Source organism: Rhododendron vialii, chromosome 13a (genome assembly GCF_030253575.1).
Source record: "Rhododendron vialii isolate Sample 1 chromosome 13a, ASM3025357v1".
Lineage (NCBI taxonomy): Eukaryota > Viridiplantae > Streptophyta > Magnoliopsida > Ericales > Ericaceae > Rhododendron > Rhododendron vialii.
The window spans coordinates 16205947-16349059 of NC_080569.1; the positions used below are offsets into that span (position 1 = coordinate 16205947).

General features: G+C 38.9%; 8 protein-coding genes, 1 non-coding gene and 1 pseudogene across 12 annotated transcripts in view; 4 read left to right on the forward strand and 6 right to left on the reverse strand.

Moving 5' to 3' along the window:
• LOC131313009 (subtilisin-like protease SBT2.2) overlaps positions 1–10911 on the forward strand; it is a 12155-nt gene extending 1244 nt beyond the window's left edge. Inside the window, exons 2-11 of one of the 2 annotated variants that reach the window (XR_009196044.1) lie at positions 173–326; positions 801–1198; positions 1662–1757; positions 2820–2892; positions 4520–4802; positions 5673–6001; positions 7441–7711; positions 8304–8585; positions 10178–10677; positions 10709–10911. Coding sequence is in view for 1 of the 2 variants with exons in the window: in XM_058341054.1 (XP_058197037.1) it covers positions 173–326; positions 801–1198; positions 1662–1757; positions 2820–2892; positions 4520–4802; positions 5673–6001; positions 7441–7711; positions 8304–8585; positions 10178–10614 (2323 nt within the window). In the remaining variant the exon portion in view is untranslated. Of the gene's footprint in view, positions 1–172; positions 327–800; positions 1199–1661; positions 1758–2819; positions 2893–4519; positions 4803–5672; positions 6002–7440; positions 7712–8303; positions 8586–10177 lie in introns of both variants that reach the window. The other variant, XM_058341054.1, reaches the window with a different exon arrangement.
• A 2918-nt stretch (positions 10912–13829) lies between these two features.
• Positions 13830–20190, forward strand: LOC131313010 (gamma-soluble NSF attachment protein). The gene is made up of 9 exons (XM_058341055.1): positions 13830–14001; positions 15036–15103; positions 15491–15575; positions 15690–15848; positions 17027–17164; positions 17268–17346; positions 18184–18263; positions 19321–19450; positions 19943–20190. Exons 1-9 carry the CDS (start codon positions 13955–13957, stop codon positions 20033–20035), a joined length of 879 nt encoding a protein of 292 aa, XP_058197038.1. The 5' UTR covers positions 13830–13954; the 3' UTR covers positions 20036–20190.
• Positions 20191–22670: 2480 nt separating this feature from the next.
• LOC131313011 (fasciclin-like arabinogalactan protein 21) lies at positions 22671–23851 on the forward strand. The gene has a single exon (XM_058341056.1). It carries the CDS (start codon positions 22975–22977, stop codon positions 23773–23775), a length of 801 nt encoding a protein of 266 aa, XP_058197039.1. The 5' UTR covers positions 22671–22974; the 3' UTR covers positions 23776–23851.
• Positions 23852–27270: 3419 nt separating this feature from the next.
• Positions 27271–29648, reverse strand: LOC131313915 (uncharacterized). Its single transcript, XM_058342409.1, has 2 exons — positions 28732–29648; positions 27271–28621 (listed from the first exon to the last, which is right to left on the reverse strand). Exons 1-2 carry the CDS (start codon positions 28974–28976, stop codon positions 27271–27273), a joined length of 1596 nt encoding a protein of 531 aa, XP_058198392.1. The 5' UTR covers positions 28977–29648.
• A 2852-nt stretch (positions 29649–32500) lies between these two features.
• On the reverse strand, positions 32501–42128 carry LOC131313013 (lysine-specific demethylase JMJ14-like; annotated as a pseudogene).
• A 20267-nt stretch (positions 42129–62395) lies between these two features.
• Positions 62396–70290, forward strand: LOC131313014 (alpha-glucosidase). Its single transcript, XM_058341057.1, has 5 exons — positions 62396–62791; positions 63065–63774; positions 65005–65235; positions 65341–65988; positions 69204–70290. The coding sequence occupies exons 1-5, from the start codon at positions 62400–62402 to the stop codon at positions 70091–70093; spliced, it is 2871 nt and encodes a 956-aa protein (XP_058197040.1). The 5' UTR covers positions 62396–62399; the 3' UTR covers positions 70094–70290.
• Positions 70291–77533: 7243 nt separating this feature from the next.
• Positions 77534–113312, reverse strand: LOC131313015 (vacuolar protein sorting-associated protein 54, chloroplastic). 3 transcript variants are annotated; one of them, XR_009196045.1, is made up of 19 exons: positions 112093–113312; positions 108818–108880; positions 106879–106958; positions 104720–104831; positions 104411–104485; positions 102790–102946; positions 102138–102226; positions 99561–99817; positions 91228–91399; positions 90978–91061; positions 90491–90894; positions 90006–90159; positions 89169–89250; positions 88190–88269; positions 86149–86310; positions 82130–82197; positions 80107–80187; positions 79741–80002; positions 77534–78011 (listed from the first exon to the last, which is right to left on the reverse strand). XR_009196045.1 is itself a non-coding variant. In XM_058341059.1 (18 exons), exons 1-18 carry the CDS (start codon positions 112969–112971, stop codon positions 79867–79869), a joined length of 3135 nt encoding a protein of 1044 aa, XP_058197042.1. In that variant the 5' UTR covers positions 112972–113279; the 3' UTR covers positions 79539–79866. The 3 variants fall into 3 exon arrangements, 2 of the variants coding, with proteins under 2 accessions (XP_058197042.1, XP_058197043.1); XM_058341059.1 differs by lacking the exon at positions 77534–78011 and having other exon boundaries at positions 79539–80002; positions 112093–113279; XM_058341060.1 differs by lacking the exons at positions 77534–78011; positions 79741–80002; positions 80107–80187; positions 82130–82197 and having other exon boundaries at positions 86170–86310; positions 88190–88262; positions 112093–113282.
• On the reverse strand, positions 105654–105766 carry LOC131315404 (small nucleolar RNA snoR100). The gene has a single exon (XR_009196736.1). It is a non-coding gene; the product is annotated as a small nucleolar RNA snoR100 (small nucleolar RNA).
• A 4231-nt stretch (positions 113313–117543) lies between the features above and the next one.
• LOC131313916 (uncharacterized) lies at positions 117544–118417 on the reverse strand. The gene is made up of 3 exons (XM_058342410.1): positions 118350–118417; positions 118036–118250; positions 117544–117947 (listed from the first exon to the last, which is right to left on the reverse strand). Exons 1-3 carry the CDS (start codon positions 118415–118417, stop codon positions 117544–117546), a joined length of 687 nt encoding a protein of 228 aa, XP_058198393.1.
• Positions 118418–142855: 24438 nt separating this feature from the next.
• Positions 142856–143113, reverse strand: part of LOC131313016 (photosystem I reaction center subunit III, chloroplastic) — a 1913-nt gene continuing 1655 nt past the window's right edge. The window contains exon 2 of the mRNA XM_058341061.1: positions 142856–143113. This exon is cut by the window's right edge and continues 178 nt beyond it. Coding sequence (XP_058197044.1) covers positions 142982–143113 — 132 coding nt within the window. The 3' untranslated portion in view covers positions 142856–142981.

Below are 143113 nucleotides of genomic sequence, written 5' to 3' on the forward strand. Positions count from 1 at the left end.
GTGAGAATGTCTTCATGTTTAGTACTGCATACCAAAACCTTGCTGGTGGCAGGGCTTTTCCTTTGTCCTAATTTGCTTTATCTTTTTTGTTATCTTTATCCATTGTTTGACAATCTGCAAAATTTAGAAAACTTATCCATATAGTCATGCTCTTTTGATTTCATTAATGCAGGAGTATTTCAAGGAGAGATGGGCATAATAGCTCATATATTGCCCGAGTTCATGATTCATTATTGAGGAAAGTCTTGAGAGGGGAGAGTTATCTCAAGCTCTATAGTTACCACTACTTGATCAATGGATTTGCGGTGCTCGTTTCTTCCCAGCAGGTATGCTTCTTGTAAGGAGTTTATTTTGTAATATTTATAGCTATCACCCAACATTATGGAAATTGTACAGCGTCTACTTTCAGCTTCTATCTAGGATCAATATTTGGTTTCAGTATGTTGTTTCGGTTTGCTAAAAAAGAATTCATTTCTGAATGTTTCAGAAACACTTAAAATCCATAGCAGGAACATTGTGGTAATACCAAAAAAAACTTAGGAATATGTCCGAAGATGTCATTTTCAGAATTCCCATTATGTGTGTCAGTATTCCGGTATGTTTTGGAATTTCAAAATGTTTCGTGCGGTTCGTTTCGTGTTGGTGGACATTTGTGTTTTGAGATTCTACTATTGTTTTGTTTCAGTCTCCTAGGAAACAGAGATGTTTCGGTTTTCCTTGGCTTTTTTGAATTTTCTCCTCTTTTGTTTTAAATTATTTTCTCTCAATTATCAATCTTGCATTTTCTGCTAAATCTGCAGGCTGAGAAACTTTCAAGGAGGAGAGAAGTTGCTAATGTGGTGTTGGATTACTCAGTTAGAACTGCAACCACCCACACGCCACAGTTCTTGGGTCTACCTCAAGGGGCGTGGGCTCGAGAAGGCGGATATGAATCTGCAGGAGATGGAATCGTAATAGGGTTTATTGATACTGGAATCAATCCAACGCACCCAAGCTTCTCTGATGACTTAACCAAAAGTCTGTATCCAGTTCCGGAACATTTTTCAGGCATTTGTGAAGTCACTAAGGATTTCCCATCCGGCTCCTGCAACCGAAAGCTTATTGGGGCCCGCCATTTCGCAGCTTCTGCTATAACCAGAGGAATATTTAATGCGAGTCAGGACTATGCTTCGCCATTTGATGGAGATGGCCATGGGACGTGAGTATTGTGTTTTGTTGTTTATAGACTATTGTTTTTCTCAGAAAAGTTGCTTGTATATTGTTTTCCTTTAAAGTCTCTATGCTGAGCTTTTTAAGGTTATGCTTTTCATTCTTGTTGTTCTCGTTTACGAACACGTTATTTGTGTGCAACTTTGCATTATTGAGCTGTTTGGTCTAGATTGGGGTGAATAAGACAAGCTTTGATGATAACCACCCAGATTAATTAACCAATACAAGGTACTCTATTAAGTTATTCTTTTGTAAAAGAGCCAACAATCCTTTCAATGAGCTTATTTTTGTTGGGTGAGAAGCCTAAAGAGCTTCTTGTGAAATGTAGATTCTTTGAATTCTAGATCATCCTGACTAATTCCATTTGATTAATATTTTCTGTAATATATCCGTTCCATTCATATCGAAAGGAACTGATGGGTCGTTTTTCTTCTTTGTTTTTGGAAAAGCAGGCACACAGCTTCAATTGCCGGAGGGAACCATGGGATTCCAGTGGTAGTGGCTGGGCATCGCTTTGGGAATGCCAGTGGAATGGCGCCTCGTTCACAGTAACTGATTGAACCCAACTTTCAATTTAGTTTTTGTGTTTATGCTTTAGCTGCCAACATGTCCCTTCATTTCAACAAGGTCCTTAGCAATTCATCCATAATGTGTTGGCCCCACTGAGCTTAATCTGACATGCTTTTTTTAGAATAATAACTTTTCATAAGATAGAGTACACACTACACAGCTTATGTTGCTGCCAGCTAAAGCTGACTTTGCCATACAGGAGATAGAATTTGAGCGCCTTGTTATTGTTAAGACCATTCCGTCAATCCTCTCTATGGAAAACTAGTGTTGATCCTAGCTTGATTTCCTGCAAATATGTTGCACCCTTTTGAGTTCGCGTGGATTTTTTTAAAAGACACTAGTAAAATGCACGTTGATGAATTGTTTTCTGAAGCGTCTGTGAAGTGTATTACCGTTCATCAGCATTTATTTTGCTTCTCGGGTGATTATTTTCGTTGTTCTTGCGTGTGCAAGGATCACCATTTCCTTTGAATTTCCTAACATATGTATTGTACACTAGTCCTTCACCTGCAAATCATGTTCTCATTTCCTTTGGGGTTAAGTTTAACGCTGCGCTTTCCTCACAAGTTTCCTACTTTGAGTTTTCGGCATTGAGGCTATGGGGTTTTCCGTTGATAGCATTTCTCATAATGTGGGATGCTCAATTGCAAGTATATTTGTGACATAATGCAGTGGTTAAAAGTTAAGTAAGACAATTTCACAAGTATTTTACCCGAAAAGTTGTCCCCATCATTTACGTATCTGCAGTGTATGTTAATAACTTAATATATATGCAAATAGTGACAATATCAGTGTTCACGGCTGATATCTTAATTAAGACATTTAAAAACTCAAGATCAAATTTGGAATGCTCCATGTTGACATTTTTGTCTTCTTTGATTTTATGGGTGCAAATTATTCTGTAAGAATGGAAACTGTTCAAATCATTAGGTTGTTAGGGGTTCAATGGTAATTTGTGGTTAGTTATTTTCCTGGTTGGTCTTGGTGGCAAGTTATTATTCACTTATGGTAGCTACTAAATATTTGCCAATCTTTTCCAGCATTGCTGTGTACAAAGCATTATACAAGAGCTTTGGAGGCTTTGCTGCAGATGTCGTTGCTGCCATAGATCAGGTAGAGTGCGTGTAAATTTGTTTATCTTTCTAAAAACGTTTATTATCTGAAAAACCAGGTTACCTCAAGAGAAATTGAGAACACACATATCGTTATCTCGGAGCGAATATTATTAGGTCAAAATCTTCCTTTTTGTTCGATCTAAGAAGTACAATTATGGAAACAGTCACAGTATTGGAGACATTGACAAATAAATATGGGAGACAATGACAAATAAATACGCATTTTCGTCAAACTAGGGCAAAATTGTTGCTCACACTACATACTGGAAAATAAGTCTAAACTAAAAGTTATACTCCACTATTTCAGAAATCTAGTTGTAGTAAACAAATTAGTAGTATCAGCTCCATCATTGGATGCTATTAGATTGTTGACCACCAATTCATCTAAAAGCTTAACCTGTTAGAGAGAGAGAGAGAGAGGCAACTTTATTATTTATACCTTCAACACGCCCTCTCACGTGTAGCAAGGCTCTCCTCCATAAGCGAGCTAAAACACGTGTAAATATTTTAAGATTAGGTAGGCGGTGAGTTCGAACATAGGATCTATTGGCTGCTCTGATACCATATGAGATTATTAACCAACAACTCACCTAAAAGCTTAAGCTGTTAGAGAGAGGTAACTTTATTATTTATACCTTCAACAGATCCCAATGATTTTCTCCAAACTTGCAAGGCCTTTTGTGCTTGTCTTGGTTATGGAAACATTTGTCATGCGCGGTCGAGAAGTGTAGGAATTTAAGGAGCAGCAAAATAGTACGACCTGTTTGGACTTTTGGCTGACCTGTGAGTATCTGTTGACATCAGTGTCCAACGTTTGTCAGACGCAAGCCAGCATGGTAGAAGTGTTTGTGCATTCTAGTGTTTGAGCCTCCACAATTTGGAATCTTGTTAAATGAATGTAATTGACCGTGAGGGATTGGATATTACTCGATGTTGCATTAGAAGATCAGTGGTCCCTTTTTCTTTCTCATTTGAGTAGGTATGTCATCACATGTTCCCTCGGATAGTTTTGGCACCACTTCATGTTTTTGCTGTGAGGATGTGATCTCCCTTTCGGGTTTCGACGTCTATGCTACAGGCCTACCCCTCAAACATTGGCTCATACACATCAAGAAGTTACAATTTGAATAAATTTCTGACACAGTAAGAAACTACACATAATACACATTACTACCAAAATATTTTGGATGTAGGCTTTATTTTCTGATATTATAAAGCTAAAGGAGAGAGTATTGAAGTTGTAAGGTTTTGATTCTAATTATTGGTCTCCAAGATTTTGTCTTCAGTTTGAACCAAGCCCTGTGACTCTTTCATGTGCCTGAGCAATACATGTGTCTTGTGTGACCAAAGAAAGTATGTTTGGTTCTAACGAATTAGCAAAATTACATGTTGACTGAATTAATGACACATTCAAAATGGACACCAGACCTTGTACAAGTGTCTATGCTTCTTTGTTTGGAGTGGTTCGTTTGTTAATGTCCCCCACTCCCTACCCAGCGTAAAGTTTGAAAGCTCACGATTAGGATATTCTTGTATAATTTTAGCATTTCAGTCTAGTTGAAGCTGAGGAAAGAGAGAATCTCATAACTTCATTACATCTTAATTGCCCCTTTTTGCATTTACAGGCAGCTCAGGATGGAGTGGACATAATAAGTTTATCAATCACCCCCAATAGGCGTCCTCCTGGAATTGCAACTTTCTTTAACCCCATAGACATGGCCTTACTATCAGCTGTAAAAGCTAGTATTTTTGTTGTACAAGCAGCAGGCAATACTGGGCCGTCCGCGAAGAGTATGTCTTCCTTCAGTCCGTGGATCTTCACTGTTGGTGCTGCCTCTCATGACAGGATTTATAGTAACTCTATTGTCCTTGGCAACAATCTCACTATTTCCGGAGTTGGGCTCGCACGTAAGTCAGTGTTCCGTATCTAGAAATTTTGTCTTTTTCCTAAGACGGGTTTTGGTTGCGTGTCTTTGGATGGGTTATTAATGACTGGTTTAGGATGGCTTTCAAAAACTTGTTTCATTTTCAATTTTATTCCTGTTAAGTTTCGAAAAGAACTTGGCCAAAATCGGAGAAATGTTCTCCTTTTGAGGTATCAGTTATTTCAAATATTCTTTTTAGACTGCATTTCAGTAATTCAGAGAAATGTTCTTCAAGTTTCCATGAAAATGTTCCACTCCCATGATGTTTTAGCGAAAAGTCAGGAAACACTGTAAGAATTGTTTCCACTACAGAAGCTGAGTTTTAAGGCATAATACACCAATGTGCTCCAAACACCAACATTTAACTATTTAAGTTGATTTTGTCAATATCTGGTGTCGTAATGTATCATAGGGATCTTTCTGCACTTTTTAAATTCTTCAGTATGTTAACAACCACCATGCAAAATGAGATTCTATATTCCATTGGATGTCAACGTGTTGGGAGAAGAGGAGTGGGGAGGGGCTTGGTAGTATTGTGCTAAAAACCTAGACTTCATAAAAGATTTATATGCTCCCTTGGTACAAAGGATACATAGGGGCCATTGCTCACGGAAATGGTTAAATATTCAGTCGTCAGTTTAGAAGTGGTTCCACCTTGACAATATTACACTTAGCAAGCACTTTTTCTTTTTTTTTTGACAAACCTCTTTTATGTTGCTATTCTTTGCTAATGGAAAATTAGATAGTAAAGCTCTTGAAATGTCAATCATGCATTCCATGCTGTACTGTTTCTTTTGCCTATCACCATATTAATATGATTCTTAAAAGTATGAATGCAATTTCTCTTGTTCAGCGGGCACCCCTATGGATACGAAATACACGCTGGTTTCAGCGATTCATGCTTTGAATGACACGGCAGCTGTAAATGATATGTATGTGGGCGAATGCCAAGATGCCAGTAATTTGAATCAGGATCTTGTCCGAGGCAACCTTTTAATTTGTAGCTATTCGATCCGTTTTGTACTTGGGCTTTCTACCATCGAACGGGCCTTACTAACAGCCACAAACCTTAGTGCAGCTGGTGTTGTGTTCTACATGGATCCTTTTGTCATTGGATTTCAGCTAAACCCAGTTCCAATGACATTGCCTGGCATCATAATTCCATCTCCAGATGATTCCAAGGTGCGTTAATAATTAAATAGTTTCCTGCTTTAATACTCGTAGATATATTGAAGCAAGGTGGAGTTAAAAGACTTGAGATACTGAAGGGTACAAATCATATTTCAAAGATGTGATTCATCAACTGCTTGTACTATTTAGAATTGGAATTGTTGTGGTAATAGGCAAGGTTGTCAAATCGTGAATCGAATCGAATCGTGAATCGTAACGATTCGGTCCAAATTTTGAAAATACATTGAAAAATATATCTACGCACCTACATAATAAAGATACATTGTAACATCAAAAGATTTAAGCTTAAAATCTCTATTACAGTTTGTTTTCTATTATTAATTGGTAATCACAAGGTCTAATAGGAAAGACGCTCGTACATAATTTGAAAATAAAAACTATAGTAAAATGGATATGTGCATATAGGTGTTAACGATTCATTACAAAAATGAAAGCTTAGCCTTAACAAAGTAAAAGTTTGTAACCTGATTAGTACGAATCTAAACTAGCTTGTATGGCAACATATGTGGATTGCTTTGAGACTCTGAGCCCTTTTCCAGTCTATGATTTAGAGGATACACGAATTGAAAAGATCAATTTGTGAGACAACACATCCATATAGATATTATCCTCAACAATATTCAATGTTACTTGTACGATTACCAGCTAGTAAAGGCGAATTGCAAATGTGGTTTCATATTAATCGAACGCAACAATTGTGATAAACCTTGATTCACCTCTAGATTCGTATCGTTTTTACATGAATTGTGAATCGAATCGCGAATTGTATCGTGAATCGTACGATTCACCACCGATTCTAATTAAGCCTGATTCACCTATAGATTCGTATCATTTTTGTGTGTATCGTGAATCAAATCGCGAATCTTACGTTTTTGACAACCATGGTAATAGGTACTCCCTCCATCCTAATTTGTTTGTCCATTTTCACTTTCCAAACATCTCCAAAAACCATCTTTATTTTGTATTTAATTCTGTTTTAGATGATTCTGAAAATAGTTCTGTAACAACTAATTGAGATATTCTGATAGGTGAAAAAGTTAAAAAAATTACTCACATTGTTGATTGTGTTGTTTGAAGGGCACAGTTGCCAAAAATTGAAAAACTAAATGCATTTGCTGTGTATTTCCTCATTTGAAGTACGCCTGTGGATATTTTGTAATGGGATTTTGAACTGCATATGCTGTATATATCTGATAAATTTCTTCCATAAATTGTGGAACTGAACTGGAACCAAATCACGTTTTCGCATTTTGGTTCTCTTTCAGGTCTTAAGATTCTATATTTTGGTGTTCCCTGAATTCCTGGAACTGTAAGAACCGTTTTGCTTCTTTGCTTACAAAACCAGTCCTTGAAGGCTTGAACTCCTCTATTTGACTGTGTGCGCGCATGGGTCTGTGGGCAACTTTTTTATGTTTTAAATCTTCATGCAGATCTTTCTTCAATACTACAATTCTTCATTGGAGAGAGACGGAAGTACAAAGAAAGTTGTCAAATTTGGTGCAGTTGCATCCATCTCAGGCGGACTAAAAGCAAACTATAGCCATTCCGCTCCAAAGATCATGTATTATTCTGCAAGGGGACCAGATCCTGAGGACAGCTTTCTTGATGATGCTGACATATTAAAACCAAACCTTGTTGCTCCTGGAAACTTTATATGGGCTGCTTGGAGTTCCCTTGGCACTGACTCAGTTGAATTCATGGGTATTATTTCTACACATGCAGAAAATATTAAGCATGCAGTAGTGGCCCCAGAGATTTTCTTTAGTGGGGTCAATATGAACTTTAATAGTCTACTGACTCAAATAATTTAGGAAGAAAAGATAAGAAATGAAAGCAAAAACTTTATGATATAAAATGTATACGTTCCGATAAAAAATATCCCCCCCCACTGTCTGGGGTCAAAATTCTGGCTCCGCCACTGTCCAAGACTTGTATACAATTGGTTTTGAGTTGGATGCTTTAACGTGGTATCAGAGCAAGGCTTTGGAGGCCTTTTGGGCAAGACTCTCTTGATTGATTGCCTCGTTGCTTGTGCCTTTAGGGCACCTTGTTTCGTTGTTTGTTGTGATCCCTATGTTATGGATCCGTTGTTTACCTCTCCACGTGCGGGTCAAGGGTCGCACGTGCAGGGGAGTGTTAGAGCTTGTTCCCATTGGTTAATTATAACCTCCAAAAGTCTATGAGCCTGAACAACATCTCCACTCATAGCCAATTGGTTTTGAGTTGGATGCCTTAACATCACATTTTCTTGTAAAATATAGTTCTAATATTCCTTAAACATGCTGAACTTCAGGCGAGGACTTTGCAATGATGTCTGGGACAAGTATGGCTGCTCCTCATGTTGCTGGGCTTGCGGCATTGATTAAGCAGAAATTTCCCAGTTTTAGTCCCTCAGCCATTGGGTCTGCACTTTCTACAACAGCTTCTCTCTATGACAAGAATGGGGGGCCCATAATGGCCCAGCGTGCATATACCAATCCAGATGTCAACCAATCACCTGCAACGCCGTTTGATATGGGAAATGGATTTGTGAATTCAACTGCCTCACTCGATCCGGGTCTTATTTTCGATTTGAGTAAGTCAATCTGCCTTTTGGTGTTCTTATCTTTATTACTGAACTCAGCGCTACGTGCCAACCTTAAGAGATCTCGTAAGTAGGATATGTTAAAGATGAACATTGTACCCAACCAATCTTTCATATATATGGGTAGCTAGTTGTACAGTTGTAGGTGCCATGTCATTAGAACTGGTGCTGCAGCTGCCTCACCAATAAGAAATTAGACAGGGTGTTTATGTCGAACCTTCTCTTGGAAATAGAGAGAGTATATGAAATCCTACTATATGACTAGCAAAGACATTTGTTAGCCCAAAAAGTCTTCTTTGCATGCATTGGACCCTTGGGCTTCACATGGGACTCAAAACTGGATATTCATGCCCCAACCAGTCAATTGATGCGACGTCATAGAGCCTTCATTCAAGAGAGCCCTACCTCCATGTCTAGCTTAGATTCTCAACTTCCATACAGCCATTCCATCTTGCGCTCTCTCTGCCTCTGACGCGTTGGCAATCATTCATCACTTCGACAGTGATTTAGCACCATCTTAATGAATAGTGTGTATATTACATTGTCCTGGGTATGAGTATAGAGTTCGAGCCCAAGCATAAGACCTTCCTGACTTAAATGTTAGGATATTCGGATGTCCCAAACATACATATTCTACGGGAACAGATCCTGACCCGTGTCAAGTGTTGTGTGTTGTGTAAATTTTGCTGGCTTACATGCAGTAAATTATTCATGAAAGTACTTAAAATAAATGGAACTAGAGGGTTGGAGTTTCGGTGTCGTATCCATATGAAAGGTAACAAAGGTTAGAGTCTAGATATGTTTCAATTCTAGTTAATGTGTGGTTCCTGTTATTCAAATATGATAAAAATTGGAGGCTCCAACTGTCCAAATTGGGTATGGTAGCCGAGCATGTTTGTTTTGGTTAACAAGAAACCCCCCAAGGCTAGGGTCACTTTGGACCCATCCCTGCATGGTAGATACCACATACCTGCAATCACCACTTTACAATTTGGTTATATTTTAGCAAACGTAATTTTGGAAAGTTTTTACCGCATTGTAATTTGTAGCTGAGGAATATGAAGATGATGATGATGATGTGTTTGTGTGTATACACTTGTGCCATTTTAGAACAGCAAACATATCATAAGCCAATCATTATAGGTAAGGTTTCTTTCAATTATTTGTTGTCCTCTTTTCTTTTCTAGAAGCTCATATCTCATACAGAAGTCCTCAGTGCACAGCAATTTGGACAACAGGAGAAAATTGTAGAATGATTGTCTTTGGTTCATAGGCTTATGGAGGGATCGCCTGACAAATGAGAGGAAAATTCAAGAAACAAATTTAGTATCTTACGTCATTGTCTTCTTATTTTCCTCTTTGCCTTTTCCTTTCGCTTGCCGGTTTCTGTTGTTTGTTTTTTAGGTTATTGCCATCGATTTCACTCTGCATAAGCATATCTACATAAAGTTACGGGACTCAAGAATCTAGTGAATGATATCTTGCCATGTATGGGGTGAAGTAAAATTGGTGACCGAGAAAAGGTGATATAGCACCTCTCTCTTTACATTATTATAACTTGTACATGTACCTTGCCTTTGTAGGTTACGATGATTACATGTCATTCCTTTGCGGAATAAATGGTTCAGCCCCTGTGGTCTTGAATTACACGGGTCAGAGCTGTGGGGTTTCTACCATTAGTGGCATAGACTTGAACTTGCCTTCAATCACTATTGCGAAACTGAACCAGTCTAGAGTTGTCCAAAGAACAGTAACTAACATTGCGGAAAATGAAACATACAGCATTGGTTGGAGTGCTCCTTATGGAGTATCCCTGAAAGTGAGTCCAACCCGCTTTTCAATTGCTAAGGGAGATAGAATGGTATTGACTGTGTCCGTGAATGCAACAATGAACAGCACCGTCGCGAGCTACGGGAGGATTGGGCTGTTTGGTCATCTAGGTCACGTTGTCAACTTTCCTTTATCAGTTATTGTCAAAATCTCATACAACACCACGAATAGCCAAGGAGCTGCTGATTAACTAGTCCCCCCTTTTGTTTGTTGTAATCTATCTGTCTTCTTGTAATTTTGTTTTTTTTTTTTTGTTTTTTTGTTTTTTTGTTTTTGCCTTTAAGCCTTCTCTTAGTATTTTTTTTGTTCTTCATTTTGTAATTCTGTAGGGAATATGTCTGATTTTTGTTTTGATTCTTTGCCATGTACATGATGGAGGATCTTTTTGAGATGTAGATATAGATAGTGCTTGATTGATGATAGAATGAATGATGTAATCAAACATGAAATGCATGTATTGAAGCTCTTCACATTTTCCCTTCTGTTATCTTTCAGGTTTTGAGCTTCTTTCTTTTTCTTTTTTCCAAATTATGCGACTTCAAGAATTTTTATAACCCATTCAAGTGAAGTTTTGGTGGATTTGGATTTTTTTTGAGTGCTATATATACTTTCTCCTTTGAAGTTACACGTTAATACATAAATTTCAAAATGCAGGCATTTAATTCGTTACAAATGCCTATCAAGTCCCGTGGGTCTATGATTGCATATATTGGGTATGCCCGAACACCGAATTTTTTTTAAGGGTCAACTCGATAGCAGATCATCCCACATACATAAATAAAACACGGACGAGTATAAAGAAAAAAACAAAATACAAGAAAAGCTGCTAAGCATTCCACTTGTGGAGGTGGATGGGAGGATTACTAAATGTTCCCACTGCAATATCACCATTGAATTAATCTGCCTCTTGATGCCTGAACCGACCCGATTCAAGTGCTAGAACTCCTGAAAAATACATCTTTCAATAACAATGTCAAATCCCCAAACAAAGCAGCCCTGGTTTAATTGTGGAGGCATTTTGACTTTTTAATTTTGAGGTGGGACGCAGGTTTTCAGTGGATTTATGCTCCCAAGTCCCAATGAGATAAGCTAACAACATGAAGAGATCGATAAGAATGGTTTGACATCCATGGTTGTAGCAGCAGTACGTACTGCTTGACCACATATAGGCATATAGCATCAGATCATTGAGAAGAACGTTCTGTATAAGATTATGTGCCCGCTTTCTTTTTAGTGATCGAGGTCAACCATCATATCTCATACTATCATATATCTAAAGGAGATTGCTAGTGATCACACACAATTTATGTAGAGTGTCTTACATACACTTAAAAAGTGGCGACTCCATGAATTGATATGACTTTCTTAGCACAAGGACTGTCTTCTTTTAAAACATGTGTCCATGGTTTTTGAACTAAAACGAAAACAACGCTAGAAAAATTCTTTAAAAGCCTCCCCTGTTCTCTTGCCATTTATATACTCAAACTCAAAAACTTGTGTCTTCGGAGTTGAGAGTATTGTACAGAAACTTGTGTCTTTGGAGTTTTTCCATATGGAGTAATAAATTCTTGCAAACAGTGAGTCAAGAATTTACTCATGTCAAACGCTTATAAGGTGATATAAACAAATTGCACCAAAATATTTTGTTAAACACCAAGGCAAAAGCCAAAAGTACTATATCTATATATTCTAAAGTAAAAATGGGCTCTACCAATATTGGTGTGAACATTTTTGAGAAGCTGTGTCACAAAAGTGATTTCCATCATTGTCCTTATAAAATACTACTCCTACTAATAAATTTACAGTAATAGTACCATAATTTAAATTAATTTTTAGCTAGGGGCCGGAAAAGTGGTGAAATTAATCAGTGTACGTGGCTCAACTATCCTACCTCACTATTGAAAAGCATACTTGCACACAAAAGAGTATTTATGTGCCTAACTGCAGAGTAGTTTTTAGAAACTCAGAAGAAAAGCTAGCCTCCCTCTTTGTTTATTATCTATGCCACTGCTGGTCTATATGTATGCTATGCCTCTTGGAAGTCTTTTTTTTTTTTTTTTTCTTTTTCTTTTTCGAAGCTTTTCTAGTTAGATCACGAATTTGGATGGATAACAGAAAAGAAAAGAAAGGAAAGGAAATTAAAAGAATGAAAGCATCTAAAGAGACTCATTTGGATGAAGCAAGCATCTAAAGAAAGATAGATATTCATTTGCAAAACCCGATGAGAAAACCTTTTTCAAAGCATGTTTATATACTACTACTACATTTATGTAAACTACGTACTCCAACACCTCTTCCAAAACTAACCTACCTACCAGATCATTGCCTAAAATTAAAAGTTCAGAACTATAGAAATTAAGGGAGAGCTCGGTAGTGGGAGAGATCGAACACCCAAATTGACTAATTACTTATTAATTGGTTTTGAACGAAACTCCATTTTCCCATTAGTTTGTAAATTAAAATCAGATTTCTAGCTAGTACTATATTCAATAACTTTACATTAAAAACAAAAAAAAAAAACCGAAGAAGAATATAGCAAAGTCATACCTCCTCTATTGTTGGGAAAATCGAGTTTGAAGGAGAAAGGAGAGGTGAGGAGACGGACTAAATTTCTAGGGTTCCGGGAATTCCAATGAGGATTTCAGTGGAGAGAGAGGTGCGAAGAAAACGGCTGTGAGGGTTTCAAGGGCGAGTTAAAAAAAAAAAAGAAAAAGAAAAAAGAGCTATGTTATAAGATTGTATTTGGCAATTTTGAACCGTTGGATTTATCTATATATAAGATTCAAAAAATAAGTTAGGTTTTTATATATATCCATTAAAATTTGGGTTCGGTCTTTGGTGTGAATACCGTATACTGTAAAACGAAAATTTAATGATTTTTTTATGTTAAAACTCAAACAAATAAGTCTATAATCACACATTCATTTACACATTCACACACTACGGTAAATATTTTGGGGGAGAGAATACTGTCCACAATACATATTCCCTCCGTCCTATTTTGTTTGGGGTCCGGCTAAATACAACTGCGAATTTACTACATGTAGCCAATTCATAAAGGGAATTTTTGAATTCCCTTTATGAATTGGCTACATGTAGTAAATTCGCAGTTGTATTTAGCAGCACTCTTTGTTTGTCAACTTTCATTTTTTCTATCAATTTTCAACTGCATATATCTTTTTGTTATGAATTTTAAAAAATATGTAATATGGATCTTGTTTGATAGATCTAAATAAATTCTATTACACAAACTTTTTTAAATTCATATATATAATTTGAAAGATATAATCAATCAAATAATAACATATAAGTATATAAAATGAACATACAAAATTAGAATGGGAAAATCAGAATTGAGGGAATATTGTGAGTATAACGTGGCACTTGATTATTCGACGTTAACGGTCCACAGATTCAACGGGGTTTATTAGACAGAAAGAAATCTACGCACAAGATCTAGAGCCCCAATTCGAAGTAAAGACCAAGTGCGCTGTACGCCCCCACCCCGAGAAGCTGATCTCCCTCGAGCCATGGCCGCTTCCGATCCTGAAAAGCTTATGATCAAAGCCGATAAACTGTCAGTCTCTCTCTCTCTCTCTCTCTCTCTCTCTCTCTCTCTCTCTCTATATATATATATATATATATATATATATATATTCAGATACTTATATGTACATACATCATCTATGTGCATATTTGTCACCTTGTTTGGACGGTCACAATTGCGTTCGCTTTTTTGTTTCTTATCTGATTTGTTTTGATTACATGGTTCGATTGAGTATTAGCATCTACGCCGCAAGCTATTTTTTTTCCGAATCTCTGGTTTATATGGTTAGAAATCTTTTAATACGATTGAAGGTACAAAATCAATTCAAATTGCCAATCCACGGATGGAACGAGAAATGGAAGCAGAAGATAGAAAATGCGAGAAAGTTGAATAAATTCTTTGTTTTTGGTGGACCTAATTGACTTGCTGATGGATACATTGAGATCATAGGGATAGTACCATGGGCTTGTGTATTTGAGGTGCTTTATTGAGGTCTTTATGATAGTAGGCATGTGTATATATACAAGGAATGAAATCATTTCGTTTCATTGAAACTGCCAAATGTTTTTTATCTTTTCTCGAAAGCCAAACGAATCAAGCTATTCGAGTTCTAGTTTGTGTTCAGCTGGTTAAAGCTCGTTTGAGATCAATTTGTTACACAAACAAACCAAATTTTAAATTTTTTGAAGCTCGTTAAGTTTTCAAACCAAATTTGAACAAGCTACTATTCCGCTCATTCATATGTTTTTTATGTACAAAAATATCAAGCTACTCGAGACGAGATCGGTTTGTGACCGGCTCAATTATAGCTCGTTTCATAACGGCTCGCAGATAAACAAGTCAAGCTTGATCATACCATTTTGAAGGTTGTTAAGCTGTCGAACTGAGCTTGAACAATTCTTTGCTTGGGTTTTGGGTTCATTTATCAATCAAAAACATCAGTGGTATGCCGAATTGTGAAAAAATTCTAGCGAAAAGAATGTTTTGGTTTGACTGTTTTTCTGTAAACATGATGCCTTTGTCTTAATATCCGGATTGATTGATTCTATCTTTTGGCATCCCAGAACGAAACTTAGCCTAACAAGGTGGAGTGCTGACTGGAAGAGTGCTATTGGTTTATATGAGCAGGCTGGTAGGTAGCCTATGCATGTTCTTGTAAACTTTTTATTTATTTTTATCATATTTAGTTTTTGCTACACCATTGCTTTGCAATTTACTCCCTCCACCCCAACTGTCCCCAAAGGAGTATTACGATTTAGGAAAACGCTAAACCCAAAAAAAAACAACCACATTCACTTCATCTTCTGGTTTTACTGTCTAAAATTTCCCTTGGAAAGGTTGCGAAAAGGAATTTCTTTGGCTTCTCCATTTTGAACCACTGAAAGTTCATTTTAGGGACGTCCAAAAATTGGAAGAAGACACTCACATTTTGGTATGCATTTGCGGAGGAATTTATGCTTATAATAACATTTCGAGGAACCTTTCACATCTCCATTAAGATTGTTTTCTTCTGCTGTAGCAAATGGGTTCAGACTTGCCAAAAATTATGAGAAAGCAAAAGCGGCATTCGAGAAAGCTTCCAGAGGACAAGAGATGCTCTCTTCGTAACCCCCTTTCCTTTAACTGTTGTTGCTCACCCATTGGGCATAACTTGATCTTATTTTTAACCTTCTGGGTATCTTTATTTCCTCTATTGGCTATCTTTAACGGGGAAACAGGCCCTGGGATGCTGCTAAACATATGGAGTCTGCTGCTGCTTTGGCCAAGGAATTAAGCAATTGGAGTGAGGTTGCTGATTTCTACAGAAGGGCATCTGAGTTATACATTGAATGTGGGAGGTCACAACCTGCGTCGGATGCTCTTGCCAAAGGTGCTCGGTAGGCCTCTCAGCTTTGACATCTTGGTATCTTAGCTTTCATATTTGTGTGCTCGGTAGGCCTCTCAGCTTTGACATCTTGGTATCTTAGCTTTCGTATTTGTGCTTATCTAATTTTGTCTTTCTGCAAGTGGAGATTCTTTCTTCTTCTTCTTTTTTTCCTGTAGTTGTTAGCATCTCTTGGTATACAAAGAGAAACTTCACTGCATGCTTGCATTTTGCATTGGAATGGAGTTTTATTCTTGCGAATTTTGCATTTCTCTGTCAACTTAAAAATGTCAGGGCCATCTAGGTACAACCCTTACAAAACCAAGTGTGGTTTTGTGGAAACCAAATAAAAGAAAAATCAATCTGAATTTTGTTTCTGCATCTTTTTGTTCATGGGCTCAACCGGTTCACTTATCAAATTGAGAATTACTTTTGGTGCCGTTCATGAATATTGCTGTACGTGGGCCATGTGGCCTTCAATCTGTGTTTGCTCCTTGTTCCCTTTGTCAACCTTTTGTTAATTTCTTGGTGGTTTAATATTTTTGTCATTGTTCAAACCACCGAGTTAGCGCTATACAGAAGATAGGCTGACTCACTTAAATAGGATCTTTTCTATGGATTGATCCGTATCCTTTCATACATTAGCAACAACTTAATAGTACGATTTAGAGTTCTTGTAGAGTGGGATCATGCAGAACAGCCTCTCATTATGTCGCTGCAGGGAAATTGGGCATATCAAATGGTGTGGATTGTAGTTTCTTTTCCTGTCCTCCTGCCCCAGTATCTGGGCCAAGTTAACGACCATAGTTGATTCTATGATTCATTCTAGACTCAAATACCCGCTTTAGTTTTTTCCTTTGCTTTACAGTGTATTGTTTTGCTAGTAATAAGAGTTTCCTTTTGAGTATGATTTGTTCAAGAATCTTCTAATTGAAAGTGATTAGGTTTTCTTGAATCCCACTTGTTATTATACATAAGAATAGTTAGCTTTGTGTGGTTAATCTGCGTTGGCTATGCCAATGGTTGCTTTTCTATCCGTCTTTGTGCCTGATTAAGATAAACAACTACTAGAATCTACAGTTGGTGGACTTCTCTTCTTTGCTGATATGTGGTCCTTCTATGGGTTCCTGTTTCTTATTCAGCACATTCATATGAAATCAAATATGGAATATTAATATTACCATATTTCAGTGTTTTGGAAGATACTGTGCCTGATGAAGCTATTCGGCTATACATTGATGCTTGTGAGATTCTGGAAGAAGATGGAAAGGAACAGATGGCATTTGATCTCTATCGTGCTGCCACAAGTGTTTACATAAAGCTTGAGAAGTAAGAGCATCTTTTTACTCTAAAGGGAAGCATAAATTGCTTTTCTTATGTGCTCGAGAGAACTTCTATTATGATGTTTAAGTTTTTTGGTTTAACCCTCAAGGTATGATGATGCTGCAACTTTCCTGTTGAGATTGGGTTTGGCAGCTGATAAGTGCAATGCTACCCATAGCCAGTGCAAGGTGCCTAACCTTTTTTATCATTCGTTTTTCTCCCTTTCATCATCTATTTTCTCTTTGATTGTCCCTCTACTATTTGGAAACATTCTTTAGTCCCCACTTCCTCTGTGTCATTGTTTGAAATATCCACTTGCTTCAACTACGATATGTTTCGTGATAGTTTTTGCTAGTTGTAAGATTTGCTAGTTTCTCCTTGCTTTGGTTATGTTGCAATCTATATATGATCCATGCAAATTCTCGAGCGCGCGCGAACAGTTATAATTTAACATAATGCTCACATTAAGTGTATATGTCGTTAATCTTTTTCATTGTGCTTTTAAATACTCCTCCTTTCACCATGCTCAGTCTGAGGGTTTGTATGGTCCCGTATGCAATGGATTCAAGTCAATGAGAGTAGTTGACAAAATGATGAGAAAGAAGCTTAATAGTACTGTTCTACAGAAAATGAGTGGAGAATAAACGCAAGATCACACTTTGGTGATTGGATTTGTTTTTGAACCAGATATATAGGAGTTGATGTAATAATGACAACTTTATCATTGGTAATTTGGGATATATTCTCAATTTGTTTCTTGTTTTTCCTTCTTGAATGGTGCATTATGATATATTTAGTTTTAATACCCATGTTCCAAGTATGATTCAATCATCTTCGCTTCGATTATGTTGCTTACGTTTTTCAAATGTTTTGTAATGGCGTGGTTTTTCTTAGCCTCCTCTCACTTATGCCTAATGGGGGAGCGTATATGCTGAAAGCTGAATCGCGTCATTGGATTTCTCTCTTTCTTTACTTAGTGTAATTGGTTTCAAAGAAACACTCTTAACATACTTTTTTGGATGCAGGCATATCTTAGTGCAATCATCGTGTACCTTTATGCTAATGATTTCAAGCAAGCAGAGAAATGCTACAATGACTGTTGTCAGTAAGATCATTATTCACGATTCTATATGACCATGTATATTCACCAACTTTCATTTTGGGTATATTTGGTGACACATTGTATTATGAGACCAACACAAGCAGGAGTTCTTCTCATACTCATGTTAATGTTAGAATATATAAGAGTTATCGAATTACTTCAAGTGGGACAATTTGCAGGATAATGGCATGCAAGTTTTACTCTAGTTGAGATTCATTTTGGCAAATTTCTTCGACTTCTAGCCCGTACACTTCCATCAGTGTTCCCTACCACCAGAAGAAAATGAAACGAATTCCTATTGATTTTATGGCTTCTACCTGGCTCTGATTTATTGTCTGTTGATTGTGTTGCCTCTGATTGTGCCTTTATTCCTTAGAAAATGTGGTCTGTTTAATCATCGAGACTAGTTTCTCGTGTGGGGAAAATTGCAAAGAAAACCAAGGTATCTACTTATTGATTGAATAGGAGGCAGCCAAGTTATTTTGGAAGTCGATTCTTTGGGCTTAGTATTTTTCCTTATGCTTAAGGTAATCCTAAATGCTTGTCTTTTGTAGCCTTGCATTTTAAAACTGTTTTTGCTCTCTTTTTGTTATTGTAATTTTTTATCAACCCATTGTTAAACCACCTTCGGCTTAAATGGTACCTTTTCATATGGATTGCAGGGTTTAGGCATTCCTTGGATGCTTTTTATGAGTGTATCCTTCTACTGTCAAGGATTTTGTTTGGTTTTTTCTTTTCTTACTTTCATTTTATATGCATTGGTGAACCATGTACAAAGGATTGTCCTAACTAATTTGTTTGTATTGGTATAAATTACTCATTTCCCTCAGGCTTTAGCTAATATAGCATGCACCATCTTTTTAGACAGCCCTCGCGTCATTTGGCGGAAGCTAACTTAGTTGTTTGCAGAAATTAATTAAATTCCAAAAGTATGCGCCAGATTAGGGGCTCATTAAACAATTGCAGACATGTGCATGAGGTGGTGTTATATTATATTCCATGATGATGTTATTTAGAATGAAGTCACGCTATAATTTGACCTCTTTTGACTTCTCTACAGGATTGATGCATTTTTTAGCAGTGATCAGAATCGTTGTGCTAGTAAACTTTTTTCTGCATACACGGATGGTGATGTTGAGGAGATCAAACGTGTGGCTCAGTCAAGCACTGTAAAAAATCTTGACCATATGGTAAGTCTTGTGAACCATTAGAACCCTATTGTTTCCTGGGATTCTCTTGTCTGGTTGTAAACACTGGTCTGGGCTTGCTTTCTTAGTCTGGGCAAAGAATGTAGTGTTATTGGATAGAAATATATCTAGGTTGTAATCCTCAGAGACTGTTTTGCAGAATTTGAGTTCTAATTGTCTAGAAGTTGACCTAAATAAACCCAGGGCAAAGCCAAATGGAAAGAGAGTGAATTTAGTAAAACCATAAAGGTCTGGTGTGTCTAGCATTGATGGGGTGAAATCCACAAGCTATGGGCTCAAGTTCGAGGGAAAACCGAAGAAAGATGAACAGAAAAAAGAAGGATAAACTAACTTCATTCCCCTGGCAAGAAAAAATGCGCTAGTTCCTCACCATATAAGATCTTTGTTGGCCTCTGACACCAGTATGGAAATAACTTGGGACAGATTAATTTGGTTAATTATCTTGATGGATTTTACTGGAATGAACGGCTGCAGATCATCAGGCTTGCAAAGAAGTTACCAACCGGTGAAGTGAGTGCACTGAAGGCGGAACAAGAGGAGGCACTGGATGAAGACGATCTGACTTAGCTTATTCTTCCAAATCATCTTGATTGATCATGCGTTATCTTTTTCTTTTATCTTTTTATCGTGCATTTTCATGTATATATGGAGCATATGAACATGACTTGGTTCCATCTGTACTATTGGTTTTATTAACTTGATATAGACAAACGAGTTATGAATGGGGAGTGTTGTAGAAAGTTTCTATCTCAGGAGGGTTTATCGGTTTTGCTTTATCTTTGGGCCTGTTCAATTGGTCGGATTAGATATGAGAGATTCAATTGAGAATCATATGAGACCTCATTTCAGCGTTGCACCCTCCCTTTAATGCACTGGACTGCACTACTGTATTTGTATTTGCGAAAAAATTCAGTATTTTGTTCTACTTTCTCATGCGCGCGATTCTTTTCTCCTGGCATGTAAACTTGCACAAGAGCACCGAAGTCTTGTGTTTTGGATCTTGGATTTGTGGATACATTTCATTTATTTGTGTTTGGATATTGGATATGTGGAGACATTTATGGAGAGAAGAAAGATATAAACATAAATAATGTGGAGGGTCAATTTTTTATTTTTTATTTTTTGTGTGCGCGCGCTCTCTCGGTTATTTGCCATGCTATTCGTTAATCTCATCTTAAATTTAAAATTCAGTCGTACCAATCCTGTAATAGGAGTATCCATTTCATTGTCATTCAATAATTCGAACATATTATCATGGAACCAACACAAAATCTAGTTTTCTATACTAGTCATATAAGAGTACGCATTTCATTCTCATTTAATAATTTTATTAAATCGTAAGAAAACGTTACAATACATGCCTTTATATAGGTATGCATAGCATGCACTCCTTAACTTCATAACATTTGGGATTCATATTTATGATTAATTTTGTACAAAAGTATATTAATTTGGGATTGATGTTAGGAATTTTTATCCAAAATATTGTGAATTCTTTTTTTTAAATATTATGAATGAAGTGGTGCATACCGTACATAACCAACCAATAAGAATGTGTATCATGTGTTGTAGAATTTCGCTCAAACGTATTACTACTATCACGGAAGAAACGCAAACTCCATCCCCCACTCTCCTTTCCCTTGAGAGAGTGTAGAATAAAAAAAATTTGGATAAAAAAGAAGAGAAAAGAAAAGAAGAAGAAGTCGTTCTTAGTTAACCAGGTGGCAGGTTGGTAGTAAAGTTTCACAAGGGTTAGGGATTTCACTTTAGGTATCACATTGATCTGTTTCCATTTCCTTGTAAATCGGAGGGATTACCAGTTTCATTCTTAATTGTTTTCCATATTTTTAATTACTACTACCACAACAACTTTTCTAAGTTTTCTCAATTCTTTTGGACTACTTGTCTTATTGCCCGCATCTCTGTCTCTCTATCACCATCCGTATATTGTTGTACCAACAATTTAGGAAATGTAATTATTCATTTTCAAGAAATTACACGAATCCTTTGACAAGTTTGAATTCATCTCTTTCTCTCTAATTGAATCAAATACTCCTAAAACAGCATTACTTATTTATTTATGAAGGAGGAGGAGTATTTCTCTAATTCTTTGGTCCCTAGTACCAATAGCAAATATTGGGGACTAATATATTTTGCTCTCTCAATGAAGACATAGCCACAAATGAACGGCTGAGATTCATTTTCCATAATCTTGATACCCCACAAACCTTATTCGGAAAATACCATAGTCTAATTGAAAATCAGTCTCTCTTCAATTCATCACAGCCCGAATCTCTCTCCATGACCATGCCAAAATTCTTACCTACCTATTTTTCTTTGATTTTTTTTTTTTTGTAGCAAAAACTGTCCAACGAAACCATTGTTCAGCAAAATAATTGGTAGAAGGTGAATTAATTAAAAAAAGTGGGTTCATAACAATTGATTTTTGAATCCACCATTGAAGGTTAATTAGGAGCAATGACCATTATCATCTGATACTTAAAATTTTCATAATAATAACGTAATTTGCAATCTGATTGCATGGTTTGCCATTCAAATTCAAGTGGGTTAAACTTAATTTGAAAAAACTGTTGCCGAAAGTCCAATTTTAACTAAGTACAAACACGATCTTCGCCAGTATTCGAAATGGGTATGTACAATTTTGTGGAGAATGTTTTTTGGGAGGGGAGAGAGAATATTGGAAAAGAAAGAGAGGACCTCCGGAAAAGAGGTGAGTTGGGTGGTCGTGGGTTGTGAGGGTGGAGAGAGAGAGAGAGAGAGATTATTGGATGTTAGCAGGATAAGGCGGATGTTGTAATAAATTGATTTTCAGCCGTTGGATTGAATTGGAGGATCCTTCAATTCAAATTTAACGGTTGTAAATCAGTTCTTCATGTATGGTATTCTCTCCAATAATTGAAGAGAGATTCGGGCTGTGATGAATTGAAGAAAGATTGATTTTCAATTGAAGCTTTGGGTTGTGAAGACCGTGAACAGGAGAGAGAGAGAGAGAGAGAGAGAGAGAGAGAGAGAGAGAGAGAGAGAGAGAGAGAGAGATTATTGGGTGTTAGTGGGATAAAGAAGATACTATAAACAGCTGATTGTCAACCGTTAGATTTGAATAGAAAGATTCTCCGATTATTAGAGGATTTGAGAGGAGCCAAACTCGTTTTTGTTGCACTCTCCAGTCTCACCCCAAAAGATGAGATTTGGCGGGAAAATACTGTTATTCTGTTACTGCTCTCTGAGACAACTGTAACCATAACAACCAACAAAAAAACCAAGAAATGGATCTCTCTCTCTCTCTCTCTCTCTCTCTCTCTGTGCACATACGTGTAACAGTTATATTCACCTTCTGATTAGTTCTTATTAATTGATCTCCAAGTCCAAGGCACACTTTGAACAAAGCCCCAAATTGGTCTCTGATTAACTCTCTCAACCAAGATTCGCATAGATCAAGAACTTAACTCTCTCTCTCTCTCTCTCTCTCTCTCTCTCTCTCTCATATGGCAAACAGAGACTCTCTCCACCTCCTCCTGGTGGCCCTCACCATATCCACCCTCCTCCGCCCCATCTCTACATCCCATTCCTCTCCACATTCATCTTCTCCCCCCACCACCGCCACCACAGGCACCACCTACTCCACCATCCGACCACCAAAACCCTCATCACCACCACCACCACCGTCTCTCCCCCCACAAGAACAACTCCTCGAAAACATAGTCTCCGCCCTACTCACCGCCGGGGACTTCCGCCACTGGGCCAACCTCCTCTCCGCCACCGACCCATCAACCCTAACTACCCCACTCTCCACCGCCACCCTCTTCGTCCCGTCCGACCAAGCCCTCTCCCACTTCCCCACCCCCACCGCCTCTCCCCTCATCTCCTTCGACCCTTTCCTCATCCCTTACCACATCATCCCCCAACGCCTTCCTTTCTCCGACCTCCAGCTCTTCAAACCCCTCACGCGCCTCCCCACCCTCTTGCCCTCCAACTCCATCCTCATCACCGTTAACTCCCACTCCAATTTCTCCGTCGACGGGTCCCCCATTACCCACCCCGACCTCTATGTTAACTCCGCCGTCGCCGTCCACGGCGTAAATAACGTCCTCGATTACTCCGTTTACGGCGGCGGCGACCGACGGTCTCCCTCGTCGCCGGTAATTACCAAAGGCCCTGAAACCGAAACGGTGGCACCGCCATACGTTCCGTGCTGTGGGACGAAATCGGGTGCCGCAGGGTTGGGCAGTGACGAGTTTACACTCGTTTTGGTGGTTGTTGGCGCCGCTTTTGCATTCAAGATTTGACAGATGAAAAAGGCGGTTAATTACAGTGTTTGTTGTGCCGTGTTTGGCTCGCAGGTTTCAAAATTGGTGTTTTGCTTGTTTTCTCGATCTGCAGTTATAGCTTAGCTAGTTTGGCTGTTTAGATATTGGGGTTATTAATTCTTGTTGATGTTTTTAATAATAATAATAATAATAATAATAAAAATAGAATAGAGTTGGAGAGTCGGAAGTAGATGTTGGTGGTGGTGTGTGAGAATTGAGTGTCAGAAGCATAGTTATTAATCCCGTACCGTACCGGCCGGTACGTACCGAATTTCAGAGAAACCGGTACCCTAACTCTCCAATACCGTTCCGGACAAAATACCGGTCAATACCGGACGATACTGGTCATCTCGGAAAAAACCGGCCGGTACCGGCGTACCGGAAATTCCGGCCGAGATTTTGCATCATTTTTTTTTTCCGGTCTAGTTATTATTTTTGGTCAAAAAAAGGAAAAAAAAAATGTTTCAGATATTTTTTTCCCAAAAAAAATAAAAAAATGTTTTTCAGAATTTTAGCAAAACGTGGGCTTAACCATATTACGTGCGCGAGGCTCAAATCCGGGATTTGCACCCCCCTGCGCGCGAATAACCCGTGACGCGCATCCGGTTAATTGGTTTCCGAATCAATTTTTTCAAATTGTCTTCGGCCACGGCACATTTTTCCGAGCGCGCGAGACCTCTTATTGGGTTCTCATTCACAAGTTCACTAGTGTGCAAAGTCATTTAAAGTGGAAAAGAGTTTTGTAACTAAGCAATGTAAGACTAGAGATATTTTATGATGAATTGTATGATATGCGGGATTTTTTTGAATTATAATTATATATAATTATTATATATATTGTAGTTGCGGTAAATCCGAAACGGTACCCGGTACCTGACCAGTACCGGTACGTACCGTACTAGTAGAAAAACCGGTACTCTGTCCGAAACGATATTCAGAACTATGGTCAGAAGAGTGCGTGCCCTGTTTGTGTACGTAGTAGGGATATGATAATATAGGGAACCAATTGGTTTTGATGTTGTTTAAATTCTTCTTCATTTCCACCCATGCATTATATTGTAGTCAATCAAAAATAGTACTCCATCCGTCCCTAAATGTTTGGCACTTTCATACTTTTTATTGTCCCATATAATTTGTCCATTTTGAAAAGTCAAAAGCAAAATATGGTAAACTTTCCATGTTACCCTTTTCTTTTGGGCACAAAATTTCAAATTCAAATTTTCAAGTACTTTTCAAAGTACACTAGAAAGGTAAGATTGAACACTTAATTTTTGTACAATACAATAATATTTCTTCCTTAAAAGTTAAAACTCCCAAAAGTGCTAAACATTTAGGGACGGAAGGAATACTAGAATAGTACTAGTTTCTCTTGTTACAGATCTGATGATTGATTGTTGACTTTGGTACGTTGGTGATACAAGCTAGCTAGTAATTAATTAGGATCCATGCCATGCCAAATTAACAACTTAGTAATTTTTAATAATTAATAACATTATATCATATATACATATATAGTATATACGGTGTTGAAAAGCTCGGCCGCCTCCCTTGACCAATTAAGATAGCTAGGGAGTAACTTGTTAACCGGCCAGAGCAATCAGAATTAATTAACCGTCATGATCAGTAGTACTGCCTAGCTAGCTTCTTCATCAATATCATATCTTATCATTTAATTAATTAATTAATTAATAATACAAGTTAAGATCGATATAATGAACTGGCAGGATCTTCATTGGTTATAATTAATTAACTAATTGGAACTGGATGGATCTTCTTCTCCATGACGCTCATCACATACGCACGTGTACCGGCCTGCATATATATATGTTGCCTGAATTCGATCGCATATATATATATATATAGATGATTAAAAATTCCTTGCTTAATTCATGTCTAGCGGAGCTAACTAATAAATCCTAAAACATATATATATGACCGATGAACTGCATGCATGGGTCCATTATCCCAATATCTTTTGTTATTGGCGAACAAGGTGTGTGTATATATATATATATACACGTACACCTTCACTTTGCTTTATAAATTTTGTTCCAAATGCATCTATATATATATATATATATATATATATATATATATATATATATATATATATATATATATATATATATACGGGGCGGTTCCGGAGACACCCAAAAAAACACCTCATAGTTTTCGATCAAATTTTGATGATCCAAGCCGCTCAATGTGATCAGAACATGATTTTAAGGATACCCGTGAGAAATTAACAAAAAAAATGACCGAGAAGGGCTTGATCCGAACAGTTTCAAACAGTTTTTTATTGAACGGTTCAAATAAAAACTGCTCAAATCAAGCCTTTCCAGATCATTTTTTTTGTTAATTTCTCGAGGGCACCTTTAAAATCACATTCTGCACATATTGAACAGTTCAGATCATAAAAATTTGATCGGGAGCTATGAGTTTGAGATTTGGAGTGTTTTTTTAGGTGTTTTTTTGGGTGTCCCTTGAACCGTCCCGATATATATATATAATGTCCTTTTTTTTTCATATTCTGAAACAGTTTCAAGACCTAAAAGTTTTCTCATCATCTATACTACACTATATATGTCTAAAGTTATATAAATTAATGTCCCTAGCTAGCCTGTACTTGTCGATTCATCATCACGAAGATTTGAACCGTCCTATCCATTATACGCGTGCGTGACTCACCCGTGCGCGTGGGGGGCAATTGCAGGAAGGGTCAATGAACGCAACTGTTGACTTTTTAACCAGCCAATGGGCATGCGACACGTGAACTCATCCTTTGCGGGGTTGACGGTTTGACCGACGAACCCTAGCTCGCCACATGGCGCCTTAGTTGCGCCGCACGTGCCCCCGCGCGTGGGAGCCACGCGCTGTCCATAGATACGCTACGCCCATATAAGGGTCGCGAGCCCATATTGCTCCTTGATGTTGTGCTTTCTAACATTTTTCGTATTAATTGATGTTGTGCTTTCTGTCATCGATCACTTGATTGTGAGTGATGAGATCGATGATTAATTAGCATATTTATTTACTTATTAATAAGTTTGTTGACTACAATATTAAGGAGAGCTGCTACTCCACACCCCACCCCCCCCCCCCCCCCCATTTCCCATTTTACCCCCTCCCCTCCCCCCTTCTCCTGTTCCTCCCACTTTTCATTAAATTTTTTTTTTCCTTCTTTTTTCTTCTTTATTTCCTTTTGTTTCTTTTTTGTTAGATTATAATTTTTTTTTATTTTTTTTTCTCTCTATTTCCTTTTGTTTCCTTCCACTTTGAACCTTTTTTTATTATTTTAATAATCTTTTCTATTTTCTTTATTTGTTTCTTTTCCCATTTACATCCATTCTTCTTCTTTTTTTTAGTCTTAACAATGAATAATAAAAATAACTTGTAATGAACAATAATAAATTTTCATTTTATTATAATTGAGTACATATTGTCAAAACATGAAAATACATAAAAACACAAATTTTAATCAATATCTTCTCCAAATGCTGCTCCCGGCATGCTTATACTCATTACTTCGTACCACAATAGCAAACGTGTTTCATAACTGGCAGCCCATCCTTTAGCTTCATCCGATGAATTCTCCTCCCACCATGTTGGGATGGGTGGTACGGGATAATGAGGTTCTAAGAAAATTTGCACGAAGTGATTGTTGTGAACACGGGCAATAGCAATTTCCCAGCGGTATTCGACTGGAACTGGAGGGGACCTCAATGGCAAATAAGTAAAACAACCGTAAACATCCTCATCAAATGTATGCAGTACAAGGTTGTACCTTGTTGCGATGACAACTCCCAAAGTCATAGCCTCCATCCAATGATTTTGTGGTGCTGTAGGCTCGAACCAATTCAGTAAAATTAGTAAATGATTTGGCCAATCATGTACTGGATAAATCACACTGTATAGATAAAAATTTTGTCGAATCTCTTCAATAAGCTCCTCTCGTACTCGACTCCAATCATTTTCACCATACCCGATTAGTGCAGCTATCGCCCTGAATCCACAATGACCATCACCAAGCACGTCAACAGTGTGGGAAACATAACGTTGATAAGCCTGAGGTAATCGTTGAATGTAGCGATCAGTGATGGATGGAACTATAAATTGAGTTTTGTGAGCCCCAAAACCCCTCCCACGTCTCCCTCTCCCTCTCACTCGCGATATTGCAGTCTTTGATCCTGAAGTGGATGCTTCTGAGAAAGAAGGTACGCGACGTGTACTTTGCTCATCTCTATCTGTAGGTCGACCTCTATGTTTTGTGTTGTACGATGGAGGTCGAACTGTGCTACAAGATGGATCTGCCATATCGATAATCCTGTCTATGATATGCTCTCGCATAGGTGGATCCATCCCATCTAATATCTCAACGACCTGAGATGTCCTGTCAGGTCGTGCTCCCTCTTCATTAAACTCGGTTGCGTGCATAGACAACCTAGTCCAATGAGCGTGGATACTCCATAGCGGAATTGGAGTGGAAATGGAACGATAATATGCAAGATTGTGCATGCATGGCAATCCATGTGTGATTTTGATCGTACAGTTGCAATAGCCAACAATGTGGGGGGATACTTCTAAAGCGGTTTCTAGCTGATCATGTATGAACTCCATTGCCTCTAATGAAATGCGACACCTAACCTGATCAAAAATGTCGTCACGCAATTGTTTGTGGCGTGGAATGTTCAATGATTTCTCGAACGACTTCTTAATTTCCCCGAACTGATTTTTCAACATCTTTTCTATTTTATCAAAAGATGTTTGTAGCGATGACATAGTATCCCCCAAATATAGCTTTAGCCTCGCATGTGCAGACTCTGCCCTGTAATAGAATAATGCACTGTGTTTAAATAGGAAAGTATCAAAAAGTATTTCTTCGTGTAGTAGAGAAATGCACAAAATTTTAATAGTAAAGTCAAAAAGCGATTTTACCTTTGACTTGAATTGCTTCCGAGGTGCATACATGTATCTGTCCATGCTGAAACAAACCGCTCTTTGTACGACCTTAACCATGTTTGCCACAGGTAAGTTATGACATACGGGAACTGGCGAAAATCGTCGCACATGGCTTGCCACTTATGTTCGAAAGACGAAGGTGTAGATGAATTGATAAGCGAGTGCCATGACTTGATGAAGCGCTTCCATTCCGGACCAAGCACACGACTGCAGTTCTTCATGACGCACTGATTTATGTGTCAAATATACAAGATGTGACGTGCCGTAGGGAAACATGCTTCAATGGCGTTCATAAGCGCTAAATCCCGATCTGAAACAAACACCAATGGCATCGACGCCCCCTTTTGAAGCATCCAGTTTTTTAAGTTATCCAATGCCCATGTCAATGTCTCTTCTCTCTCATTACTAAGATAAACGAACATAAGCGAGTAAGTTCGCCATGTGGATGTGATACCCGCAACCTCCAATAGTGGTTTTCGATACTCATTGGTCTTGTACGTGGCATCAATGATCAGTACAGACGGAAAGTTGACAGATAGCTCTAGACTCATAGGATGAACCCAAATAATATCTGTGATTTCGTTAGTATCCGGATTTGTAAGAAATTGATGGAGGTAATGTTTCTTAAGTAATTGACGTATGACATACTGAATAGGAGTTAGACCCTCCAGTTTGACTGCTTTGTTTGAAAAAATGGTGTTATAAATGCTCTTGATTCCCGTAGTGTTTGACGGGTCTTTTTGCTTCAAAATATTAAGAATCTCACGAGGCGCAGTGCTGTTGGCCATGTCGACCACAAATTGTTTCTCTATTGGTTTTAGCCTTGACGGGTACTCGTGGCCCTCAATATGTTTTGCTATTTCATGGTTATGGACACCACTAATAACCTCTAAACCCCACCTGCTACCGTATGGATGTTGTGGTATACCTCGCAGTTGAAATGGGCAATCGCATTTTCTAGTCCCAGTGCTTCTTTGCAAGGATTGCCCTTCAACATGATTCCGTGGAGGTTCGTACTTTCCTCCTCTTTCACAACCAAGAATGCATTTCGGCAATTTGCCGCCTTTTAACTTAGCAGAATTTAAAATAACCACCACAATATCATATTTTAGACCAACGCTCCGTGCCCAAGCTAACATATCTTCTCTACTTTCAAAAATCTATATAAAAAAAACGAATATGTATAAATACAACATTAACCAGTCTTAACATAAATAACGAATATGCAAAACAATAACAATAAAAACTAACCTGGTCGATGGTAAATTCTAGTGTATAATCGCGACTATTGTGGGAGATACTCTCCTCACTACGAACATCATTCTCAAATGACCAACTATCTGAAATTGAAAAGTTGTAGTCATCCATTATTCCGTCCCGAATTCTCCGCTGCGGCGTTCCTAAAAAATTTGACAAATACATAGTCTGTGAAGAAAGCCTAAGTAACCATGCTAAATTTTCACCGAAAATCATTATTCTAAATTTTGTGGACTATGTTTGACATAGAAATAACCAGGAAAGTCCCAGGTCGGATGGTCGGACAAGTCCAGTTAGAATCACCATTCCTTCCTTAGTCGGTACGAAGCCAGACTTGTTGACAAACTTTCGAGGGTGTTAGCCTCGGATTACTCCACAATTGTAAAAATGATCATAAAGCATAGTGTCACATGGACGGACACCTTTGGAGTGGAAACCACTTGTGCTTTAGACTAGTAATTTTAGTAGAATAAGTTTGCTAGCTATCTTTAGTACTTTAACTTAATATGCATTTTTAAACACAAAAATAAAATATAACAGAAGGTTACGGTAGCTTACGGAAGATGAATGTGGCTATCGAACAAAGTGACTTCTTACGGTAAGCTTACGGTAGCTTTGAAAGAGATAAATAAATATTGACTAAACTACTAAATATTTTGGATCAAGAGGCTGGTCGGGTGGTGGTTTGGTGGCAGCCTTGGGTTGAGTTTCTTGAAGAACTCAAGAAGAAATTCAATAATACCAAGAACAAAATAAGAACAAAGAGCAAACACAAAGTTTCTAGAGAGAAAAGTTGGAGAGGTTCAAGGTGTGAATTGAATGGTTTCACAAAGGGTTCTATTTATAGGAAAATGAGGACCTCTCTCCTCACCCCATATGGCCCCCCCCCTATATTTGCTTTATGGTTGAAGTCTAATTCTAGGTTCAAGTCTAATAAAAATATAATTACAAAAATAAATGTTTCAATTTTCAATCTGTTTGAACCGGTGCAAAGATGTTATTTTCTGATCATTTCATCATAAATGGTCGTAATAAATTTTTGCCTCCAAAGCCTTTCAATGAACACCCTAAGAGAGTCTTGAAACTAAAAAATGAGTTTTAGGATGTTTGTTGAAAGGTCTTAGAGCAAAAAATTCATTATGACCATTTAAAATAAAATGATCAAAAAAATACGATTTTTGACCCGGTGTATTTGTAGAAATTAAATAAATAAGATAAAATTAATTAAATAAAAATTAAATTTAAAAGGTGAAAGTGTTTTAAGAGGGGAGGGGGGGCCGGGGGATAATCCGGATTTTAAGGAAGTATGGGGTTTGATAAAATAAAAATTAAATTTAAAAAGTGAAGGTGTTTTAAGAGGGGAGGGGGGCCGGATGTTTTTTGGGTGGGGGGCCGGGGGATAATCCGAGTTTTAAAGAAGTTTGGGGTTTGATAAAAAAAAAAAGAAAACAAAAAGGGAAGGCTGGGGGGGGGGTGGGGGCGGGGGCGGGGGGAAGGAGTAAGGAGGGAAATGGGGGGTGGGGCCGGGGGGGTGGGGTGTCAGGGGGGGAGTAGCAATTTACGTATTAAGCCAGGTGATGATCGAGAATGTTCAAGGCCATAATTGAAACCCAGAAATTAGATGCACAAATCCACTGAGACATGCATGGAATTGCGGATCACAAGAAAAGCAAATTCTCTTAGGAAGCAGAATTTGGCGTGGGCACACACACAAAGTGTAATTACAAAAGGAACAAGTGAAAGATAGTGTAAAGGGAATGGTGCAGAATACCAGTACCATTGTAAGGATACAAAAGGCAGACTAGGGACCGGTCACTTGACCCCTTTGAACCAACTCTAAATGAATCAGCCATGCACCGGACACGCCCGAACCCTCTCTCTCTCTCTCTCTCGATCTCGAGTGTGTGGAAGCGGATGCTACTGTGAGCACCACACTCTTCGTCTTTGTGAGAGCGGCATTTTGGTATATGCATGCATGCATCTAAGGAATTGGTGTTCCAATGATCAACAGTACTACTAGTACTCTCGCTAGCTATAGACTCGACGACTCAATGGGCAAAAACATTTTCCATCATTTATATCTCTAAAAGGAATTTTGATTATCAAATCTACAAATAAGGAACTCGCAGTATTTCAAGTCTCAGTATCACCTCAAGGAACTCGCCCTTGGACAACCTCATAACATTAAGGAACGAATTCTTGTTTTAGATTCACACATCCTTCTCCGAAACGTTTCTTTTTGCATCTTTTTGCATTTTTTAATGATCAACAAAAGTGATCAATATCTTCTTTTGAATTAATATCAAAAGTCAGTAATATTAAAATAGTTAGACTTGTAGATAGCTTGGAATAAGAGTTTTACTCCTAACTTCCTGTCTTCTGGCACCTAAATCTATATTCCTGATTACCGATTCTCAATTAGATGATAAAAACCGAAAGGAAAATAGTAGCATGTAAATTTCAAAAATAGCTAATAAAAAGTAGTATGTGCTGGAAGCCTTTTCTGTTATAAGTTAAATGCCACCATCTAATCAATACAAAAATTCTAGCCAGAAAAGAAGAAAAAAATAATAATTCAGCATCCTGAGCGGACAACTCAGGATCAGGGCTCTCCCTTTTATGAGGAAATTTCTAAAGAATGGGCACCTAATAATAAATGACTAAAAAAACCAAAATTAAACGAGAGAAAGAATAATTGGAGCTTATTATAGTCCTCTTTATTTACAGTTTCTCTGCATCTCCTCAGTTAATGTTGTGAGAAACGCTCTCCATTCTGGGCTTCTTGACTCGCTGCACAAAAATCTATACACGGTCTTCAGTTCTTCAGGATTTGCCTTCTTCAATAATCCTCGAATTACACACTGATTCTTCATGGATTGTTAATTTATTACTGCTACCAACTAAGGATAAATCTTGCTCTCGCTGTTTTAGAAGAAAACCGAAAAGTCTTGTTTGATTTTCCGCTGCTGCAGATTGAGTTGATCCGAAAGGGTAGTTGTCATCACCCGAACTCGTTGGCACTTCAGGGATGACATCAATTGAAAGCTTGTGGTTCCAGTACTCCTCGGATTGATGGTTAGGATCAAGAGCCTCGATAGCCTGTCAATGCTCTTACACCATTAGATTGTGGAACTCAAGTGTAATACTGTCATGACTAGTCTCACAACATGGCACATAAGTTACACACGCACGCAGAGAGAGAGAGAGGTTTACAAACACGGGAAAACACCCACATAGAGCATCAATACAAAATAATTTCAACCGAGCAAGCAGAGGCGGAGGTAGCTAGTGGGGGGGGCCAATTTTTTTTTAAGCTAAGTAATTTAGTTAGGCACCTACTGGTATTCGGACAAATTCGTACTTTATAAAGTTAAATTTGTGAAAGATTTCTTTTAAAAAATGAACGGTTTGATCATAACCATAATATCTCAATGGCTTTAATTTGAAGACCACAAGAGAGTTGGACAAACTTTTCTTCTTCTTAAAAAAAAGATCCATGACAATATTTAACTAAACGAATACATACATAATCTTTCTCTTCGCATTTTAACAGTCAATACGCACTAACAAAAGTGAACTCCTATTAAACAGTGACACTCCCGAAAGTAAATCCTGGCTCAGTCACTGCGAGCAAGGTTTTGGTTTAAAATCAAAAGTCCCAAGGAATGACAGTACTTTTGATTTTAAACCCATCCAATGAATTTAGTATTTGTTTCATCAAAAAAATACTCATTTGTTTCTGTTGGAAGGAGTCCTCTTCTATTGGAACATTTTTTCCTTATTAGGTAGGCATGTCTAGATGGAACCAAATTTTGAACCTCTTGCTTGGCCTCTATAGCTCCAGGTGGCAATTGACCAACTCTATTTTTATCTCAATTTTTTGCCATTCTTGTGTGCTGGTTTTGAAATTATTCGGCATGGAAATGATCCTAAGTTAGATATTAGTGACGAGAGAATGACATAAACTCAATCATAAGTTGAAATAGCTGGTGTAAGAAGAATATATTGGAATCATGCACAACATGCAGACAACTGTTTGTTGAGTTATCAATGTTTATAGGATGGTCATAGTTGGTTTTTTCATTTCCTTCATTTAAAGGTCAGCTTCCACGTTGGTTATTGTTTATCTACTCCAGTAGACTTCTCATTCAAAACCCTTAAACCATGGCGAGGTTACACCACTCATTTTCAGCCCCCACTAGAGTATGAAAGCTTTTCTATATTTCAAGTATCATTGTCATTGTATACGTAAATATTCGTCATCAGTTGAGACCCTTCTCGTATAAGAGGTAATAAATGGGATTAAGCCACGGTAGGGTTACCTGAATAATGGGTGGTGAGAGAAACCCAAACATTTCAAGCCCATTGATACTTTCTGGAGGTTGCAAAGGCGGCATTCCCTGATTCCCCAAATCCCTCTGGGTTACGATTTCTTGGTTTAGCCTTTGTAGCACCATGTCCCAACACTCTTCTGCTGAAATATTTGCAAAGCTCTCTGTTGGGCACCCCTCTAAGGTAACCTGCAAACTCACCCAAATGAGAACACACCCAAATGAGACAAATGCCAATTAGACATGTTTTTCGGAGTGCAACAATGTGCTTTCATTTTGGACACATATTCTACTGATTGTGCGTCAGTAGTGTCTTTATTGTCAGAGTATTTTCACGAAAAACAAGCACATCTGCCCAATTAAAGTAACCCAGAACTGCCTTTAGTTTTTTTTTTTCCTAAAACTCTCTTGCTGCTGCTTTTTTCTTACTATATTCAAGATAACTTCATCATCTGCAACAAAAGTGTCGTTTGTATCTTTCCATTCACAAGGGTAAACTGCGTATACCTCTCTTCATGAAGTTACATTGACATTTTCAAGTTCCATTAACAGTGTTATACTGTTCTATGGAACAAAGCTAACTATTATCAGAATAGTGACTGCTCTGTCCCGGACATACAAGAAGCTTCCCAATTACTTCAAAAGCATGGGTAAAACGAATGGGGATTCATTATGAAAGCTCCCAATCCACTGGCATATAGAGTCTCCATGGTCAAGGAAATTAGAAAGAGTAGAAAAACTGATGTTTTCTGTTGATGATTTCCTTGGCACACATCAAACTTTTCAATTGGATGATCCATTCATCCAACTAGTCGAAGATTAGCATCATGGTAAAATCCTACTAAACAAAAAAATAACATCTGCAACAAACAAGATATTTCCGTACGTAGCCTATATCTTAAAAAGGATTCTTAGATAATACCTTAAACCAAGGCCCAAGGAGCCCAACATTCGAAATTTCTGATACATAGCTACTCATTTTGTTTGGATTTAGCACATCATAAAACTTCACACGGCTTCTGAATCCTGTGATGTTTCATGCACATATCAAACCAAGACAATCATAAATTTTCCTTGCAAGACTCAAGATAATTAAAAAAATTGTTCCAGTGAAGAATTTTTTTTGGTAACCATGCAAGTAGTCAAAACAACAATACCTAAGGGGAAAATGGCCTGCTTGCTGCACCACAGCTTCCCTAGCACTAACGTTCCATAATTTAGAGGATCAACACAAAATCTCAACTTTTGCACTGAACAAGTTAGCCTGTTCCTGTCGGACTGCTGTACACATTCATCTTTTAGCAGACAGTTCGATGGAACACTTGAATGGGGTGAATCAAAAAGATCCATGCCAAACAACTTTTTAACATCAGATGGCCATGAAAAACCTGCCTCCCTTGAACAAGAAGGATGATCTTTGTTTGAAAGAACTTGTGAACCAGAAGAATCAGAACCATCAGTTCCTTCTTCATCATACAAGTCAAGATTCAAATCAAAACTGCATTTCTCCTTTACGTGATCTTCATTGGTTATAACTGGATCTTCACCATGACGCTCACATACCATGTTGCCTGATTCACATAGATTAAAAATTCCTTGCTTGACATCTAGCGGAGCTACATCTGAAGAAACCATAAAACATGATGAACTGCAGGGGTCCTTTATCTCAATATCTTTGGTTTTTGGTGAACATGATAGACGTTCACTTTGCTTTATAAATTTTGTTCCAGATGTATATATAATGTCCTTTTTATATTCTGAAACGGATTCAAGACCTACCAATGCCCATGCTTTTAAAGCATCTAATTTCCCCTCCAATGCTTCAAGTAGCAATTTCAATTCATCCATCATGTAACGAACAAGGACAAATCTGCTGGCTGACTCGCAGGAACATATGAGGTTTGCATGTTTAAGACATGCAAACCTATCAGGGGAGCACTTGCAACAGACAGCAGAGAGGTGCAAGTCATAGAAACATGAAAAACACTCTCTCTCGTCATTGGCGTCATAATCTCCTTCCATCTTTAGGAACTGCAAATCAGTCGGAAGCAGTCTTATTCTTTCCTCTTCCATGAGAACCCTTTTCTGAATAAAAAGTGCAACAATATAAGGGATATAACTATGTATTACAACAGTATACTAGATGAGTGCATGAGCAACTTTCCAACACTATGCAAACATGATGGTACATGCATCCATGCTTTTTGTTTCATGTAAGGGTGGGGGGAATAAGAGAGAAGCGTGTCTATTCCCAAACCTCTATTGGTGCTATGTGTTGAATCTATTCTACATAATTGGTCCCCCTAAACTTGTAGTTTGTTCTAAAGATTGTAGAATCAACCCAAGCACCCCGTCAAAACAAAAAGAACAATTAGTTTTGTTCTGAAGATTGTAACTAATCGGCTTCCCCTTTGAATTGTAGTATTGCATATCGGATTATCATGCGTCGCTTTCCAAACATAGAACTTTGCTAGGGTCTTTCGTACATTAAATGCACCTTTGTATGATATCCATGTTTATTATCTTTCAGAAACTGATTTTCTCTATCATTACATAGGTTAAAAGGCATCATGTATGACTCTAATTAGGACTTTGACCCCACAAAACAAAAAAGCTTGGCTCCACCCCAACATGCAGTTATGTTCATACAATTTTTGCATGTATAAGTACTTCCCTACATATAAATCCATTAATTTACCTTAACTGCCTTGGTAAGTATCCCATCCTTGCCACATACACTTTTCCAAATCAAGCTTCTCGGAGTCTCCTCTTTGAGAACAGATAACTCCGAAAGGACATGGATAGCTTCCCTAGCTGATGCTAATAGCAACTTGTCATGAGAAACTGATGTCTTGCGACGTTGCTGGCTGTAGAGCTCAACTGCAGTTTGCCCATGTTCTAACCAGTCAATTGGGGCCACATTCACCGCCTCCGCACAGTTGAATCCACAGTTAAATCCAGAATGGTATGCCCTCGGAAAAGTAAGAACAAACTCCCCAGAATGCTGGACAACTCTATACACTGGTACCCCCTCATCCTTCAAAATTGAAGGAGACAGCTGAGTCACCTGTTGAATCAAAACAATCGTATACTTAGTACATTAGTATACGGACAGAAACATATTGAGGAACAGTGAAATCTGCCGGATATGATTTCTACAGTTACTTAGAGTGAAATATAGGGACATACAGGGAGGAAGGTGCCAAACAAAATTTGACTAACGTCAGACACTCAGGAACAAGGTGTGACCAAACGTACCTCAGAATATTCTGGATGTTTATACATGTTTAGTTGCAGTTTTCAGAACCTGTTTTCTAGATCTTTTTTTCAAAAATTAAACATGTTTTGTTGGCAGTTTTCGAAACTTGTTTTTATGATTTCTCTGGAGAAGAACGCGTTTCTGAGGACAAATAAAAAAGATGTTTTCATAAGCTCAAAAACTACTGCACTTAAAAATAGGTACAAAAATGTAGTGGATGCGTTTGTTTTCAATAACAGTGGTCAGAAAAATATTCCACAAAATTGATCCTGAAACTTGCAACCAACAGGGTTCCTTTCCAAAATTTTCAACATACACAAAAACACACCAATAAAGATATGTGGTGTGCATGCAAGCATTCAAAGCAAACACCCATATGCCAGCTTAGCTGCTTAATGACGGCGTCGCACACATACAGGCAATGTTCCCTTACCAGTTCACGAAGCAAATCAGGTTGCTCTTTGAACAAATCTGGTAGATGCTTTTTCATAGCATTCTCCAGCTCACAAGCATGGCTTCCAGGTACTCCATACCATATCTTTGGATCACCCCAGTGTAAATAGTTCAGAGAGTAGAGATGGTGATCTTCAACATGCTTTTATCAAAGAATGGGTAAATAAATGTGAGGTTGCAGCATCAAAATCCATCAATTTCAGCGTATCCAATTTGATTCGAACTGTATAAGGACTGCCAATATGTTTTTCCTTAATTTAGAAACACGCAGTGCAACACTTACCCAACAAAATGATGAGAAGCACATCCCCACATAAAGCCACGGCACTAAAACTCCTGATATTTCACATCGTTCAAAACATAATACAGAACCAGGCAGCCGAGGAAAGTTATTTAAATTCCAGCCTGAAACTGTATACTGATCAGATTCTTCTTCTGATAACAAAGATGATGCCTTAGGGAACCCACTTCCAAATGATCCAGTTTCCAGATCAGCTCCATAGTATACCTGCAATAACAAAAATTGATAGCAGTATTTTCTATTTTGGTCTTGAAAACTGTATGCGTCATGCAAGGATCAAAATGACATTTTGGCATGTTGTTTCATATGGCTAGGGACAAGGAAACGGGAAACATTTTGGAAACGTTTCAGAAGAATTTTGAAAATGTACCCGGAGCATAATAAAAAAGTCAAAAATCATTGAGAATGTATTTTGTCATCATTGGATGGTCCTAATAGTTGTCAAAACAACTCAATGTTTAGGTATGGTTCGTACAAATTTTACATGTATCAGTGTTTTTTCGATAGGTACGGTTGGAAACATGGGAATTTTGGAATTTGCACTAGTTTTTCGTTTTGGTCTCCAAGGAAATAGAAATGTTTCCGTCATTTTTATGGAAATGGAACACAAAAGTATTCTTCCCTTGATACACATCTAATTAAAAAGGTACAAATAAATACAAGAGAAAAGGATGCCAACATATTTCCATACCTCGACCTCATCCGTTGGCTTCTCAACAATCCGCCAGTATTCGCCTTCAATTTCCTGAACCGAGGGTTCCCATCCCTTCTTCTGTTTGATCTCATTGATAGTCAAGTCTTCTATCACATCCTCCACCCCAAAATAACAATCTTTGAAATGACTAGCATACTGTTGAAACTCTTCAAGCGTGAAGTCTGATCCTGACTGGAAACCAAACTTCTCATCACTATCAGAAGTGGTGGTTGATTCACAAGCTTCAGAATTAGGACGTCTCCTGGAATTTCCCATTTTTGAAGGCCTCCCCCGTTTCCGCTTCCGCCCTCTTTTCTTTCTCATGGGTTCCCTATTCTGAAGCAAGTCAACTTGTTGAACTCGAGTTGAAAATTTGGCATGTTCCCAAATACTTTTTTCCTTAAGACAGCAAGGTGGAATCCAGGAAGGAGGTGGTACAATCCTACATATACCATATGCTTCAGCTTTTGGGCGTATTTTGTTTATGTAACCAAGTGTATCCTCAAACTCCTAATTGGAATCACCGCGAAGAAAATAATTAATTGTGGGTACGGGTACCAAGGTAAAAATCACATATTCGCACTGCAAGAGAAAGAAAAATACCTCTAAAGTCGGGTAGAATATAAGAGCTTCATCAATGACAGGCCTGCATGCTTCATCAGGATTCCACCTAGCTGATATCTGCTTGTACAAATGAAGAATACAACTTGAAGTAAGAGTAAAAATTGTCATCTCTAATTTTCTTTTATCCTAAGAATTGTAAAATATAACTTAAATGTTCAGTTGAAAAGCAGTCAAGGATGTTACTTTAAACAATATTATCATACCTTCCGACTGCGCGGGCTGCCTGAGGACTCAAGGCTGTTGTCATTTTTCTGCATGTTCTTTGAAGAATGATCCTGCAAATAAATTTCGTAAGCTCACAAGTATAAAACTCGGTCACTTGGCTTACCTAGAAACATGACTTTCTGAACACACAAAGCATAGATTTGATGAGTTATCAATTGTCCCAAAAAAGCTATTACAATATAGGCAACAATGTATATCAAGCTCTGTAAAACCATCCCTTTCCCGATAGAATTTCAATGATCCGATACAATATAGGCAACAATGTATATCAAGCTATTACAATATAGGCAACAACTCCCTTGCTTGTATAATCAAAATCAGCTCCAGGTAAATTTGTGTATTTAGTTAAACATACACATTAGTTGCCATAGAGTCATGATGCTGTGCGACATACTTCTCAGGGTCATGATAACATGCATGCTCTCTACGAGACTTGTGCAAGAAACACTTCTATCCAATATCTCATAAGTCACTACATAAACATGATGGATGAAAAGTTGAAACTTAAGCATAACTAATCATGTATCCTGGGTTAGTATCAGAAAAATGTGGTTTTACGTATTCCCAATGAAATCCTTCCCCAGAAACAGTTCATAATATGCATTGTATACCCAAGGTTTCCTAATGCAGGAAATAATGAAGTTCCACATAAAATTTAGGAAACTCAATACCATGGTGAATATCATGCACATAAAGGAAAATGTAAACCTTCATGTTTTTTCAACAATCAAATTCTGGTCTGGAGCTTGGAACAAATGGCCTTTACATACTTGAGGAGAAGAAGTTTGTAGTGGATTCAACCACCATCTCTTTTTCAACTGCAAAAAACAGAAATGCAGAAAAACAAACTGACGTCAGAGACAATACATTATGTTAAAACAACTAGAAATAGAAAAACAAGCAATGAATACATGCATTAAAATCGCAAATTGTACAGCACACAGATATAATAATCTGATCTGCAGATTAAACCTTTAAGGGAGTGACAAGAAATTACAAGTTTTTGAAGCACAGAAGGAACAATTGTACCTAACCAACAAAATAATTTCCACCTTCAATGTCAAAATTCTTGTCATGAATAAGAACTGTTCCAAAGAGTATAAGAAATAGTGAAACCTAATCTATTGTCATCCCTAGGTTATAAAATTTGGCATAACTTTTAACAAATTGAACAAGTACCAAATTTCCTCCAATTCAATTTCTGTGGAAACAACTTCAACCCACAAAAACGACGTAGGGAAAGCAACGAGACCCATACAAAAACAGAATCACTAAAAAAACAAAACCAAAAGCAGCAACAAAAAATCTGCCAACATAATATCACACTGATGCAGCAATTTCTTTCTCAACAAAAAAAGAAGTTAAAATCATAAGAAAGATGGTATGTAATCATAAGAAAGACGGTATAATATATTGAGTAGTACAATCTAATCAAGCAGGAGGCCAAAAATGGACGGTAAGAAGCCTATTGTACAAAACCTAATTAGACATGAGGCCAAAACATGATATTAATCGTGAAAAATCAAGACAGTTTTCATGGATTAGATGTTTAGATTATTATAAGATTAAACAGAACCAACGTAATAAAACCTAATCTGCCTTTATCTCTTGAAAACCACAGCCCTCCCTTCTGCAAACCCAATTGAATGCAGAGCCCACTCCTTACGGTTCAACAATTGGGTAGAAGTCTTAATAATAATGGACAAATACTAAATACAACCTATAAAGTCCCACATGAGGAAAAGCAAAAGAAACTCATACAAAGAGTCTCAATTAGACAAACCCATCCAATCTCAATGCATAAAACAAATCTACAAGAGGGACAAACAACAAATCTGCAAACAAAAATCTGTTAAAGAAACATATTATTATTACCTTTCTTAACAAAGAAGGAGAGAGAATGTAAAATCCAATTTTAGACGGTAAAACCTATTGAATAGTATAACCTAACAGAGCCATAACGACAAAAACTGACAGTAATCCTGAACGAAACAGAGAACCCAGAAAGTATTATTCATGGAATAAGCATTTGGAAACAGGAGCAATTTACCTCAAGAACAACTAAAAATCCCACGTTCAAGATTATTCCTATTTTACAAGTAATCTTTTTCAATATTATATGTTACTGTTATTACATATCTTTTATAGGTCTTTCAAGGAAGCAATAGAAGGGCAGGATAAGGACTCGTAAACGAGGAAGTTGGATCTAGAGAGAGAGAGAGATGGGTCAACCCAGAACTGAAAGGAAGGCACGTACGCACACAGTTTTAACCGAAATGGGTTGGGCCGAAAATCAACCGACCAAGACGGAAATTATTCAGTGGTCCGGGAGTACACTTTCTCCTCTCACACAGAATTCATATGTAGGCTCCACATATTATGTGAGAGAAGAAAATATACTCTCGGAGTACAGTATCTCGGAGGGGAAGCCTATTGCCAATACTACTCGGCTTGTTCGTTTTGGGTCTCAAAAATCAAAATTCCTGAGCACAATTTTCAATAAATTTTCTATATCTAACTTCCTCCACTTATTATTTCGTCAATCAATATGGGCGAGTTAGCCTCTATAGATTCTATTGAATCTTAGGTTGACATATTGCTTGATATCCCACCTACTATGGTTGGACCAGCCTTTAATAACCTGGAATTCAAATTTATTATTCTCAAAAATCTCCCTCCAACTCCAAACCAAACAGGTTGCTTTTCTTGGTAAGCATAATTGATAATACTATGAGAAGTTGTACTTCTTGTTAATCGGAATAAGAAGTTGTACCTTGCTTGGATGGTTACATTATGGCGATGAAATGGGGCAAGGTCCGGTCAAGTTGCCTTGCAATCAGTTTGGTTCAGCTTTGGATCATTTGTGGGTCCTCTTTAAGCCCACAATAATGATTGAAGCTGTTCATTTTTTAGAGTTAGTTGAAAACATTGAGCATGCAAAAATCACGTTAATCAGATATCATTTTATATGATATCAAAATGCATTTATCTTCAGAATATTGCGTCAAATGAGTTGCAATCCAGTGTTGCATATTTTTTTCCTTACAAACTTAATCCATTTAGAAATCATATCATTTGATATCCGATCAACGTGATTTCTGGCGTGGTCAATGTTCTCAACGAGCTCTAAAAAACAAACGGTTCCGATCATTATTGTAGGCCCAAAAAGAACCCACAAATGGTTCAAAACTGGACGTTGCAAGATAACTTGACTGGACCCTTGTCGGGGGGGGGGGGGCTTGACATGGCAAGATCTAGAGTTTTGAATTTGATAGAGTTGATCCCAGCCATCAAATGGACCATTCTGGACTAGAGCCGAACCCGATGAAATGATAATACGAAGGAAAGACCATTGGTACAATTCTGGATTTCTGAACCCAAATTGCTCCCACCAATTCTGGCGTAGAGTTCTCGGGCTTTGCTTTGAGCTAAAACTTGTAAAGTTATCACTTGAAGCACTCACCTTTTAGAAGACCTCAACCTCCGATAAATATTTGTAGTCAAGTTGGTTAACTAAATTAAAAGTTATAGAAAATTTAATTTAGTATGAACAACTTAACTAAATCTAAAAAATTGTAGTGAAAACGTTGCCTTGGTCGTTTTGTTAGAGCGGCTGACGACCATCTTGAATTAAGGTTTAACAAAAGGTACAATGCTAGTGCAGAAAGTCAAAAAAATAACTTATGCTTGAGAAAATTAGCTCAAACCAATATATATATATACACACACACCCAGTAGCGGAGCCACCTTGAGACAAGGGGTGGCATCCGACCCCCTCCTTCCAAATTACAATGGAGATAGTTATAGTTTTCACCCCAAAATTGCTTACTTGATCCCAATTTTACATTACAATTTGCCCCAGTCCGTTTAAAAGTTTGAAACTTGAGGAAAAAAAGAGGGCAAAATAAAATATCCTCACTTCTCCCCCCAGAAAAACCCAAAAAATATCTACTTAACTCCTTTTTGTTTACCATGTCAATGTTTTTTTTTTTTACTATCAAGTAGTATGAAACAAAAAAAATTTGTGCTATAGGAAATTGACCCCACTGCCAAGAATTTTTGGCTCCGCCCCTACACACACCCCACAACATTCTCTAAAAAACACACTTAAACATTCATTTCCTAATCTTAACTAGCCAATTTTTCTTAAATCTATATACTTTACTAGAGTTTCTACTTTATCTCTTTTCCAAAAATTTGTTTTCCTCAATATGTCTGTCCTACTTAAACATTTGTTTATTCTTTATTTTTCTCCTTACATTTTGGTAAAATTACACGGAGACCTCCTCATCTATACATTTTGGACACGGAGACCCCTTAACGTTTAAAATTATCCATTCAGACCCTCTCATCTATATGAAATAAAAAATTGGCTAACTCTGTTAGTGGATTGAGAGAAAATGACGATTCTACCCCTTAAAAATTGCCTACACTAACCCTTCATCTTTTAAAAGTCTTCACGCTGACCCCTTCATCTTAACGGTCTTTTAACAAAAGGGTGCTGATTGGTTAGTAGTTATAGGTGAGGGGGTGCTTTTGGGCATTTTTTAAAATTAGGGGTGTTTGTGTCAAAAATATATAGATGAGGGGGTCTCCGTGTGATTTCACCTTACATTTCAACAGCCATTTTAAAATGGTCATGTTATTTTTGAGAATGAACAAGATGACAAACTCATTCTCAGTTTTAATCGGACCTCATCGAGCACTTTAGTAATTTCATGGCCAATAGTAGGATATCGTAGTTTTAAATTTGGTTGTGACTTTAAATTTTATGTTTTTAATTATTTTTTAGTAGTGTTTGTAACTTGAACTATGTCATGTTTATTCATTGTTGTGAGAATCATATTGCAAAGAACATATATTATGTTGTTGCACCCATAATTAATTTTTTGTTATTGGAGTAATTCATTGCTAAAAAAAAAACTGATTTATAATTAAAATGTAAACGATGGTGCTTTCGACAGTGAAACTGTTTGAATCCATTTTATGAAATACAACTATAAACAGATAATATGACCAATAGATGGTGAATTCAGGTATACTATGGAGAGCCTCCTGCACGGAAAAAATTCAGATGCAATGGTTATTTGTAATGCCCTCTCATATGGAGTGGGTCTCATGTATAGGTAGGTTCCATCTAATTTGAGGGTAGCGTTTCTACTGGATTCATATTCAGGGATTCGCGAAGTTTTCCCCACATGGGCAGATTGGTCTTGGAAGTCGCCAGTGTGTTCTCTTTGCTACAGTTCTCAATTTCATTAAAGGCCTCCCAAAACTTCTTAGCGTAATCCCAGGCTTGATGGGAACATCTTGCACATGATGGTGTCATCTCCAATGTGCATGAACTTAACATTACCTGTTGGTAGTGCTGAATGTGTGCGAGCCACCGAGTTTGTGTTCGTTTCGTACGCCGTAAACGCATTGTGTTTCACCCTGCTTGGCAATCTCGCTTCTTGCAAACGTCTTGAGAGAGGAGAAGCTGCTATTCGACTAAGGGCCTTACGTTCGACTTCTCGTGTAGTTATAGCGCCTTCCTCACGCCAACCAAATCTCCGTTCTTCCTCCCCCTCACGGTCAGAGTCAAATCTCAAGTACTTGTCTTGGTGGTGCTTTTTCAACCTCTCCCTCTCTGGGGTCGGGCTTTTGACTCTCTTTTTTTCGTGGAGAGGCATCTTTATGCTTCTCTAGTGTTTGGCCCCTACTTCTGTAATCACCACTTGTGCTTCCAAATCTCTCTGTTTTTCATATATCTCTCGCTTGCGCTTCTTCATAAGCCAAGGAAGTTCCTCCAAATCCCGCTCTTTCCTTTCGAGACTTTCTTCGTAGTCTCGGACACTTTGGGAATGCCTGTCAGACTTTCGGAGCTCATCCTCACGATAAGACCGGGATTCATCCATCTTCTCATTTCTCGCGGACTTCGAGCTATCCTGCCCATCATCCTCGAGGCCATGAATCTCCCTCAATGACTGGCCCACAGTTGCTACATTCTTCAGCTTTTCCTTTGTCACTTTCTTCGGAGCATTGAGGGTTCCAAATCCCCGTCCTTGTTCAGATGGCTCTCCATTTGCAAAGTTTTTGGGTCTGCTAACGTCATGACTAATCTCAAAGAACAACTTTGGTTCCCACCAACAGCACCAAATGTGAAGGAAAATAAATCCACGTAGTATTGGAATACGCTCCTTGAGTTCAAACCACACGCGCTCGTCGCCGGAACCCTAATGCCTACAAAACAAGGCACAATGAGTGCACTTTTGCCTCTCTTCAGTAAAGGCCTTCTAATGCCTAAGTTGGATCACATACTAACAAAGAAACCCTAATTCACCTATGTAAAAATAATAGCCAAATACTTTGTACCAAAGGTTATACCTATTATATAGAGTTTTAGGTCTAACTTGCTCTCCAAGCGTCCCTCATGGGTTAGAAAACGTTTCACATTAGGAATCCTTCCTTATATGAAATTCGTTCCATATAACAATACAATCTCTGCTTATCACGACAGCACGATCTCTTTTCCTTATTCACGGAATTCACTCCTATCTCGTCGGATGCTCCTTCTAGAATATTTTACAATAACCTAACCTCTCCCGTAGATCAGTTACGCTTGTTTACCACTCTCACGGTTGCAACTTTGCTCGGCTTACTTGTCGAGCAACATTATAGGTTATTGTCGGTTGAATACCTTGATTGGCCTTATGCACCCTCACGTAGTATTGCCGAACTAACCACGTGTCCTGTGCGTGGTCGGGGTATATTTTTAGTTCGATAATTACAATTAATTAATCCGATCTTTTAATTTTCATTTAGAAATTCTGAATAAATTTTGAAAAAAAAGTTACACAATTATGTCTCCAATATATCCTAGATCTGGACCGCAGATATTGTAGTGCTTATAAAACATGAGTCTTTCATCAAAAAATTATCTTTGATTAGACATCAATAGATATCAAAATGGAGAGATTACTTCAAAATTGTGATCTTTTTGGACACCTACAATGTCCGATCGAGATGGTTTTTGTATTGATTGCACTTCTTAGTAAGCCCTATAATATCTCTGGTTCACATCTTGGGTATACTAGGCACACAATTATGCAATTTATTTCAACGTTCATTTAGTATTCAAAATTCTAAATTTTGAATGAAAAATTGAATAAATTAATTACTTTGAGCTGATTCTTTACGAGATCACTCAAATAATTATTTTGAAATTATTAAACGGCTTGAATTATTTGTATAAGACCCTGAAATGGATTCCACACAACCATTAGTACTGTACAGGAGGAAGAAGGATAAGGGCTTATGCCCTACTAATTTTCTGCCGTTCAAAAAAGAAAAAGAAAAGCTAGCTGCCCTACTTGGCCCCCAAAAACGTTGTCGCTTTGGAAGCTGCCATTTTCAGCCACAAAACTGTGGGGGCTCTGTTCCGAGTGGTTCTTACTTTCTAAATATGGGTTCGAGATCCTCCCTTAGTTCCTTCCTCTGCCCTGCAAAACAAAGCAGGACTAAAGACCACACCGGAGGTCCTCCGGGATGGCCCTCCGGTGCAAGAGTCAGTTTTCTTGCAGAGAGAAGTTAGGAATCAGGAGCTAGGGTTTTCTTTGTGCATACCTCTTCCAAGTAGGCATAAAGGATATTTATAGGGAACCTTTTAGCTTGGTCTCCAAGATTGCACCAACGCTCGACACGCGTCGGCTGATGTCGCCCTTACGTCACGTTTAGGGTTTTGCAACCATTTTCAAGATGAGCTGGCACCTTCATGTGCCCCCATCGTTATCCTCATAACCGTTTGGATGACGTCATAACCATCATCATTGCCACGACTACTGTTCCAATGCAGACCAGTTGGATCGTCGGCTACGAAACGCTCGGAACCGAGTGTTTTGTGCGACCTCGGCGACTATCCAACCAACGCACTTCCCGCTCGTGCGGGTGCCAAGATAGGAGCATTTAAGGAAGTCATAATTAACAAAACCCTCGGCTACAGTTGTAGTTCCGAACATTGAGAGAACAATGACTTGGAGTTGAAAGGGATACTGGATCACGTTCGGAAATAGCTCGAGCATTTTTGCTCGGCCTGCTACAATAGCCCCTCAACCCATGCCGAAGCTCATTACTCGGTACGGGTTGATTTCGGATTAGGCCGAGCTTTATCCGAGGATCTTTTCTCGAACCTGCAACAGATTATTCCGAGCCCCACATAGGATGACAGCTGTCGAGAATTTGAACGGGTGTGTCAGTCGAAAGGACGTCTTAGCAGATGAGGAGACGGCTGGCGTGGGAAAGGCTTTCAGTTGCCACGTGTCATGTCGTGGTTGGCGAGGGGTTCGGCTGTGAAATGATGGGCGGGAAATTCGAAACGCCTGCTCCATCTATAAGTAACGACGAAGGAGGTGAGAGAAAGTTCCTCTGCACTCTCTCTCTCTAGCGTTTGGAGCTTCTCTCTCTTCAACTCCATTCCAGAGCTCGACTTGAATCCTGATCTTCACCCCCAAGCCTCATTTCAACAGGAATCTTCAAGTATGTTATGGATTTATACTGCTTCACTTTTCTCTTTGCCTTTTATGCGTTTTTTCTGGCCTTTTGGGTGATTTTTAGGGGTTTTTTTTGTTCTGAATGAAAAGTAGAATACTGGGAAGAACGATGATGTTCATCCCTGAACTCAACTTGTTCTTCCGAGCCCCAATAGGATGTTTGGGGCTCCCCGAACGACTTCTTCTGATGGGGATAAATAACCGAACGGGCCCCAATTCTCTGGTTGGCCGAGCGTAGGGAGACTTTCCAGGAATACCGAGCCCATTATATGTAGAGACCCGTATTTTTCTTTTGCAATCGCATGACTTGTCGAGATAGACGGTATGGATTTACGGTGTGGCGTGTTCGTGAAAGAATATAATGGTAATTATGTGAGAGGTGCACGTGTGTGTGTGGCGCGAGAAGCGGGGGATTCCTCCCCCACCTTTATCTTTTTCCCAGGGAGTATAATTCTCCCATTTCTCTCCCTCAACTCTTCGGCTCACTGTCTCTCTCTCCTCTCCTCCGAAACTTTCTCTCCTCTCCTCTCTTCTCTTTTCTATTTCATCCACCTAGGGTGAGATTCCGGACAAGGCCCAAGTATTAAAGTTGTTCTACGGAGTGCGGGCTTTCCGAATATCCAAGAAAAATTACGATCGGACCACGTGGGCTTTGGTTGACTTGGTCAAAGGGTCGGGTTTTATTCAAAACCCATGAGGTAGGGATTTCTTACGCTTGTTATTCGTTTATATGTTGATTATGTTGATAGATCGTGCTTAAAATCGTTGTTTGAGGTTGTTTCCTTCATTTCCGAAATTCTGCAGAACAGGGTCTTAGTTTTTGGGGTTTTTCGTCTTCTTAAACTTGAAATTGAATTTTGGTTCCTTTGTATGAAATAGAGTAGACTTAAAGCCTGTTCTAATGCCGCTGGAATCACCCGAAACCGTTGAGAATTGAATTTATGGTGATTTTTAGAATACTGGTCTGCAATCTGTCTCGTTTCCTGGGTTTCAGCCCACTTCGAATGGCCATAACTTCCTCGTCTGATGTCCGTTATATGCAAACTTTATATCGGTTCGAAGGTTTTGAAGTTAGCTTTCATTTGCCACTAAAATCGTCTTAAAACTCTTAGTACATGGAAAGTTATAATCGTTTGAGTGGAGGTGTGTCAATCTGTCATGCTGCGTGACAGATTCGTGTAGCCTCGGTAAACCCCTGTTTAACCACCCTTGGAGTGCAGATTTGATAAGGGTTCCTTCGTGACTTTTAAGCTTCGTTCAATCGCACAACTATTGAGACTAGAATCACTCAAAAATATTAAGAACTCGATTTATAGTGATTTTTAGAAGATTGCCTTGTAATCTGAAAATCTGGGCAGCTCACTGAGCAGTGTTTTTCATTGATTAGCTATGGTTAAACGACCCTATTGGTTATGGGTCCTTGTAGGTTTTAAAGATGGGTAAGTTGGTGATGTTTTGGCGTTGGAATCATTGAAAAATATTGAGTATGCTATTTTTAATAAATTTTTGAACACGGACTGCTCTGCTGAAAATTAGAATATCTGACAATCATTTCTAAGCTTGAAAGATCGTATCGTACGACTCGTCGAATGTATCTGTGCCATTGGTTTTTTTTCGTTAGCATAGTTGGAGTATCGTCGTAAAGGCTATAGTAGCGTGAAGGAGTCCGTGAACGTCGTAGACTATAAGAAATGTTGTGACATGCTTAATTGGTAGAGGAGTACTTGTTTGATTAAATTAATTAAATGACATTTGGATTCGATTGGATGATTTGATGTTTGTGGAACGCGGAATGAACGTGATGACAAATAGTCACAAAGAGAACTTTCAGGGCTCTTAAATGAGTAAATGCCTGGCAAGAGCTATATGCTTAAATCGTATAATTTCAGGGCTCTTAAATGAGTAAATGCCTGGCAGGAGCTATGCTCTGAAATGAGTAAATGCCTGGCAGGAGCTATATGCTCAAATCGTACGCTTTCAGGGCTCTTAAATGAGTAAATGCCTGGCAGGAGCTATATGCTCAAATCGTACGCTTTCAGGGCTCTTAAATGAGTAAATGCCTGGCAGGAGCCATATGCTCATATCATACGCTTTCAGGGCTCGTTCTTAAATGAGTAAATGCCTGGCAGGAGCTATATGCTCATATCATACGCTTTTAGGGGCTCGTTATCGAGTAAGTGCCTGGCAGGAGCTTAGGCTCAGACACATGACATGAAATTGGTTTATGAAGTTGATGAAAGAGATTCTGGTGACTGATGATAATGAGAAATGGGATTTGGTGATGAAATGTGGAATGTGATAGATTGTGAAATTGTACGAGATGTAATGAACGATACTAAAGCTGTTGTTTATTTATTTAGAATGATGTAGGAATATTGATGGTCCTCGTTTGACATATGAGCAGATAGATCCTTCATACAGGTCGCCTAGAATCCCTGATCATAGTGTGCTACTGTTGACAGTCTTGTGTACTTGGGCTTATCTGTCGTTACTCTCTCACTCTAGATGCATAACTCATCATATTTTCCTATAACTTGCGTATAGATTTCTCTACTGGGCACGTGTATGCTTAAACCCTATCATTTTCAGGTACAAAAATAAGGAAGTTGGCATGGCATGCATATCGTGCTTATTGATCATGTCTTTCAAAGGTATAAAAGAGGCAATTATTTGCATTTGATTCGAAAGGAGTATTTTTGGAAAGACATTTGTTAGAACTGTAATATTATTTTCTTCAGACATTGGTATTCGCCTCGAGCCAGGGATGTACTCATTGAATTTTATTTGAGAACAGTGAACAAAAAGGTCTTTTGGGGTATTATTTGTATTACAGTGAGGACTTTATTTATTAAAAGTGTTTATTATTTATGTCGAAAATCGAGGGCGTGACATTATAGGTTAGCTTATGACTCGTGAGCCAATAAGATGAACCGAACTTCCAAATAGTTTTCTTTGCCAACGCAGATTTCAACTGCTTAATACCCCTTTGTTCTTTTCCTAGGTCTGGCTCACGAGGTCATCGACGTGTCTTCAGACTCGGATTGCTCGGAAATCGAATCCGATTGACAGTTCATCAGCGAACTTCTTGAGCTGCGTAGGTTGAGAAGCAGCCGAGCGATTGAATCTGCTTCAACTAGGATGTCAGCGACTTCCCCTGTATCGGACGACTCTAACGCCGAGCGTAATTATGAGTACGCCGCGGATGACTTTCTTACGGATCCCGAGATAAGTTTTTCCCCAGAGACCCAATCTGAGACCGAGCCACAGGTGGGACAAGAAGCCAAATCAAGGCTTATGTCAGGAGCCGAAGCTTCAACGTCGGCTCCGAGCGATGTCGATCTTTTCAATAAAGGCTTGCTATGCCCTTACGCTCACTACTTTAGTGGCAATCCCGGGGAATATGCAGCATTCCGTACGAAGTACAATATTCCCGACGATGTCCTAATTCACCGAGTCAAGAGTACTGATATTAGAGACAGGAAGGAGGACCGTCCCGAGCATATCACAGTGCCTTTGATGGCAATCTGTGAAGCTGGGCTTCGATTCCCCATACATCCTTTTCTTAGGGAGATACACTGGAAGTTCAGCCTGGCCCCCCACCAGCTCGCAATAAACAGTTACCGTATAATCATGTCGGTGATTGCTCTGATCGAGAGCCAGGACCTCGATTTTACCCCAACCGACCTATTTTTTACATACACCATGTCCAGACATGGCAAATTCGGCAGTCGGTAATTGACGACGCGCCCCAAAAAGGAGCCCCTGATCGACGGACTTTCGGATACCGATAAATGGGCTGATTTTTACCTCGAAGTGCATGGAAACTTTGAGTTCGGCGACGGTCTCCATCGATACACTATTCCGAAAGTGACTGATAGGTGACAAGGCCGAACGTGCTCAATTCTTTTATTACATTCTATTTTTGTCTTCTTTGCTGCTGAGGGTATTTCTTGATTTGTTGTTTTTTCTTTTGCAAAGCTCGGCCCAATTTCCAAGGTACTTAACACCAACTCTCGGGGGAAGGCGTGCGAGACGCTGCTTGCTCAGGTTTGCCGTCACGCTCCGACCCTTCTTGATTACCGACCCTCCTACAAAGGTGTGCTGAGGAGGAAGGAAAAGGGGAAAGAGGCCGTTCCGAGCAAGAAAAAGACATCCAGTGTTCCGCCTACCGAAGTTGTACAAAAGAAGAAGGTAACCTCCAACGCCGACGGAATCCGAAAGAAGAGGCAACAGGGGGGAGTGAGATTGCCGAGGATTGGATTTACGGCTAAGGAGTGGCTTACTCCGTTCGGATCTGCCGAATTTCTGGAGCCTTTTTTTTGAAGATATGTTAAGGAGGAACATTCCAAGGCCCGTGATCCCAACAAAAACGGCTAATCCTGGCCGAAGCCGAAGCTCTTCAGAGCAGCAGAATCAAAAGGAGAAGAGACAGAAAACGTCAGAGGACGTTCTGCCGAACATTTCTCAATTCGTGCCTCTTGACACTGTCCAAGCCCCTCCATCAAAGGACCAGGGGAATCTTACTGAACCTCACATTGATCTTACTGATCCAGCCACCGAGGCTGCCGTCCGTCACCAGTTCAGCCCTTCATACACGATGCCTGATGGCAGGGTTCTGCTCCAGAATGACTCGGTCAAAGAGGAGCCGAACCTTGCTATCACACTTTTGAGGGGGCTAGCCCTGCCAAGGGATTACGATCAGGTTCCAACCGACCTTCTTCCAGGTCTTGGTGAGATGTGTTCTCATCTTGTTCAGATTTGTTTCCTTTTTTCTCTCTTTTTCCCTTTTTTTCTTTATTTCTTCTCTCTTTTTACTTTGCTCTTTTGATTACGCTGGGCAAGCCACGCTGAAGGCATACGACAAGGCTTCAAAAGTTTCTGCCGAACGAGAAAGATATAGGTCTAACCGAGATTCTTGGAGAACCAAGTTTAGGATCTCGGAGCAGGAAGTCAAGGAAGCGGAGGCCGAAGCGGAAAAGCTTAAAAGGGAATTGGCCGAAGCGAAGGTTGCCGCCGAGACTGCTGAGGCCGAAGCTAAAAACTGAAGGGGGAAGAGAGAGAAAAGCTTAAGGCTGCCGACGCCCGAGGTTATGAGGCCGGGATTCAGCGGGCCGCCCTCGAGTATACCCAGGTTGCGCACAAGATGGTAAACGACGAGCTAGAAGCTCGGTTACCTGACTTCTACAGGCTGGGATATGCCGCAGGTACCGACGCGATGGCTGGTGTAATGGCGATTCAGCCTGAGTCGGGCTTTCTGAAGCAACTTCCCGAGCCAATTGTGCCTAATCTTGACCTTCCTTACACCGAGGAAGAGTGTCAGCCTTTGCCTCCTGAGGATGATGATGAAGAGATGATCGATGCGCCTGCCGCCGATCAACAGGAGAAGGTTGGTGATGGTGACAGTCATTCCAAGGCTCAGGAGGAAGTTGCTGAAGATGAACGAGTTCAAGTTGATTGAGGTGACCAGCCTTGTGGATGAAGATCTTTCAAGGAATCTCCTTAAGTATTTTTTGCTTTTTGTAAGGATTTAAACTTTGTTTTGGACTGGACGGCTCCAAACATTAGGAATTTGCCGTGCCAGATGTAATAGTTTGAAGAGGGACGGCGTCGAACGGTTTACCAAGCCGGGCCCTCTTGCTTAGGGTTTCTTAAATTTGAACTTTTCTCTCCAGTTTATCTTTCAATAACTTAGGAAAATTTCTCAAATTTGGTACTCTACTGAATGTTCCTGTATGCCTTAGGAATATTTTCTGAGTTTTGGCCAAAGGTCAAGCAACATTGGCTTGTTTCCAAGGTTTTGATAATTACTCATGATAGCCCCTACTTTGGTGTAAGGCTCGGCTCAAAATGCCAGTCTTATGCCAAGGTAATATGTGGAGTAATTGTTTGATGTGGCTATTTAGTTCAAGTCAAATTATGAACGTAGCCGAGCTAAGAACAAACTTTTAAGTTCATTGATTATTTTGTGACTGGACGTAAAGTTTATCCGAGCCACGACATGTTTTGCTGCCGATTGATCCGGACGTAATCGTGAAAAGCTAGAAAGCCGAACTTAACTTGTCGAAGTTTTGAACAGTCAAATCGAATATAGAGAACATTGATGCTTCAGAAATAGGAGGAACTTCTCATTAAATAAAAAGAGGACCAAAACAGGTACAACATTTTGGTAAGTGTTAAGTAACAAAGTTGGAAGAGGACGTGATAGATCGAGACCGAGGAGAAACTTCAAAGGTAAGCCTTTCTGAGGTTTAGAGCGTTCCATGGGTTCTCAATTTCCCTTCCTTCTTTGTCTTCTAACTTGTATGAGCCATTGCCGACCTCCCTTATCACTCTGTAGGGTCCTTCCCAATTTGGTTTGAATTTAGTCTTCTGGTTGGCTTGGACAACCTTCCGCCAAACCCAGTCGTCGATTCTGAACTTCTTAAGCCTTACGCTCCGATTGTAGCCCCGAGCAACTTCCTGTTGATAGTTAGCTAATTTGATCTGGGCATCATCCTGCTTTTCTTCGGCCAACATAAGCTCGGTAGCGACTGCATCATTGTTGGTTTCTGGATCAAAAGTTTCAGTGCGCAGGGTTGGGAACTTGGATTCGAGTGGGATGACAGCTTCCATGCCGAAAGCCATTGCAAAAGGAGTTTGGCCGGTGGAGCGTCTTGGAGTGGAGCGGTAGGCCCAAAGGACCCGTGGCAGTTCTTCGGCCCATTTTCCTTGTTCGAAGTCTAGCTGACGCTTGATACTAGCGCATAATGTCTTGTTTGTTGCTTCGGCCTGACCGTTGCCTTGAGGGTAGGATGGGGTTGAATTGAAAAACCTGATTCCGAACTCAGCCCAAAGTCCGGTTAACTCTTTACTGACGAATTGGGAGCCATTATCTGAAACAATCGCATAAGGAACGCCGAACCGTGTGATGATGTTCCTCCACACGAATCGCCGAACGTCTGCTTCAGTAGTAGTGACTAGTGGTTCGGCTTCTACCCACTTTGAGAAATAATCCGTCGCAGTTATCAAAAACTTGAAGCCTCCAGGGGCGGTTGGGAGTTTGCCAACTATATCTAAGCCCCATTGGGCAAAGGGCCAAGGGCTGGTGATAGGTTTGAGGGATTGAATGGGCTGCTTTGGTATAGGAGAAAAGAGTTGGCAAGGTTTGCATTTTTGGACTACTTCTTCACAATCCTTCTTCATCCTTTCCAGTAGTATCCTTGACTTAGAGCTCTTTGACAGAGGGAACGCCCGCCGGAGTGACAACCGCAGCTTCCAGAGTGAAGTTCGGTCAAAATAGTTGGGACCTCGTTTGGATGGATGACTCGAAGATATGGCCCTGTGAAGCTTTTCCTATAGAGTTGGCCATGCTCAGAGATCCAATAGTAGGCTGCTTTGCTGCGTACACGATGGGCCTCCTTTTTGTCGGAGGGTAGCGTATCATCTTTGAGGAACGAGACGATTTCGTCCATCCAACTAGGGCCGAGGGAAATGCTGAACACCTCTTCTGAGACTTCAAAGCTTGGCTGGTGGATCTCGCCAAGGCTGATGTGTCTGTATTCGGATGCTTTGCTTGCCGAGGCCAAACTTGCAAGAGCATCAGCATGAGCGTTGTTCTCTCTGTTGATCTGTTCGATGTGGAATCCCTTGAACCCTCGGATTAGTTCAAGAGCCGTAGCCTGATACTTTATCATCCTTGGGTCCCGAGCTTCATAATCCCCTGTTACTTGGGTAACGATCAGCTGAGAGTCACAGAAAACTTGTAGGTCTTCAACTTGTAAACTTGTTGCGGCTCGGAGCCCAGCTAACAGAGCTTCATATTCAGCTTCGTTGTTTGTTGCTGGGAAGTTGATTGTGATATCACTTTCATGAAGGATGCCATAAGGGTTTACAAGGACAACCCCTGCACCCGCACCGTTGCTGTTTGATGCCCCATCAACGTGTAGCTTCCAAACATCTCCACTGAATAAGTTCCATGATTTTCGAGCCTCTTGTTGTTCTAGCATTCCATAATTAGGTTTAACCAATGCTTCTTCGTCCGGGCTTCCGGGGGTGAATTTAGTAATGAAGTCTGTCAATACTTGGGCCTTGATTGCTGTTCGAGGCTCAAAATGGATATCAAAATTTGCCAACTCGACCGCCCACTGAGATACTCGGCTTGAAAGGTCGGCCTTCCTTAAGAGCTTTTAAGTTGAAACTCTGTGAGGACTATGATGGGGTGCTCCTGAAATAAGGGAGCAATTTCCGAGCTGCTGTAACCAATGCTAAAAGAAGCTTCTCCAGTGGCAGATATCTGGTTTGTGCTGGGAGTAAGATTCGGCTAGTAAAGTAAATTGGTTGGTCTTCAGGGCCTTCCCGTCGGATAAGAGCCGAGCTCATAGCGTGTGGAGAGACAACTAAGTAGAGATGGAGAGTTTCAAAAGCTTTTGGTTTGACGAGAAGTGGGGCCGAACATAAGTAAGATTTCAGATCGGTTAGGGCTGCGTTGCAATCTTCCGTCCACTTAAAACTTCGTCGGCTTTGCTTTTTTAGGGTTTGGAAGAAAACGTGGCATTTATCTGACGAGCGGCTAATGAACCTGTTGAGGGCCGCTGCCATCCCTGTGAGCTTCTGAATTTCCCGAGGAGTTGATGGTGGTTTTAATTGTTGAATGGCTGCGATCTGGTTAGGATCTGCTTTGATTCCACGCCGAGTGACCAGATAACCGAGGAACTTGCCGGAGCTAACTCCGAAGGCGCATTTGTCGACATTTAGCCGTAACTTGTAATTTTTCAGAATTGCAAAGACCTCGGCAAGATGAGAGAGGTGGTTCTCGGCTTTGAGACTTTTTACGACCATATCGTCAATATAGGCTTCCATGATCTCGCCGATGAGCATTCCGAACAATAGGTATACCATTCTTTGAAATGTGGCCCCCGCATTCTTAAGACCGAACGGCATAACTAGGTAGCAGAAGAGAATGCCGTCTTTTCCATGTCGTCGGGGTCCATGGCTATCTGGTGGTAACCTCTATAGGCATCCAAGAAACTCAGCCGAGCGTGACCCGCTGTTGCATCTACTAATTGATCTATCTTTGGAAGGGGTAGGCAGTCCTTTGGGCAAGCATCATTCAAGTTGGTGTAGTCCACGTAGACTCTCCATTTTCCATTCTTCTTCTTTACCACCACAGGGTTCGCAAGCCAAGTGGGGTATTGCACTTCTTTAATGGCACTAGCCTCGAGGAGTTTGTCCACTTCTTCGTTTATTGCTTCGGCATGAATAGTGGCCGATCGTCGAGGCTTTTGAATCACTGGCCTTGGTGATTTTGAAACGTTGAGTGAGTGCTGGATGAGCTTCGGGTCGATGCCTGGCATATCGTACGGCGTCCAAGCAAAGACTTCAATGTTGCTCTTTAGGAACTGAAACGTTTCTTCACTCTCGGCTTTGGGCAAACCGGCGCCGAGCATGAAATATCGTGATGCATCCTCGTTGAGTGGGAATTTGATAAGATCTTCAATGGATTTTTCTTCAGGAAGAGATCCGACGTCTTCGAGAATCGGTTTGTCAGGGACTTCAACCCAATGTACTTGTTTGAAGCTTGATGTCTTTCCGATGGCCGAGACATAACATTGTCTGGCTTGTAATTGGTCTCCGAGCAGATCTTCTTGTTTGCTGTGAGCGCCGATGTACCTGACCACCTGGCGGTAGGTTGAGGCGACGGCTTTTATTGAATGGAGCCAATTGCAGCCAAGGATTGCATTGTATGGGCTCGGGGCGTCCACGACGACGAACTCCAGATTAGAAACAACCGAGCCCGTAACAACGGGGAGGGTAATCCTACCGAGAGGCCAAACGGGAGTTCCGCTAAATCCAATTAAGGGACCTTCTGCTGGGACTAGGCATGACTCTGGGATTCCAAGCTCCTTGAAGAGGGATAAGTACATTACTTCGGCCGAGCTTCCTTGATCTATAAGCACCCTTTTGACAGAGTAAGTTGAGATTTGCACTGTGACCACCAGAGCGTCGCTATGGGGTGTTTGGATGCGTTGAAGATCTTGCTCGATGAAAGTGATTGACCAGGGACGCTCAAGCATTTTCATCCGTTTAGGTGCACGATCGATGGAAAAAATTTGGGTAACTTTCTGAGCTTTGTCAAGCTCTAAACGAAGCTGTTTTGCTGCTTCTTTTGTTGTTGGTCCATGAATAACGTTGATTACTCCGACCGGACAGGGAACGGGATTTTGCCCACCGACGTTCGGCTGTCTACTCGGTGTTTTTGTCCAGTCAATATGACCATCGAGAAGTCCCTGTGCCGCTAGATTTTCCAAAAGTGCTTTGTACGAAGCGCAAGCCGTGGTGTAATGCCCGAGCTCGTTGTGGTACGAGCATCTCCTCCGACTGTTGTTATTGCCTTCTTCTATGTTCAACTTGGGAGGGTTTGGCCAGACAAAGAACGGTTCCCTCTCTAACGTACGGAGGAGGAAATAAATTGGCTCTTTAAAAATGGTGGTTTCAGCTATATAGTCATGAGCTTTCGGACCCTTTTTGTCCGCCATCTTGACTGTGTTCACCTGCTTCTTCGGCTGGACCGCGACCACAGGTTTTGGTGGTGCGATCTGGGGCGTGGGGACATGAAGGCTTTGAGGTGCGGTTGAGTTTTGTCCTCCTTGGAGTTCTCGTTCGGCGAGGAACTCTTCGTAGGAACAAAACTGTTCAACCGTCCTCATTAGCTCGTTCATTCCATGAGGTGCCCGTATTGCCAGCTCATCTAAGATCTTGCTTCCTGTTTTCAACCCATTTTTGAAGTTCCTTGCAGCCCAGTATTGATCAACACCGGGTATTTCGTTAAACAATTGCCAGTAACGTTCGGCATACTTCCGAAGTGTTTCGTCGGGCCTCTTCCTCATCTGTGCCAGGGCATCTTCTTCCTTGGCTTGCTTGTTGCTAGTGATGAACCGATAGTTAAAAGCCCTTTCAAGCTCTTTGAAACTATGGATCGATCCTGCCTCTAATTGGTTAAACCAAAGCAGGTCGAGGCGCCCAAGACTCGAGGGAAATGCTTTGCACATGATGGCGTCGTCATCGGTGACGCATGAGATGGTGCTTCTGTAGCTGATGAGATGGGTATATGCTTCGGTTGTGCTGGGGTCAAACTTCTGAAACTTCGGGAGGTGGAGCCCTGGCTTCGGCAAGGTGGCTTGGATCTTGGCGGAGAAAGGTGATTCCGTCAGCTTTTTCAATTGATACTCGTGAGTTGGCCGAGGGGGAAGTCCTTCCCGAGCGTTCCGAGGTTTCTTCGATGCTCGGTATTCCTGTTCCCTCTGTTTTTCTTCCAATGAATCATGCTGACGTCGGGATCCCCTCTCTCTCTTCTCTATGGGGACCCTTTTATGGTTCTTTTCTGGAAGATTTTCAGTATGATAGACCCTTCGTTGGCTAGGACGATCGTCCTGCCGAACGAAAATACTTACGATCCTCTCACGGTGAAGTTTCCGAGCGCTTTCCGAGTTTGTTGCTCGCCAATCATAGGTTTTTTCCCAAGGGACTTTATCATGTTCGATGTGGTAGCTCTGAGGACCTTTCCCGTTTTTTCGCGGCGTTCAGCTTCTTTGCCGTTCGGATTCATATAGGATAAGACCTGATCGTTGTCTTGAAATTCCACGTTATTGTAACTTTGGGAGCCCTGGGAATATTCGTCTCCAGCCGACGAACTTGAGAAAACAGTATGTGAACTTCCTTCTCGTCGCCCTTCTCTTCCTCTAAGTCCCGCACCACTACCGAGACGTTGATGAACCGGGGAGAGTTGCTGCCTAAGGCGAGCGCTATCCCCGGCTCGGTGCTCTGTCAATGGTGGGCCCAAGCGATCATGAACTGAGATTCTATGTGGCCGTACGTCACCAACCAGGGGAGGAGGAGGCGGCAGGTGTCCTTTCCGACGACGTCCCTTAGAGCCGGAATGGGATGCCGTCGGACATTCGTTGGCCTTAATCTTTGCGATTTCCATTTTGAGAATGGCGACATCAGCGTTGGTTTGTTCTTGCTGCTGTTCTAGCATCTGTACGTATGCTAGAGTGTCTTCGCTTAATCCTACTGGACGTTGGATGGAGGTGCTCACGCTTGGAGGAGTAAATCCAGGAGGGTGAGATGGGGAGGCAGCGTTGATACCGGTTTCAGAGGTAATGTGCAAAGAGGAACTGAGGGGTTGAAAGAGAGGAGGTGGAGGTGCTCCGCCCATTGTTTAGGAGGAGGTTGGTAGAGATCTGGAGGAGTGAAGTTTTAGGGATAGAAGATGTGGTCGATGCGGGGGAGCCATCGTGAATCTGAAAATCAATCGCTTCACGTCGGGTTCACCAAATTGTGGGGGCTCCGTTCCGAGTGGTTCTTACTTTCTAAATGTGGGTTCGAGATCCTCCCTTAGTTCCTTCCTCTGCCCTGCAAAACAAAGCACGACTAAAGACCACACCGTAGGTCCTCCGAGATGGCCCTCCGGCGCAAGAGTCAGTTTTCTTGCAGAGAGAAGTTAGGAATCAGGAGCTAGAGTTTTCTTTGTGCATACCTCTTCCAAGTAGGCATAAAGGGATATTTATAAGGAACCTCTTAGCTTGGTCTCCAAGATTGTACCAACGCTTGTCGCCCTTACGTCACGTTTAGGGTTTTGCAACCATTTTCAAGATGAGCTGGCACCTTCATGTGCCCCCATCGTTATCCTCATAACCATTTGGATGACGTCATAACCATCATCATTGCCACGACTACTGTGCCAACGCAGACCAGTTGGATCGTCGGCTACGAAACGCTCGGAACCAAGCGTTTTGTGCGACCTCGGCGACTATCCAACCAACGCACTTCCCGCTCGTGCGGGTGCCGGGACAGGAGCGTTTAAGGAAGTCGTAATTAACAAGACCCTCGGCTACGGAAACCCTCGGCTACAGTTGTAGTTCCGAACATTGAGAGAACGATGACTTGGAGTTGAAAGGGATACTGGATCACGTTCGGAAATAGCTCGAGCAATTTTGCTCGGCCTGCTACAAAAACCTCACGAGAGAGAACAGGGATCCCGCTTCCTTTGCAGGGGAACCGGAGAAAATCACGTTGAATTACTTTTTCCCGGGAGGAAAGGGCGTTTGATCAGGGTTCGGATTTCCTCTGTTCACAGAACTCTTGTGTAAGTAGTTTTTCAGACGTTAAATTGTGTAATTTTTTTTCGGAATTGATTTTGTTAATGTTACTTCTCTTTTTTTACAAAACAAATCTAATAAAGATACAAAGGAGAGTGACATGAACAAAAAGCGGAGCGACAAAATCACTCCCCATTTTTTTTAATGTTTTAAATTCAACAGCCAGAAAATCTATCGGCACGGAAGTTTTTGGCACAGAAGATCCTATTTTGTTGGATCGGGGTTTGATCTCCTAAAATTGTGTATTTTTTTTTTTTATGTTTTAAATCGAATTGCTGGAAAATCCCTCAGTACAGAGGCACGTGGGTTTTCGATACAGAAGATCTTGTCTCATGGGGTTTGATCTTGTCTCATGGGGTTTGATCTTCTTAAATTGTGTCATTTTTTTTAACGTTTTAAATTCAACTACCGGAAAATCCCTCGGCACGGAGATTTTCGGCATAAAAGATCCTGCCTCGTTGGATCAGGGTTCGAAAACACCTGTGCCACAGGAATTTTCCAGCCGTTAAATTGTGTAATTTTTTTCCATGTTTTAAATTGAACGGCTAAAAAGCTTTTGTTCGGATCTCCATTATATTTTTATTGGGAAATGATTTTGCCACTTTTTTTTTTGTTAACGTCAATTCCTTGTAAGTGTGTGTATTTTTTATGTAAAAATACAATTGCAGAGGAGTGACTTTAACAAAAAAAAAAATCCCTGCAAGCGTGTGTATTTTTTATGTAAAAATACAATTGCAGAGGAGTGACTTTAACAAAAAAAAAAAAAAATCCCTGCAAGCGTGTGTATTTTTTATGTAAAAATACAATTACAAAGGAGTGACTTAAAAAAAAAAAGAATGACAAAATCAGGCACTTTTTATTTTATTTTATGGCCTTTGTTGCTGGATTTTCTCACAAACCCACCGACGGCGAGAATGAGAATTCAACCGAGTCCTAGAGAAAGAAGATTCTCTTCCAACTTCCATATCCTAGTCCTAGTACTGCTAAAACTACTAGTCTTCCATTTCTCAGTTATTACTAGTTGTTTATCTGCTCCAACAAAATCAAGTCAATTCCAAGAAGAAGACGAAGGAGGAGGAGGAGGAGAAGAATCCGTAATTGGGTACGGCTATGAAATCCGATCGATGGCCGGCGATGCCTCTGGGAAGTTGTTGACCGCGGATCTTCAACTCATCAGGAACACTAGTGTTTTTGGGCCTGACATTCAGAGTCTTAGCCTTATTGCCAGGTAGTAAAACATACTCCCTCCTTCAGGGAAAATTCTATCCATTTTCTACTAGCCTTGTTATTATTGGCCATTGATTTAGTATAACTGTTTCGACGGAATTTATGGTTGAGATCCTCGAATCATGTCCTTAAATTGGCATAAGTTTTGCACAAGAGCTACTAACCATCGATTAAAATGGGCCTGTCTGTAGCAGTCTAGAATTGGTTATTTACTTATTATAACCGAGTAATACTAACAAATTTACTCCGTATATTTTACATTTTCTCTGTCCAGCTTTGAGGCGAAAGATCGCCTGAGAATCCGAATCACAGACTCCAACCACGAGAGATGGGAAGTACCCAAACAAATCCTCCGCCGCCCCACCCCTTCCCTCTGCCACTCCGTCGGCGAATACCACCACCCCACTCCTCCAAAATCCCAAAACCACTACTCCCTCTCCTCCCCCAACTCCGACCTCATTTTCACCCTTTACAACACCACCCCCTTCTCCTTCTCAATCTCCCGCTTTTCCTCCTCCGACACCCTCTTCGACACCTCACCCTCTTCCTCCTCCACATACCTCATTTTCAAAGACCAGTACCTACAGCTCTCCTCCTCCCTCCCCTCCCACCGCTCCTCCCTTTATGGCCTCGGTGAACACACCAAGAAATCCTTCAAATTAACCCCTAATCAAACCCTAACCCTGTGGAACGCAGACATTGGGAGTTCCAATCTCGACCTCAACCTTTACGGCTCCCACCCGTTCTATATGGATGTTAGGTCGCCGGATTCTGACGGTAGAGTTGCACCGGGGACCACACATGGTGTGCTATTGTTGAATAGTAATGGGATGGATGTTGTGTATACTGGTGATAGGATTACTTATAAGGTCATTGGGGGTATTCTTGATCTCTATTTTTTTGCGGGACCTACTCCGGAGATGGTGGTTGATCAGTACACAGAGCTCATTGGCAGGCCGGCACCAATGCCGTACTGGTCTTTTGGTATGTACTCCCTCTATCCCAAATTTATTAGTCCTTGTTTTATGTGTTTTCAAAAGCATTGTATAATAGACCTAACTGAGATCCATCACGATATTCATACTGCATATGAAACTGTTATCAATTAAAAGAATAAATAATTTTCTATCTGATTAGAATAGAACCTGGACAAACAAATTAGGACAGGGAGAGCACTTTTTTGCCTGTAATATGTTTGATATGCTGTGTTTGCTTGGAAATTTTTTTATTGGTTTTTGACTAGACGCCTGGTATTTGGATATTGCCTACCTTCACTTCATATATCTTCGCATGAACCTATGAACCTGTACTGCTTGTTGTGGGTTTAACACATGGCATATGAGGAGATATCAGTTCGAATTGTTCTAAAATCAGGCTCCGTTTGTTTCAACTTAAAATATTTTTGCAAAAATAACTCTTGACATTTTCCGCTGTTTGGGTACACATATGGGGACAATATTATCTTACAAGTTACAACAGAAGTATTTTACACCCATGAGGACTAAAACAACTTGCGAGTGAAACCTCCATTGGTCATTTTTCATAAGATGTCACAAGTGATGCTGCACTGAATTCGACCAACCATTCGGAGAAATGAGGAAATTGTTACAAAAAGTGTGACATGAAGTGCACAATGCTTTCTCGAGGGAAATAAAATCTGCAACACAAACTCATGCGGAAGTGACACAGTAAAAACTTGTATTTTAAGGAGTTATTGAACACCGGAGAATAACAAGAATGGAAAAGTTTTTTTTCCAATAAAAAGTTTTGCATAGAAATATTTTCCGACCAAAACATTTTGCATCGAAACAAACAAAGCCTCAAAGCTTGATTTTTACTTTTGTTTTTGTAGCATGAAGTCTATGCCTATAGAAGGAAAATGATAACCCAAGTATTAAGGGGGAAAGTGTTCAGAAAACTACTTTATATGTTACTAATATGGAATACACAAACGTATGGTGTATCATACTGGATCAAAAGCTTGAAGAGGCCATCTAAGGCTTCGGAATGTCTATTGGTTTGAAGTCATTGTTGGTTGTCACTTGAAATTGCTTTTGATGCCCATGAGATACTACCTTATGTCCAAACTGTTTTCCCTAACTTTCTGTATATAGTATTTGCCTTGTACCCCCTGCTTCTTCCAATTTTGACTTACATTTGAATAGCTATATTGTGAGCTTAAAAATCCTTTTTGCTCACACTGTTTTGTCACAGGATTTCACCAGTGCAGATTTGGATATAGGAATGTTTCTGATGTTGAGGGAGTGGTTTCTGGCTATGCTAAAGCTGGAATTCCGCTAGAGGTTATCTGGACAGATATTGATTACATGGATGGTTATAAGGATTTCACACTTGATCCTATCAATTTTCCTTTTGACCAGATGAAGAATTTTCTCGGTACACTCCACCATAATGGTCAGAAACTCGTGCTCATCTTGGATCCGGGTAATTTGCTATACTTTGTCACTTATTTGCATTCATATCGTAACCATCTCGTCAACTCGTCCATTTTCATTTTGTAACTTCTATAACACAAGGCTATCAACTCAGGAATCAGTGTAAACGAGACATATGGAACCTACATCAAAGGGATGCAAGCTGACATCTTCATAAAACGTGACGGTATCCCTTACCTGGGGGAGGTTTGGCCGGGGCCCGTCTACTTCCCTGATTTCCTACATCCTGACGGTGGAATATTCTGGGGTGATGAGATCAATAGATTCTGGAATCTTGTCCCCTTTGATGGCATATGGCTAGACATGAATGAGATATCAAATTTCAAAACTTCCTCCTCAACTCCATTCTCGACACTTGATGACCCTCCCTATAAGATAAACAATTCCAAAGGTCATCTGCTCATAAATAATACTATTCCTGCGACGGCTCTACACTTTGGTAACATCACAGAGTACAATGCCCATAACCTTTACGGATTCTTGGAATCAATTGCAACTAATCAGGCCTTGAACAAATTAAGTGGTAAAAGGCCGTTTATACTGGCTAGATCAACTTTCGTGGGCTCTGGCAAGTATACAGCACATTGGACTGGAGACAATGCCGCCACGTGGGATGACTTGGCATACTCAATCCCAAGTATCTTGAATTTCGGACTGTTCGGAATTCCTATGGTTGGAGCAGATATTTGTGGTTTTTCTGGAGACACTACTGAAGAGCTTTGCCGACGTTGGATTCAGGCAAGTATAATTTATGGTGGTAAAATTATTTTTTTCGCTGGAGTTTAGACTTTAGAATGCATCAGTACCTATGAAGCACCGACACCTCTAGAGATTGAGGTATCACCGTGTCTGGACACGGGGACACGTGTCCGACATGCCACGTGGCATGCCCAATAATTTAATTTAATTTTTGGATGGGGACAAGGGGTGACACGGGTGGGACACATATGTGGGACACGGCTAGGGTGCACCTCTCTCTCCCAGTTCCAGTTATTGATGATCTTAGGACGGCCTTTTGTAGATCTATTTTTGACTTTTGCAATTAACTTAATACATGACGTTTCTTATCTAATATATCATATAAACTACCACAAATGATGCATCAATCATTAAGAATTTCATAATGAATCACTCTATGAGATTGGCTATTTTCAAAAATTGAAAAAAAAAATTATTTAAAAAAATTGTTAATTAATTAAATGTACACGTGGCGTGTCCCTCGCCGTGTCTGTATCCCCATTTTTTTAGAATTACCTCGTCCCCGTGTCCGTGTCCATGTCCGTGTCCATGTCCGTGTCCGTGTATCATAGATCAATATTGTAGATTTAGTCGATTTATATTTAAAGGAGATCTGTTTTTCAGGAGAAGGAATTATAGGAGGTTTTTGGTTGGGTTTTTTTTTTTTTTTTTCCCAGTTTCTAACCTTTGGCCCAGAAGAAGTTATTGGGTACTACTGAAGCATTGCCATATGGTGCCCCAACTCAAAAGCTTAGAAACAGGCCCATCAAGTTTGGATTTAGGGCTTTCGCAAGAATAGGGGGAGGGTCAATTACTATTTCATGAAACGCATTGCTCCGAAAGCAACCCAGTCTGAAACCCAGTGGATTTATTTTTTGTCCCATACTCCCCACTACTATCCGTATTATGATATATCATATTCGTATCCTTATTTTTGCCATCTAGGTTTTTCTAACCATGTGAAAGTCTCTATGTATTTATCTAAAGATATATCTTTCACTACAATACTTATATGATAAGTAGGTCTTTTTATCGGATAACTACGTCCTCTAGCTCGAGTTTTCCATTTCTTCACATCAGTACCCTCATTGACTTTGGCTTAACCAATTATTAAATTAGTTTTATTGGAACCTCTAGTGTAACTAGCATTTACTCCGGCATTTAAAACCATTTTTAAAATAGGATTAGATGCTTGATAAGGCATGACTTTTAGTATTATAAGTGTTCTTCGTAAGAACGTCCGCGAATTTGATCAATTACTCTTCGCGCTTTATTATTTCTTTTTCTTCTATATAGATTTCGAATTTCTTTTTCTATGAATTTTTTATATTAATATTCCAATTAATATATGGTCTAACCTTCCTGACCACAAAATTTTTTCTTTTAAAAAATGCATTTTACCAATTACTTGTTGACTTGGTTGAATTCAATTCATCAATTAAACAAAGGAAGGATGTAATCGTTTAACAGATATATCAAATGAAGAATTCTTTTTAAATAAAAATGTGGGAGGATTAGATCGAATGCTCCCGGCATGAATAAAAATTTGGTCTGTTGGATACCTTCAGGGACTTCTATATTCAACGTTTGTTCAATTACTCTTTTACCCTCAAATGCAATGGTGGCCTCGGATTCGGCAATATTAACCCGACCTTCCCCAACATACCAAAACTAGATGTCATCCCACCAGTAATAGGAGATGCGAGGATTGATATATAAAATAGTTTGGCATCTAATTGATAATTATATAATGCACAAGCTATTTTACTCATCTGCATCGAGATGTTGGCCAAGGACAGCTGGGTGGGGTCGGGTTGAAATGTGCAGCATGTTGAATATAAGGAAGTGACATCATTATGTAACCATTTTTATTCTGTTTCTGGTGATGTATGTCCCTACAGTTTTAATTACTCCTCCGCCCTTTTTGTTAGTCATTTTGGGGGTTCAAATTTTTTGAAGGAGCATGCATTTAATACACAATGAACAAAAATTCAGAGTTCAAAGCATTTTCCAACATCCCCCTTACTCATAGTTAGGGGTGTATACGAGCTGAGTATTGCCATGTTCGAGCTCGGCTCGGTCAGAATCGAGCTCAATCTCGAATCGAGCCAAAAAATCAGGGCTTGAGCTCGGTTCGGCAAACATATACAAAGCTTGAGCTCGGCTCGTTAGAACTCGGTCTGGAATAAACGAGCCTACTCGGCTCGATCTCGAGCTCAAATGCAGTTGAAGAACACACTAATCGGAAAATGCAATCTGAAATTGAACTTAAACAAATCAACCTCAAACTGAACCAAATCAATTGGAAAATGCAATTCAAGAACACCCACAAATTGAACTTAAACAACCCACAAATTGAACTAACCAAAACTGAATTTCGTAAATCAACAAACCGCACCATCTCGATTGGAAAACTTGCTGGCCACCACCATCCCACCATCTCGATCGGAAAACTTGCCGGAATCAAACACCCAAATCTCAGACCCACCAACCAAACCACAAATCCATCTCTGCATACCACAGATCCACCAAACCCACAAATCCAAAAACAGAAATTGAAAACCCACAAACCCACAAATTGAAAACCCTGCTGGAATCTGACGCCGGAGCCAACAGACGGCCGACGAAGCACAAAGACAAAGACAGAGAGAGAACCTGGGGTCGAGAAAAGGAAGGAGATTGAGAGGGCATTCATCGATGAGAGTAACATCAATGGGACTTCTCATCCATGGGTGTACAAGTACGCTCTTCTTCTGCTTTTGGTTCTGCTCCGGGGCGTCATCCATTCTCTCTGCTCTGGTGCATCCTCCATTCTCTCTCTCTCTACAACGGCAGATAAAATTAGAACGGGAAAAGAAAAGGTGAAGAGAACCCTAAAATTAAGAAGGGTATATATATATAACAGCTCGACAAGCTGAGCCGAGTCGAGCTGTTACCGAGTCGAGTCGAGCCGGCTCGCGAGCCTAACTAGGCTCGAGCTCGGCTCGTTTGTCTAACGAGCTACAAAACCGAGCTCGAGCTCGCTCATTTACCCTTCGAGCCGAGCCGAGCCGTAACCGAGCTCGCGAGTAGCTCGGCTTACTTACAGCCCTACATTGGCCAAGGACGGCTGGGTGGGGTCGGGTTGAAATGTGCAGCATGTTGAATATAAGGAAGTGACATCATTATGTAACCATTTTTATTCTGTTTCTGGTGATATCACTGATATCATGCAGCTAGGGGCCTTCTATCCCTTTGCAAGAGACCACTCAGACAAGGGCAAAACCCGTCAAGAGCTCTATCTCTGGGACTCTGTTGCTGCCACAGCCAGAAAAGTCCTTGGGCTCCGCTACCGTCTCCTTCCCTATTTTTACACGTTAATGTACGAGGCTCACAAAGTAGGAACCCCTGTTGCACGTCCACTTTTTTTCTCATTCCCACAGGACACAGCAACTTACGAAATCAACTCACAATTCCTAATTGGAAAAGGTTTAATGGTGTCCCCTGTCCTGAAGCCAGGAGCGGTCTCAGTCGATGCTTACTTCCCAGCCGGAAACTGGTTTGACCTCTTCAACTATTCCAACTATGTGAGTGTAAATCCAGGGAATTATCTCACGCTCGACGCCTCACCGGATCATATCAACGTGCATATACGGGAAGGGAATATAATTGCAATGCAAGGAGAAGAAATGGTAACAGAAGCCGCTCGGAAAACCCCGTTCCAAATATTGGCAGTCATGAGCAAAAGTGAAAACAGCAGTGGGGAGATATTTTTGGACGATGGAGAGGGAGTGGAGTTGGGGGAAGAGGGAGGGAGGTGGACTTTGGTGAGGCTTTATGGTAGGTTTATCGGGAATACGGTGATTGTTGGAACTGAGGTGGTGAATGGGGAATTTGCGTTGAGTCAGAAGTGGATTGTGGAAACGGTGACGTTTGTGGGGTTAGAAAAATTCAAAGTGTTGAAGGATTATGAGGTAATTACCAAATCGAGTGTAGGAGTGCAGGGGACATCTATTTGGAAAAGTTATGATGAGGGTGGGGACTTTGTTACGGTGGTGGTATCCAGGATGTCACTGCTTATAGGAGAGGAGTTCAAGATAGAGCTCGATATCAGTACAGTGGAGAACTGAAAGCATTGCTAATTTACTTACTATCTGGCTAAGTAGTATATGAATAGAGAAGTTTCCATTATTCCTTAGTTTTTTGGGGAATTTCAAACTTTTTATGGGTATTTAATTGATGCATCACTTTAAAGTGGGAACCGCCTTTTAAATATTGTAACATTTATTTTATTTATATCGGAACTTAAAAGAATGATTGTTCCAAATGGTATATATATCGTACATGTGCACACATTGGTGTGTGTGTGTGTGTGTGTTGGCTAGAGTGGCAGAGAAAATAATTGTCTGGTGTGTGATTCTCTTTTGGTTCATGAGATATCGATTGTTCGATATGCGGCTGAAGATACTGTGCGACATGTCATGTTTCTTCCGGCTGGCTTGAATATATCGACCGTTATGGAACTAAATTAGTTTTGCAATTTTTAAACTCGTATTTTTTTTATTTATCATTTTATGATTAATTGTAAATGAATGAATTGGAGCTTTCTTGTTGATGGATCACGAATATTTCCTTCATGTCAGTTGAGATTCATACTACGGTAACCTTCCTTGAGGGCTTGTCTTGTGTGCTGAGTGTACGACCACTCCTCCAAAATCCAGCATTATAAGAGCATTTCCATCGTAATAAGCAAATGGGTGTAAATAAGCAAATTTAACAATAATACTCAAAAAAATATCTTACGTTGTAAAAAAATATCTTACGTTGTAAGGCCATCCACAGTGGCATAATCAAAAATGGATACCCAAAAGTTGACACATCAGCTTTTGATTATCCATTTAATAGGTTGCTAAGCTTAACAATGTTGAGGTCCACAACGGTCACTTCTAGTCCATAACTAAATTAAGGGATACACTACAATTTTACTCTCTCTCCCCTTGTGTTTTCCACCATTGATCACTTCCCTCCATTACACTTTTTTTGACAAAAATATATCGATTTTCTCCTTTAATTTTGGGGAAAATATTGGTGACTTCCTTCCTCAATATTATGAATTTGAAAAAAAAATCATGTACTCAAAAAAAAAAAAAAACAGATGTGTTCTTAAATTTGTAAAAAAATGTAAGGTTCTTTATGTACTCAACCACAGGAAGAGGAACGAAAAAAGAATAAAATAAAAATGAAATTTGATTATTTCTAAGAATGTTGTTAAGTTTAATTATACCATTGTGAGCCATCTTTTATTCCAATATTGTTAACTTTAAAAATAATTTGCTTTTGATTATGCCACTATGGATGGCCTAATAAGCAAAGTAACAAGTCTTTTAGCAAATAACCAAATTTCACTCATTCCATAACCAAACGTAACAACTTTTACCAATAATCAAAACTCAAAACTCAGTAATTCAAAAACACCACATTGGAATCGTCTCATCGAGACGAATAATTTGGTGGTCGGGTGCGTGATTGAAATTCGTTTGCGATTGGACAAATGTGCATTGTGCATTGTGGGGATTCTTTTGGTTAGGGATGTAAAAATAACTAATGCGGATGTAGAGGTTGTTAAGTTTAATTATAGACTAAATGAATAATTAAATACTAACATGACACATTTTGGTTATTGATTTTGATTATTCCAATTGCGGATGCTCTTAACAAGGGGAAGCTAATTAAAATGCAATTGTTAGAGCATCCGCATTGTAATAAGCAAATACATGTGAATAAGCAAATTTAACAACAATGCTCAAAAAATACCCCACATTGTAATAACCAAAGTTACAAGTCTTTTAGTAAATAATCAAATTTCACTCATTCCATAATCAAACTTAACAACTTTTACCAATAACCAAAACTCAATAACCAAACTCAACAATTAAACTTAAAACTCAATAACTCAAAACACCCCATATTAGAATCGTCTCATCAAGATGAATAATTTGGTGTAGTCAAGTGCGTGATTAAAACTCGTTTGCGATTGGACAAATGTGCATTGTGTATTGTTAGGTTTTTTTTAGTTAGGGATACAAAAATAACCAATGTGGAGTAGAGGTTGTTAAGTTTGATTATGAACTAAATGAATAATCAAATGCTGACGTGTCACATTTTGATTATTGATTTTGATTAGCACCATTGCGGATGCTCTTAGCATATCTCAACTTCTCTCTCTCTCAAAGTTTAAAACTTAGATTACTTGGCAATAATTTACTAAACAGAGATGAACCCAAGGGAGATGTGATAACGAAAGAACAGATTGCTGAATTTCAGGAAGCCTTTTGCTTAATTAATTACTTGATAAGGATGGAGACGTACGGTAATTAAGCTCCTTTTTGTTTAGTTTTTGGTTTTGGTTTTCAATTTCATATGGTTTTTTTAAAAGAGAAAAAAAAATAGAAAACAAAAACGTTTCTAAACTTGCAACTGGCCTTCAAAAATTTATGCTCGGTTAGGTCTTACTTAAGGTCCCACATATTTCAAGCTATAATAAATACGTGATAAGTACATATATGTATTTGATTTGATTTGGTTTGGTTTGGGTACGCAACGCATGCAGTAGGTTGAATCAGTACCATTAATTGAGAACTGGCCACTGTAATAAAATTAATCTCTTGTCCAAAATCCAACAGATCGAAGAAGAGCTAGCTTTTGATGAGTATGATCAAAGAGGTCGATGTTAATTTTTACCAAAAATAAAAAAACAAAAGAAGTCGATGTTGATGGTAATGGAACCCACTGAATTTGGAGAGCTCATTGCAACAAAAATTGAAGGTACCTAATTAAGCAAACTAAAAAGCAGAGCAGTTGGGAAGAGCTTAGGTAACAATTCACTTCTTCGATTAGCCTCTCTCTCTCTCTCTCTCTCTCTCTCTCTCTAAAATAAGAGCACCTTCCTCTAACCCTAAAATAGCCACCACACTTCTTCTCCTTCCCCTCCTTTCCCTTTAGGTTTATACCCAAATATGGGAAGCGGGAGGAGAGTGATCAATCCCTACCTTTAGATTTGGTTTTCCTTCCCCCTTCTCCACCAAAGCCGCTTGTCGTTTGCCGCCGCTCCGCTTGTCACCACACCGCTTCTGGGTTTGCAGTCGCGTGGTTGTTGGTGTCTTCATGGGTCGCCGACTTGAGAGCATGATCGGTAGGGGGCTTGGCAAGAGAAGGGCTGCTCAATGACAAATGAGAGTGTATTTTTTTGCTTTATTTTGTTTTTTATCCAGATTTAGTCCGGTTTTTGTCCAGATTTAGTCCAGTGGTTTGTTGGTCATGTGCTCGGTATTAGTTTTATTTTTTGCGAACCTGATCTCACTAGGCAAGTTTGAAATAGGGCTGCATATACTGTGCTTTGATTGCCCTCTCTAATAATTTGTCCAATCTATGAACACCCATTTGCCCCCATGAGGTTCCTCTTTATTGTGTAAGCTTTCACCTCACAGTTGAATACAAATTTTCACATTTGCCAAAAAAAAATTAATAATAAGTAAAGCAATATTTTTCTAATTTTTGCCAGCTTTCATTCATTCGGGTGCGTGGTTTGTTCTTTCACCTACATCAATACCAAACCAAACTGAGCCTTATGTCACAATCAGTTGCAACATAAGTGTCCAGCTTCGTAGCAAAAATAGCTTGTCAAGATTTTAAATTCCAAAATATTTGTCATGACACCCTCCGTCTGATTGTCCATTTTTAAGTGTTCAGTTTCGTAACTCTAATTTATTAAGGTTCAATCATCATTACACATTTCACATCAACTTTTACCTTGACTTCCATAACTACCCTATACGAAGATATCATTATTACACTTGTACCCACTAACTTTTCAAAAATGAATATACTTTTAGGGGCAAAATGCCTACTTTTTTCCACTAACTTTATAAAATGGGCACTTATTAAGGGACAGCCCGAACTAAACTCTAATAAAGGGACGGAGGGAGTATGAATATATCTTCATTCATATCACATATTATGTGTTTTGTCTGATTGATTACCCGAATCCCTAAATCAATAGTTGCATTCAAACTAGGGGCGGCTCCAGAAATTTTCAGTAGGGTTGTCATTGAAAAAATCAAGTTTTATACCGACAAGGAACTTTTGTTAGAGATTGGTCATCCGGGAAGCTGTATAATAGTACATTCATATCAACATTTGTGGGGAAAAGGTAGCAAATATAACGATTGTAGTTGTGCTTGTCGATTTTTTATTTTTATTTTGAGATACTTGGATTATAGCTTCGTCAACGATGTTATCAAGTACGTTAACCAACACTGTAAATCTTTATTCAACATCCATTGCCCTCTTATTGTTACATAAATATTTTTGTTTTCGCAAATTCTTTTTTGTTTCATCCTAAGAATCTTCAACGATAATTTTTACACTTCAAATTATGCATGTTCTTTTTAAAAATAAAAATAAAAACCTATGACTCCTGGAAGAGTGTTTTGATTTTATTTTTTATTTTTTCAAAACAATAACAGATGATATTATAAATCCAAGAAACAGTACATCAAGATGAAATTCCATCCAAATACAAGAGATCAAGAAATCAAATAAGAGGGGACTCCGTCCAAAGACTACACCCAACTCCAACTAAACCCATCGCTCCAAACAGATGGAGCACTACAGAAAACAACCAAAAACATCCACACAGGGGTGATAGAAGCCTCGCAAATGGGGACAAATCCCATACAGGTGACACTAAAGAAGAGAACTAGGAAAAAAATAGAAAAATCGGTAACAGAACCGGACGGAGTCCATTGTACCAGAGCAGACTTCATCCACCAACCTAGATCTCCCACTCTGGCGGGCGGGGGAGGACGTCTCTGGCGACCACGATTTGCAAAGCACTACCTCCAAAAGCCGTCGGACTACACGGCGGAGGAGGGGCGGTGGATGGTGGTTTCAGGAGAAGGAGGATGGGGGTGTAGGGGGAAGGAGAAAAAACTTTCGAGATCTAAGATTGGGAGATGAAAAATTCCCACAAGAGGGAGAAATCCCTTCCCTCCCGTCATCCATTCGGGCGTAAAACCTTGGGGGGGAGGGGAAGGAGGGAGATGGGGGCGGCAGCTTCTTTAGGATTAGAGAGAGAGAGAGAGAGAGAGAGAGAGGAGAAGGAAGGAGGAAATCTTGAGTGTTTTGCGCAGTGTTTGAATGAGTTTTTGAGAATTTTTTTGGGGCTATAAGTGGAAAGAGAAATGAGAGTAATAATTGGAAGTAGAGGTAATGAGTGGAGAGAGATAGAGAGAAATGAGAATAATGATAATGATTGGACGTAGGAGTAATGAGTATTTTTTGGGATGGAAATTTTTTCGAAAAAGGGAAACGAACAAGGCATTGAATTGGCAAGACATGAATTGGTTCTTACGTACCGGCGTTATCGCGGGACCTGCTTCGGCAGTAGGTGCCTGAGATCGACGTTTAGGTTGCTTTGGTTCTTTCCTGGAATTTGTTTGCCCGATGAGCTTGTGATGAATGAATTGATGATTAAAAAAAAAAAGGAGGAGGCATTCAAAGCTGATTGGATTAGATGTTCAAACCTTAGTCGGTTTGATCCTAACTATATCTATTCCTGCGTAGGCTAAATGGGATTGTTGGTCTTTATAGGAAAGTATAGTGATTCACTAAAAGAAGCTTTTAGAGTACTACAGTATTTGACAAGGATCAAGATGGTTGGTTACATATCATCCAACGAGGTTAAAATCTCTCTCTAACTAAAAAACTAAGTAAAGGTTCATAACTACACTAGTCCAAATTAATTTACAGGCTTACACTTATTTTTTCAACCTCATTGTCTTACAATCTTGTACAGAACCTTTTTTTTTTGTCCATATTTTCTTCATAAAAATCAATACAGAGCTGGTAGATTAAGACTTTTTTTGAAAAGTACTAGTATCTTTTAGAAGTCCAGAAAAAAAGAAAAAAAAAAGGAGCACAGTTCATATTTTGTAAAGCTGAATGGTGAGTATGACTTAATAAGAGGTAGAGGAGATTGTTAGGCTGATTTAGATGGCGATGGTCAAATTAGTTACCACGAATTGTGAGGATGATGCTTTCTGCATGATATTAACATCTCCACTTAGCAAGTTAAATTAACTCTGTTTCAATAGCTGTGAAAACATAGGGAAATGATATTGGCATTCCAAAAATTGATGCAGGCACTCCAAAATTAGTGTAACACCAAAGCCTCTTTCCTTTGTTTTTTGGAATGTCTGCATCAATTTTTAGAGTGTCAATATCATTTTCCAAAACATATTTGAAATATGACAAGTAAAATTACCGCTTCCGCTTGTAATGACCATGGTTTTCCCTCACCTCAAGGGAATCTGAAAAGGAACTCTTTATCCACTGGCACTAGAGTTCGAGTTTTCACAATTTCTTGAATGCATGTCTGTTCATGAGAATTTATTAACCCAATCAAAAGATGACATATGACCACTTGCATCGAACAAAACGGAACACACATAGATTGAAACGTATAGAATCACACAGTTAAAAGAACGATGACGTTTTGAATAATTGAATGTCGTTTTATGAAAAGAATGAACATTGCCAGGTGTCACTCAAATAAAGAATCAGAAGGAGCATTCAGCTCGAAGCCCATAGGCGCAAACTGTTTCATTCAAACAAGAGCGGTTATGCAGGATTGACATGGTCAAAGAAGTTGAAATCTAGACTTAAACAGCCCACTACAGACACGATGCAGTTGAGGGAAGTGGGATAATGGATTAACTAAGTCACTGCAGGCGATTACAAGCAATAGCCATGGAGGGAAAGTTTGAATTCAAAAATTGGAGTGGCTTCGAAGGCAGCTAAGCAAGAAAATGGAAGCCGTTGAGAAGACCCCAAGAGTTTGTTTATAAATAGAAGAAATAAAAGAAGGAAAACCCCAAGACAAATCATCAAATAAATAGCTATGCTATACTTTCTTTGTCCATTAGGCACTAAATTAAGAACTTAGACTTAGTTCGAAGTACTCCCTCCGTCCCAGAAAGAATGACAATTTTTGAAACTCGTGTCATTTTTCATTGTTTATATCTTTCAATCTATAATGTTTTTCATAAATTTAAAAACTTTGTATAATAGAACTAATCGAGAACTATCAAACAAAATGCATATTGTATATTTTTTGAGATTCATATTAAAAGATATAATGAATTGAAATTGACACAAATATCAAAAATTGACATCTACTAATTTGGAACGGAATGAGTAGTAGTTAAGAGTAGTTCGTAGTAGTAGTAATCGTACTGTAATTTGTTCTGTTCGTGTTATTTTGAAGTTGGAGAATCAATTGGAAAACAAGTTGCTTTGAATTGATCAAGGTATCTTGTTCTTCTTTGGTTGTTGAATTTCTAGTGAATCGTTGTGCCGTTTCAATACTTCTAAAAAGAAAAATCCTCTTCGTAGACGTAATTAAACCGACATCACAATCTCCTGATTAAGTTTGGCATTTATAAGCTAAATCTGAAAAAGATAATTACAAGTCTTTTCTGGCATGCTCGCACACAATCATATTTCTGAAGTAGCCAAAAATCCTAGCCAAACAACATCATGATATTCATTCCTCCATTATTCTATCAACAATTTCCACGAAAATTTCACTTGAAATTTTCGAGCCAAATGTAACAATTTCGCTTTCACAATGAAACAACAATGGGTGCAAAAAAGGAAAATCTTACTCTCAATCTGATCAAAAATATACATCCAGTGAGAAATATTGCTACTACTTGATAACAAAAACTGATTTCAGCCCTGAAAAGGAAAAATACAGATCCCAAACTCTGAAAATATACGTGTTTGCTTGTTGCCTATAACCCCAAAAAATGCAGCAGTTAAATCTTAAACAGGAAACTAAAATCCTAGTAACAATACGTCAAGGGCCATATTCAAGATGTGTTAAAAATCCAGTGCGACAGCTTCAGGTAGTGTAAGGACCCGTTCTTTTAAAACCACAGCATTTTAATGTGATGCTGTTGTTTATCCCATGAGCACCGCAAATACCTGGACAAATTTGAAAAATGAAATACCCGGCAGGCTTTAAGGCAAAATTACCAGTCAAAGAAGAGAAAAATACAAAATAATAACACTAAAGCCACAACGTGCAGGCCAGTGAAAGAATGGAAACAAGTCAACAATATATATTCAGAAACTTGAGATGCTAGCAAGTTCGTGGCATAGGACACCTCATACGACTCTTTACTGTATTTTCAAAGTTGGTAATGTGGAAGAAGTGGTTCATGTTCATCTTCATAGTGTAAATAGGATTGTTCTGCTGCTTACAAGCAAGCAGTCATGGTTAAATCCGGATGAAGTTCAATCATACAGGAGATTTTTTTACGTCCAGAAGCAATTAATTTAGCTTGTTCTGTTGTTCTAAGAATCTGCTGTCATAAGAGTACATGTAAGCAAACAGTTTGATCGCGAGGACAGTATATATTATGGTACCGCAGAGAATGCCCTCAAAAAGATAACCAATGGCGAGAATGGTTCAAGTAAAATCCATAGATGCAATCAAGAATCAGAATAGATGATATAGCTCTGAGATAAGTGAGACTGTGAGAAATAACAGGAAGCCATCTCGGTGCAATGATGATGGGGTGTGTCATCGAATGAAGGTAGTTTTACAAGGTACATGATAAAACATACTGTGGTACTGTTCACTAGGAAAAAGCGTTACAGCCATTGTGGAGCACAGTTAGGAAACAATTAAAGGGGATTAGCAGACAAAACAAGACCATTAGTGTTGATTCTGCCTATGCAGGGAAATGGTTTTTTGATGCATTTTCTCCATGCAGAATTTCTACACAAGTTGGCCTACTTGAAGGAGTAGAATCAAAGGAAATAAAAATGTGGGGTGGATAAACATAAATTGGATTTGTGTTTACCATATTTTGGACTTCAGCCATGGAAGGATGAGTGGAAGAATAAAGGCCAAAAAAGGTGTGGCAATTGTTTTTTACTATAGTCTCCATGGACCCTCTATTCCATTTTATACAAAGGCATTGGGTGCATTGCTGTAATAGAAATGGAATTAAGAGAAGGAGAGAATTGAGAGAGTACGAAAGAGAGGGGAAAATAAAAAAATCAGTCCATTTGTGCTGTGCTGGGCTGGGCTGGGGTTCAGGTTTTTTTTTTTCCCCCCTTCTTGTTGTAATCTCTCAGTATATTGAAACTCTCATTTGGTTGTGGAGTAGGCAATGGAGCCAAACCACATTAATTCTTAGTGTTCTCATTTTTCTGTGTGCGCTTAATATATTACGGGTGTGCTTTTGTTTCAAGTGGGACCCAAAATCCCAACAATTAGTACTTTCAGAGCAACAAAAATTTCATAACTAATCTAAAAAGCTGATTAGCACCATGCTAGCCAAATACAACTATTAAGACTAGTAACTTGACTATGCACGGCTCTTCAGATCATGCCTTCAAATCATGCCAATCGCCAAATTCTTCCATTCCTGAAATTCACTTGTTCTTATACTTTTATGGCCTACGTCATTATCACAGTTTCTGCCGTGCATCATACGAACAAAACTTCTAAACATCAGATCAAGTATCATTAGAAAAGACTCAAGTTTTTTTTTTCTCTATATCCTCTCATAACAGTTACCATCTATTTTTGTAGTTTTCTTTTTTCTGTTTGTTCTTTAATCATTCAAGCAGCTGTAGAAACATGATAGTACATATATTCAGCTGCTAGGCACATTGAGTAACTATCTCTAATGTTGTTTACCTCAAATTAATCATAGAATGTACAATCTGCACGTTGAAGGTAGCTTCTGGAATCTTCATACCAATCCATCAAATATGGTTAGTCATCAAATGAGATAAAAACAATTTGCTCTGCAGATAGCCTTTATTAACCAGCGTCAGGACCAAATCTTTGTGCCAGGAACTCATCAAGTTGGCCCCAGTTCGGGATATCTGCTCCGCTTGGATTATCAGAAGGCAATGATCGGATGCATCCAAGGATGTGCTGAATATCCCGGTACAGCCTGCCATGCAGAACAAAAGCATATTGCACGGCGATGAAAGAAATTTCACGACAGAAGAGAAGAAGCAGGATTTCCAAAATTATGAGTAAATTAATCCGAAATACCTGTTTTTTGCTTGTTGACTGCTATAATCTATGTTGGAAAACGCTTCTGAAATTTGTGAGTGGAAGATTACAACAACTTGCCTGCAAGTAGCACAGCATGGGGTCACTTTGCAGAGCAAATGGTGAGAAATTTAAAGCAAGCATCTTCTGTGTTCAATCAAAAACCTCAAACAAAAGCACAAGTTGAAGAACTTAGGTCCTATAGGAGCAGAACTCAACAAAACCTGAATAAACAGAATAATCCTGAAAAGGGGGATAAAAATAGGGTGGGGATAATGCCACGACAAGTCATATAGTGTGACAATATTGCCCTCAGCCAGAGGGTCTGTATTCTTCGCCTCTCTCCACATCAATTCAGGTCCTCTCTTCTATTTCCGCAAGAGACCACCAGAAAGTGATGGGTTTGAAATTGCAGGTATGCTATTTGCGACCATTGTCGGATTCGGAGTCTCAGACCCAACGTCTCCACATGACTAGATTTAACAATTACTGCAACGCTGATCGGGAATCAAGCACAATCCATATCAATCTCTTCTATGTATTGATTGGAGTAATCCCACCTTCAAATTGAAATTCTGGTTGTTCCCTTGGTTATAGCAGAGAGAGGGAGACACAAAGAGAGAGAAAAGTGCCGATCAAAAACAGAGAGAGAAAAGTGCTCGGGTGGAAGTGAAGGGCGAAAGTGGGTTGTCAGGAAAGTGGTAACTTGAGACTTGAGAGAGAGAGAGAGATGTGAAGTGAGAGACAGAGAGGCTTTCTTGGCTCTTTGACTTTTCAAGGGTATAATGGCAATTACAACTGATTAGTCGTGTCATTAAACAAAAGTCTCGTGGCCTTACCAGCAACCTAAAAATAAAGTGGGACAAAATAGAAACAAAATTTATCCTTCATGAAATTGCAAGTGATTGGCAGAACAAGTAGACAAGGAAAAGGGTACGGTCTGATGCTAATTCAGACTGACCACGTTTGTAAATTCTTTAATTGCATATTCAAATACAAACTGCTGACAAGAGTATTACACTTCAAATCCCTTGAACAAAAACTTTTTGCCATGTTAAATGGGATCAAGTATATTAAATGTATATTAGGTACATGTATTGGGATAAGTGTTCTGCTGACACAAAACTCTGCTAAATGAGTCGATTCTTCATCCAAGCACACGGCAAGCATATTAATGTCAACGTAGACTAGTCACTTAAAAATATAGTCAATGAATTAGTTGTCTGCTCAAAAAAAAATAATTGTCCGACAATATCTGTTGTTTCAGTTTCAGTGTCTACATAAAAAAGCTGCCAAGTTTCATCCCCAAGGACGGTGAGCTTAACTGTAATAGGAATTCAATTGGTAGAATAAAGAAAGTAGGCTCCGAAACTACAACTACGAATCAATTAATCCATTCTGAATGGGAATCTTATTCCAAGACCCCTATGGTAACCAAAATTTCCGGACCATTTTTAAAAGTGGGCATAAAACATTAAAAAAATTATCAACTTTGAATATGGGATAAATGAGTATTTAAAATCTTTCACTAGCATTTACATACAAATCTTGTTACAAGTCATGGAATTCTGGGTAATGTATACTGTACTGTTATTCTTGCTACCCAAACGTGGCCTATGTGAACCAAATTCATGTTCTTCCCTCGTGTGCAAGAAGCAATTGGGTAACTTAAGCTACTATGGTTGTCAGGGTCTTGAAAAGCTACCTCATACTCATAGGTCCCAGTAAGAATCCGGGCAAGCCCTCGTTTAGATTTTTTTAGAACAAAATACAAAGCCATGTGAGTATTTTGTGAGGAAGGACAAAACAATTAATATAACTTACTAATAAATAACGTTTTCGTGAAATTTAGATTCTTTTTTCAGTTTCTCAAGAAAATTTGTATTTCTGATAGCTAAGAATTAGACTTCAATCAGTCAATAGAATTTCATGGGATGCAAATAAAAAACTGCCATTACTTAAAATATCTAAATAAACAGATCTCTGAAACATTGTGAATTGAACAGGTAATGTTATGCCTCACCTGAAAATTGCTTGAACATCTACCTCATGCAAAGTTCGAGACAAGACACGTTGAAGATACCCAACTTCCTGCAAACAGAAATAACTAAATAATGATAAGACATAAACAGGATCCAATTAATAAAGTCAATTCAAGTAAAGCCATACATAGGGGGGACGTATCGTAGAAACATACTATTCCGAGAAACATATCAGCTTGCAAAATTTCAATTTTTTAGGCAAAAGCTATCTATTTAGCAAATCCTTCTTCACTCACAAGTTGAGTTTTTACCCTAAAAGAAACTAGCACCCTCCACCACTAATAAATTAATTGGATACCATTAGTCAATAGGTCACCTAAGGAGGACATTATTGATTATCCTAAAAACATCCTATCCGTTCTACACTTAAATTTTTTGGGAAAAGCTCTCTTAGAAAATCCTTAACATTTACTCCCTCTTGAGCCTTGGCCAAGAACCATTTTTTTTCATCCTCTACTTTCCTGTCTCAAAGTAATCTTACCAACTTTGAAAAAGTTCAGGTGTTAAAACATTTTTATGCAGTCTAGCATGATATCCAACAATGGAGAATTCAAGTTCAGTGAATTACCCATAATCATAGATTCAAATTTCACGCAAAATGATACGAATCTATAAGAGAGTCAAGGTTTATATAGAATCGGTGGTGAATCGTACAATTCATGATTTGAGATTCGATCCACGGAAAAACGATACGAATCTATAGGTAAATCAAGGTTTATCACAATTGTTGCATTCGACTAGTATGAAACCACATTTGCAATTTCTCCTTAATTTTTCTTATAGAAAAGCAAGAATATAAGATAAGATAATATACTGTTAAGTACGAAAATTCTTATTCTGAATCAAAATTTGTTAATATTGGTATTTATTCTGATCCAAAGCATGTTAACCCCTTTTTCCTCATTCTTCTTAAACATTAAAATAGTCATTCTAAAGATGTTTACAACTAAAATACATTATACTGATGACTTATGCATTTTATTTCGGTAAAATTTTCATATTTTGTTGTAATGTGAATCAATAGATGTGCTAAAACATCTTTAAAATGTAATAATCTTAATTTGCTAGATGGTAATTAACAAGTAGCTGTGAATATCGTTGTGGATGATATCTACATGAATGTGTTGTCTCACAAATCGGTCTTTTTAATTCATGTATCCTCTATACCATATATTGCCATATAAGCTAGTTTACTTTCGTACCTATTAGGCTACACACTTTTACTGTGTTAAGACTAAGCTTTCAATTTTATAACGAATCTTTACCATCTATATCCGCATATCCATTTTACAATAGAATTAGTTTTCCATGTACAAGTGTCTTTCCTATTAGGCCATGTTGACCATTAATTACTAATAAAAAACAAATTTTACTACAGATTTAAGCTAAAAAAATTAATTTTACTGTGGCTCTGTTTGGAAAAGTTTTTATTTTCAGTTTTTTGTTTTCGATATTTTTTGAAACAGACACCATAAACATGTTTGTGTTACTGTTTTTTTTTTCTTCACAAAATACATAATCAATTCCACTAGTTTACGAAAATTCTAGAAACACAAAAACTGCGTTTACATTTGTTTTGAAAACACTTTCAGTAGCCCAAAAAACAAATAAACAAAAACTACAATAGTCACCAAACATGTTTTTTGTTTTTATTTTTTAATAAATAAACAAAAACTCATTCCATGTTTTTCGTAAACGAAAAATAAAAAACTGGCAACTTTAACAATCAGAGCCTATGTATCTTTATTATGTAGGTGCGTAGAAACATTTTCCAATGTATTTTAGAAAATTGGGCTGATTCATTACGGTTACGATTCACGATTCGGAAAAGGGTCAACCCGATTCTTGATTCAATTCACAATTTGACAACCTTGCCCATAATTACTTTCTACATATATTAAACACACCACACTCCATTATATTAAGCACAATATTCAATCAATTGAGACATAAATAACTGAACTTTACATAATTACTTGTCTTACTTTGTCAACACAATTCTTCGTCATAGCTGAAAAATTGAAACTGAAAGCTGACAAAATAAACACTGAAAGCTGAATGCTGAATATATTAAGCACTGAATTAAAAAATAATAAATTAATTTTGGTTCTGATTCTCTCTTAATTTACTAATAGTCACAATGTACTTATGGTAATGGTGGAGTGCTGATTGTGGTGGTGGTGGGTTGGTGGTGATGGAGCAAGGGTGGTGGTGGTGGTGGAGTAGTGAGGATGGAGTGAGCGTGATGGTGGTGGTGGTTGTGGTGGTGTAATGGTGGGGTTGCGGTGGAGTGATGGTGGTGTAATGGTGGCAGTGAGAGGTGGCGGTGAAGTGGTGGTGGTGGTGTAGTAGGTGGTGGTGGTGGCGGTGGCGGTGGCGGTGGAGTGGTGGTTATGCAATGGTGGCATTATGATTGGTGGCAGCAACAACATGGTAATGGTGGTGGCGATGTGGTGGTTGGCTGGAGTGGTGGTGGTGGTGTAATGGTGGTGGAGTGGTGGTGGTGTAATGGTTGTAGGAGTGGTGTTGGTGGTGGTGGGAGTGGTTGTGGTGGTGGTATAGTTGTTGATGCAAGTACACAAATTTAGCCAGAATTAAGTAGCTTAAAGCTACTTAATTTTTTCAACTTTTTAGTCTACATTTTAAGTAGCACTAATTTGTTAAGCAATGTAAAATGTGGTTATCAAACCTATTGAATTTTTTTAGGTTATCAAACAACCCAAGTTGGGTGCACAATTCATCATCTTTGTTATCAACTTAATATATTGACACACGCACGTGAGTATGTATGTGTATGTGTGTGTATCCTCTTGACCAAGAAACGAATTTTTTCACCCGGAGTAATCCTTTGTCAAACAAAGTCACAAAATACGTCTTCCGCCACCCACATCTAAAATCAAACATTTTTGAGATTGAAGATCAAGTAAATATTCCTATGACTTCTCTTGTCAAAGAATAGATCTTATTGAATGCTCACAGGACCTATTACTTCATTGCAACTTATTTCATATATTACTTTATTTACCTTGACAGTAAGCTAGCAGGTTTTGACGTTTTACCGTAGTTGTTTTCATTGTTGTTGTGCCATATGTCCACGATGCCACGCAGTGTATGTATAGACTGTTGTATTTCGCAGCCCGCGGTCATAGACTTTCTTCACGGTGATTCGAATTTCCAACTATACTTTCTTTTCATTTAAGTACTTTGATGCCCTCTAATTGTTTTGCTTACTAAGACAACTACACAAATTTAATAAATTTAATGAATTTGAATTTTTAATAAGTTTATTATTTATATAACAACAATAACAGAACATATCTAGTCCCCCAAAAAATTAGACAAAAATAACTATGCTAATCCACTCCCAACAAAATTTTGAAAATATTTTGGACTAGCCGAAAATCAGGTGTAGACACCATATACTACTGCAAAAGGCCACACATAGAATAACTAACTTGGTGTGTTACAATTCGAAACTACATTTCAATTTTTTGTTACCATGGCGTGGGACCAAGCAAGCGCTAAACATCTTTGTGCAGAGTATCCGATTATTTGACATTGGTGATCAAGCGAATATTCCAATGACTTACCTTATCAAAAGAATATTTGCCTATCGAATGTTCACCAGACCATTACTTATAGTAGTTTTTTATTCTGACAAACAAGCTACCAGACATGGACATTGTCCCAACAATTGTTTTCATTCGTGTTATGCAATATGTCCATCCAAATAGTATATACAAGAATCTGTTGAGGTTGTGCAGTCCTGAGCTAGAGACCTCTTTCACGGTGATTCCAACTATGTTAATAATTGTTTTGTTCACTAAGAAATTTAAAAAAAGTTAACTCAACTAATCTACTCCCCAAAAAACTTGAAAGTAAATTTAGCTTAGCAGACGATCCGGCATTCCCAACATATAGAGAACATATACAAATGGAAAAGGACACACATAGAATACCTAACTTGTGTGTAACTGAAGACAATTTCGATTTTTGTTACCTTGGTGAGGGACCGAGCAAACTGACTAGGCTGTGAATCAGATTCTTCTAGCCTGTTCCAGCCTTCAACAATTTGTGGTAAACTACGGAGATGAACCAACAACCTTTCTCGCATTATTTGAACCAATTTCGAATGTATCTCATCTCTGTGGACTTTATAATCCTACCATTTAGAAACATATACAATTGTAAGGCTACGATACATGTGGGGAATCAAACAGTTTTTGTGACGTTAAATATTTAATTACCAAAAGTGGTTTAGAAATGCAATAGTTCCAAAAAAAAAACTACCACAGGATGTCACATACGAGGTTTACAAAACTGGGGATGTCACATATTGAACTTGAGTTGCAGAAGACATGAAGTTGAAAATTAGATGCCAGGATGAGTTTTCAACTTCAAAAGCAGCTATCACATCACAATAGAACAACAAAAAAACGAGAAACAATGAAACCTATGCGACTAAAGGAGAATAACGTCTACTACAAAGCTGAAAGGCAACAATGTAGTAAATGTTTCTAAAACAACATATCTTTGAGCTAATATAAAATTAGCAGAGGATAACACGTAAATAAAGTAGTTTTCCTAAAGATATGCATTGGACAACCATTCATTCTTTTTGGTTACGGAAATGAAAAACTGCTCCAAAGAAGGGTCACTTTGGACCCATCCCCAGGGGGTAAAACCAAACAACTGCAACTACAAAAGCTAGAGGTATCGGGAAACCCTTAATTCCTCTTTCTCAATTGAACACTGATCGCTCAAAGTTCCCCTTTTCAGAATGAAATTGCTTGTGGTATTCTGTAAAACTACATTTCAATTCTCACATGTCACATACCATAAAACTTAGCTTAACTTCGTCTTTCTGGAGGATGCTATTTATGATAAGGAAAAAAAAATCATGGCGAAGAAGGTGCCAGCCACAACCCGTAAAGAGCACCATACATTGTAAAGTGAATCCCATAAAATAAAAAAATAAAAAAAATGTCATTTGTTCCTTCCTCTGTACATGTTAACTAAACAAAAAGGCAAATCCAAAGGGCCACCTCTTCTTAAGTACATCCACTAGTTTGAATCATCCCAAGTGCTCTGAACAAGGCCATTGTTCCCAGAGGCAGAGCTGTACAAGGGCCCGACACTTTTGAAATTTTTACAAATTTTATATGTGATTTAATTATTGTTTATATAATTACTATGGAAATCTACAAAAACCAAAATAAGTTTGATTCGATCTAGTAAAAAATCAAAGTTATTTTACATTGTCATGTATTTTTTTCAATATATTTCAAAGACGAAAATAAAACACGCATGGGTGATGCGATTGTTGACGAAAAATGACATAGTATTATATACAATGTATCAACATACTACCAAAGTTCTAAAAGTCAGTCGCCTTGGCAGATTTGTCCCCGCAAAGGCGCTAGACGGTGGTCCAACGCCTAGATTAGGCGCCCCTTTTCCACCCAACTAGAACCTAGCGATTTTTAGACCATTGCGTACTACAAAAGCTACCGTATATATTGAGGAGAGTACCTTTGTTAATGGAAATATTTCACTTAAGTCGGCCCCCCTCGGGCCAAAATTCTAGCTCCACCACTTTTTTTTCCAAAATAGCTTATTATATAATCCTCACATTCTCAATCTATCACTTTCAGCTACAAAATTAAAATAATTGTATCATGACCCTACAATTCCAGCATCCGAAATGAGAGAAAAGCCCGCTAAATATATTACTCCAACAAATAACAGAATATCCAAAATTATTTAGCAAGGAAACTAACTGTTTGGGCTGCCTCATAAGAAGACATACCACCATGTTCCTTATCATGGCGGAGTTTACCACTCTTTTAAAGCAGATAGATTCAAAATTCTGCTGAAGTTCAAGTAGTTTTGGACGGAAAATGAGGCCAAACAAGCTAACAAGTGTTGAGCCAACCCTGAGCTATTTACCAAAAGCTGGGTTCATTTGTAGGCTTGTAGCCCTAAATATAATATCTTAGTAAAGAAGGAACAGACATCCGATGAATAAAGAAAAAATTTACCTGTGCTACCCGATCAATCTCCGACAGTAGTAATGCCTTTCGTGTCTCTGGTACTTTACTGAACAGAATATTCCTGATTTCTTGGTTCCACATGCAAAATCAGAATGTCATACAACTATCAAATTTGCAAGCTACTGCATTATATGCATGTAAAGCATACATTGTATGCCCACATTGAAATCGCTTGGAATGATGTCAATAACGGCATAAAGTGTGAGAAAAAAAGTGAGGAAACCGTACAAAAGGGTGTAAGAAAACAATATGTAACATGATAGTATGATACAGCATTACCCATACGACCTATATATTGCAATTTCGAGCTATGTCAAATGACCTATATTCCACAGTTTTGAGCTAACTGCTGCTATCAAATGGTTTCAATCAAAAGATTCATTTCACTGGAAAAAAAACTTATATGAAGGAAGGATGCTGACCAAGCACTGAACTACTGAAGTCTGAAATGAAAGTACTAGGCAGACAAAAGTGAAACTAAAAATTTCACATTGAGAGAAGTCCAGAGGGCTTTAAACGAAAATCTAATTCCACATCTGTCAACGACAAACCACCCAACCATAAACAATTCCCACCACAAACAATTCACATATTAATTCAAGGCATAGCTAATAGTACCAAGTTCACATCATTGGGAGGTTGGAAACCTTCAGTCTTCTTCTATATTAAAGTATCTAACCAGATTTATTGTGATGTCTATAGATTTCTGATTTTATTCGCTGATTAATATATCTTGATGAGATCAAGCAGCTGTATAATACAGACAACATCTAAAATGGTTGTACTGTTAGATGAGCTGACTAAAAATTGGATACCCAGGGTCAGTCCTGGTTCAGCATATGACATTTTGGGAACATGCACATGTATACACCTACAAATGTACAACACTTTGCCAATTTTGACACCAAACAAGGCTACATGCAACAAACTTATGGGAATAGCACCATCAAAATGCATCATCACCTACCAGGAATAATAGCATGTGTAAAACTGACAACCTGACTAGCCAGCGCCAAGTGCTTCGAAGTAATAGATCGCAAACCAGACACCTGCAGCTCCATGCAGAAAACAAATTACTAACATATCATGAGCCACCATAAATAAAGTAATTAAAATAGAAATAAATTAGCACAAAAAATCAACCAATTACAGATGGGGGATTGGGAGGCGAATTGAACAAATTGAGAAGTGCACATCTATACACTTGTGGCTGATTGGACTTTACATGCTGGCTGGATGAATTTTGTCAATCAAGTTCGCATCCATTGCCAAGCAGCAATAGAGCCTTGGACTCTAGTGTTACCTTGGCTTAAGGAGCACTGAGTATTTCCTCGTGGAGAAGTGCCTATGCAGTTGGAAGGAGGTCCGAATGGGGAAGAGTAGAAACTATGAAGTAGTTCTGGATGTTGGTTTTCTTATTCTACATGTGGATTATATGCAGTGATTGGGATCGTATGTCTTCTTCTTCTTTTTGGCTAAGTTGATCGTATGTCGTTTGATGATATGGAGGTTCCACTGTATAGATTAATGAGTTCATTTTTGAGCTTTCTGATTGGATGGCACTTGGCAGTCAAGAGCTGTGTAGGCTTGTTTTGTTCTTTTCCTTATTTATCTTTGGGTGTAATCTGGAATATTTGTTTTGCACAAATTCTAGCTATAAAAAACAGAAAGGAAGGGCCCTCGAAAACCTCAATGGGAAAAAAAAATTCTCGCCAACTGCCGACCCCAATTGATAGGGACTTAAAGTTCTGTTTGGGTTGGGTTGGATGGTAAAAAACACATAGGGAAGGCCCAAAAGACATACCTGCATGGCACCTGCACCAAGAACAAGCTGACAGGTTCTTGTATTGAAAAACTTCAAGATTTCAAAAACACGATGAACAACTTCTGAAGACATCATTGGCAATTTATTATTCATGTCAATGTACTCTGATAAAAGCTTCAGCAACATTAAGCCACTGAAAAGCAAGAAACAGCCTTTAAGTTCCTCAAGGTACAATTCCTCAATACCCAGTGAATGGATACAAATGTTGGATGGGAATTCAAAGAGACATGACAGTCACCATAATGTACACCATATCATTTTCCAATGAGCACCAAGTGGCTCGATAGTGGATTACCAAATAAAAAGGAAGATGCATAAACCGGTAATTAATTTAAGGTGGATGAACCTACAGAAATCGCTTCCCTCGCTTCGAAAGGAAACAGGGAAGATGGAAGGAGGGAGAAATAGAAGGGAAACAAATGAATAAACGAGAAAAAAAAAACTATAAAAACAAGAAAACTAACCAGTTTACCATGTGATAATCAACACCCCTGAATGAAAGTGTTTGCAAGGAAGCTCTTCGGCGTTCTTCATTGCTAGTACTATTGCTCTGAGCCGGAGAAGTTGTAACATCAGAAATATTGTTGTCAATTGTCCCAGCCACCGCCAAAGATTTCACCTGTCCAGAACTATCTGCAGATGCTTCAATATAATCAGTGTGCGCAATATGCTGCTGAGAATTTGGAAGTCTAGTATCTTCGTTGCTCGAGGCCACTTCAGTGTAACATGTTGCAACTTCACCTTGACCATCATCCACATTCCCATTTGAATTTGAACAGAACAGAGAAGTAAGAATGGCCTGAAACTCATCAGGAACATCTACTTCAACCCAAGTTTCTTGATCTAGTACTGCCTTGATATATGTCATCTACAACAAGCAAAGAAAATAAGTCAAGTAACCAGATGTTCGAGCATGGAAAAACTAGGGAATTACAGAGGAAGAAAACTAACTCTGGTCTCGTGCTGGTAATCAACAAAAGCTTTGGCCTGTGACTGCAGTGTTCCTCGAGTGCTATATCCCAACCTTCCACCAATCTGTTTGTATTAAATAGTATGGCATCATGAACACAAAGAGATGGGATGTCATTTATTGTGGAAAAAATAGAAGGGATAGTTACCTGAAAACTCAATAAGTAAAAACGACAAGTTCATCCCAAAATAACAAACAACCACCACTAGTTAAATAAAGCATCAATATTACCTTCTCAGTAGCAATTATAAAATCTTGAGTGATATTATATATGTTTAAGAACTCCTGCAGTCTCAACTTAGGATGAAGAAGGGCACGAACCCCAAGTAGCTTTGCCCATCTTCCATGAGCAGCGTCACAAGCTGCAAACACAGCTTCTGTGTTTTCACGCAAAACGTCAGCCCTGTCAAATTCCAGAGTTCATTGAAACAAAATGTAAAACCCAGATATGAAGCAGGTAACCGACTCCACAGCTTCATAACCGACTCCACTTTGCAAGCCAACAAAACACCCCTATGTTATGCATCAGACCAACTGAAGTCAGGTAGAAATGCAACATTAAAAAGTCAATCTGGGGCTATAGGTACATCCGCAAATTTACAAAGTTTCGTCTTGTTACTCCAGCAATTACAACTTTTCCAATCCATGGTGTCTCAAAATTATTGCAGGGAAAATTAGTAGGGTAAAATAGTTTTCATTTAGGAGAAGGACGCCGGCAAAATAGTTTTCAGTGAGGTCCTTCAACTTTTTGAGTTGTTGAGCCATAAGGCCAAAACATGTTTTCACAAACAAAACTACCCTACGGTAAGGTACCCTAGGGTTTAGGCACTTTCATAGGGTTTTGTTAATCTAGGGTTTTTAGCGTCTCTTGTTATCTGTTATTATTTTAAGGGTAGTTTAGTCCTTTTGTTATATTAGGTTTATCTAACGTTATTAGGGTTGGCCTATATAACCTCTTTTTATCATTCTTGTAATCAATATCTTTAGCAATACAATACGTAGGGCTTTTTTGTTCTCTGAAGTATCATGGTATCAGAGCCTTTTCCTAGGCTATCGTATCTTCTCCCCAACGCACCTCTCTGCATCTCTCACAGCACCTCTTTCCCAAACGACTTCTCTCTCTACTCACAGAGCACTCGCCGACCACCAACAGTACCTGCCGACTACTCGGCAGCCATCCTCAACCCACGCCGACCACCGGAGATCAACTTCGCCACCGCGAACGACGATTGTCCTTGGAATCTTCTGGGTTTCTGCCATTTGCACTCAAAATCCACTGGGTCTTTTTCTTCTGCACTCAAACCTGTCTGGATTCGCATCAGTGAGGTATTTCGGTAACTAATCTATAGTGCTTCACACTGTCTGCATTCAAATCAACCTGGGTTAGCATATTCAAGGTATTTTGACTTCAGAGCTTGGTATTCTGCACTGTTAAAGTCTTATTCAGCACTCACAGAGTTCAGCTTGGGCTTATCAATTCTGTTTTCATAACTTGTGACTACTTTCTTTGCTTCTGGTATTGTTTGACTCTCACCTGCTTATTACCAGGAAGTTAATTAATCACCATGGTAGACGATAAAACTCAAGCTATCAGTGTGCGTTTAACTGGTAATAATTATTCTTACTGGGCATATGTTATGAAGAATTTTATTGTGGGTAAGGGAGTATGGGGACATGTAGATGGTTCAGTACCATGTCCTGTTCTAGATAGTAAGTCTGAAGGGTCTGCCACTGCTATTGAAAAATGGAAGATTGAAAATGCACAGATACTTACTTGGATTCACAACTCTGTTGAACCAAGTATTGGAATGAATTTCTCGAAATATGACACATCAAAGAAAGTGTGGGATTATTTGAAATCTATGTATCTTGAATCAAACTTTGTTAACAATATGAGCTTGAGATGTCTATTCGCAGTGCTACTCAAAAGGATAAATCGATTCAGGAATTCTATAATGAGATGACAAATTATTGGGATCAGTTGGCTGTTATGGAACCCTCAGACTTGCAATTACTTGATAGCTATTTGCAGTATCGTGAGAAAAACCGTCTTGTTCAGTTTCTGATGGTTCTTCGAGGTTAATTTGAACCCCTTCGAGGAGCTATCTTACATCGGTCTCCCTTACCTACAGTGGATGGTGCAGTTCGTGAACTTATTGCAAAGGAAACTAGGTTCAAAGTATCCTCCATTGCTCCTCCTACTCAATCTGTGTTTGTCACTCCAGCAGCTCCTATTCAGCACTTGGCACCCCTTCTACCCACTCCAGCTTCACATTTGATACAGGTTACTGGCAAGCCCAAGCCTCGGGTTGCCATGGATGAGTGCAGTTTTTGCCGTCAAAAGGGACATTGGAAGCATGCATGTCCTAAGCTTTTGCAGCCAAAAGGACGTAATTCGATTGCACCATCATCTTCTCGGCCACCATCCCAGGCTCCTCGACCTCCAATAGCCTTTGCAACTCCTACCGCTAACGGAGTCCCACCTTCTCCCTTATTTGATCAGTGGCAGCAGTTTCAGGCATTTATAGCTACCCAAGGGAATCATTCACAGGCTTCTGCTATGACCGCTACCTTGCCAGGTTTGCACAGTGGTTATACCACAAATATCTTACCCACCACATGGATTTTTGATTCCGGTTGCTCCAATCATATGACTCTTGATTTGTCGTTACTTTGTAATTCTATCTCCCCAGTCCCTCCCATTAGTATTGCTACTGCAAATGGATCTCATATGCCTGTTGTGCTTGCTGGGTCTATCCTTCCTGCGGCTTCTTCTTTATTATAACTTCCTAATGTCTTCTATGTGCCCCATTTGTCTTTAAGCCTTGTTTCGATAAGTCAGTTGTCCGACTCTGGTTTTGACGTCTTGTTCTCTTCCTCTGGTTGTGTTGTGCAGGACCGGGTGTCCAAGAAGCAGATTGGGACCGGCCGTAGAGTTGGTGATCTATATGTGCTGGAGAGCCTGCATGTTCCTACGGAGTCTACTTCCACTGCATTGTCGTCTTTTCGTTTGGATGAAAAATCCTCTCCTTTTTATCTTTGGCATTCTAGATTAGGTCATTTGTCTAGTGAGCGTTTGAAACTTCTTGTTCAGTTTGGTTTTTTGGGTAACATTTCTATTAGTGATATTTCTGAGTGCAGTGGTTGTAAGTTAGCAAAGATGTCTGCTTTACCGTTTAATAAAAGTACTTCTTTTTCCACTTCACCTTTCCAAGTTGTTCGCACAGATTTGTGGGGGCCTTCCCCAATTGCAACCAAGGGTGGTTCTGTTTATTATGTCTCCTTTGTAGATGATTACAGTCGATATGCATGGGTCTATTTGCTTACACATAAATCTGATTTTTATAAAGTCTATTGCACATTTCATATGATGATTCAAACTCAATTTTCTACCACGATTAAAATTCTTCGTTCTGACTTGGGTGGGGAGTACTCTCTTACAGAATTTACAGATTTTTTAGCAACTCATGGAACAATTCATCAATCCTCGTGTACTGATACACCTTCCCAAAATGGTCGTGCTGAAAGAAAACATCGCCATCTCCTTAACACTGCCAGGTCTCTTCTTCTATCTTCCTTTGTTCCCGCTATATTCTGGGGAGAAGCTGTTCTCACTGCAGCTTATCTATTGAATCGGATGCCTACCCCTCTTCTCTCTGGTGCTTGCCCTTACGAGCGTCTCTATGGTCAAGTTCCCAACTACTCCCTCCTTCGTGTGTTTGGTTCTACTTGTTTTGTCCTTCTTCCTAAGAAGGACCGCACTAAACTTAGTGCTCGATATGTCCTCTGTGTTTTCTTGGGGTATGGTATCAATCAGAAAGGCTATCGTTGTTATGACCCTGTGACAAGGAAGCTATATGTGTCGAGGCATGTTACTTTTCTTAAGCGTCTGCCCTATTTTTCCCTTCCTCCCAAAATTGCACCTGTCACTAAGGCAGACTTGGTTCATATTGACCCATTTCCTTCTGAGGTCCCTTCTGAAGAGTACATTTCTACTGTCAAAGTGTCTGGTCTTCCTGTGGCGTCTTCTGCTCCCTCTCAGTCTACTCTCATTCCACCCTTTCCGTATGTATACTCTCGGAATCGACACCATGCAGTCTCTCCGGCTCCTCCTCCCAGCTCTATTGATCCTCCCGCTGCTTCCTTGGACCCTGGTCTTGAACCTCGGTATCCTACTCGTGAACGTCGCCCACCGGTAAGACTTGGCTTTACTAATACCTGTTTCTCTTCTACCTACTGCTCTTTTCTCTCTCGTATCCATACTTATGTTGAACCCAGGTCATATAAAGAAGCTTGTAATGATCCCAATTGGGTCAATGCTATGAATGATGAACTCACTGCTCTAGCTAAGACTCAAACTTGGGATTTGGTACCTCTACCAGATGGTAAGAATATCATTGGTTGCAAGTGGGTTTATAAAGTCAAAACTCATTTTGATGGTTCTTTAGAGCGGTCTAAAGCTCGGCTTGTTGCAAAAGGCTTCGCTCAAGAATATGGGATTGATTATGAGGAGACCTTTGCTCCTGTTGCAAAGATGACCACAGTCCGCACATTGATATCTGTTGCTGTGGTGCACCAATGGTCTCTCTTTCAGTTGGATGTCAAGAACGTTTTTCTCAATGGGTATCTATCTGAAGAAGTGTATATGCGGCCCCCTCCGGGCTTTTCTCACTCTCCTGATCTTGTATGTCGTCTCCGCCGTGCTCTTTATGGCCTTAAGCAGTCTCCTCGTGCTTGGTATGAGCGGTTTCATTCTGTTGCACTGCAGATTGGGTTCCGCCCTAGTCAGCATGACTCAGCTCTCTTTATTCGTCAGACTTCTGCAGGGATTGTTCTTCTTTTATTGTATGTGGATGACATGATTATTACGGGCTCTGATTCTGCAGCTATTACTGAGGTTAAGTCTCATCTGTTTCGCAAGTTCGAAATGAAGGATTTGGGTCTGCTTCGCTATTTTCTCGTTATTGAGGTGGCTTTATCCCCCAAAGGTTACTTGTTATCGCAAACTAAATATGTCTCTGATATTCTTCATCGTGCTCATCTCACTGATGACAAGATTATTGATACTCCTCTTGAATTGCATGTCAAGTTCAATCCTTCTGATGGTGTTCCTTTAGATGATCCTACCCAGTATCGTGAATTGGTTGGTTGTTTGGTCTATCTGACAGTGACTCACCCGGACATCGCTTATGCGGTTCATATCGTCAGCCAATTTGTTTCTGCTCCTTGGTCTACTCATTGGGCTGCCCTCCTACGTATTTTGCGCTATGTTCGTTGCACTACCTTTCAGTGTTTGTTGATCTCTTCCACTTCCAGTTTGACTCTTCGGGCCTATGCTGATGCTGATTGGGCTGGTGATGTTTCTGATCGGAAGTCTACCTCAAGTTTTTGTGTTTTTCTCGGGGATTCTCTTCTCTCCTGGAAAAGCAAGAAACAATCGGTTATGGCTCGCTCTACCGCTGAAGCTAAATATCGTGCTATGGCTTCGGCTACAGCTGAAATAGTTTGGCTACGATGGCTTCTGTCTGATATGGGTGTCTCTCTTGTATCTCCCACACCTCCTTATTGTGACAATAAGAGCGCCATCCAAATTGCCCACAATTCCGTCTTCCATGAGCGTACTAAGCATATCGAGATTGATTGTCATTTTGTGCGCCAACATCTACAGTCAGGCACGATTGACTTGCCGTTTGTTCCATCCTCGCTGTAGCTGGCCGATTTTTTCACAAAAACTCACTGCTGCTCGTTTCCGTTTTCTTCTTGGCAAACTCCTGATGCTCTCTGCGCTCACGTCCTGAGTTTGAGGGGGGGTGTTAATCTAGGGTTTTTAGTGTCTCTTGTTATCTGTTATTATTTTAAGGGTAGTCTAGTCCTTTTGTTATATTAGGTTTATCTAACGTTATTAGGGTTAGCCTATATAACCTCTTTTTATTATTCTTGTAATCAATATCTTTAGCAATACAATACGTAGGGCTTTTTTGTTCTCTGAAGTATCAGGTTTTAGGGTGCACTTTCCTATAATAGGACTTTAGTGGTTTAGGCACTTTCATAGGGTATCCTAGGGTTTAAAGTTTTAGGCACTTTCACAGGATACCCTAGGGTTTTAGGCACTTTCACTAACTTTCAGTTATTAGTGAACTTTCACTAGTTTTGCAGAAAGGGTATTTTAGTAATCATGCAGAACACTTGTCCTTATGTTTGATTGCAAAAGGCGCATGTCCTTTGAGCTCAAAAAATGTAAATATGAGGAATTTTTGGCTAAGTCTCCCATTATTGTAATCATAAAAATTCAAAATTCAAAATTCTCAATTAATAAGAGGCTAGCACCAGCGATACTTGATATATTTTATTCCAGCTTTCTCTCACTTAATTTTTTGGCAAGCCACCGTCACTAAGGGGTTGAATGTAACGGAAACATTAGACGTCAAATTAAACAACGTACTTCAATAGAAATCACTGTCTTTGGCCTGCGGTTCTTGTTTGGTGGGGCATTAAGCATATTTGAGAATGGGATGGGCTAGAGTGGGTAGGAGACAGAAGCTTTGGAGATTGACTCCACTGTGCTTAATGTGGCTCATTTGGTGAGAGAGAAATCTTAGATATTTTGACCGAGACAAGGTCTTTGCCAAAAACTAAGAGTCTTCATTTTTCTAGTTTGTTTAGTTGGGAGTCGAGGGAGAGCGATCCTTCCCTTTTCAATTTCTTGACATGCTAGTTATAGGCATTTAGAATGGGGTATAGGCTATGTTGATTGAGTAGGCTTTTTGATTTTTTGTTCTTTGCTTTCTTCTGTACATTGGTGGCATCCCTTGATTGTTTTAAACTATTTTTTTTTTTTTTAAAAAAAAAAAGAGTGGTTTCAGAAACCAACATTTGGACTGGTTAGCAACATTCAATGTTCTCAAATTAACAAGAGTATGCATATCAAGGAATCGAAACTACAAGAATAAACCTTCCTCTAATTGAAGCATTCTTTCTTTTCCTGGAAGACCTGTAAAAGATTCAACATTATTTTGGGCCCAGATATAATCATTCATAGTACTCCATGCAGAACCTGAGTATTTCCTGAGTATTTCATTCGATACACGTACTTAATAGGATTTGGATTTGTCTTCTCTTGGGGTTGGAAATATCCACCAAGTACGAAATGCTTTGTTCTTTTCCCATCTTCGAGAAAAAAAAATTTACTCTTTACACGGTTCTCAATAACTTTCCCTATCTATCTCTCTCCACTCATTACATCAAAAATATTTTTCAAAACTCAAAAACAAACAAAGGCTTTAAATTTTGAGTTTCCCACTCTCATGGAATGTACCATGCACACCAATAGTTAAGAGAGAAAAAAGATGGGGAAGTAGATTAATATTCCATGATTTGAAGTAACAGTTGCCTCACTTGTATTGTGGAAACTTTTGCACAAAAGTTCCCTCCTAATTGCATAGACCCCAACAGGCAATCTAAAGAGATGCCATCCAGCTAACAGCACATGTGTAGTTATTACTATACTTATTTTAGCATTATCTGTCCACTTAAGCATTTACTTTCTTTCATGTACTTGAACTCTTTTTTTCCCTTGCGGCTACCATAATGAGGAAGTCATCCTTCCTTTCACATCCAGCCTGTTGAGTTACGCTCTCTTTTTGTTCTACAAAGGATTCAGTGGTTGGAACTTGGTGAAATTTCTGTGCAATATCATGTTAGAGGTTATAGCAAACGGCACTTGAAGAATTGATAGGACGGTTTTACGAAAGTTAAAAGTATTGCCGCCTACAATACGAAATGTGGTGGTTTTGGGTAGGGAAACAAGAATAGTACTTGGAATAAGTACACAGAGAAGAAGAAATGAAAGAATGAGAAGAAGAGGAGAGAAAGAGTGCTACATCCTCGCAAGAATTAGGGAATTTCTGCAGAGACTGCAGCCAAATCACGATGATGCAGCCTCGATAATCAAAATCAATAATCAACTCTAGTCATAAAATGAAAGATTACAACAATATTTGTAAGCCCTAAAAGGTTATTCTACTTTCTAGTCTAGATAGAATGAACCTAATTTCTTTCAAATTTTCCATGAACCTAAGAATTAATCAATACATCGAATATAACGTTGTGAATGAACCTAATGCATATATTGAATATATTTATGTGAATGAACCCGAATATAAATGCATACTCATGAAACTAGTAGATCCATGGGATGACCCTTGAATGACCGATTCTTGGACAACCCATACTCCCATGATTTAATTACCGAAATACCATCATCTAGCAACTTACTGTTTTTGTTGACCTCATCAAGTATTTCTTTATTTTGATTGTTATACGGATTTACTATATACAATCCACAGTAATTCCCAGCAACACATCTTGCTGTTGCAAAACTCGAACTGCTTCATACTCTTAGAAAATAAAACCTCCACCAATAAAAACAAAGAAAAAATAAAAACCTCAGTAGGAATCACAAAAAATAGGATTCCTTCCCAAAAGTTTGCAAGAGTCTATATTAGATGTATAAGACAATCAGTAATACTCCGCAACATTAAAACCAGGAAGGAAGAAGAGGTCACCTGAAATTCTTTGACATATTTGATGGACCTGATGCATCATTTGGAATTCCCTGCAATGAAGGCATCCTGGCAGCGTTCCTCTGTGGAGAATATGTCAGAACAGAACCAGCTTGACCATCAGTTTCTTGAGATGCATCTGCAGCCACTGCACCAATTGCAATTGCAGCAGCAACTGAATCAGCAGCATAATGGCCACCAATATTGCACATAATCCACTCAATGGCCTTCTTTACTTCAGCAGCCCGAACTAGATGTGCCTGCAATCACTAAAAGAAAGAATCAAATTACATCGCACCGAAATACCAGTTGTAATAACTAAAAAAACATGGAAATGTGAATGAACTTACCAACACCACCTACATTTATGGTTACAAATTTAACAACACAAGCTAACATGTTTGATTGGTATTTACGTAGTTAGTTGCCTGGACACTTTTTAGAAAATGATTTTTGAAGAAAAGCACTCATCATTTCCTTACTTGTCTTTCTTTGGTGGAAATGGATCTCTAACATTTAAAACTGAAGTTCTTTTAAGCTTCCAATTGCTAATCCGCAAAACTGGTTCCGGAAACAGAAACAAAACAGGGGCTAAATAATAAGCTAACATCTCCAGCCAGAGCAGAAAGGCATAATCCTGGGGCCCAAATCTAAATAGTAAGAGCTTCCTATAGTTTTGAGTTGGAGAAGCATGAATTCAGAAAAAAACTTCATTGTTGGATTTGCAGAGCTCAATTTCTACAAGTGAATGCAACCATCACAACTAAGAATTTTCTCGCCAAGTGAAAATGACAATTCCACACAAAAAACTGGGAAAAATACACAGTTAGAAACAGTGCACAGAGAACGCAGAGGATACTCCCACTCCAACTGCCTTTGGACCTGCAAGCACCTGCTACTCGTCCAACTCTTCCGTTCCTTGGACCAGTCTCATAGCATACATATTCGAAAACGGAAAAAGATTACATCCAGAAGAGTCTGAGAATAGAGTAAAGGCAGATTGGTTGTTGTGGCTTATGTCGAGAAGCTCCTTGAGGTTTGGGCGGAGACTTTAAAATTGCACACTTCCCACAGAAGGGATTGGGTTGTACTACTTTGAGTTGATCTGATCTTGTAGTTAGTGGACCATCCGTTGACTGAGAGCCAAACCACTTCGTCCAGTTCCCAGGAGCATCCATCCATATCTCAATGAAGGGCTTTTGATCTCTAAAGTTTGGGAGGAACACTCCTATGCCAATATCAGATCACACTCATATGGGGGTGCACTGGTTGGATGTAGGGGAGAGGTGCTTTCACCTTCAAGTAATGTGGTCGCAAGTGGAAGGCTTCAAGGAATAGAATGGGACTGATGGAATAGTTACAGAGTTGGCAGCACGCTGAGCTTTGTCTTGGCCAAAAAAATGGAAATTGCTTAAGAACAGCCTAAGGGGAGGGAATGGGCAGAACTAGGGGAAACAGAAGCAGCAGAAAGCTAGGGTGATTGAGTGATATTTGGTGGATTAATAAGAAGAAATGGCCATCAGCTTTGACAAAGGGAAAAAAAAAACTAAGGGAGAGCTTTATGGAGGAATTTTGGAGGATTGATTTTAAAGGCAGTGACCACAACACCATATTCATTCACTTACCCAAAAAAAAAACACCATATTCACACATAGTGTGGCTAATGGTAACCGGAGGCATAACTTCACTCCCAGGATCAGAATATGACGGAGTGTGGGTAAGAGAGAAGGACTGGGCACCAGCTTGGACAGAGGAGGAAGAAGAGCTAAGGGAGCACGCTAGAGAGGAATTCCAGCCGAGTGATGTTGAAGGCAGGGAATGCAAGACCGTATTCATTCTTAATGTGGCCAATGGTAAGCAGAGGCATAACCTCACAGCTAGGATCAGAATACAAGGGTGTGTTGGTAAGAGACAATGAGAGCCAACCATGGCCCAGACTCGGATGGGATGGCAGTAGCTTTCTTCAAACACAGTCATAAGTGACAAGTGGTAACGCCAAAGGTGATGGGGATGATGCATCACTTATAAGATCATGAAGAGTTCAAGAGGAATCTACATGCTTATTTTGTTGCTTTGAATGTCAGTCCCCTTGGTCTTGGGTGAAAGTCTCTTACGTAAGGGTATATATCCCCTCCTCTCACACTGCAGTGGGGACCACTGCATTGTGAAAGGAATGAAATACCCCCTCTGCTTGGAGGGACTTGCAAGTTCTGGTGGGTTCAATCCAATGTAAGTCTTGTTCTCAATTTCCTATTTTTTATTTTTGATCACAATCATGGTCTCAAAGTGGCAACCAAGTTTTTACACTCCTACAAAAATCTTATGCATTGACTTTCTATTTTCCAGGGAAAATTTACTTTTAAACCTAATTCCTCAATAATGTGCTGCATATTTCCTTTCTCTCTCAAAAAATTAACGATCTCAGGTGGTATTGCTTTTGGGAGCTCTTGGGTTCAAGGCTCTCCATTTGCATTTTTTACATATCACAGTGTTATTTAACGTTGACTCGAATTTAAACAAACATAATTAAGGAAACCTAAGAGCTATAGAACTATAGAGGAATAGCTACATCTACATTACCTTAACAATTCTTAAAATAGCAGTCAGAAGTTGAACGAAGTTTTCAGGTGGCATGATTCTTAATTTGCTTGCAAGTGATGAGCCTCCGCCTGAAGAAGTATAGAAGAGTAAACAACAAAAAACAGTACAAAAACATAAATATTTTCTCCAGGCACCTGTTAGATTTCTTGGAGGGTTCCAACCTAAAACCAATTGGCAATAGGTGGAGTAGCCTCTAGAATTTATTAACCAAGCTTAGATGGCTTAGATGAGCGATGTGGGACAAGTCTAACACTCCCCCTCACGTGCAGCCCGAATGCACGTGGAGGTGACAGACCAGGAGCTGACTGACTGACTCAGGCAACAGAGATGACAGAGACATTCCCACGAGAGGCGAGGCCACCCAAATTCTAGCTCTGATACCATGTTAGATTTCTTGGAGGGTTCCAACCTAAAACCAATTGGCTATAGGTGGAGTAACCTCTAGAATTTATTAACCAAGGGTGGCTTAGATGAGCGATGTGGAAGAAGTCTAACAGCACCACCATAGCATATAGATCCAAGGTAGAAAATTGAGATAGTTGACTTTGCATAATCTTTGCGTAGGACATACTTTTAGTTTTGTAAAGAAATGAAAATCAAGTGATGTACACTCAGGTCCCTTTTGACCTACCATCCGCATCCACAACTCGTTCTCCTGGTGCAAGATCTGACTCCAAAGGTTGGGCAAGAAGAAGAGGTAGGAGGTCTGCAACTGCAGTCTTAATGGCATTTTTCATATCAGCAGTAAGTGTATCACGGTATATTCTCAAAACAGAGGGGAGTTTTGCCTGAAAATAACCAGTATCCCAAATGAGTAATGTCCCCAGTTGGATACTGCCCAATCCAACTTTGACAAAGTTCAACAGCAGCATCAGATAGACTTGAGGGGAAAGAAATAATAAACAATGCAGAAAATGGAATTCACAAGAAGAAGATAACAAGTTAAGAATTGAGCAGCAATCCTAATGAACAAAGCTAAAAGACTACACTTTCTGACTGAATCCAAGTCAAACGAAGGCACACCAATTATAGAATTCAGAGGCCAACACCAGAAAACTTTACTGTTCTGTGTGATTGATCCTCTCTTGTTATAGAGATGTTGGTCATTTCTTTGACTGTCTTTTCAAATGCATACATTTTCTGGTTTTCATCACAGTAGAACTAATAAAACAAGATTAAAAAGAACAAAAATACCAGCCCATACAAAATAAGAACAATAAGCGCAAAAATGTAATAAATGATACAATGTGCATGCTACAACCCAGGTGATGTAGGACAGTTTTAGAAACAAATGAGGCATCACCGCCTACAATAGGAATTGTGGACTTTTGGCCTTTGGGTAGGAAACAAAAATATTACTTGTGCTGTGTGTGCAAAGAGCCAAAGAAGAAGAGAGAGAAAGAGACCTCGGGTTGCAAGAGGTCTTGGGTTTAAGTCTCTCTATTTGCATTTTCCCCCGTTTGCATTATGTTTCTCCCCTTTGCATTCATTCTCAGTATGTATGGATATTAGCATCTCCATGTGCAAGACGGGGTTACACATGAAGGAGGGTGTTGACAACTTGATATAAATTGTTGGCCCGATTCCTAACAGCTTAAGCTTTTGGGACTACTGGTAACTTAACATGCTTCACCGTCACAAAAAGATTTCTGCAAGGACCACAGCCCCAATTCCAATGACCGCAGCCTCGTTAACTCAAAGTCAACAAATTACTCTATCCTTAGAATGAAATATTATCTCCATATGGATAGGTCATGCAAAAAGCTATTCTAATTCCTAAGTCTAGGTAGAATGGACCTAAATTTGCTTCAATGAATATAATACTAGAGGAATAAAAAGAGTAAGACTCGTGAAAGAACCTACTTATAAATGCATACATTGCGTAAGTAATGTGAATGAACCTAGTTATGAACGCATACTTTGAACCTAACAATAATAACACTCAATGAATAAACAGGCGATGAATGTATCAAAATCCAAATTCATGTAACTAATAAATCCAACCCTTGAATGACCAATGTTTCCCATGATTCGGATCTCTGAACTCCCAAAGTATCCTCGGCCATTTTTTGTTAATTTCATCACCATGTATTTCGTAGAAAATAAAATTTTAGGGGGGGCAAGTGTAAAGAAACTCTACTGAAGTATTACACCTAAACCTTCACAAGACAATCCAAGTCACAAAAAGTACTGACTTATGAGACACCAATAATGGAAGGTGTTAAGCATAAAAACTGCACATGATTACCTACCGTTCTTAGCAAACCAATTACAAGTGGTAGAAGTCGATCTTGAAAACTGGAGGTTTCTTCTTCATCTATATGAACCTGTTTACATCCCAACCTAAGTCATTAGTTTCATAATTTCAGAAAATAGGGCAAGATATGTGAACGACTTGAAATAGTTCCCCTTCTAAGAAGAGGGAAACGATCCATGCCTCAAACGGTTGGATGAGCTCAATTTCAAACAATTATGCTAAAATAACCCGAGAAAACTGAACAACATTACTACAAGTGTGTGTGTCGGGCCCAGAAAGCATAATACAAACACATGACTCTTACTTCATCTACTTCACCATTCATAGGTAGGCTTGCCTTTGCTCTTGACATTATTGCTGCATCCATATTGCCAGCATCATGTATAGATGTACGCATAAAATCTGCTGAAAGAATGCTACAAGAATGAACTGGGTAAGTCCCACTGCAAACATGTAATATTGTGCACTACAAACTTTCATCTAAAGATGTTTATTGACCAAAAGAAGCTTGTATTGGAATCAGCAATAACTTCCACAAAAGAAGGCAAACTACAAGTTGAGTGAAGCAATTAAGGACCATTAATCGGTTCAGCAGTAAAAGCTCAGCCCATAAAGTGAGATTGCACTCTGTTTAACTTTGGAAGGCCAAGGTATAGGAAAACATCAAGCTTTTAGTCCCCATCGGCCATCACGGTACCTAACTATAAAAGTGACATCGGAAATAAATGTCTTTGACAGGTTTTTTGGGAATCAGCCTCATTCTTTCTCTGTCTATTCCATTTGAAACAAAGGATCCTTTGATCACTCTTTTTGTTGTTGAATTCCTATCTGATGGACCAAGATGAGGGTCCACATCATGTAAAGAACAGGTAGGTGAGTTTGAGTTTGGTTGAAGTTTAAGCTTGATATGTTATGGATTTAAAGGTTTATGCTTGTTGGATAACTGGTAAAATGTGATTGGTCGACAATCACACTACTACAGAAGTACGGATAGGAGATGTTACATGAGTATATACAGAATCACTGGCTATCTCCAAGGATATGGTTCATTTCAACTATTTACTTCAACAAAGAAACATAGAACTCGGAGACTATTATACAACAACAATAACAAAACCCATATAGTCTCCAATCATTGGGGGTATGGGCGGGGGAGGATTGGAGACAGACCTAACTTTTGGCAATATGTACAAAGTGGCTGCTCTCGGAATAGCACTGAAACAGTGGCCCCCTATACCTGTTTTGCTGCAGAACCATGCCCCCAAATCAAAGCCAAATGGCATCAGAGAGAGCAGGCCAGGCCTAGAGACCCAATTCAATTTATGTGCAAATTACCATTCTTCCTACGTTGATAATCCAGGGTATGCACAATTAATCGGAGACTATTTTATCATCTTCAAAAATAGTACACTGACCTTTAGTAAATGAAATTACATTAACAGGCAACTTGTTCAATAAGTAACTACATGGCCGAAGTAGTTAGCTCCTAGTACGGTGGATTACTTTAAGAAGGTACTTGGCAGCTAACACAAGAAATTACTTTCCTAAATAACTGAGGGACTTCTTTTCCTTCAAGGCTAGTTAACGACGCGAACAGTATATTGTATACATGTTTAACTACTGTTTGAACCCAATTTACTTCAAATTTTCGATATTTCCACTGAATATCAGTACAAGATTGACTTATTGAACCCATTTTTACTGACGGATTCATCACTACTTTAGCTAAAGAAGAAGTTTGGCCAGTTACTTTAGAACCATATTATTCCATTGCTTGATGCTACGACGCATAGCAGTCCAATCGGGAAAAATTTCCTCTTGACAGTTGACAGAGTCTCCAGAATTACAAGATTTTCTCGCAGGGATTGGCTCTCATCTGCAGTCCACCTATGTTAAACGTTATATTATTCACTCATATTAAGTGTGTACACTAATTGCCATCATTTAGTTAATGAGGACCAAATCCATCCTAAATGAATGGGTTTGCAGCATCACGATTGTAAACTGAAGCAAGCTCTTTCTCTCAAACACAATAACCTGGTACCTGGTAGGTTGTACTACCTCATAAAAGCACTCCATCACCCAATATTGGTTCCGTTGTGCAATGATGCAGAGTGCCAGGACATGGGAGATTGGAACAAGAGCAACCTCAAGTGGCTGACTTCAATTTCCAATAAGCATTCCCAACCTTGACATCTTAAGTTCTTGAGAACAGAGCATCATGTACTCGTCTCTCATTGGCAAAGTATTATCCATAACCTTTTCAACTAATGCATCAAAATTAGTCTACATGACCATTAACCATTCCGAAATTTCCTACAAGAAAAATGTTTCCTCACACCCTAATTGGTGTAAACCAAAGGAGACACCTCCCATAGTTATCTGAAATGCAGAGCTTCACTTCTGACATATGGACTAGCGGTTGGCAAAGCAAACATAATCACAGGTATTGCATAGACTAACCTATTTATGGCATCCATTGAAGCTGCTACATGATCCCGAAGATGACGAAAGCAGTGTAGACCAGTCAACTCATTACCATCCTGTCAAACACCAACAATAAGATAAAATTACAAAACAATATACGAAAAATACTTATCAACATAGCTCCTTTAATCCGTAGTTTCTTCTTCAACTTTTTGCATGAGGAGGCATAATAATTAATGGCCTTTTAAAAAGCATTAATGCAGAACGTGGAAGACTCGAGACAAAAATAGAAGGGATACAGGTCTTGCACTGTTAAAGGGGGAAGTGGTGGTAAACGTCAGAATAAAGCTTGGCTTTTGGCTTCTTCGAGCTTAATGCAATGTATTTGATCGGAACGTAAAAAGGAAAAAAATTTCAAGGCACAGAGGAACCATCACGCATTGAAAAGTTCCTTTTTGGCCATTTCACATAGTTTGATTTGGGAAAGTGAATCCTAAGTTCCTAACCTTGAGCAACGTTGGACTTGCAGGTGTCATTCTTGACGAAAGCCCTCTCTTACTCAGACTGATCATCTGGCTATGGACAGAGCGAACATGACAACCTATCAACTATAGCCTCCAAGCCTCAAGTTCTTTAATGATCCCGAGTGCTGATTCTAGTCTTGCTCCCAACCAAGGTCATTCTGAACCTAAACGTTCGTTGCAGATTCAGGATAGCGCGTTGCAGACCTCACTTGGAGATGAGTGTACTGAGACCCTAGAGGCGCAATTCCTGAAGGCAAAAGCCGATGACATAGCATCTTAAAGTGTAATGCTGAACATGGGAACCTAAAGACATGGATCCAAGGACATCGGATCTTGGAGATGCGACCCTCAGAAGTGAGATCAAAGGACATAGGATCTTGCAGATGTGGTCCTTAGTGGTGACATTCTAAGACAGAATCCTAGATAAATGATTTTGGGGCATGCCTTGTCCTCAGACCAATGTCTAGGTCCTGGCTGATGGCACCCAAGATATCGCGAAGGATATCCTTGGCGGGAGTCAAATGATTTTGGGGCATGCCTTGTCCTCAAACCTAAGCCTAAGTCAGGTGGATTGCACTCAAGATATATCATAGGAGATCCATGGCAGGAGTCAATGAGCTTTGGTTTGCCATAATAGGCCTTGAAAATGCATGAAGGCTCCTCGCTTGGCTCATGTGTCGCCTCACAAGGCCGTAAGGTGACACCAATTATCCCCACTGTCAAAGTGATGTGTAGATCACATGGTGATGTGTGCAGTGGAGATGAACAAACCACCATGTCATCTCCACACATACTGCACTCCCCACTACAGTTGGTATATGGAAAGTTCTATGAGATCTTTGGAGAAGTATCCACGTTTCCATGTCGTATCTTTTCACACTTTTTGGCGAGTCTGAACCCTCAAAAACACACCTAACCCGACACATCCCATGTAACAAAGCATTTATCAATTTCTTACATACCAAGAAAAAATCAAAAAATCAAAAAAAAAAAAAAAAACAACCACCACCCTACAAGCACCACTACAAATTCTCAATAAACATGCAGTCTAACTAGATAGGAAAATTATATACACCCTAAAATATGTGGTTAGTTCCTATAGATTAACTCTGTTGGTATTTGGTACACACACATCAAAATAGAAAACTAAAATTTCAACCAAAACACACATTGCGACAAAAAATTGAGATACAAAAGTCTCTTCATCAATTGATAATCTCGGTCCCATAACATCTATGTGTAATACAACAAAGTTTTAAAACTACGAAAACAAACAAGTTTTTCCCTTGTATGACTTTAAAGTTAAGAAAGAGACAAAGGACAAAACTATATAACCAATGCCATGAATCAAGAAGTCAATCATATAGAATCAGTCAGTCAATAATCAAAACAGAAATATGCAACTTTAAAGTCACTAAATTCGATAAATCATCCATGGTTAAAGAGTATACCAGCAAATGCTGCAAATCATCTGTGACGTCTAATGCTCCAGCACAATCTGCGGATGAAACAAGCTGTACAAGAATTTGGAAAATAACAAGGTTATATACCAATCATCAACAAGTAATATAAAATTCATACTATCTACAAAACATTGAAAAAACCCCCCCGGTTAGAAGAAATTTAGCCCCGATCCTGTTTTGGAGTATTTGGTTCAATGGTTTTTTTCAGAAACATTTTATGATTCAATGATTTGATGGATTTTGTTTAGGAGTACTACACCAAGAGGGCAAAGATATACATACTAGAGGGAATCCTGAAATTGATTAGTCAACCCACCAGGTGGCATGCTCATGCTCCTGGGTGAAGTAGTTGTGTACATCCCATGCTTTGATTTCCTATATTACATGGTCTCTTAGAAATCAATCGACTGCCCGTGTGAGACATTTAACACTTGACAAGGATGTTGGATATCGGTCCAACCCAATTCATTGGGCACGTGTTATGCAATTGCAGCTGACACTATTCATGGTCTCATAAATGAGCAAACGTGCATGTCGACACTATTACACAAAACATCATTTTAACCCACCCAATGGATTGAATACAGAAAATAGAATGCATTGTTGACAAGCTTGCATTAGGGTTGAAGGATCAAACACCTAGATATGCATCTGCCCTTGACACCCATACCCAAATCCATGAAATATTAAGTTATTCAGAGGCTTCTGTGGATTAGACTGATGATATGGAGATTTACCACATCTACGACAGCTCCTACCCCTGATTTGACTTGCCACTTTGCTAACACAAGTATTTTATAGAGCACATTTACTGCCTCTACTCCTTCACTCCCTGTCATTAGTGTCATATATTCACACATTTTTATAATTTTTATTTTACAATGAGAAACCTTCTGAAGGCTGGGCCCCTTGGACCCACCCCCACCGCAAAGTAAACGGGGATAGTTGTAGTCACCAGCCAACCACTGGTACTCCATGGATATTACATGTGTATAATGTAATCTAGAGCTACTTTACCTTAAGACTGGCTCTTCCGGTCCAATCCACTCTTACTCTTCTTGCTCTACCAGGGATGAAGTTAGAAGAACTGACAAATATTCGACTTCTATCTCAAGGAATGTTTGATCCAATGCTCCCACTCCATTTTCATATGTTCTCTAGGTTTTGGAATATTATTTTGATACTCTTTTATAGTAGCCTCACCCAATACCTTAAACCGCTCAATGACATTGTGTCCAACGTACTTTGGCTTTCAAGACAAGGTAATGAAGAGAATGATTAGCGTTGGAAGAGATGGTGGTCTGCGCGTTCCGAATGTCGCATCTCCTCCATATGTGCCCTTATCATTTAGTCAGTAGTCACTCTTTTTGCAAATGCTTGTTCTGCTATATTGTTGATCTTGCATATATGTGGCTTAGAAACTTAGAGATCCCTCTAATGGAGTATCAGGGAAAGAAAGCTTCTAGGTTAATCAAACGATATAATAGAGGTAGTTTGTATGTGATGCTCATGAACTTGCCAAGGAATTCCACGTTTATGCTCATTCATTACGACTACATACATGAGAGCACTCCCACATTATTTCATTTTCCAATTATTGTTGTTTTCTTACTTCTACGGTTGGTACTCTCACCGTCTCACATCATTTAGGCATATTTGATTCACGTTCAGATGAAACTTTCTCACGTTTCAAAACTTCTCGTAAAATCATGAGTTGCTATTTTGATGCAAAAAAGAAATATCTTTCATCAGATGATAAAAGAACGGGATTGGAACTTTTGTGCTTCCACAATCAGCATGGCATTCTGTGTTACTGGAATTGAGTGGGCACTTTTGAACATAATGGTGTTCTTGAGCCCAAAAGTCATAATCTGGAGGTTGCTCGCGCTCTCATCCTTACTGTGAAAAATCCTATGGGAAACTTCGAGGCTTTGCGTTGAGCTTTTTTTGTTATTGTTCAACTTAGGAGAGATAGATGTGCTAATACACTTGAATCGTGCAAGGGGCAAGCCACCGTTGGTCGGCGTTCTGTTCTCCCTTAGCATGGATGCAACCTTCAAAATGCAGAGCCCTTCGACCTTCTTCACCCATTATCAACATCTCTTCCCAAGGACATTAATACTAAGGATGGATACGGTAGAGTTATGTTGTCACTTTAGAAGTGTGTTCATGGTTTCTTTCCTTTCTGGGGGTTATGGCAATTTGATGGCAACTCCGTTTCTACTTAAAGAAGGGGTCAAGAGGAGGTTCGGTTCAAGTGGAAAATGGACGATATTTTGACAATTGGTGACTCTAAGAGGGTTCGAGGTAGAATGGGTTGGTAGGATGATGCAACCAGCATCGCGTGAGGAGGTAATCTTTCCTTTGGCAGATTGAGTGGTGTGTAGGAAGGGGTTGAAGTTGAGTCACTCCCGTGAGGAAGAAGCTTGAGTGATGAAGAATAAGAGCAATACTTGTATTGTAGAGGAGTGTTGACAGAAAGAGTGGGAAGGCATTGACCGAATGGATCCCAAGATGGTCACAACTCACAAGCAACCACAAATTGCAGTAAAATGATATTTACACCGAATTACAATTGATGAATCAAGTTTAACAGAGAAGTGATAGAGATGAGTGCAATTTTGTTCACCCTCCTCAAAAGAGGATGAACATTACCCTCTTTCCTATTGGTTGAAATAGTGTAGATCACCACAAAGTGATGTCATGCTTACCATGCAACACGCTTTTTGGTAAGCATGACATCACTTTGTGGTGGGGTCCATACAATTTCAACCAATAGGAAGGAGGGTAATGTTCACCCTATTAAGTGGAGGGTGAACAAAACTCAACTCGATAGAGATACTTTAGAGAAGAAGTACAGGATTTGGTTGAAATGGTTTTGGTGTGAAGGTTGCATTTGCACGGGCTGATAGAACAAGGAGATGAATACATCTACACAGAGAAATACCACATGCCAAACTGCCAGCGGTGATTAATTTGTTAGCAACTGTGCCACTACATCATCTTCTATTAGGCAACGTTAACTGATCAATTTCAACTCTCATTAGTCTGCATACGATTTTTTGACAACCCTGTGATACCAATTCATAATCAACAAGTAATTTATTGGTTCAACAGTGTTCATAACCAGTACGAGTTTTTGATAGCATCAGCTCCGGTCAATTACTAATAATTCAAGGGAATGTTCCAAACAAAATACGCAGCAGAGAGAAAATCAATGGAATAGCAAAGTGCGCAGCAGCTATAGAAATAAAGAAGAATACCAGGTTAAGAGCCGAAAGAGCTTGGTTGACATATAATATCAGCCTCAATTTCAGCTGCAGAGCCAACAAATTACTCCTCGTCGAATTCAAATCCTGAATCTCCCGAGCCGAATCCACCAAATCAGAATCCAAGAGCCTTATAGTCTCCTTGAGTTCTCGGATTCGGCTACACCCCTCGGCAATCTTGACATTCAAATCCTCCAACTGACCCTGCGCCTCGAAAAACGAGTTGGACCGCAAGGAAATCTCTTTCACCAAGTGCAGCTCCACCACGTCCAAGTACTGCGACAGCTTCTCCTGCAAACCCAGATTCTCCGACACGGTGGAGAATGGGCACGCCGCCCGGAACGTGGGTCCCTCCTCCAACGCGAAGTCTTCCTTGAAGTACAACGCGGGCACCTCGCGCAAACAAGCCACCAACGCTTCCCCTTGACCAAATCCGCTGCTGCTCTTCCCCTCTGCAGCAGAATCGTCGACGCTGCTCTCTTTGTTGCTGTGGTTCCGAATGTCCTTGAATCTGCCGTGGGGTCCGGAAATCGACGACAGGTAGGGTTGGAAATCGGATCTGGTGGGGTCGGGGACGGAGGCGGCGGCCTTGGAGGTGGAGGAGAGAGGTGCGAAGTCGAGGGGAGTGGCGGCGGCGGAGGAAGACCACCAGCCTGACCAGGAGGAGGGGTCGTAGAGGCCGGATTTGACGGCGTGGGGGTTGTTGAGGATGGAAGCTAGGCTTTGGCTGGTGGCATCGGTGGAGGAGGTGGAGGAGGAAGTTGTGCGGCTGAGGGGTTTGTGATGAGTGTTGTTGTTGTTGTTGTCGTTGCTTGTGTGATGAGTGTTGGTGCGGTCGACGAACCTTCCCGATTGGGAAGGTTTCGAATCCATTATCGGGATTTAGAGATCATGAATTAAGGAATCGGGGAAATGTGGAGTGCGGTGGATTATATAGAAAGAGCAGGTGAGGTAGATCAATGTGAACTGTTAAGGAGAGAGAGAGAGAGAGAGAGAGAGAGAGAGAGAGTTGGGACGTTTACACGGAAACACAGGGGGTTGTATATTACAGTTCGGACAGATCGGCAGCGTCGTCTACTTGGCTTCCTGTGGTTTTCTTCTCAGAGCCTTCTTGATCTGGATCTAGAGGGAGGATGAAAAGTTGCCGGTAATTTACTAAACCGGAATGAACCGGCTGGGCCAGCCTCACCCGGTCGCATCTTCCTTTTGAATTACTAGTAGTAGGAGCACTATTTTAATGGACTATACTCCTTATATGACACAACGCACAAGTTCCCAAATGGTAAGATAAATACATTCATTTTAGGGGAAATTATAGTTACCCCCCTCAAACTAACCCTCGCATACACTTACCCCCCTCTAACTTTTATTTTTAGCACTTAACCCCCTCAAACTAGCTGAAATTCAAACGGTCATAATTTCAAACGGTCATAACTTCTTCGTCCAAAATCGAAAATATGCAAATTATATATCGATTTCGACGTCTTAAAGTCAGCTTTCTAATGACACTAAAATCACATCACGATTCAAAGCACACAGAAAGTTATGATCAAAACGGTATTTCTGTCTACCAGCCCTTACTCTTTTGATCATAACTTTCTGTATGCTTTGAATCGTGATGTGATTTTAGTGTCATTAGAAAGCTGACTTCAAGACCTCGAAATCGATATATAATTTGCATATTTTCGATTTTGGACGAAGAAGTTAGACCGTTTGAAGTTATGACCGTTTGAATTTCAGTTAGTTTGAGAGGGTTAAGTACCAAAAATAAAAGTTAGAGGGGGTAAGTGTATGCAAGGGTTAGTTTGAGGGGGGTAACTATAATTTCCCCATTCAATTTAAGATCCAAATTTAAAACTTTGACAAAATTTACAAAAAAATTTCTCAAATCTTTTTCCCAAATACTTCTCCATTTTGAGTTTTACCAATTTCTTTGTCTTGGGCAACCCAAGCCTCTCTCCATTTTTTCAATGGCTCTCTCTCTCACGACGATTTGGACTCTCTCCATATATCCCGACATTCGTCTCCTCTCTCTGATTCTGCGACAGTGACTGACTTTGACAAGAAATCCGGTGAGTACTCCGACTCCTCTTTGCTCCTAGTCTCTCTTGTTTTGCTCTTGGTGGTCGTTCCATGCACGAGCTTTCAAGTAGTAGGAGAAAAAAACAAAGAGAAACCAAAATTGATGAAAATACTCTTGAAAGCATATATATATATATATATATATAATATCGTTTTGCCATTAGAGTGAGCTTTTACCCAAATTTTAACCCATATTTGAGTAAAACTTTGGGTCAGGAAATGCTCTAATGGGAATATCTAACGTTCCTAGTTCTATTCTTTTTTCAACCACAATGCATCTAATTATGACTTCCTCAGAGCATCCGTAGTGGCTAGGGGTGGCAAATTGGTGGGTTTGGACCAAATTGGGTAAGTTATAAGTGGATTTGGTCTTTAATAGGTTATTGACCCATTTAAAACCAATTAGTTATAAGCCTAAGTACCCATGTCCAACCCGCCCCATTAATTTAAAACCAAATCCGACTTGCCCATTAACTCAATTACGTTTTTATTTTATTTTTTTGAATGGTATTAACCCAATTAGTCATGTTCATTGAAATGACTATATTACCACTATACATCTAAATGATTAAAATGCCTATGCCCGTTTAAATTATCATATTATCCCTATATATAAAAATGACCAAATTAAATGGTTTTTTTCCCACCCAAGAACCCCTGCGAAAAACAAAGTTTTGTGTGTTTATTACGGGTCCTACAAAGATGATTCAAACTGTAAGTCATGTTTGAGTAAGAAAAGCATGAGGTTTTTTTTTTAAATTTTTGCGGGCCCATTACGGATCCTACAAAGATGATTCAAACCGCAAGTATATACATTTTGTTTTATTTTTGCGAGCCCATCACGAGTCTTACAAAGATGATTCAAGCCGCAATGAGCCTGTTACGGTTTAAATCATCTTTATAGGACCTGTAATGGGCCCAAAAGAAAAAAACTCATGCTTTGCAGCTTGCCCAAACAAGGCCTTGTGCTCTTGTGCAACGTGTGTGAGGGAGAGGAAGTCTCACGTAGGACATTTTAAACTCAATATTCTCTCGATGGCACTCTGTATTGTTATAAACTATAGATAACTTTCAAAATTATTTATCGGTGGCAAATGCAATCAATAGGAAAGGGAGGGGAGAGATGACGGGTGTTTCCGAGAGAGGGGGTGCTTTGTTTAGTGGGTTATGTTGATGACTCATTGGGTCATTTAAGTTGACCAAATTGATACCCAATTGAGACCCATTAATAGATGGGTTAGATGGGTTGAGACCCATTCTAATCCAACTTATAAATGGGTTGAGTTGAGTCTAATTTTTAATAGTGGGTTTGGGTTTACTAATGGGTTTGGATTTAATTTGACACCCCTACTAGTGGCCTAACCAAAATTGGATAACTAAAAATTGTCACATTAACGGCCCGTTTGGATGAAGGATTTGTTTTAGGTGGATTTAGAATGATGGGAGATTTGAAGGTGGATATGTAATAAGGGGTGATATGTTAAGAAGGGTGACCCCACCACTTAAGAAAGGTGGATTTGTAATGAAGTGTTCGGATGGTTATTTGAGAAGGGGGATTTGAAAGGTGGATATGATGGGATAAGGTATCAAATGACTTAATTGCCCCTAGTTATTGAAATGGACAAAAAATGTTAATTTTATTTTAATTACGAAAAATACGTATTTATTATTAAAAAATTGAAAAAATAAATTCATTAAATCTTAAAAATGTTTTGTCACTCCCTTTGATTAGACCTTTTTTTTTGGGAAAAAAAACTGAAAATTGGAAATGTAAAAAATGTTGAAAATGTCATTATTTGATTGTAGGTACGGTGAAATTACTTATCATTAATTATTGCATAAAACTAATGAAAATATTTGTAAAATGCTTAAACGTTATTTTATAATTTATGTAACAATCCGAAATTTGTAAATTAAATTTAGTAATCAATAAATACATTGTTTGGTAGTTGAAAATGAGGAGTAGGTGCAACAAATTTGTTAGGTAAACATGTGTCAACAAATTTGTTTGGTAAATTTGTTTATAAATAGCAAGGTATTTTATATTGTCATCTCACATCTCATCTTGATTGAAAAAAATAGTTTTCTATTTTTGTTTTTTCAATCATTTGAATGGCACGTCGAGCTTAGACCGAGGCGGAGGAGGAGAAGTTGTTGGATAATCTTACGAGCCTTATAGATGCAGGGGTTTGGCAAGGTGAGCACAGAGGGATGATTCCCGCCTCCTTTGAAGTCTTGTAACGTCAAATGACTGCTGCTTTCCCCCAAAGTGGTTTTACAAAAAATATTATTGAGTGAAAGATTAAAAAGTGGAAGGAGACTTATTTCACCATAGAAGACATGATGTTGACTCCTGGATTTGGTTGGAATCCAAATGAAAATAGATTAGTTGTGGATAATGAAGATTGGAATGAATTTGTCCGGGGTAAGTGATCATCCTTCAATTGTATATAAACTTTTTTTTTTTTTTTTTGAGAAATTATCATATTTGTTATATTTTTTTAGGTGAATCCACGAGCTAGACATATGAGGGGCATGCAATTTCCTTATTTCAGTCGTTGGGCCCATTGCTTTCGACGTCACTAGTTGGAGAAGTTAGAAGTTCAAGATAGATGTTGAAGAATAAATCGTATTTGTGATAATAACTGTTAGAAATTCGAAATTTAAGTTAGTACTGATGTACCTCAAATAAATGTTTAAATTAAATAAAGATGAGTACTTTGTCTTTATATTACATTCTTCATTTCCACAATCTTTGAAAAATAAAGTACAAATTCATTCAGAATCAAATAGATGTGCGAAGATTAAACAAGCTAAGAAACCTACGAAAAAAACAACAAAGTATATGCTTAGACTAGTTCGATGTTGAACTTCCAAACCACTTGCGGATGTGGAACCACTGTGACTTGATTGAAATTCGGTTCGGTTCGGACCGACTGCATTTGAAGGAGCCGGTATCTTTCCTCATGGAACTGTAACAATGCTCCTTCCGCTTCGTCAAACGTCTTGTATCTTTTGAACAAGTTTCCCGAGTATTAACTTGCAGTCCCGCGGTCTCCCAACTTGTATGGATTCCCGGATTACGGCCGATGAAAACCACCCAATAGGATTCTTTATCTTGACTTGTCATTGAAATATCTACGACCCGATTTTAATGACAATCACAATATGACATAGGAATTGTAGTCACGAAAAGCCTAAATATTACATTGACAAACTAAACACAACCATTCTTCCACAGGTTTAACAAGTCTACAAGCAAATATGATTCAAATACATAAATAACACGGTTAAACATATCCTAGCGGCCACCCCCAGGATGAGCTAACCAATCGTTGAACATTTGGGTTGCCAAGTTATCCCTCATTTGGGTCCATTGGTTTGTACTTTCGAAAGTTCTAATGTAGTCATCAAGTGGTACATTATGTAAGTTCGCCTGCTCCCATGCTGTGTACTAAGCCTCAACGGGATCCACCTCCATTGTACGCTTAATGAGATTGTGGAGGAGGATACAGGCTGTGACGATTTACATTGAGTCCTAATGGGGTAGAAAGAATAAGATCTCAAAATTCCCCATCTCATCTTCAGCACCTCAAAGCATCTCTCCGCAACATTTCGTGCTTTGGAGTGCTTCATGTTGAAGTACTCCTCCCGGCTCTGGGGCATGTGTCCTTGCCTCCAAATATTAATGTGGTATCGTTGACCCCTGTAAGGTGCTAATATTCCTGGCCCATTAGTGTATCCGGCATCAGCAAGGTAGTAATGACCTACAAATGATATTAGTTGCGTTACATGAGTATGTTTACATGTATGGGGAGGGATGTTCACTAATGGAAAGGTTTTCAAGTCACATACCGTGTGGAATTTTCAACCCGTGAGGCCTTATCAAGGCATTCTCGAGCACTCTTGAGTCTGTGGCAGAGCCTTCCAAACCAGACAACGCATATACAAATTGTAGGTTTCGACTACAAGCGCCTAACACATTTGTCGCGTAGTCACCCTTCTTTGACCTATAGCGTGCCTTGTGTTCGGTTGGAGGAAGGACAGGTATGAAAGTACCGTCTAAAGCCCTTAGACAATTCTACGAGAGACAAGAGAATTTTTATTATCATAGTTCATTTATAATCAATAAGTGCATTACTATAGCTTAACATATAACATTTATGTACCTCAAACCACTTCCACCTAGCATCTGGTTCATTGGCAGGAATAGGCTAAGGATGATACCACAAGACATTGTGAAGGCGCAATACCGCGATCAAAATTGAGTTGAAATGCCTACTAACTGTTTCCCCCGATCTCCAAAATTGTAAAATGGTACGCCTATTCTTCGTATGGTGCGCGAGGATCCACAAAAATATCGCAACCTTCTCTACAACGGTGACATTCCTAGATGGCTCTAGCCCATTTTGAGTAAGTAAATGGCACAACTTCATGAATGTATGCCTATTTACCCTCAATTGGTTGTGGCAAGTAGTGTCACTCTGGCGTACCAACCGATTAAGAGCGTCTATTTGATGTTGGTAATAATTAGGATTGGCACAAAGATGAGGCTTTTATCGAAGCCTTTGTCGATGTCTTTCAGCAATCAAGTCCGTAATTAACAAGTAAAGTTGAAGAACGGTATTCACTACTCTCATCATACATAACACTACTAACGATGTCTTACGGTTTGCCTTATTTCTTCGTTCACGTTTCGTTAGTCTTGCCATCTGTTTGATAATGAAATTAAAACAAAATTAAAGAGTGTTAGACCCATGATGGCCTACTTATGTTCTTCTAGTACATAATAACATGTTTACAACTAGTAAGATGTTTACAAGTGTTGATTTTGTTTTTAGCATGTTGTCTTTATGTCATAATATCATATTGACAATTTGTAGGTCAATTTAATATTAGAATCCCCAGATACTAAAAAATTTACAACATGTATATTACAATATTCTCCATCTTAAATTTAGAAAACATCAACCATTGATTACGATGAATTTAGCACAATTACCCAATAAATTATGTGTATGCACAATCATGCACCTAAACATACTCTAGGATATTTGAACTGTTTTTTGTGTTCATCTAAACTGACACACCCACCAAGTAAACCAAAAAGAGGTTCTTCCCTTTTTTTCCCCTATGTACTGCATAGTCTAGACCTATATCTATTTTAGCTATTCGCTAAAACCAACTTAACAGATTCAATCCTATCACCAAATCTATGTGATTGTGTAGTGTCAGAGTGTGAATCCCCCAATCCACTTTATGTGTTCATAACATTTTCCTATTACCTTTAGCCATCCAAAATTGCTGTGATTACCTAACCAATTGATTAGGTCATAGGAGTTGTCAAATAAGAAGGTATGGCTACCTATTTTTTCCTAACATGAGCCATTTGCCGACAAAGACCCTTCAAAGTTCAAATTCATAGAAACACCTTTAAAAAGTGCTACTATTAATGAAACACTATATTTGGTTCACATTAGCTCTTCGTGTCTACAACCATTCCCATGTTTTCATGATCTAAAGTAACTCACAATAAACTCCAAAAGTGAGATTCAATAACGCTTTAGATTATAGGAAATCAACAAAAAAAGGTCTCAAACCCACATGTACCTGCGCTTTAATTCAGTTGAATATGTAGGACTTAGGCACTAAACAGAACAGACCCAAGAAAATATACCCACAAAGCACATTGTCCTCTGTTTTCTGATCGATATGTATATATGTATCTGTTTATATAATGATGATGATTTGCAGGTGTGTAGATTGAGTGAGCTAATGGAAAGGCAATGGGTTCTGATGTGTGGGTGGACTGGAGTTGTTGTGCACTTGTTCCTGGTCGGAGAGAGTTCTTTGAAGGGTACCCCATTAAACATCAAATTGAATACCAGTACACAACAAACCCCAACTACCCAGAAACATACATAAGCACCGTAAACCCACAAGCATGTTAAAACTATTACAGCAACTCAGATCACAAAATGAGATAAATGGGGCAACTCAGATCAAAAAATGTGATAAATAGGGCAACTCAGATTGCTTGTTCTTCATTTAAAAACCTATTCGAATCCTGGTACGGAAATTGCAGAATTAACAAGGCAACTCATATCGCAAAATCATGGAGTATTCACTATTCAGTTCAAATCACAGTTGGAAATGAAGAGAATGAGAAAAAAACCCAACCAATTTCGAGATTTTACGGCAACTCAGATCGCAACCCCAACTGTACAGCATATTTGGGCAAAATCAACAACAAAAATTTTGATCTTTAGGCAACTCAGATCGCAAAATCATGTAGTAGTCTGTTCAAATCGTTGGTGGAAACCCCAACTTCCAACATCAAAAACCCCCAAATCGATCACAAACCCTACCGTACAGTACATGAAAATAGAGTACAGAACCATACCTTAGCCCGTGAGGAGGAAGACGAAGGAGAGTTCAAACCGTCGGAGTAGGGCGGTGGAGTCACCAAAGTAGATCGGCGACCTCCTTTCTTCTCTCTCTCTCTTTCTTCTCTTCGTTGTTCTGGTTTTCAGAAAAGAAAAGAAATCATCTGAGAAACAAATACGATCGAGAAGGGGGATTTAGAGGGGTAAAAACATCCCAAAAATTCTCGAATTTGCCAACGACGGGGTCAAACCCGTTCTTCACAAATCCACCTCCAAGGGGATTTGATGCCGCTACAGTATTCTACTCCGGCTTCCCAAAATTTGAACCAAACATCGGATTTGAGTGAGACCTGGAGTCCAAATCCGGCCTGCTCACAAATCGCCCTTCTTCTCCGCCATCCAAACAGGCCGTAACTTTTGGTTATCATTTAAGGGATTGCTAAAGTTAGTAATGTCCAAGTCCCGCATTGAATATTTTTTTTTCCATAATCAAAATGAGTTGGGAAAAATTCAAATCTAATGGTCAGTTTTTTCTTCTAAATCTAATGGTCTACATTGAATGCATTCTAATAAAATAATTGAAAGTAGGGAGCATTTGTTAAAATTCATAAAGTGATTAATATTGTTAAATGCACAATCACTTGCCAAAGTTAATGAAGCGAACAAATGCTCAGATTAATTGTTGGCTAACAATTGCTCAAATGTAGCTAATTTGGAAGTTCTTTCTTATGTTCTTGTTTCTTTTTTGCTGATCAACTTTGTGATGATACTAAGGCCATCCACAGTGGTATAATCAAAAGCCAACTATTTTTAAAATTAACAATGTTGGTACAAAAAATGGCTCACAATGGTATAATCAAACTTAGCAACATCCTTAGAAATAATAAAATTTTAGGTTTTGGATAACCAAAACTAGCAACCTTTTTTCACAAAATTTGTGGACCCCACACCACATAAGTTACTAGTTTCAAAATTTGTATACACGTGTATTTCAACTGGTATTTTCTTCTTCTATTCTTCGCCTACTCTATATCTTATTCACTTCATTCACAAACTATTTCTCTTTATTTCTCTCAAAAAGTGAAGCTCATATATCTCGATCATCTACAATTCAACCTATCGTCGCCAGATTAAGATATTTCATTCTTCTTTCCCATTTCAATTTTTTCTCTCAAAAAAATATTCATAATAGGAGGGAAGAAAGTCATTAATTTTTTCTCAAAATTAAGAGAGAATTGATATATTTTTGCCCTTAAAAAATGTAAATGGAGGGAAGTGAATGTCTGGAAACAAATGGGGAGAGAGAGAGAGAGAGAAAGAGAGAGAGAGTGTGAAATTGTAGTGTTCCCTTATTTTGGTTTTGGACTAGAAATGATCAATGTGAAGCTAAACATTGTTAAGTTTAGTAACCGTAACCTCTTAAGTGAATAATCAAAAGCTGATGTGTCAACTTTTAGCTATCTTTTTTTTATTATACCAATGTGGATGGCTTAATGGGATCTCATATTCCATAACCCTTTATCTCTTAGTTTCTATTCAATGCTTCATTTTACCACAAAAAGAAAAAGCCATCTTAAGCGAAAATTAAAATCAGCAAAAAAAAAGAAGAAGAAGAGTTGCTCTTTGTGGAGAAGACTTCCATACTCAAATGAAATAAAGGAGAATTCAGCTCCTTTTTTTCTTTGACAAATAGAAGATTTGTTGATGTCCAAATTATTTTAAGTGGAATGTACATGTCAGAAAAAAGTTACATTAAAAAAAGTCTGCTAAGCCTCTACCTCATTACTCTTCTCACCAACTAATTTCCAATGCTAGCTTTCTATTTTTCTTCCAGAATTTGGCCTCCATTTTCCAACGTACTTTATCAACTAAGTACTATATAATTAACTTGAATTGTTACAGTATTGGAAAAGAAACTCTCATGTTTGAAGCTGGATTAAAAGTTTGCAGGGGGATTATGTTGAGAATTTGTTCATAACCTAATCGACAACGTTGTCATCAAGAGTATTCAGGGGAGTCCTGTAACAACCCGGATTTTCAACCCTATTTTTTTTTTAATAATAGAGTTAATATTATTAATAGCATTAATAATATCATAAAAAAAAGTATTATTTGTAATAATAATATTATTTTCCTAATGGATATATACAAATATAATTATTTTATCTTAATTATCTTACTATTATTTTATTTTTATTTTTATTTACATGCATGCGTAATTACGAATTTCCTTCCACCTCTCACTCTCCTACTCAATCTCTATTTCCTCCCTAGCCACAAATTCGTCTGTTTTCCCATCCATCTCCTAGCCCAAGCGGTAGAGTTCTATTTAAATTCAATTTCGTCACCCTCTTCAAAAATTCGTCCATAAATACCCCATCACTCCGACCCTAGGCCATACCACAATATTCTCCACGCTCCACCAGTCCAGAAAAGAGAGAAAAATCGGAGAGAACAAAGCTCCAATCCATGGAGTTCTAGAGAGAGAAAGAAAGAGAGAGAAAAGCGGGTTTTGTACCAAGACCCAATCGAAACCCAATCCGATCATTCTAATCTGTACCTACAACTCCTAGCATCACCAAACGTTGGCCAATTTGATCCCAAGGTTCCCCGATCATCGAAACCGAAGTCGTCTTCTCCAAAATTCCAAGTTTCGTTTTAAAATCAATTCGGCCCGAACCAAGGTATTATAATCCCTTCCAAACACTCCTCTAAGTATATTTATTGTTTTTAAGCCTAACCCTATGCCCTAAATGGACCCATGCATCAAAACCGTGACGAAAAAGCAAAAAAACGAATTCTGGACCGTACCTTGCGGCCGCAACCTGCGGACCGCAAGAACCAGGGTCAAGTTTGCGGCAGAGGTCCCAAACGCAAGGTCAAACCGGTCAGACCTTGCGGTTTGATCTGTTTTGTTTCGAATCCACTTCTCGACCTTCCGAACATCGTTTTCGACCCCCGAACTATTTTTCTTAGACTTTTCACACTTCAAAGATCATAACTTGTTAAGATCATATTTTTTTATTTAATTATCTATTTATTAAATTATTTGTTCGTTATCTATCAAGGTTTACGAACGAAAAATAATTGCAACCTTTCAAATAATATTTTTAACATCCAAACTATTTTTTCTTGATTCCTCACACCTCAAAGATGATATCTTGTTAAATTAATATTTTATTTATTTAATTTACTATTTATTGTTATTTTTATAACATTTCCGATTAAAAATTCTTTACGACCTTATAACGTTATTATAAATGCCCGAATAATTTTATTTAGACTCTCTATATTCTGAAGATGAAATTTTGTTAACAGTAACATATTTTTAATTTATAAATTATTTATTATCTATTTACTTTACTTTCAGCCACTTTATTTAAACGTCTTTATTTAAATAAATTCCGTGACCTTCCGAACCCAACTTTTGACACTCAACTGATTGCATAGGACCTGTAGGACTCTTTATTAAGGTCATGATAAATATTTCAATATTTTTATCTATTTAATGTATTTAATTAGTTTTGAATTAATCTATTGTCTTAGAATTAATTAATGAAAGCCTAGAAAATATTCCTTTTAAATTCCTTTTAAAACTCTTACTTTATTGTTGACATTGTGACCATACAAGATTAAGGGCAACGGCCCGTCCATAATAAGTTACGTGATTACATTATTTATTAATTGTTTTAATTGTTATTTATTTGTTGTATATTGCATTACTGTTTAATTGAATGCTAGATTAGACCCTAGAGACATGGGGTGGTATGCAAACAGAGTTCACTTAGACGGTGCTAAGTAATGGGTAAATTGGAAAGTTTATTTTTAGATCTGTCTGCAGGTAGGATTTTGAGATGTGATGAGTTGGATGTGATGAATTGAAACTGGCGGGAGTCCAGTAATGATAAAACCTGGCGGATAGGGCCAGAGTCATTTTCTGATGATAAAACCTGGCAAAGTAAGCCCAGTGATGTTTTGATAAAACCTGGCGGATAGGGCCAGAGTTATTTTCTGATGATAAAACCTGGCAAAGTAAGCCCAGTGATGTTTTGATAAAACCTGGCGGATAGGGCCAGAGTGATTTTCTGATGATAAAATCTGGCAGGTGGTCCAGCGATATTTTGCGACAGTAAAACCTGGAGGTTAGTCCAGTGATGTTTTGCGATGATAAAACCTGACGGTTGGTCAGTGATGTTTTGCGATGATAAAACCTGGCAGGTGGTCCAGCGATATTTTGTATTGATAAAACCTGGCAGGTGGTCCAGCGATAAAACCTGGCGAGTGGTCCAGCGATGTTTTGTGATGATAGAACTGGTGGGAACCCCGTGGTGATTTTGATGTGGTGATTAAGATAGGCAAACCCTAGTTATGGTCTGGGCATGACTAGATTTTCCTTATTGTTATGCTATTGATCAATAATGAATAAATTTATAGGTGTTTCGCTTTTCTGCATGGATGATATATTGTTACCTGTTAGCTATAATGTAAAAGAGGGGTGATTGGGTTGGATTATATTATGGGGTGAACTTTTTCACTCAGGCACGGACTATCTGGCATCCGTGTCAGATTTTGTAGAGAATCAGGTAGAGACTCAGGACCCTGAAGAAGGGCGATACTACCTAGAGATGAATCCGGAGATGGAGACTGAGCAAATATACGCTTGGGGTCCGTATCAATCCTAGAAGACGGCTCTGTTATTTTGTCTAAATTATTACCACGAAGACTATTTTCAGTATTTCCACAATGGTTTGTAATAGATGAATCTTTAGGGTGAATTATCTGTTTGGGATTTTGAATTTGATTTAATAAATTTCAAAAAAATTTATATTTTGTACCTCCGATTTTATTTCCGAAAATCGGGGCGTTACAAGTCCTCATTGAAAATACCAAACAAAGATTAATAGGCTAAAAGGCGATTTGACTTTATCATCCTTTTAGATTGTTTACTCTTTTGCCTTATTCAAAAAAAATTGTATTTATTAGTTTTGCTTTAATTGTTTGTCGATTATTAATTCATCACAATTGAGAGGAATATAAGTTTTCTGTTGTCCAATGGATATTAATCCTCTTTGGGTGTTCCTTGTTACCTTCAATAATTCATGAAGCTGTCTGGGGTGTCCCTTGTTACCTTTGATAATTCATGACGCTCGTGCTTCAGGATTGCCGTAGTTTTCAACTAAAACCCAAATTTGAGGAATTGAAAAGTAAGTAAATTTAGTAGATAGGTAAGAGATTTGAGTTTGATTCGCTGTCTCAAAATTCAGTTCCTTTTGGTGTCCTCACTTCAATTTGGTGTTTTTGATTTCGGAAAATTTCGCTTTAACATTATTCATGAGCTACAAACTCAGCCAATCATGACCTAGTGATACCTCTGTGTCTTCCCCTTTTTCTTGTGTCTTTTGTGCAACTTTGAATGTATGCAACTCAAATCCCTTAAAATGATTCACTAACAATAATGAATATGAATTTTTTATTTTTTTGTGAAATGTTTTTATAATCCGTATTTCTTATCAGTTGAATTTGAAATCATTGCCTTGTTTACTCTGCAACTTAGGTTACTCCTTGAAATGCTTATCAAGAAATGTGGTCTAAATGCCATCAAGGCTATAATGCCTGAAGAACACATGAAACTTCTCACTAATATATGAAAGATCTAGCTTACATTTAATGACCATATAGATTGCGTTCATTTAAGCTTTCTGTATTTGGTTTGTCAAAATGCAGATTAAGGAGTGGAAAGAAAATAGAGTTGCTCCTAAATCTGAGGAAAGCAAAAGTCATTAATCAGAAGCCACTACATCAGGTTTGTCTACTAAACAGACAAACAGAGTAGTGAACAAGTAAATGCCAAGTACCTTCTTTTCTGTTGGAATCGTATGGAGGCCCAGTCTCTGCTGATGACATGTCCACATATAACATGATGGTTGGTGGTTGAGAAGCTTTGTCACAGTTTTTGATTGTGTGGGATGTGGTGCAGCCCACACTTTGAACCAAAACCAAATGGTCCTTCCGTACTTCTGGGTGCAAGTCACAGTGAATCAAAATGTTCAAAGCCCCAAATTATGTGTTCATTACAAAGATTGTTTTCATTAGAAGTTTGCCCCTTAGCTCTCTATAGCTCGAAAAGAAATAGCGCTCTTTAAGTTATTTAATATCCTTACGAAATGATACTGCATGTTCTAATCAAGGGTGCTTGTTTGAGAAAGATTTTTGTTTCTGTATGGGGCTTTCTTTGGTTTGTTGCTTTCAAAACTGCTCATACTATTGATGCAACTGAATTGTTGCGCTACTTCACATAATTGAGAAATATCATTCGGTTGTATTGGCTGCTTCTTGTTACTCCTTATTTCCTTTACAGGCAGAGCAGGTGGAATCATACAAAAATATTTTCTAATTTTGGTGATGATGAACAGACAGTGATGCAGATTACAAGGATACAAAGACAAGTTTTGGTCGATTGAGCAAGGGTTCAACACTGTTAACCTCCGAAGCACGTATACTACTTTTGGAGGTAATAATTTAACCGATATCATGATAACGGCTGTAGCGGCGTAATTGGTCTACATGACATCAACCAACTGTTCAATTGCAAATGGATGACGACAATGATGACATTTCTCAAACTCCATAGTTCATACTCTCTAAGTCCAAACAATGTTCAACCAATGAATAGTGACTTTTAAGCAGCGTGACTACTAGGAGAGGGATGGATAAGAATGAGGATACACTCATGGAACAATACAATTTAGATCACCACTATGATAAAATAAGTCATTTTAACATATCATGAAAGGCTTAAAAGCTCATTTCTATTAAAAGAAAGCACATGGAACATGGAAAAAAACATACCACAACTTCATCTGGATTTTCAAGATGAATATTTGGATGAACCCACCCTGTCTGTATTGCCTATATGAAGACATAAGATAGGGTCAATACTAAACTAAAGTGCAATAAGAACCCTAACTTTTCGCTTGAATTTTGTACCCTAGTTGGAATTTGTAAATAAGTTGGTAAACAACAATAAAACTGGCAAGGATAACGAGGCTGATTTGATGTCAAATAGAACTGGACAATGTAATACGTGTATTTCAAGGACCGTTCACCAATTACACCACCTTAGTATAAAACAACTATAATGAAACAATGTGCTATTAATCAGCATAAGGAATACTACCTCTACTCACAAAAATCAGAGGTCAGAGGTCTGCTACACTGACCTCCTCAAGCTATGCATTAGAACCTCTTCAAGCTATGCATAATAACAATGGTCCCATTAGCATGGAAAATTACTCCATGCTCCTCTGAGTTTGATATTACATAACAGTTACATCCTGTCGTTAGCTGACAGTCTTTTGACCATTTTGACCACCATACCAGAAAACATGGAAATTGTGCCTAGTTTACCCTTTATTGACCAAAATCAAATATGGAAATTGGAAAGTCACATGTACGTTTGGTAGCATCATCTTCAACTAAAATGACATTTGGAAACGTAGATGAAAGTATATGTAAAAAAGAGAATAATAGTTCATTATCCTTCATGGTATGTACAATTGGTCGTCACAGGAAAGTTTGGGTCCTACATAACTACTTTCCTGTAAGAATGATTTCTCAGAAGTCCTGTCATACATTGTGCAGATGTTGAATCGCGGGGAAGTTTTGTTTTGGTTTTGATTTTTATGAACCTACATGTGAGCGATTGAGAAAGATTTTTTTTCTCTCACATTTAGAGAAAGATAGGGAAGTTGGTAAAGAGTTTTCCCTTGTTTATATTAGAACATTTACTGGGCCCACTTTCCTCTATGATGTTTCCAAAATGAAAACATAGCAACTGCATCTGCTATGGTGAAAGTGACAATTAAAAAAGTAATGTCATTCTAGAAATAATTTCTTGCCGATAGACATCAACTCTTCAAATGGAGGTCTGAATAAGTATACTGCCAAAACACGTTGTAGGAGTTATCATAAGAGACTATTGTGTTGCATAAAGTAATCTGCGGTAGAAGGTCATGAATCTTTAAATTTCATTAATGAAATATTTTGGAAACATTAAAGGTAAATTAGATGAAATTGCAAAATGTTGTCTACCTCTAATTCAAGACAACATATTATAGATACCCAAGCTTAAGTAAAGAAAAGCGGTGATGAGTACCCAATTTGTTTTACCTCATTTTCACTCACAAAGAAGTACTATTGGATATATTCAAAAAAACCACTATATCCATGCTGCCTAGTGGTGATTAGCCAAGGCATAAAATGCAATCTAATTAAGTCTTTGTAGGATCTAATTAAGAACCGTTAGAACCTGCACAACAACAACAACTTCAACGGCTCCAGTTGCGCCTAGTAGGTGTCCTATCATAGATTTGGTGAAGTTCACTTTTAACTACAAAATGAACAAGAAAGTAAATGAACCCCAGCTACGGTGACTTTAATGCAGAATGCTGTGCTATAAAGGATATAAATTCACGTTATCTCAGGGTTCTAGCTAAAACAACGAACAAGGGCTTGGTACTCCTTTAGGTCTCCAGCCGGCCTCGATGTACCATGTGCATTTATGTAGTTCACATCTTCTCTGGACACCCATTGGAATAAGGCCCTCTCCATACATAGTATAACACCAACCCTTGCTTTTGAACATCCACAAGAATTACTAGCTCAAACGAGATTTTGCATAAAATAACTCCTTGCAGGTGTGAGATTACTATTCTGAATTCTATAACAATTACTTGCATCCATTTTGGAAAAGAAACAATCTTAATTATAAAAATGATACATCGGCAACGATGCAGGCAATAGAGTTTATTGCAGGTTCACTTTACTGGATATCAATAGCATCAAGATCTGAATACAGGAATGTGAAAATTAAATGCAGAGGTAGACTTCATTAAGATGCTTTTTAAGATATTATGAGAAAAGAATTGCAAATCTCATAGACAATATAATCAGTTTAATTTTGTTTTATCTTCTCTTTTTGTGCTAATATTGTCGCGGTATTTACTTGCAAGGGCATAATAAGAGAAAATTTGTGCATTGGCAGCCAACTGAAGGTTTCTCACAAGATATATACCTAATAACGTGCTCTTGTTCCAAGCTTAGAATTGCGCTAAGTACAACCTGACTCAAACAAGAAAGCCTTCTCTCAACAATTTGGGGTTTGGCAAGATAAATCCTGCAGCACCATTCGACCCTACCAAGGTACATGAATAAGATACTAGCCTCACTTCCTTTCGGAGGAAGGCCGTGAGTCCACATTCCTCTCCTCAGTTAAGTAAGAGGTCATAGGCCTTTAAACCATCACCCCATTCTTCTCTTACAAGGATTATCATTTCGGCTAAACTAGACACTTATCATGATCTCTACAATCTCCCAACTCTCAAGCCACAATAATGTTAGCCTTTCTCTTTTACTCCCTCTAATAAAGGCATTTTTTTTTATTACTCATTTGGTGAGGAACCTGCATTGCACATTAACACTCTCATTAGAGTATCTAAAGTGAAATAATCAGAAGTTGCCACACCATCTTTTAGTTAGGTTGCTAAGGTTAGCAATGTAGATGTCCACAATGACATAATCAAAAGTTATCACATCACTTTTTTCTACATATAAAAATCTAATAATTGTCACCATATAAAACAAGTTTTTTTAAATAGTTTTCAAATTAATAAAAATAGGTTATTAGAAACGGAAAATAATTTTTTGAAAATTTTTATTTTAAAAAAGAACACTTTCAGAAAAAGTTTTAAAAAAAAGTTTTTGAAAAAAAAACTCTTTAAAAAAACATTTTTTGAAAAAAAACAACAAAAACTTCTTTTAACAATATGAGAGAGATGCAAGAGAGAAGATTTTTGTGTAATGATGGGTATACTTGATTGAGAGAATGTGGGGACCACTAAATTTGGTTATTGGCAAAAAGTTGCTAATTTTGATTATCCAATGGCCAAAATTTAATAAGTTGCTAAGAGATTATTAAGTTTGGTTATGCTAGTATGAGCATATTTTTGAGGAAACATTGCTAACTTTAGCAATTCTATGATTTTGGTTATTCCACTATGGATGCTCTTATGTCTTCACTAGTGCTACTTCTACCATCTCACGAAGCATATACTTCACTATCTCGTCCCTAGAAGCTAGCAGAACAATCAATAAAGTAGTCTTTATCCCTATAGCTTCAAAGCATTACCTTCAAGATGGGCTCTATCATGTGGTAAGCATCATAAGTGAAGCTTCCACCTAAATTTTTTTGCATAGATCTTTGCACCTCTTTTCTACTATAGAACATAAATCTGATGAGCAGATAAGGGAGTAATTAAACTGCAGACTCGGGGTGGGTTGGTGGGTGGGCGCAAGGGTTATATCATGATAGTTTACCTTAGCATGCTCTAGTTCTTCTAGAAGTAGATCTCCAGCTCTTTCTCCCATCACGGCTTTGTTCAATGAGAAAAACAAAGTTTAAACTAAGCCGTACTCATGATGCATTTCGTGGCCCTTCAAATATTCCTTCAACAGATGAAGAGATAAGTCTGTTTGTGATTGGAAAAGTTTTCTGCAGACAAAATCTCAATTTTGTATCATTTAGTTCACATGTTACCTTTTTGGTGCTCATTTACCCATTACTTGATTCATGAACAAGCCTAAGGTGTCATTCTTTCAGAAGTTTACTGGATGCAGAAGTGTCCAGAACTAAATAGACAAATACATAAAGGAAAGAAATTAATGGCATACATTCCTCAAATTTTCTTGCATAGGACCTTCAGAATAAACACACATGCCCAGTCACGCACCAAAAAAATCCTAGACAATGATCAAAGGAAAGAGAATGAAATGAAACCACAAGGTAAATTGAATAGTACTCTATCCCATGGACGGGAAGCTTTTGTAGGACCATTATTTCTCTGAGAAAGTGCTCGACATGCCACAAAACCTCCAATTCGTGAAACAGTTCTCATAAAGAAGATAATGGCACCAAGCTAATAAGACCAAACAAAACTGCAAATTAAGAAAACAAGATACCAATAGATATGATACAAGCATCTGAGCCACCACCAAGCATCATGTCCAACACTCTCTCTTCCAATGTTAGAAACAAGCAATACCATTGCAAGATTTCTAGAACATGACATAGAAAAAATCCCACACTTTTGCTACACAACAGAGAGAACGCAAAATGCTTACTACTTTGCCTCTTATGATATGGTTTGTGGCACTTACGATGCAGCGGTTACTTGTAGCACAAGCAGTGGAGATCAAATAGTTGGGGCCCATTCAACCCTGCAATTTGGTATGCAAAAGGCATATCAGGAAAGCTCGAATAATGAAATAGTCAGTCAAGTGGATTTTAACCACAAGTAGTATAAGTTTAAACTCATCAAATCCACTCCAAGGAGGGCAGACCTCATGTTTGCAGTCGCAAAAGGTACACAGAAAAGTCTCATCTTTTTGTATGAGATGCTTGGAGTTCAATAGCATCATCGACAACCTGCTCAATGATGCGGAAACAATTGACTCAAAAATCTTCTACTAACTGACTAAAAAATGCAAAATGGATTCTTGTCCTATATGACATTGGGGGTGTTTGGCACCTTCTTTTTCAACTTCTCATTTTCCCTTTTTCACATTTTGGCTGTTTGGTTGTTGATTCTCAAAATAGGTTTCAGAAAATGAGTTATTGCACTTGTTTCTCATTATTTCCGTTTCCCATTTTGGTTGTTTGCCACCCCATTCCGAAAATGGGTTTTGGAAAAACGCATTTGCTCATTTTGGTTAAGGAGAGGAGAAGTAAAAAAGTGGTTCGGAGGAGCTTTTTGTAGTCTTGGCTTTTCCCATTTTCGTTTAAGTTATGAAAATACCCTCACTAATTTTAACTAATCACCATTTCTACAGTACCCTTTACGCTTATATTCGGCTTCGAGTTTGGACTCACAAGGAAATTCGTAGTGGATCGTGTTTGGAATTAGTGGTAGTGTACGGTGTACATTTTCTATCACTTGTGTGTTTGTTTGTTTTTGCTTCAGTTGATACTCTTAGAGTCTTAATTGTTTCCAAAGGGCAACATGGTAAAACTAAGTGATGAGCACCTAATATTGTAGATATTTGGTGCGACTAGTCCCATTTTATGTTGTTTTAACTTGCATTTATCTAGCTTTTATTTGATACTGCATGTAAGGTATGTTTTTAGTGTTTTCAGGTAAAACGTGCAAATAATGCTCATTTCAACGCCATGGATGGCCCAAGTGCTTCCAAGTACCCGAAGACCCTGTCGGCCCCTTAAAATCTGTCTAAGTATGGAAAAATGACTTTCTGGAAAAGTATCAATTTTCGAGATTAAAAATGGCGGTAATTGATCCTTGAATTTTTCTAAGAGTAACTACAAAGTTACAAGGTTTTATTTGAAAAGCAAGGTCATGTTTTGATCCATTTTCTCTTGAGAAAAATGTGCAGTTTTCCATTTTACACTAAAAGTGGGGGGTTGACATTTTGATTTAATTGGAATCTTGAAATTCTGGTAATGTCATTGTTTCCAAATGGGGGGTACTTTCTTATTTTCATTAAATAAATTAAAGTAAAGAAAAGATAAAAGAAAAGTTTAAAATGTAGTCTTTACTTAAGTTTAGAGAATGAAAATAAGGTGATCCCCGTATCGATACAGCCTTATTCTGTATCGATACGCATTAGCTTCGTAGGAAGGCAGGTTTTGTTGTATCGATACGGCCTTAACCCGTATCGATACGGGATAACTACGAGGAAATGCTCTTTTCAACTTAGCAGCGTGGTATCGATACTTTGCTTAATCCGTATCGATACCACGAGCCTTCGGCCAGATATTTGCTGCTTTTTGGACCTTCTATTTATGGAATAGTTGCTACTTTTGGTATGTTTATAGGATATTTGTTAGGAGAGAAGTTGAGTTGTCTAAATACCCTTCTCTCTCACTTTAGTTCAAAAAAAAATCTACTTTTTGTTCTAACTTTAGCCCTCTCTCTAGGAGAGACCTCCATTGTTGTTCATGCTTTTCCTTTTGTAATTTCCTTAAAACTCAAGTAAGTATTTGGCTTATGTTAATTTCTCGTTTATTAATGTTGTAACTATGCTTTGGATCTTTACATAAATCAAGTTTATTTTCGTTTTCTTCAATTAAATCTTTTGCTCCGTTTTCTTACCATATCTAGTCTTTTAGCTATGTGTGAGTAGTCAATAAGGCTTGGCCATGGGTGAATAATACCTTGTGACTTTGGTTAATCTTGCCCTTCTCAACTTAAGACTTGAGGTTTGGTTTGTAAATGTGCGTGGTTCGCCTTTTATGTAACAAAACTTGTCGATGTTAATCTCCGGTGATCATATGCTTGCTCATATGATTCCGTGAGCTATGTCTCGCCTCGTGTTTGCCAAAAGAATCAAAGAACTTGCTCGCTTTCCAAACTATGTTTCCAGGTTCATGACCTTGATATTTAGTTTGAATGCAAGTCTTGGCGTTGTTAACCTCTGGTGGTCATGTGCTCGCTCACATGGTTCCGAGAGCGATGTCACGCATTGTGTTTTGCTTGTTATTCAAACTTATATCAAGTCTAACCATTTTCACCGCTAAACCTTCCGGTTGATAACCTATGCCGTGTGATTCAACCGTGTTTTCGTTAAGAATTGTTAGATGACTTAAGTTACGGGCGTTAGTAACTCCATTGCCTTGCCGCCTTTAATTCTTAGTTAAAACTCATTTTTAGTCTTTTCCATAAGAGTGTTTCTCTACCTTTCAAAGGAAAACCAAAAGTTGGCCGCCTTAACGCCACAAACCCTTACATCTACAAGCCGAACAAGCTATATTCGAACTCCCTGTGGATCGACTCGGACTTCCTTGCTATACTATGCAAATCTTTAGTTGTACTCCGGTTAATAAATAATTGAATTTGACGGCCGTTTGGTAAACTTCAACGACTACCGAAATGGGTCGCATCATGATAAGCACCCGAGAATGTAATTTAGGGTGCGCTAGTGTCTAGTTTTAGTTTAATTTAATATCTAAATAGTTTTTGTTAACGTTGTTTGCGTGTAGAATGTTTTAGTTCTGCTTTGTAGATAAATCGCCAAATAAAGGAATCTTTGAGGCCTAAGGCATGTCAAGGTGGAAACAGCTCGAGCAGAAGCTGATTTGCCCGAGCAGAAGCATCATTGCCCGAGCAGATCTGTCATTGCCCGAGCAGAACCTGTCATTGCCCGAGCAAAAAGGAAGGCAGCCAAGGCAGAACTTTGAGCTATTGAGCTCGGCATCGATGGGATGCCATTTGTTACATCGATGCCGAGCCCCTTAGTGGTCCAGTCTCTTATTCAGCTCGGCATCGATGGGATGAAATGCTTTACATCGATGCCGAGCCCCATAGCAGAGCTCCCTAAGGCCGTTGCCATCGATGCCGAGGGGCTTAGGAGGGGATTTTCGGAGCATCTAGGGAATATTCCAGGCGCGGAGCTTAGAAGTATAAAAGCTTATTTCATTGTTTTGTACAAACAAGTAGATAGAGGTGTAGACTTAGATTTGCTTACCTAATTTTAGATCTAGATCTAGATTCAAATTGTTCTTGAGTGTTCTTGTTGTTCTTCATTTTTTCAGCACTTATCTTTTAATTTTCTGCCCTTAGTTGTTACTTTTTGATATTGTCGCCTTAATTAAAGTTGTTTATCTTCTCCCGATCTATCTTAATCTCTAATTTTCTTCTAGTCTTGTTATTTCAATTATGTCAAGTAGATTTTTGCTTGCTTTTATCTCTCTAGATATGAGTGAGTAGTTTCAAGGGTTAGGTCATGGGATGATTAGCATCTCATGACTCGGGCGAAAATTGCATTTTGCACCCAATAAAGCTTTAAACTTTGATTTGAAAATTGATGTGGGGTTCGGGTTTGTTTGTCAAATCACCGAGGTGTTAACCTCTTTGATCATGTGTAGGTGGGAGCTTCGCCTACCCACCACACATGATGCTTAGAGCTCTTTCGCACGAGGTATTTGCCAAATGAATTCTAGAGCTAGCTTGATTCTCAAATCATTTTATTTTCCGATTTGAGAACTTTAATCGAGTATCTTAAATTGTGTAATTGGGTGACGAGTGTGATTTAGCTCGGGTCTTGGGTGTTAATAATTCTTAGACCTAGCCTATCTTTTCTCTAGTTAATTCCTTTTTTAATTTAGTCCTTTTATTACCACCGTTAAAGTAAAACAAAGTTGGCTGTCTTAAAGCCGAAAGCCCGTACTTCCATCTACAAATCCGAGCAAGCCATATAATTATTCCCTTGGGTACGATCCCGGATTTCCGGTTTATTATGCTTCAAACGACGTGTTAAACCCTACGCTTGGGGTATTATTCCGCATTATTATTATCATCGGAGCGAAACGAAGCACATCACTAACCCATAATTCATTTTTATCATATATCTCCCAAACATTACTCCTCTTGCAAAATGCATTCTACACATATTCATCCAAACACCTATCAGGATTTAAAATATATTCTGACCATAATCTAAACAGGCAAAAAGCTGAAAATGAAAAGCCAAAAAGTAAGCTTCTAAACACTACCAGATAACAATATTCTGATAAAAAAGTCAAAAAGTTAAAAATGAAAAAGCCAAAAAATAGGCTCCTGAACACTCCCATATATGCAGATATTTTGGCTCTCAAAAAGATTCCAAAAGATATCTTGTGCAACCACAACATTTCAACGAATTAATGGCGTAGAAACTCCGCCACTGCCATTTTGTGTTAATAATCATGTAGAAGAAACCGAATTAGCTCCCAGCTCGAGTTGGGCCTTCTTTAACAGTGGTTCTTCCACCACACATGCAAAAATTTTTTTTTTGCTCGGCAAACGAAACTATTATAAAAACTCGAACCGGATACATCGAGGGTGCTCGAGAGAAATAAGAACTACTTACTCGAGCAACCAAAAAGAAATGGCGAACTAAACAACACCCTCCAACTGAAAATTGGATGGTGAAACACCTCACAGCCAAGACATTTTACAACTTCAACAATCTAATTCCATCCAAAAAAATCCTAAAATCCTCCACCGAATACACCTTTATATTGAATTTTGCCTTTACCCACATTGCAACTCTAGTTTAAATCAAATCTCCCACTTCCCCAGAGCTTGTTGTAGCATTGTTGAACACGTACGCATTTCTTACCAACCAGAAAGACCACAATGTTGCGAAGAAAGTAGCTTCCCATAAGTGTTTCTCCCACTTTCGGAACCTACTGTCACACCACCAAATAAACTGGTCTTCCAAAAATGCAGGGCACACCCACACTACATGCCACCAATCCAAAAATCGCGACCAAACATCCCAAGAAAATTGGCAATGCATGAAAAGATGACTAGGAGTTTCCAAGTACTGTGAGCATAACGGGCAAAGAACAGATTGACCCTCGGGGATCAAATTTCTTTCCAATAGCACAGACCTAGTCGCCACCTTAGATTGAATAGCCATCCAAGCAAATATTTCCACCTTAAGGGGGCACAAGTTTAGCCATAGAGCTTCCAACACCGGACTTCTTGTATACCCTCTAGTCTCCCACTGGTTATATACTCATTTTACCGAGAACCGATGATCAGGGGACCAATTCCAAACCACAGAATCTGGCCTGGCCAAATCCAAGGAAACAAATTGCAGCTGCTGTTTTAATTCCTCCACTTGAATGTTTTCCCAGTCGCGTAAGTCTCAAGTAAATGTCAAGTTCCAATTGTCCACTTCAGTCCCCTCCCTCATAGCACTGACCACAGCTTGTTTTTGAGAAGAAATTAAATACAGCCGAGAGTACTTTTCTCTAAGAGTAGTATCCCCTAACCATACATGGTTCCAGAAAGAAATTCCCATACCCGAGTGGAGCTGTAACCGAAAACCCTCCTGGATGATGTAGCCGATACATGAGGAAGTATCTCCGATTTTACAAATATCTTTCCAAATTTGAGAAACCCTTCCCGAAACCGGCATACATGGAAACCAACAGTCCAAATCCAAGTTATACTTGCCTCTAATGACCCGCACCCAAAGAGAATCTCTGTCCTGATGAAATCGCCACCACCATTTGGCCAAGAGGGCCAAATTTTGAACCCTCAGATTCTTTACACCTAAGCCACCAAATTCCTTTTTCTTGCAAATCGCCTCCCATTTGACTAAGTGAAGTTTTCTCTTATCAATTGTATCGCCCCAAAAAAAGTTCCTCTGTATTTTCTCGAATACCTTAGCAACTGTCACGGGCAGTTTGAAAATGGACAAAAAGTAAATGGGTTGGTTAGCCAGAGAAGAATTAATTAGGTCAATTTACCCCCAGACGAATTGTATCTACCACGCCACACACTTAATCTTTTTTCCATCTTCTCCACTACGGGATCCCAAGTTTTAATCCTATTAGGGTTAGCACCCAATGGCAAACCCAAATACTTGATCGGCAACCGTTCCATTTTACACCCCATAACTTGAGCCAAGGATTGCACATCCTGCTGAGGAACTTTCACGCCACATAGAGAGCTTTTGGAAAAATTAATCTTCAGACCTGACATGAGTTGAAAACATCGAAGGATTCTTTTGATGCTTATCAGCTCCTCCTTGTCGTTGTTACAGAACAATAACGTGTCATCCACAAACTGCAAATGGGACACCACCACCCCATTGACCCCTATCCTTGCTCCTTTAATTATATTCCGATCCCGAGCTCTTTCCAACAAAATGTTGAGGCCCTCAACCACAATGTTAAACAGAAATGGGGACAGCGGGTCGCCCTGTCTTATACCTCTCTGTATCTGAAACTCCTTCTAGGCCGATCCATGGATCAAAACTGACATAGACACCGACGATATACACTCCTTTATCCAGGCACACAACTTCTCTCCGAAGCCCATTTTTGCTAGAAGGTCTAGCAGGAAACCCCAATTGACGCAATCATAAGCCCTCTCGAAATCAATTTTGAGTAGTAACCCCTCATGAGAGCTACATTTCCAGCTATGTATAATCTCATTTGCAATAAGGACTCCATCCAAAATATGTTTGCCCCCAATAAACGCAGCCTGAGATTCTCCAATAACCCATGGCAACAGAGCTTTAAATATATTGGCAAGCACTTTGGAAAGCACCTTGTATACCCATCCCACCATGCTAATGGGCCTAAATTCTTTAAACGATATAGGACAATCTACCTTAGGAATCAACGCAACGAAAGTCGAGTTGATACCCTTTGTGAGTTTGCCATTAGAATGAAATTCGGAGAAGAATTGCAAGATCAAGCCCTTCAAAAATTCCCAACCATGCTTCACAAAAGAGAAATTAAAACCGTCCGGGCCCGAAGACTTAAGGTTGGAACACTCCTTTTGAGCGGCTAAAATCTCCCTCTCTTCAAACACTCTACCAAGATGCAGAGCACTTTCTGAAGATAGTCTCCTATGAAAAACTCCCCCCAGTAGAGGTCGAACAATTCTGTCTTCTTTGAAGTTATTGCTGAAATGTACAACAGCAGCTTCTTTAATGTCTTTCGGCTCTTCTAACACTCTCCCATTTGACTTGATTGACCCCAACATATTTCTCCGAAACCGATTATTAGCTATTACCTGAAAATATCTTGTGTTTTTGTCCCCCAATTTCATCCAATTCAGCCTCGATTTCTGACGCCATAGACATTCCGATAATTGAGAGAGTCTTCAAAACTCTGATTTAGCTTTGCACCTTATCGCTTTTTCCTCCATACATAGTTGTCTTTCCTCAGCTAACAAATCAAAATGATGAAGTTTTGTTTCCATTGCTGACAAAGCTGAGTTTATATCCCCCAAACTCTTCTTTGTTCCATACTTTCAGCTCATCTTTAATGGCCCTCAATTTTTGCACGATTTGGAAACCAGCCCATCCATTCACTGGAAAATGCTCCCACGTTACAAGGACATAAATATTTCAAGGGAATAACACATTTCATGCTGCACTTGTTGCAAAAAAAAAAATCAAACTTAAAGAACAATCAGTAATAGCTCTAGTAAAATCAGTTTCCACTCCACTTTCGATTTTCCTAGATTTGCATTCTAATGAAAGAAAAATCAACCATTATCGGCTACCCATGCCTGAGCCAATAAAAACCCCACATCGAGCTTTATCTAACTCCTTCATTATCCAATTTATCCAGCTTTTTGACCTGTTTAGGTTCAACCCAACCATCCGTTGAGAAAGTCTTGATCTCTCCTGCAATTCTCTACATTGGGAAATTAGCTATCAAAATCTAAACCATGAGCCTGGTTATAAAAATAAGAAATAGTCGAGGCGACTTACAGTTGGAAACTGAGCACAGTCAAAGCCCTCAATTTCACTGATGCCGCTAACACCTTCAAGCAGATTATTGTAAAATATATCTAGGTCACAACCAAGTGAAGTCTCCACACCCATCCCTGTCACAACCACTCGCCTTTGCGTAGTAAGAAGTCTGCTTTTTGTTGTGACTTCCTTTTCAGGTTCCACAGCAATAGCCATTGCTTGCCCTACAATTTAAATGCATAAGCCAGTAGATGCTTTTGTAAGTCTCAATTAATGCATATTACATGAGTTGACACTTGACACTTAACAGCTATGTAATTGCCAATTAGGCATGCGACCGATGTCCAAATAGCATCAAGCTAACTTACTAATATGAAACAATTTCATATTCAAGTACAAACTTAATTTTGAAACATAGAATCAATCCGAGTTAGTGAATATAGTATTTTATTGCCGGGATTGCCTGCTGAAGTTGAGTGGTATAGTAAGGGGTATACTCCCAAGCTCACGGGTTCAATTTTCATTGCTAGCAAAAACTCTTGGGGCCGTTTGCCCGGTTGTGAACTATAAGATCCCAGGGTTTGCCAAAGGTGTGTGTAAGCTAGTTGGACATCCGGTTAGTCAAAAGTAATGCGATATCTATAGATAACGCAAGCATGTTGAATTCCTCAAACAAGAAAACTAGCATTAGGCTTGCAAGGAACCGAAATATCAAACATGGTGCACAACTATGAAGCACCAAATCCTTATCAAAACCTCCGGGGACACGTGACATGCTAGGGACACCCGAGGCAAATATAGGACATGTCATGTGGCGTTTCTATTAAATAATAACTAGTTTTTGTGATGGGACATGCCAGGGACACATATGAGGACCCCAGGGTGATTTTTTAAAATCTTAAAAGTTTTTTTGGTGGGACATGCCAGGAGGGTGTTTTCTGCATGACTAAGGTTCCAAATGCCACGCTCTCTTTGAACGCCTAGAACATGTAATTTTTTTTTTTTTTTGTGATACTCCCTTGAACATGTAGTTCGTAATTACATTTTCCAATAACTTCATACTTGAGAGCTTCACTGGAACTAAAAGGATTTTTTTTTATAAACAGCACGAGAACTATTTAAAACTAAACGAAGAGACTAAATTACGATCAAACTGAGGTCAATAATGAGTTGATGATCAATAAAAAAAACTTGTCAAAAAAGAAAATTTCCTCCTCCTTTGTTTGGTCTGAGAGGAAAAAGAGGAGAAAAATAATTGAAGAATAAATTCTTACACCGCCGGTGGAAAGTCTATTTTTCCACCATAGCGTTAATTGTTGATCTGAATTGTTCATATTATAGAGTTCACAGTGTAGTTCACCCATGCAAAAAATATGCTTGTTCAGACATCGATAAATATATCAAATTCAAATTTTGAATTTTGTTTTGTGAAATAGACGGTCATATGAAAAAAAAAGTATGGGGGTATTGGGAGGAACGCGAAAGGGGATGTTAAGGTTGTTCGAAGAGGGCAGTTAAGGAAGGGTTTGTTTACATAAAAAAATATACCATCCAAAGAGAAAATTACACGTGGCACTAAACAGTGTGCGGGCCTATCAGAAAACACGTTATAATTACGCTAAAGATACATGAGATCGATGGGTTTGGTTGTAATGTTACTTTAGTACTGTACGATATCGTTTGGATTGGAAACGACCACGTTTAGTCATAAAGCAAAAATCAAGGTAATCAATGACAGATGTCAAGAGGAGAATTAAGTATAACAGCTGATTACTCGTTAAATCATCGAACGATGTCATTTAGAGTCATCTCAGGGGTGAAATCAGTTATATTTATTTACATTTGTTTGTGCAACCCATTTCAATGCACTAATCTATATTGCGTAGAAATAGGAAGCCCCACTATCCACGTATTTAGCCACAACTTACAGCAACGAACATGGGAAGTGGAAGGGTTTCGCTGAAAGACCAAGTCAACAAGCAGTTACAACCGTTCTTAGAGGAAAACAAGGCGTTTCAAATCGAATTTGAATGAATGCTTGGGAGCTTAAAGAAAACGTGAAGAAAAAGAAGTATGGACAGACCCTTTGTCTATAAATAAATAGAAGAAGCAACTGAAGAAGAAACCCCAACAAAATCATCATCTAACAATCCATACAAAAAATGGTTGCTCAGAGATCTAGAGTAGTTTTAGGACTTAGGAATTCGTTCGAAGTAGTCGTAGCTTAAATATTTTGCAAGTTTGAAGACTTATTCAAATGTAAGTTTGGCTTTTGATTAAATTCAAGTTACCTTACATTGTTCTTTCTTTCTCTTGCTGAAATCCTAAGAGTAATCATATATAAGCTTGCTTTTGATTAAATTCAAGCGTGCTTAAATTAAGTTATCTTTTTGGTTTCTTTGTTTGAAGAATGTCGATTCAATTTGATTGATACATTTTAGAAAAATCCTCTTTATTGAGGTAATTGAACGGATAATCACAATTGCCTGATTAAGTTAGTTATTTTCTGAGTTAATCTGAAGAGGATAGATTTATATTCTTTTCTGGCACGCCCGCACACAATTATTTACCAAAGATTGAGTTGATTTAGCCCAAACAGGGTTACGGTCTACTAGTGACATGCTTCCCACTAACAAAGAATACACCGGGGAGAAGACATTGGGTGTGGTCAAGTGAGGGGCATTATTGAAATATTTTATCACTTTTGACAGAACTTAGTTGAGAATATTAACGATTTTAGACGGAAGGGGGTTTAGGGGACAGGTAAACTTAAATGAGGGGGTACAGCAGCCGAGAATGACTGCAGCTGTTGCGACTACAATAGAATTGTAGTCACATTGTCACACTTATATAAAAACTTAACTAATTGAGACGTAAAAACCTTAACACGATAGCCTTTTACATTACTTTAGCTTCTACTCCATGAAAAAGGATTTCTTCTTTGTTTAGCAAGCTTGCAGTTAAGAAATCATTCTCCGCATAATTTAAAGCCAAAGCAAACGCATAATTTCAAATTTTGGTTCCCAAAGGAGAGCATTAGGTATAAAGAAACACAAATTTACACATAATGATAAAAATAAATAAAAATAAAAACAAGAAATTTCCCACAGATCAGTCCCCGAAATAATAGTACTAATTCATTACACGGTGGGGTCAATGAGTTCGCCATTAACGAATTCTCTGTACGCAGCAACGGGCCAGCTAAACCCACGGAAGACAAGGCTAGAAGCCAAAGGGACGTCGATGATGATCTCTTTCTGGGTCGGTTTTTT

Bases quoted from the DNA above. Each gene is read 5' to 3' on its own strand.
- LOC131313010 (XM_058341055.1), top strand. From the start codon at position 13,955: ATGGCCGCTTCCGATCCTGAAAAGCTTATGATCAAAGCCGATAAACT. The intron at 15,576-15,689 runs GTAACCCCCTTT...ACGGGGAAACAG, and splicing joins GGACAAGAGATGCTCTCTTC to GCCCTGGGATGCTGCTAAAC. The intron at 18,264-19,320 runs GTAAGATCATTA...ACTTCTCTACAG, and splicing joins TGCTACAATGACTGTTGTCA to GATTGATGCATTTTTTAGCA.
- LOC131313011 (XM_058341056.1), top strand. From the start codon at position 22,975: ATGGCAAACAGAGACTCTCTCCACCTCCTCCTGGTGGCCCTCACCATA.
- LOC131313915 (XM_058342409.1), bottom strand. From the start codon at position 28,976: ATGAAGAACTGCAGTCGTGTGCTTGGTCCGGAATGGAAGCGCTTCATC. The intron at 28,622-28,731 runs GTAAAATCGCTT...ATTCTATTACAG, and splicing joins GGAAGCAATTCAAGTCAAAG to GGCAGAGTCTGCACATGCGA.
- LOC131313014 (XM_058341057.1), top strand. From the start codon at position 62,400: ATGACAAAATCAGGCACTTTTTATTTTATTTTATGGCCTTTGTTGCTG. The intron at 65,236-65,340 runs GTAATTTGCTAT...CTATCAACTCAG, and splicing joins CGTGCTCATCTTGGATCCGG to GAATCAGTGTAAACGAGACA. The intron at 65,989-69,203 runs GTATAATTTATG...TCATGCAGCTAG, and splicing joins CCGACGTTGGATTCAGGCAA to GGGCCTTCTATCCCTTTGCA.
- LOC131313015 (XM_058341059.1), bottom strand. From the start codon at position 112,971: ATGGATTCGAAACCTTCCCAATCGGGAAGGTTCGTCGACCGCACCAAC. The intron at 104,832-106,878 runs GTTAGTCTATGC...TCATTCTTGTAG, and splicing joins TCAATGGATGCCATAAATAG to CATTCTTTCAGCAGATTTTA. The intron at 89,251-90,005 runs GTATGTCTTTTG...ATGGAGCTGCAG, and splicing joins TTGGTGCAGGTGCCATGCAG to GTGTCTGGTTTGCGATCTAT.
- LOC131313916 (XM_058342410.1), bottom strand. From the start codon at position 118,417: ATGTCTTGTGGTATCATCCTTAGCCTATTCCTGCCAATGAACCAGATG. The intron at 118,251-118,349 runs GTACATAAATGT...GAATTGTCTAAG, and splicing joins CTAGGTGGAAGTGGTTTGAG to GGCTTTAGACGGTACTTTCA. The intron at 117,948-118,035 runs GTATGTGACTTG...TATCATTTGTAG, and splicing joins CGGGTTGAAAATTCCACACG to GTCATTACTACCTTGCTGAT.